Here is a 144,179-nt window from a genome sequence, read left to right on the forward strand (position 1 = left end):
CCAGGAAACAGGAAGGGGAAATCGTGTAGAATTTAGGGGTATTTAACAGGTTTTTGTTGATTTTATGTACAGACTTAATCACAGTAAATCTATATCGGATCGATGAAGATTTAATCACCGTGCACTGCACTTATATTTACTTACTGAATTACCTTGAATACTCCAAGGATCTGCTCTAAGCCTCAACTGATTTTACAGCTTTACATACTGTCGAACAATTAGAATAGTTTTATATATTCGTATAGAAAAGTCATATGAGTTGTTATCTTCATCTCTGAGTAAACAGAGCCCTTTAAGAAACTGAGAGACTATAACACCATATAAAAAGAGAAGGCTGGGGACGTACTAACTCTCGTTTTATCTATATGTCCATTTGCAAAATACAATGGAGAAAAAAAAGCCAAAATCTTTTTTAACTGTAACTTTGTTTTTATATTCTACTTAATCATATTTATAGCATTTAACCATTTCTACACACCACACCAATATGCATGCACGGCGTTTTTACTTATTGTATCTTTAAATTCGGATCCATAATATTTGTATTCTTTTTTGACTCTTTGTCGAATCATACATTTTATTTGCACATTTGCATTGAAGCACAACCGGAGAAGGATCCCCCGCATTTCACTGCACTGATTGTGTGAGCTTTGGACAAATAAAACCTTTCAATCCTAATTCTGCTCCGCTCGCTCAATGGCACAGTTTTCTTTCCTCTCAATTCACCAATGTGGCTGAATTATTAAACGATAAACACCCAAGACACTTGTACTCTGTTGGGAATCATTTGTGATCTTGTGTTGTTCACGCTATGACTCATCCAGGTCGAGTTTACCTTTTTATTTTCTCCACACACATCCTATAAACCTTTTCAGCACGGAAAATATCAGATAGCAGCAGATAACATCCCCTGCTAGCTTTTCATATGCAAATCCAGCTGCTGCGCCTGGCTCCTTTTGGAGGACGTCCATCAATGTGATTCTCGCGCAGAGAAGTTTCTTGGCCCACATGCATCCGTCCATCTAAAGAATCCAGGCCTCTGGGTCTTTGTTTCAGTTTAGAAATACAAATCACACACTTTTTAAAATTGTTTTAAGAGAGTCACATGGACTCACATGATTGGGTTCGCATGGCCTTGGCAGAGATGTTGTGCATTTCAGCTCAACATCCGGATCATTTTTCTCTTTATATAACACCATCACCAAAAGAGTGGATGTGTCTCTACAGTAATTGTGTGCATCAGAGGATTTTTTAAAAACAGAACAAGCACTTCTTTGATGGTCCAGTACACAAGGCCACCTTGTCCAATATCAAGCTCTCTCTCTGTCTTCGCCTGTAAGCTTTGCAAAGCAAGAAAGAGCTGAGTATAATTCAAATTTTATACAAAGTTAAGTGAAACATCCAAAATCTATTGGTGGCGTTTGCTTTAAATTATTTATTTTTTTTTATTCACACACTAGTTATCTATCAATCGAAGAAAACCGAAAAAAAATTAGGTGGTGGAAATCTTAACTACCTAAAATATTACTTTAGTCATAGAAACAGTTCAAAACACAATCAAGGACATTTGGCAGTGAGGTCGAAACAAAGACAACAAACTTGACACATCAGAGGAAGAGAATGTTGACCTGACGTCAAAGATGCTCCTAATGACTCGTTTCCTGGTCGACTAAATTCACATTTAAATTCAGACGAAACGCAGACCTAACAACAACAGTTACAACTCACCATAATGTTATCAGATTCATAGCATCTGTGTAAATCATAGACTCTAAATATAGATGGACAAAGATAGACATATCCTCCCACTCTGCAAAAGTGAAGACAAATTATCTGGGATACGGATTCTGCCAAATTCTGCACCATAGTGGTGGTGGTGTGGAGCCGCATTAGTGAGGTCCCGCTGATAAACTCACAAGTCAGTCTCAGACGTCAATCATTAGGTATGACCCCCTTTTTATAGCATGAAAACTCAAATAAACTAATTAAAGCCAAACATATCTGTAAAATTAACACATGAACATTTACTAGAGTGAAAACTGTCAAATTTAATTTGTAGCCTGCTTTGACTTGTTAGTTTGGCACAAGTCCCATCTGTTAACATGGAGGAGTCAGGGTTAAGGACTTACTCTACAGCCAGCCAGCAGGGAGCGTTTGTGATTCTTTGGCTTCACTTTAGTGGAGCTGTGGTGCTGTCAATCTTCATTTACAGACTATGGGGTAAACAGGCTAGCACTTAAGTACTTCTTTAATTGCAGGTCAACATGCACTTGGGCTAAAAATAATTCTAAACCATGTTAGTTGTACTCTATTCCGTCTACTGGTCCAGGGAGTGGAGGGTGCTGGACGCTGCGTAACATCTTAGATGCGACGACTGAAACACATACAAAATAATAATAACAAATTCACTCCCAACCCTTTTCAAGATACTTTTTACTGGTATAACTTGCTTCATTTCAACATTTTAGAATGTATATTATTCAAGAAGCCTTTTCCTGAATCATACATTCGTTTGTCATCACCCATAAGAGAGTTGTTGTTGTTAATCTCTGACCCAGTGGTGGGAGGTTTAGAGAAAAAAGATTTGTAACTTTTTAAGTCATCTTGTTTGAAATGCAGTAACCACAGAAACACAAGTATTCTAAAAAATGGATCCTTCAATGAGTACAGTCATAACATTTTATAGATTAACACAACACTGACCCGAATATCTATAATTGCGTGACTATTTCCTATCAGGCGTCTTTTGTTATGGAAAAACAAGACTTAATACATTCTTCTTGTGCTTCCAAGAATTATCTACAAATTGTAACAGTCTATAAACAGTCGCACTTCAAACACTTTCACCCGTCATCGTGCTCAACATTAATCAGAATGTTTGTGTTAGTGGTCTCTGTATTTGGTGTTCTGCAGCTTCACTGGCTGTGAGTCACAACAGTTTGCGTGGCCGAGGGTCAGGCTTATCTGTAATGACAGGAAGGAGGTGCTGCGCGACCCGAGCAGGATGTTTTTTAATAACAGGATTATGAATCTCTTACAGCAGAGACGTGGACTCCGGGGAAACCGATGAAACATCAGATGGAGGACCACTCAGACAGAGAGAGAAAAGAAGATGTTTTATCTGCTCTGCCCACAACACAAGGCACCTCAGAGAGTGAATAATTGATACGATACCTGACCTAGACAAGGGCCAGGAGCATGGGAAACATTCCTTCCTGCTCGATGTGCTGAGGCATCCATCTCCTCCATGTTAACACTGACAAGTTATTTCCTTCTTCAGGAGTTACTTTGTTCCACTTTCTAATCTGATAGACTTCTGTTGACCATCTTTCGTCCTGGGGAAGCAGCACGGACATACAAGAGTCATTGATGAGAAACAAGAGGTAATTTCATGCCTCAACTATCACCATGTATGTACACAGCAGACAGTGTGACGTGCTGTGCTGATATTGATTTTAGCTCCAAGTAAAAAACAAGTAGTGATATTATCTTGACATGATAAGACTTGCAAAGGCATCCACATCAGATACGGCTACAGAGCAGCTTTACTCAAGTGTCAAAATGTACAGTACGACAACACAAGAGGGACAATGCCTACACTGTGCATGCTGTATATACCCCATCAGAACTTGTTATTCTTTATGTTGTAAGAATACCATTTCATAGCGACATCATGATAATGTGATTCCCACCATATGATCATTAGTTAATTTTCAATCTATACAAACCTTAGGTCATGTCACTAGTCCTACAGGATGCAGAGATAGCTTCATTTATTAACTAGAATGTAGCGTGTTTACCTCCACTGAGGCCCAGCAATCCAAATGTACACTCTTGTATCTATCAGTCCCCTAAATATACTCGATTTTTCCGCATGAATTATTCTCTGAGAAATCTGTGAAAATGCTAAATAATAAACAAATAAATAAAAACGGCCCATCTGGGCAGGTTAAAGAAATTCCTTGATATGCCCGCTGAAAATCCGTTTAAGCATTGCTGATTTACACAAGCACACAAGCACACACACACACAGACACACACACACACACAAACACACACGGGTGAAAACATCCTGCAGGCTACAAAGTAGTATGGAAACATAAGCATCTACTGTGCATTGGCACGCGCATAAAAATTCTTCGTTCGGATAAGATTAGATTTTCTAAATTAAATTCAGTCTTGTGTGGCCTCATGTCGAGCAGTTCACAAACAATTGTATTTTCCTTTTTAAGTGGAAATTTGCAACATCGTCATATTTCGGCTGCACATTTCATACAGTCTGTCCCCAACAGTGCGATGTCCTGAGGCTGTTTTCTGTCTTCATGGAGTGAATCCATCTGAACGACCTGCTTATGACTTCAAAGGGATTTTCTCGAACCTCATGTTTTATTCACGATATACACTGATGTTTTTTAAATGCAGGAGTCCACTTGAGGTACTTATCTTTTGTTTATTTGCTTTTGCGGTTGGTCAATCACCTAATTTACGCTATAATGTGTATTTATAATGTAAATTATAGTGTGCAGCTGCCAGGATGCTTCTTCAGAAGAGCTTACTGATGGTAAAATTGGGTTAAAGTGATCAACCCTTGTAGCGTCCGTTTAATAACCTTTCATTATTCTATTTAAATCAAGGCAGACTCGAGCCTCTACCTATTCTCTCAGTACATGCACATTACAGCACCTCTATATAAATAGTGTTATGCGTTTTATTCATGCAATATTTATTCCAGCCTTGTTTGTAGTACCTACACTCAAGCACTATGTGTTCCACAGACCTCTATGTACAGTGCTCATTAAAAAAATTACTTGTGTCGTGTGTTGTCCAACTCTTGCTTGTAAGAAACAGATTTTTTCTATTTTTTGGGTTATTAGCTCAAATCAGAAAAGGTTATCATTGTTCAGCTGTAAGTATTTTTTTAATCCTTCTGAAAATTGGTTCCGTTTAAACGGGTCGAGAAGCAGATACAAATTCCTTTTGAGCCAGTGACCTTGATTTCTTTCAAATGCAAAAGTTTAAAAAAGAGAAAAAGAAAAATGCCATTTTTGAAATGGGACTAGGGAACTTCCCGGGACTTGACTGCTGCAGCGTGACCAAATCCATTCATGCCAAAAATATATGAACTCGACACAGATGGAAGTCAAGTACTAGAAATATGGTTTTATTGGATGCAGATCTGTCTCTCGTGACCTTTTGAAACATTTAATAAGGCTGCAGCAGATACTGTGAGTAGAAGACATGATGTGCACGACTCATTGAGGCACATCATGTGGACCGAGCAGCGTTGTTGGAGTCTGCGTCACCTCCACTTGGCATTTAAAGTCAGTACGTGCTTTGATTTGGTAAAAACATTTATCTCTAAAATGTTCATTTCATCCTTTTGATGAGAACATTTCATGAAACTTTCTGTTCTGCTGGTGCTTTAATGTTTATTCTCTTGTGGCCTGAACATCATTATATTTAATGGCACCGGTTTTTCAACGGACATAATTCACCCATTATGATTCACATCAATCAGCTCAAAATTACAGCATGTCTTTTCACTAGTCTGACCTTGGTTAAGTTCAGTTTGTGGTGTAGATGGGTTTATAAAAAACAACAGCTTTTCTGGGTTTCCTTGAATAGCAGCGAAATTGACATTACACAGAATCAATACAGGACTAATTATGTTCTTTCCCTTTTCAGCACAGAGCTGTTAGGAGAAGAATGGCGATCAGTGTTTCTTGTTTCTCAGATTAGACTGTGACAGCCCGCTACAGTTCAATTTGTCCCGCCACAGTTTCATAATGAACCAAAGAATCTCTTACAGATCTATTGATAACATCAAAATAACGTCCAGTGTGGACTTTTTGTGCCAGAGATGTTGGAGCTGTTTTCTGGGAGGGGGGGGTGCTGACTGCTTCACATTATAGACTCTTGCACCGTTTACACTTCTGACTTGTTGGCTCACTCTGGACAGAGCTGTCCAACACAGTGCTGACTAGACAAAGCTGTTATGGAACCCAACCCAAGGCTTTCATTTTAAATATCAAGTAATTTGAGAAGTAGACAGCCATTTAGGAAACTAGAAAGAATGTTTGAAAGCAGTCGCTCAGGACAATCCTGCTAATGTTCCAACATGCTTGTGGTTTGTTCATCCATTATCTCCATAAACAGATTCTGCATGTTAATCTACAGAGGGTCAAGATTCTGGGGCCGGAAGTCTTCTTGTTTCCGTTTCTAGGAAACAGGTTGGAGCAGTCTTTAGTTGCCTGTAGGTAAACAGTCAGTGTGGAGAGCACAAGTGGTGAAACACATTGACTCACATGCATCGGCTATCATTTAAAAAATGCATCTGCATTTATATGCAGATAGCTGTTTATAGAAATCAGTGAATGTCGTCTGGACCGAAAACATATATAAAAAGTATCACTGTTTGTGTTTTGTGTGGAAAAACGTTCGACTTGTGTGATAAAATGAACTAGTCGGACTGTAAACAGTGAACAGTGAACAGAGGGAGTCGTTGCCCGCAGAGGAGAATTCATGGTTAGAAGATTGGCTGCGGGATCTGAGATTGGTTCATCCGTGGTCTGTCCTGATCAGATCAGCAGGTGCTTCATCTCCTGCCATTCATCGGCCCTCTTTGAGGACATTTACTCGGCTGTGGCACCGCAGAGCCTAAGTTGTGACACTCGAGCAAACCGAAAATCAGACAGAGGAGTTCAATGAACTTTTATCTCAAATCATAAATAGTTTTTACAGCATTATCATTTTGGGGTGATTTGAGTAACTGTGCTAACAATAAGTCAATAAGGGCTGCCCATAACCAAGGGTCATAGACTTGACCCTGTTTTGATATCCCATTAGTAGCTCTTCTGGTTTGGGTTTTCATGTAATGTGCTGCTTTTAATGAGGGAATATACAGTTCTATGCTAATTTTAAATTGATACTAATACAGTTGATATATTTAGCAGGGAATTTTGAAATGATACTCTGTCCACTCCATTGTGCGATACCATGGTGGCGGATTTCTCTAATGTCACATCTCAGATCACTGATTATGATGCTCCTGCGAGAACTGTGAAGGTTCGTAGACCATAGAAAGCTCCTTGGTGAAAATCTGCACCTAATACCAACAGAAATGGACTGAAAAGTAAATTACAAGTTAAGTTTAAGATCTATATAAATGGACCCCAGTAGTAACTGGTTACTATCTGTCGGACAATATGAGCGCCTGCATTTCAATAGGAAGTTTTAAATATGCAGAAATATAAATATTATCTGAGGTTTCACAATAGTGACATTTTGAGCCATTGCTCTTCATATGCCAATGACTAAACACACTTTAGTGGTAGTCGCAGTAGTGATTATATTAATGGATATCGCCCCCTTATGATTTACCGGATAACCCCACATGTTCTACTGTTGATCGGAGCCAAGACTGGTTTCATATTTGGTCGTAAAAATGAGAGACGGAAAATGTGTTTACACTTGACATTGTTGTGTAGTGACCTTGCTCTGTGTGCAGGGTTTTCCAAACAATGAGTCGGACATCTCCAGCCTCATTTAAAATGCAGCAGCCAGACTCAAATCCTTCTAATAGTCCATAAGCACTTAATGGTTTTGCTCCTGAGTACATTGGTATATTGCTCAATGATTATAACTCGATCAGGCCTCTCAGATCGTCTTCTTTCTGTTCGAGGAATTATACCAATAACAATTGTGTGTGTGTGTGCGTGCGTGCGTGTGCATGTGTGAGTGCACATGCGTAAAGCTAAGCACATTTTGATTCTGTTTAGAAAGGTGCTATATAAAATTATAATTAGTAGTATTAGTAGGAATAATTGTGGTGGTAGTAGAGGGTTTGTGGTTTTTACTTCTGTGTGCTCTGTTGTGCTGAACTTTGGCTGTTTGCTTCAAATAAAAATGATAATAATAATAGTGGAGTGGAAGTGGTAGATCTGGATCCTGCAGCTCCAGACTCATAAACACCTGCAGAATTCGGTCACTTTTCTAAACACTCACTGGACACTGATGGAGATTTAATCAACCACGAAACAGGTTTATTTACCCTCTCGGTTACCCCCAGTAATTTACATAGACAATAAATCACAGGACATACAATGTAGCTGTTCAAATCTCAGGTCGACCCTCTCTGCAAACAAACTGGTTAATATGGGAGGGAGTTAATGGGTTCCGGGTTCATTCAGTTCCTCATCAGGTAAAACGGTCTGTTCAGTCACATACAGATTTACATCATCAAACCACCAGCTCTCAGAGATCCTGGCTTACAAGGCTTTACTGTTCAGGTTAAGCATATGGTGCAAGATGCTACAGAAATGCTTTTGCAGGACCAGACCTGGCTGCCTGTTGAATCCACCAAAAGAGGAATCATTTAAGATAAGATACGATTAGAAAGTCCTTTATTTGTTCCACTATGGGCGAATTTAAATTGTCATTTAAAACAGCAAAGACGAACATTTGGTCACTCAAGAGCAAATTAACATAAAAGATGTCACTGTGCTAAATGAGAGGAAAGAATCTCACCATGTAGCCTGTGATTGATCCTCATCAGTTCAGTTCTCATGGAAGTGTTGATTGGATACAATCTCCTGACATCATTTCAGTGTATTAATGAGCAATTACAACCCGGTTTACCTTGAATTTCTATATCTGATAACTGATCAATTGGTGCTGACTGGGTTGTGAAGTACAATAACCTTTTTGGCTTATTTTTTTAAATAATAAAATGGATGATTATTTTTACTGTGAGGTCAATGAGAAGAATGCGAACCTAGACTACTACCCAGACTAAAGCTCATTAATAATCATGTTAGAGCTTTTTGTTTGTATAAAAACTGTTACTTATGTTACCACTTATCAATCCTTTAATTCTCCTAATTAAATTAAGAGATACTGTATACCAATCATTGGTTTGACTTGAAGAATTAACTTGAAGCAAAAATATTAACAAGCGGCAGTAACTTACACTTTATCCACATTCAATATTTGTTGGTAATATAATTCTCACAGTGTCCAGACGTGCTGTTTACAGCTGATGTCACTTCCCGGCAAACCAAAGTCAACATTTCAAACTGCTGCGTCTTGCGGCCATGTTTGGGGTCAGAGTCCACGACCGAACATTTTGCCCTCTCATATTCAAACCCCTTATCTACAAATGTGTGTTCATGAATGTAATCTTGAGATGTGATGGAGTGCAGGCAGCCTCCAGCCAGGGTTTCTTTTCACTATAATACAAGGGACTGAAAACCAGCACTCAAAATTACAGGAGGCACTTTGTGTTTACTCTGAAGAGTTTAGCCGCAGATTCTGTTGTTTTAACTGGAGATAGCACGTCATTATTTATCCTAGAATGTCATTTTATAGTCATCTCTAGGATAAACAATACAAATCCCCTCGTAGCCATAATGACATGACTGCTGATGCATCCTTTTGGATGGTATCAGGGACTGACATACAGTGAAAACCGGAGCTGAATGATGATGCTCATTAGGAAAGTCAAACCTCACACAGGCTACGGTGCAGCAGCTTAGCAGCCGAGTATCAGAGTTATATTTCATTCATTATCTCTATTCATTCAAATTGAAATACATCAACAGAATAATGAACAGAGTGGGGTTGAGAAAGGTGGAAACGGTTTGGGAAACGATGCTGTAGAGAAAACCTCGTCGCAGAGAAAGTGTGAGGTTGAAATAAGTTCTCAGAGCTTTTCACATTTTCAGACACATGGACAAATTCACGATGGACTATTTACTGGAAAATAAAAGATGCAACAAATCAAATGGAAAGAGCTATGAGTGAAACACACAGAAAAGAGGCAGGAAAACATGACCCAAGTTCAAAAAAAGGTTTCGTCATTTAGCTTTTCAGAAAATAATAGGCACGACAGGATATAGTGTCCTATTTAGAAAGAATAACACTCTACCTCTGTAGGAAATTGTGTGAAGATAAAAGAACAAAAAAGTTTGGATCCGTGCATAAGGCCAGTCAGAGAGAAACCCTGTGGCTTCACAATCAATGGGAAGAGAACCACAAATCTGAAGAAACACACAAGGCTGCACTTCACAGGAATTGATGCAACCTCACGTTAACCTTTTATTATCATTACTTTACATTTACAGCTTTATTAAACCACGTGGTGTAACATTATCCATTAGCACCTCATTAAAACGGGACAGTGCTTCATTGCTTGCAAATAATTAAAATAAAAGTCGGCTACGCTGCCTCATGTTTTACAGGAATGAGCCTGTGATGGATGAATGTTGTCTATTTGTGACATCTACTGGTTATTACAATGCACAGCACATTGTGTATAACAGACTTTATAAATCAAATAGTCTGCTGGCCTGTAGTTACTGTTCTAAGAGGTTCTAGATATTACATTGATGCTTAAGGGCCTACTTAGTGTTTCATATAATATGGAGCAACACCACCACTACTGTGTAAAAATGTATATTTGTGTGTGAGTGAGCAAGTCCAGGTGAACCAGGAAGAGGGCGTTGGCACTTCTGAGACTCGTTGGCCAATCCACTCTCCCTGGATTCAAAAGGCAGCAGCTGAGCCTCCAGAGAGAGACAAGGACTGAGACGCACGAGAGACACGAGACATTACCAAGCTGCAGAGCTGCCAGCCAGCAGAATTCGCTGGATTTAGGTTTGTAGTTAAGTTTTTGTTTGCACCTGGTGTCTGAACACAGTCTAAAGCCTGAATGGTTTGTCTCTGGCTGTTGAGACCCCAGTGGCCTTTTCGTATGCCACAGTTAAAACAAGGTTCTTTTTGACTTTGAAGGATTTTGACTTTCTAAATGACTCCTATTGTAAGTATTAGATCTGGTAATGTTTTGCACCTCTCCAGATTTGATTGATGAAATTGTACCTGAACGGATCCATGAGAGAACATCAGCTCCATTTAGTGAGCACGTGTTTTAATTATATTTTTATTAGAAAGTCCTGTGGCAGGAGGCCTTTATATCAGTTATTACCTAGAAGATGTCTGGTATTTTATTTTGAAGTAGGGACATTAAGAGGAATCTGAGGTGGAACCTGACCAGGACCACTCTGTGGAGTTTACATGTCCTTCCTGTATCTGTGTGAGTTCTCTCCCTCTTCTTGCTTCCTCCCGCCGTCCACAGAAATGCAGGTTAGGGTCACTGGAGACTCCAAATTACCACTAATGGTTATTTGTCTCTGAATGCTGTTCCTGAGACGGACTGCCGATCTGTCCACGGTGTGTACCAGCATCTCTCCCAATTTCAGTTCAGCCTCCTTCAATCTTTATTCCACTTAAACCCAGCACATGCCAGGTTCCCTACGAGTCCCGTGAGGCAGTGGAGGATGCCGAGTTAACGCTTAAGCAAACTGATTCTCTTCTGGTAGAGACTTGAGAGCTGGTCAGCTTGAATGCCTGATGCAGAAGCTCCACAGAGATGTTAACAATCAATTACATGCTCGTAGGTAGCAAGAAATTAAAGTCCCAGTGAACCAGAACCTTTAAAAGGGCGATTAGTCTTCGGCAGACCCAGAACCTTCAGTCTCCTAATGGGAAAGTTATTGATGGTTTGGTCCTTAGGGCGGCAGCTCGCTCATTTGATCCAGCAGCTTAAACTCCAGTGTGCAGCCCACCACTAAATTGAATGTGTCGTGTCAACTCGTAATGGTTAGTGACACTGAACTCCACTCGTGTTTGGACAGCAGGACGGTTGAGAGGAAGTGAGACACGCAGAGACTTGTACTGCAAACTCATTTTCAAGGATCAGTCGGTTATTTAAACGACATTGTACATGAGCGGTCTGATCTAAATTAGGTTTTTAATGAGCGGTGATGCGATACGGACAAATCCCTGAAAAAATGGAAAAGTAGGAAGGAATTAAGTTTTTGTGATTGGCCAAAATACGTCAAACTCAAATAAAGCTTTTCATTAAATTGTGTTTCTCTGACAAAAGCTCTCCTTTAACAGCCTTCAGTAATAAAAAAAGTAAACCTTGGACATTGTCGTTGCGGCTAAAGTTTGCTCCGAATGATGCATGACCCTCATTTAATGGCAAATACACTGATTAAATTCAAACTTGAGGAGTAATATTATGGAATTTGGACACTGGACTGTGCATCCAGTCTAAGAAGCAGCCTGAAGAACAGTTTTATAGATCTAATCAAATACACCTTTTGTCAAATTCGCTGAATATCCCCTAGCAGTCTGGGAGCTGTCCCTTCTGTCTGTGAGCTGATAACAAATTCTGCCTACACAGCCCTGCTGGGAAATAAGAATTAACTATAACACCATTCCTGTGACAGGAGGTGTTGATGCACTTGCAAATAGCAACAGGGAGATGGGGAGAGGGGCCCGAGGGAACGAGAGACTGCAAATCTGGTGTATGGTAAGAGATAGAGGTAATTTAATGATTACAAGGGGAAGGATAAGTCTGAGTCTGCCGCCACAACATGTGGAGTTCTAAAGGGGATTGATTGGCACTGAGGCCGAGACCCCCTGTGACATTAAGGTTCAGGCAGAAACTCTAAATGCTGATGTTGCGATGGCCCACTCCTCCACCAGGCTTCTCAACAGACCAAGATTCCTTCTGATGGCCAGTCCTGTATGGTAGGGTGAGCTGGAACCTGAACAACATGTTCATGCACATTATGGTCTTTCTATCGGCATATTCATCACTGTGGAGAGAATTATGTTAATGCTATAACCACAAACCAAGCACCTCTCATCCTCCCAGAGACAGATGGGGCTTTGGTTGCTTGAAATGTCCAGAGTAGGAGCCCTGTCAGCGAGCAGATAGTCAAAGAGCTGCAGGATATTGTAGAAGCTGTCCATCGATATAGAGGTGTCAAACATCTGACATCTGACTCCTGAACTGATGTACAGGTTAGAAAAATCTAGGGTCTAGTTTTGGTTTAAAGGGGAAGGCAGGGTCTCTTATTCCCCGACCTGACATTTTCTAGGCTGTGAAGTTAAGAATACAGTGAATTCCAACACTTTCAAATGTCATTTAACCAATTAGACTTGTTTAAAGACACTGTTCCAATTCTTTGGAAAACATGAATGACATCCGTTCTGAGACAAGTTTTTAAAAATACATTTACAGAAGCTTTATTTATCTTTGATCCAAACACTTGAATATCATGTCAGTCTGAATGAATAAGAATTTCAAAACGTTCTTAATGAAAACAGAAAACACATAGAAACATAAAAACAAGCAAATCCAGCATGAGATAAATAAGATTTCAACTTGTGTTAAAATAATTATTAAAAACATTGTATTAATAACTAAGCGATAGTAAGATTTGTATTATTTAAGGGGAGCAGGTTTTTCCCTGATAGATGCTGCTTGTGGGCTGATCATGAGGCACCATGAGTTGATCTGCGGTGTTTAAAGACTTCAGGTACCTCCAGTCTTCTGAAGAAATTTCAATTCTTCGTTGGATGCTAAGAAAAGGGAGAAAGAAAATATCTAAATCAACGCTGAGGATTTCGGCAGGATTTTTCGGGAATGACATGTTTTCGTGGAGCGTGGAAAAAGAGGCACAATCCACAATTCTCCTTTCTCCTCTAAAATATCTCCCACGATTGCGAGTCCAAAGCAGATTGACAAAGAGAAAACCGAACGCCACAGACCAAAGATTGTTCAGACAAAATACAAATTAATGGGATTCACCCACAGAGGTTTCAAATGTTTAACCAACAGCCAAGTTTGTGACTCAAAACCGACCCCTGGATGAGGAGGCTTAACCGGGACTTTAACCGCCTGCCTCCATTTGACCTGACGTCCCATCCAATTAAACACCCAACCCATCACAAGTTGCTTTTTCCCAGGCCAGACACAGACGGTCATTAGAGACATTTGTCTCCATTTAATTTCCATTCGCCAAAGAGGAACAGCAGAGGGATTCAGAAATGACATCTGAATCCTGTGGAGAGAGGGTGCAGGCCACAACACGGGATATGGCTGCATGAGGTGGCAGAGAGGGTTTGAGAGGAATTCAAATTCTCTCCTGAATTTGATTGAAACCTTATTTATTTGATAAAACCTCATGCGAGAGCAGAGAGAGAGACAGAGGTGTAATAAAAACCTAGAGCCACTTGCCGTTCAATTGGAGAGAGAAAGGTGATTCATGAAAATGATTAAAGATATGAGGGGCTAACAGTGCACACAAACTGAGCAAGGTTGACCTTACGTGGTGACTAGCTGTCTTCCTCTGCATCTGCTGTCTTTAAGCTTATAGCTACAGCTGAAGGGCTGGAATTCAAACTACACAGCTCAACGACACCTGTGTCACTTAACAATGTTTCTTAGTAAGCAAGTTACCTAAACCTGACACATCCATCCATCCATCATCTATAAGGCTTATCCTCTGGGGGTCACGGCGAGCTAGAGCCAATCCCAGCTGACAACTGGCAGCATACATCCTGGACAGGTCGCCAGTGTATCACAGGGCCAACATAGAGCCACAACCAGTCACTCTCACGTCCACATCTATGGTCAATTCAGAGTGTCCAATTAACCTAACCCCAATCTGTTTTTGAACTATGGGAGGAAGCAGAAGTATCTGGAGAAAATCTGTACTAACACAGGAGAACATTCAAACTCCAGGAGAGCAACCCGCCAACGCAGGGATTCAAACTGGGAACTTGTCTTGCAGTGAGGTGACAGCGCTAACCATTGAATCACTGTGCCACCCCCAGTACGTGGTACTGCTGCAGGCACAAGGTGACAGTTGCCAGGTTATTTCAAACTTTATCCTCTACACAGCTTTGGAGACAATTGCAGCGGCATGCTTCTGAATACGTCCTCCCTGTGGTGCAGTCCGTAACCCACCTTCTCTGCTGGCACAGGGTTAATAGGTTTGAATCCCTCTGTCCTACTCGCTAACAATGTGGCAATTAATTCATGAAGCATCCAAATGCTCACTAACAGCTTTGACCTTGATTCCTGAAGCTTTAGCATCGTCCCTCAGTTATAAGCCACTTTGGATAAAAGCCAAATGAGAAAATGTAATATATTTAAGTTGCTAATGTAGTTAGCAACTGTGCTTTAGGAAAACAGATCCTTGGCTGTGCAGCAGAAAGAGAGTGGGTTTATGGGATGGGTGGATACGACAAAGCCCGACACAAAGTGCACAAAATGAAACCGCTGCACACTTAACTCAATCCTGGTCTGCAATCCTTCCTGTCCTGGCTCTCCCTAAATGTTCCCAAGATAATGACCACATCTCCAGGAGGGGTTGGTCTTCAGTTTTGAATATTGTGCCTTAATTAACACTATACAGGTCAAACATATGGTTTGTTTTCTGCATGTCTAGATCCTGAAAGTAAACAATTTACAGCCATAACTCCGTATGGGAAGGGTTTCATAGATTCTCCGAAGATTTACTGAAAAGAGATTCACGGAAAACTGTAATGCAATCTTCTTTTTTCTTAAAATCCTGTCCAGAAGTGCAGGTATCGACTCGAGTGATGGATCCCATGCAGCGCTGAGATTAGATATAGCCTCACAACTGTAAAGCACATAGAGCCATGGGTCCATTTACCCTCCGATTGATCATTAGCGAGCCACATTATAACATCTCAAACCATGAGGCTGTGGGGCAGTGGAGACACTGTGCTGCATTAAATAGCGTTACATTTTTGTCAGCTGCTCTGTTGGCCAGCTTTCAGATCGAGTGTCATGGACCATGAGAGTGTCATATTAAATTACAGCTAATTTAGAATACAAATCCTGCCTGTGTCCTCATGAGGTCAATGAAAACACTGCACTGTGTGAGATAAAGTGAGTGAATGTAATGATCATTATACAAAAGTATAAAAGGCTCATTTAAACGTCTGTGTGTATGGAGAGATATGATATTATTTAGTCTTTCCTAGGCTTTATGTAAACTGTCTTTACACAAACACAAACTGGGTTTTGTATTGTATAGCTGTGCTTTATGACTTGAGGGGATTTTATTCATATTTACAACTGCGGGGGCAATAACATTAGTGGTTTATTTGTATGTAGTAGTAGTTTATTTCCCTGCTGCTGGAAAATGCTTTTTATTCATTAAGTTAACTTGTGTATTTGACCTTGTTTTTCTAGGTCTCTTTAGACTTTGACATAAAATAAAAATATGCTGAGATGCATAAACAGCAAGTCAAAACTAGATTTATCAGACGTGTTAAAGCCACAAGGTTAAAGTCACTGACAGGGGGCTGGCTCTGATAAAAGGTTGCCGGACACAGACGTGTTCACAAGCGCGGGAGGGAAGGATTGGCAAACAGGGCTTTCTGTCTCAAACCTGAATTACAGGTTCCCTGCAGTGCAACTCTTCACAGCCTGTCAGAAACTTACTGCAAAGCATTACCAAGACAAGTGACCTGTCTAACTGTGGGGCAGGTTTTGTTTTCTGAGGGATTATGAGAGATCTCATGTTAACTGCTCTAAAACAATATAACACATCTCTGAGTCATACTACTTGTTATGTATGTTGGAAAGTTCAACACATCTTTCTGACCAAGTTATTTTGTGCAAAGTAGAGGAACCTAACTTTCTCAAGCCAGCTGTTTCCGTCTTAAAGGACGGGATGAGGGTTGTCATCACTCAATGTGTCATTGTGTACTCACAGCAGCAGCCAGTGCCTGCTTCAGGTCTTCAATGATGTCGGCCTCATCCTCCAGGCCCACAGAGAGTCTGATCAGTGTGTCGCTGATCCCCAGCAAACACCTCTCTTTCTCTGGCACTGATGCGTGGGTCATGATCGCCCTGAATTATGATAAAGAGGATAGAGACACAAAGATATGAGGCTGATACAAAAGAAAAACATCCTGATGCTTCAACCGAGATTAGAGCTGAGCCTTCATAATGAAAATAAAGTGTCTAATTTAAGCCCCTCTACGTGATTCAGATAGTGATTTATTCTTGATCTCTGCTGCCCCCATGTGGTGCGGTTTGTTACAATCAGCCTTTGTGTGCAGAGAATATATAGCAAAATACTCAAATAATTTATTTTGTGATACTTACGGATGTTCAGCTAAACTCTCGTAACCACCGAGACTCTCAGCTATCGCAAATATCTGAAACAAGAAAAAAAAGAGAACATGAAGTAATAATGCACACAATGAGAAAAACAGTCAACGCCACAAATTGAAGAAGATTAATCAAAGTGTAATTTTCTTTCAAACACAATCAGGTTTTTGAGTGACAAAATGAAACATTTAATAATGCTGAGGCCTGATCCAATTAGATGAAGACGTCCAAAACCAACAAGAAAATAAAGTCAATTATCTGTTTATAGAGGGGACAGTCTGGTGACAGACAAATATATAGATTTCTGGAAAGAATGAGAATAACTTATTATTACACCAATGAGATATACGTTTTCACCCCTGTCCTTTTGTTTGTTTTTTTCAAATATTACGCAAAAACTACTCGATGGAACTACCAGGAAACTTGTGGGAACAATTTGGTGTCAGGGAAGAACTGTGTCAGATCTGGATCAGAGGGTGAATCATTTTTTCAGCATTAACTTGATTTCTCAGTGAATAAAACATAGATCTTAATGAAAATAGTTTAGTTTTATTCCAGGCACTGAACAATCAGCGTCTTTTCTTTAATAAAATATTTAAATTAGTTTTTTCTTCAGCTGTTTTACCTAAGAGTAAAATGTCTATAACCGCCTTCAGTGGTTTTCTAGTTATGACACTGACGTGTTCTTCCCTTCAGCTTTCCCGTCAGACCAGAAATCTAATCCAGCCATTTAGCTTAATCCACCTTCACTCGCACGACAACACCCACTTTATAAAACACAAAGGGAAACAGCCTGGATAAAAACAATATTTCCTGCCAAATTACCTTGAGGTTACTGAGGAAGGTGCTGGCATGCTCGAGGTTCCCCTTGATGTAGAATGTGATCATGCCTGGACACCCGGTGCATTGTTTCTTCATCACCTCGTGCTGCGGGTGAGAGGGCAGGCCTGTGTTGATCGACAGAGGGAAGACACAAAAAAAACAGTAAGACAAGAAGACAAATCCTTTAGTTACACCCTAAGGAGAGACAAGCAGAGCCTGCACCTTAAACCAACATTACATCGTTCTTTTTAAATAAGTATGTCTGGTTTTGTTGGTTTGACTGAGCCATGGTTTGTTTTCACTTGAGGCTTTGAACAGAAGGACCCACTTGTTGAAGAAAGTTTCTGAACAGATCCTGAGTGGGCGAAACGCAACACAAGCATGGCTCTCCTTTTAGGCTGGGGCTCTTTTGCATCAAATAATAAGATGCTTTATTTTCTTAGAAATATAAAACATGAAGATTTGTAGTTAATCTTTCACAAGTGTCTTGAGCAACATGAACTAAAACGACCCACATTGGCAAAAAGCACAGCATCAACTGTGTCCTTGTTTTACTGTGATTGATGTAAAGTTTCTCAACACCCACACTTTGACACTGGAGTAAGAAGGCAGGCAACACTGTAATGGTGATATATGAGCGGTGAATAAGAAGTTCGTCAGACAGGGGAGTCATCGCTGGTGTTTGTCTCAGACTGACATCACGATAACACTAACTACTGAACTGATTCCCAAGAAGTTTGGTGGAATATTTATAATATTAGAACGATGCCATCTTGTGGCAAAGTCATAACTTGCAGAATCTGTGCAGTAGTGATCAGGAGATGGACCCGCCGTAGCAAGGTCCCGCTGATATAAATCTCGGCAGTCAGTCTCAGCTGTCAATCATGACGTATCACTTCGTTTTATTAGCATCAGATAACTAACTTAAACCAAAACTTACCAGGATAAGGTTACTTTGATCTGTGTGGTTAAAAAGTACAATCCTTGAGATATTTTTGGGGACTTAGTGAGTTCAATTTGGTCCATTTCCGATCTGCTAACATAGAGGATGCAAGGTTTGTAACTTATGCAGCCAACCACTAGGGGGCATCAAGACGCTTTGGCTTCTCTTTTATTATCTTATCTCTTATATCATTTGGCTTGTTATAAGGGTTTTATTTTTAAAGTGGCATGTGATTACCTGGAAAGATGACACGCTCCACCCTGGGATCAGCCTCGAGAAATTTGGCAGCGCCCATGGCATTCTTGAAGTGCCGCTCCATCCGAAGGTGTAGCGTCTTGAGTCCGCGGTTGACCAGGAAGCAGTCAAATGGAGATGGTACACCACCCAGTGCTGAAGAACAACACATGAAGAAAACATAAAAGTTAAAAAACAAAACCCAGATCAGACAAACAACGACACACCTAAACAAGCATCCACATCCTGGTGCAAAGCTTTTGAACTCATTTAGAAGTTAGGCCTCTGGGGCATTTGAATGTAGGTTAAGTTGGAATAACCAGTTCAGCACAGTGGGTAGGTCTCATTTTTTGTGGCTGAGATCCAGTAATTACTCACAAGACATGACATGACTAGCTTTTTGTGTTTTGCAGACACCATGAGTAGTTGTATTCATTTAGTTACTACACACCGTTTTGCAGGAACCTCAGTCGCTCATTCAAATCCTCCCGGTTCGTTGAAACCAGACCCATCACCACATCACTGTGACCTGAGAAATCAGGACAGGAATAAAACAAGAGAGAAGTCAGAGACGAGACAAAACATGTTTCATTTGTGTGTGTGTGTGTGTGTTTGTCTTTGTATAGGGGTCAAAATGGGAAAATGTACACAACCTACCGTTCATGTATTTGGTGGCTGAATACATACAAATATCAGCTCCCAAAGCCAAAGGACGCTGTGAGTGAACAGGACAAACATCCGAGTTAATCATTAAGCCATTTGTTTCGACATGAGCTGGAATGTGATTGCAGGAAATGATTGAAGGGCTATTTGAAAATCGAAAAGGGCACGAAGAGCACATCTGTCCCCCTCACCTGGAAGTAGGCGGACATGAAGGTGTTGTCCACAACCACCACAATGTCTTTGTTGTGCTCGTGGATCAAGTCGGAGCAGGCCCTGATGTCGACAACCTTCATGGTGGGGTTGGTGGGCGTCTCGATCCACACCAGCTACAGGCCAGAGAGGAGAGGGAGTCATTTCTCTGCAGCTGCATGAGCAGGAGGGTCACTGCAGCTCCATCAGAGCATTTGACATAAATACATATAATGATTATCACACAAACACAAGGGAGGAGACACAAACCCTGTTTTACCACATAACAGTAAAGCTGGATCTGAATATTTGTTATCGTTTATTTAAATGTACAATATGTAACTTGGCCTCTAGGGGGCTCTGAATCAAAACAATAATAAAAGACCTAGTTGGATGATGTTGTCAAGCAGGGTGGGATCATGGGAGTTGTTGTTGTCACCAACACTGCTGGTGAAAAATCCTCCTGACACTGAAAGGTGCAAATAACGTTCAGGGATGAGGTCATGGATTAAGATTTTAGTCACGTTACGCAGCAAACAGCCGAGAATACTAATGATGCTTGCGAGTGACCTATTCAAACAGTGGAAGGAAAAACAAGCAGACTGGGGAACTGTTTCTTCTTCTTCTTCATACATCGTTTGGCCTAAAGGTTGAGGCAGAAACAGGCAAAGCCACAGGTAAAGTGGAATAAGACCCAATTATAAGGTGACCAAAATAAAACGTCCTGTAAATTTGTATAAAAGTCTCTGGGTTTAAATATTTTTGGAAACATTTAGGAATGAAGTGGCCAAGACAACTACATATATAGAATAGTTTCGTCTTATATCTTCAGTATAGTAAGTGGTTAATAAAATACTGTTATAAAAATCAGTTGGGAGGAGCCTACAGGAACAACTAACAATAAACTCCAAAAAGTTCACTTTCACTTACTTTTGTGTTGGGCTTCAGTGCCGCCTTCAACAGCTCTGGTTTTGTACAATCAGCAAACGCCACCTTCAGGCCAAGTTCGGTAGCGATTCTTTGGAAGTAGCGATTTGTTCCTTGAAATGACCAAAGTGAAACTGAGTCAACACCTTCAGACATAGCTCCACTTATGGTTCAAACCCGGCTCATTTCATGTAAGACCCACCATTTTGTACAAGTGACTAATAGTGAAACCTCCGGTGGAATCTACCAGTTTTTCAGAAACCCTGAAGCCTCTCACTTAGACATTTGCATTCTCACATAGACAGACACAAGGAGACGATAGCTGTATTAGCAATTCTACCATTAAAAACAGATAACCCGCGTGCACTCGCTAATGGCTTAAAGGCATATTGAGTGAATGTGCGCCTCTTTCTTCTCCTTTATGTATAAAGAGAAGTATACCTGATATTTTATTTTATAATTTGTTCTCACAAAAATATACGAGTTGTTCCAAAATGGAGTGGGACACCTTTAAGTTCATCCACTGAAATTGTCTGTTTTCAATTCGCTAATTAATGAGCTGAAGAGCATTCATCTGGGTTTCAGGTTTAAATGATCTATCACTGATCCTGGTGATTCAGTACACCGATAGGTGCTGTTGTGCCAAACACCAGCAGCATCCCGCCAACAGTGAGTGGTCTAAGCAAACATCTAGTAGGCATATGTTTGTGTTCGGCCCAGGCCTCAGAAAGGTCACTCACCTCCGTACACATCATCCATGCAAACGATCCCGTCACCTGATTTGAGCATGTGAGTGATGGTCACTGTGGCGGCAAGCCCTGAGGCGAGAGCAAGGCCTGCATGGGGAAAAAAACAAGACGCAACAGTTTTACAAATCTGAGGTGGATTAATTATGTGTTACATTCCCCTCACTGTGCTTACACAACGCAGAAGTAACGATTAGTGTTATTGTTTGGTCATGCGGCCTTATGATAAGCATCTCCCGCCTGAGGGATACAATGTGGCATGAATAACAACTTACTGTACTTTGCTCCATCCAGAGCTGCCACGGCATTCTCAAGACAGTTCCTTGTAGGATTTCCACTGCGGCTGTACTCAAACCCCTGCACGAGAACATTAACACATCATTTTAGTAACCAACAAACATTTAAATAATATATTGTATAAATGGCCAACAGGTGGCCACACCCCAAGTGTAGGCACAATACCGAAACTGATTGAGTGAATAAAAATATTAACAGTGTAAGGCGTGTAAGGACAGCACCCAACCTCTTTCTTGGAACACCTTGAGCTGTTACGTGAGCACACTGGTAAAAGTAATACAAAGAAAGTTCTTCAAACAATATAGCAAATACAGCTTAAGAGTTTGTGTTGTCTTCAGCTTTGCACAGTGTATACAAGGCAAAGTGAGTAAAATACAGAAGAAGATTTATACTATGGACAAAATGACTGATGTTAAACAGCTCTGAGGAGAGTTAAGATTTTAGGAGTAGGAACAGAAATGATTCCCTTTAAAACAAGATACATCAGGAAAAATGGTGTGAAGCCCGGCCTGGAGTCTGCTGCCTATGGTAATAAATGGAGCCTGAATGGCCTTGAACACATGGTTGGTGTAGTTTGTAGTTTGAGTGAACAAGGCCAGCTGTAGCCATGCAGTAGTAAAAAGCAGATAAGCTTAACGTCACTATCCTAGTTTGCCAAGTTAACTCTGGGTTGAGAGTTTAACAAACAGCAACAATAAAATTGGTGGAGTAATGGGGATAAGCATACCAGGGTCTGGAAAATAAGGTCAAGAGGTGAGGAGCTCAGAGCGAGTGGTGCATTGGGGTATTTCTTTCTTTCTTTTGTGTGAAAAACCTAAATGACTACAGCTCTCATGAACTCAATTTATGTTATTTGCCGTTCTCATGTCAGCACAGGTACAATTGCACTATGCCAGAATTGTGGTGTATAATCATTGACAGAGGTTGTTCAAGAGAACTTTACACACACACTTATTGCGCAAACTGAAAATTAGAGAGGTAGAGATAGGGTGGAGAAGAACATTTTTCTAAACTGGTGGGTTTTAGCCTGGATTCACACCACAAAGTCATTTCTCTCCATTATATAACATACTTGTGTATATGTTTTTTATTTCCCTGCATAGTTAGTCCCAATATTTATGCATTTCTAATACAGAGCCTCATGCTCTAGTTGAAGATATTCTTAATAGTAAATAGACTACCTGAACATTTTTTATTTCATCATCATATTTTCTTACAGGAAAGGATTAAAACAACATTATTATTGTAATTTTTATGGAAAAACTAGCCATTTAAAAATAAGTTCTAAAGACGGAGGGATTGGAAATTAGGAATATAAAAACCAATAATTCCTTGTTTGCAGATGACACAAGAAAAATAAGACTTATTTTTCCTCTACATTTGTCTTTATGTTGTTTCAATTAGAGATCCCCACTGGTATTTTAGAGAATCTTGACGCACTTGAACTGTACTTGAGCACATGTATCCCATGCTACCTTGCAGAAGATCTAATCTAACCGATCTAATGTACTTTTAAACTATGAATGTATGATATTGTTTGAACAAAATCAGGTTATAGAAACAACCCGAGAATGCTTCGTCATGCTTCAGATGGCCAGAGTTGTTCACCGCCCAACTTCCCACACTGAACTTTCTCACGTGGCTTTATTTGAACAGTTTGAGGCTCAAATCGGTCACATAATCGAAAAGATTTCACGAAAATGAAAATACAAATGTATGAACCAGAATAGATTTGTATTTTGGATGTTCTTAGATCCCTAGGTTGGGAAGCATTGTACCACATTGTATTTACTGCACAATTTACTCCTTATGCCATGAACCGTTAATACTGATAATGTTATGATAATGAATCAGTCACTGGAGCACATTGATTTATACTTTATACATTTTCATATTATTATATATTTGATTCAGATCTCATTCATTTGTTTTGATTGTTGATAAAGAGAACGGGCGTTATGGCGATGTAATGATGGCGCCTTCAGCTTAACTATTTGGTAACGATCCCCCCCACCCTCCACCCCGCCGGGTAACCCGAGCTGCGGCTACTTACGGCGTGGTTCCCCGGTGCGTGCTGCTTGAAGGTGGTGGAGAGAGAGATCGGCGGTACCACGGCCATCGACTTCCACTGCTCCGGCTCCTGACCCACGTGAATAGCCTCGGTGGCGAAGGACTTGAACCTCGAGCAGAAACCGGCGAACACGTCGCCCCCATCCTCGGTCTTCTGCTTGAGATCCATAGCTGCTGTGAACCGCGGCGGCACCGGGAGGAGTTTTTCAGCGCAGACCGGTTAACGGAGAAACCATTTAACACTGCGCTGCGCTCCTCCGCCCCGGCCAATCAGCGGCCATCAACACGGGACGCCCGGTGCTGATTGGTGCGTGGGCAGGGGAGTAAAAGCCACGTGACGCAGCACGTTATATGCGTTCTTTGTTGGTCTGTTCTTTAGTGTGTGTGTGTTCTGCGCGTGTTTGTGTCCGCATACTGATGCAACACTTCCTGTCGTTTGAGTCAGGGACGGCCCTCCTCGAGGTTCTCCCCTCCCCTCGCTGTGAAGAAGACATTCACGTTTGAAAAGCTGCTGCTGGTTCCTTTTTCACATTTTCACTGGTTTTTACTGTCACACGTTCTGACAAATCCTCCTCAATCAATACATCATTTTAATACGGATCATTTCGACTGGTTGGCTTTGTGGTTGCTGGGGGGGAATCCTGAAACACCAGAGGCCATGTACAGTGGAGAACAGCAGGGCCCCAACAACTGGGCCCCCCCTTGAGGTCCTTCTCACAATGCAGCAACTGTAATACTCATGGCGTTTCCGAACCATCACCATAACAGCTGCAGTTGTGAAATGCTTCATTCCATTTATGGGCATTTTTCTGTTGCGCACACACACAAACACAAGTACACGCGCGCACACACACGCGCACACATGTGTGGGTGTTGTTTCCATTCGTGGGCCATAGGGGGAGAAGTGCTCCATAGTTAGTTAGTGATAACACTTCAAAACTCACTGTTATGAGTCTGCTTCATTCTGTCTAGCCTGAGCTTATAACCCTGCACCACAGGTTTGAATCCTGCAAAGATTGCAAGATGTTGTTATTGAACCCTCAAGACAAAACAATTTAATTGAGGCTTGATTATTCACAGTTTAACCACAAACTTTTTAATCCATAGCTGTAAATATAAAAGAGATCACAATGAATACAACTTCAACAAATATATTTTAAAAAGCTAAATGTAAACAGAAATCTGCTAGACATTGTTTTCTCTGCAAGTTATTACATCAGTAAACATAAACGCAGATAGAAAGATAATTAGTGTTAAAAATTAAGTTCATAAGTTCTGTTTGAGAACAAATCTTTGTTATGATCCCGAAAGAGGGCACTTTAAGTTGATAATTATTTTTATGTACACAAATCTCTATTTATAATTGAGATAATTATTTCTTTTTTAATAAGTCTTTGGTTATTTTGATATCTTTTTATTTCTAAATTGTTCAAGAGAGACCACTACAAATGAGAAATGTTATCCACTTTGATGAAGTTGTAATTTGAAAGTTTGAAAGTCTAGCATGAAGATGTGAAAGAGTGGGAATCAATCCTGCGACCTTCTTGTTGGAGAACGATCACGCTACCAACTAGGCCACACCACCTAGGTTTTCTATGCGGAACTAAGCTCTCTAAGAGAATGGACAAATTATCGTGTGTGTCCGTGTCATTCTATGCTGCTTTTGATATGCAGTTTTGTACTAACAGGAGAAAACTTCCTTCAAAGTCCTACACAACACAATATGAATGATGGATATGGATGAAACATGCACTTTTCAAAGTGTAGGTGTGCTATGTCTTGAAAAACTGCTTCGGATTCCCATCACTTGTCTGTGCATATGTAATATCTTTCTGGAGGCCAAGTGTGAATTACGAAATGTAAGAATGGATTTAAAGAAAAAGAACTGAACGGGATGCATGACAGTTTACGTGTGTATGTTGGGGGGCGCGAATTTGAAATCTCGCCAACATTGCCAAGGCCGGCCCTGTGTATACATAGGAGCCATGGACAGTCATGTGACCAATGGTAACCTCTTCGGAAATCTCGCGATACTACGAGGCGGAAGCTTGATCTCCTCGTCCACTGGAGCCGCTGACGTTGAGCAGCGACGCTTTGGAAAGATAGGAGGGGATCGGACTGTTTGTTTTCATTAGAGAACCGGCGCTAAACGGAAGCTGCGACCCGTTCGTCTCCGTTTCCTCTCCTTCTTCACACTCTCCAGTGTCAGCGGGAAGTGTTTTCATGCGGTGCGGCTCTCGGCGTGTGCGCGAACACTTCCAGCTGGCGGCTCGCATCGGTTGGTCCGGAGGGTCATCGTCCGCGACGAGACGCCCTCTGCTCCGTTAGCGGCGTCGGGTTTGGGGGAAAATGACCGGGGAAAAGGTTCGCTCCCTGCGCAAGGACCAAAGGCCGAGCAAGGACGAGGACCTCCTGGAGCCGGACGAGGAGGCGGCCACCGGGACCTTCGCCGCCTCCAAGACCAGCGGCAAGAGCCGAGCGAGCAAAATCTTCAGCAATCACAAGTTGATCAAGTCGTCGTCCACGCAGCAGCAGCAGCAGAACCAGCAGATTAACGACAACACCAACGCGCTGTCCACATCGGATGTCATCGATGACAACAACAAGAACCCCATCATCCGAACCGGCCACGACTTTCCGGTGCACGAGTGCGTGTTTAAGGGAGATGTCCGCCGCCTGTCCTCGCTCATCCGGACGCAGAACATCGCGCAGAAAGACGTGCACGGTGAGTGAACCTGTTTCCCCATCACACTGGAGGAAAGGGCTCCATCACGATGCTCCTGTGTCAAGGTGCAGTGGAGCTTAGTTTGTAGCTTACAGGCCGTTGAGTGTCCGGCAGCACTGGAAGTAAACGAGGCTGCTCCCTGTCAAGGCCCGGGTCACTGTTTAATTCATCCACCGTGCAACTTTATTCATTCAGTTTCTTCTGGTCAGCAAACAGAAAAGTGACCGATGGTTTTCATCTGTGCGTCCTCTGACCAGCAGCAGGGAAACTCCTGCTTATTCACAACCGGGGCTGCAGCTAACTATTGTCTTTATCAATTGATTCATCGGATCATCAGATATGTCCTCAATTCTGAATATTGTGATTTCTATCCATCTTCCCCAAAGCTCTGATGTTTTCAGGTGACAGACTCTGTCAAATGAACCCTCCAAAATCCAAATTTTCTAAAAAAATTACTCAGAATGATGAAAAGATAATCAAAATAGTTGCTTGACAAAGTGTCTGTCAATTGATTAATTGACTGATTGTTGTTTCTGGTGTAAGAAACAATCGAAAATTAGACATTGATGCATTGTCCCATGACCGGTAGCATATCTTCTACAGGACGAAGTCTGCTCAGATACTGGCCCAATCTCCAGAGACACTCCCTGAGCTGGTGAAACAACAGCATTGTTTTGTTCTGGTTCACACGTGTGTGTGTGGAGACAGAAAGTGCCCTGCACTTGTGTCAGTGGAATAATCTGGTCTGTCTGGTAAGTCAAAGCTCTGACAATAACCTGAGACACATTTGCCTCTGTTGTTGTTGTTGTGGAACTTGAACTTGCAGTTTCCAGCAGGCTTTGCTCACCTCGCTGTGGACTGGTGTGGTTCAGTGGCAGCAGTTTGTGTTTACTCACACCCACACATTCCGCCTCTTGGAGAGAAACACTGAGGCTAAAGCTGAACTGATGCACCGAGCCACTGAAATACATCAGTACACCCTTTGAGTAACAGCCAGTAGTGTAAGGACAAAGAAGTAATGCTTATTATTAATGCCACCCTTCTCCTTGGCACTTTGCCTCATCTATGGCAAATCTAATTTAACATGAATGGCTGTAAACCACTAACATGGGTGGTTACTGATTCACCCTCATCATCATAAAATCATATTTTCTCACCTTCTGTTTCATTATCAGAATCAGACCATGGTTAGGGTTAGTTATAACACGACTGCAGCTACCAATTATCATTAATGATTCATTCAAATTTGTAATCAGTGCTTGTAAAATTGGAGTTATCAAAGATAAATTAAAGTTGTGTGTTAGGTCCAGTCAACTAATAGATATGTGCAGTCCATCAATTGACCAATCAGAATGGGGAAAAAAAATACATCTTTCTCTCAAACTGGATAAATTTGGTGTCTGGAGAAAACCCCCCACTGTTAGACTTAAAAAGTTTGCCTCTTGCCTCCAAAGGCTCTTTACGCAACAGAAGAAATAGTCCATAACCAAATAATAACTATTGACAGCAAGTTCTGTGTTATCTATTGAAACCAGGCTTTTGGTTTTGAAAAGAAAAGCACATTGTTGCTCTGTTGAAATCAAATCAATTGTTTTCAGAGCGGAGACCGGTTGTTGAAACTTTTTTCCTCTGGTAGAAGGGATGCTTTCAGTGCTGCCATTAAATATAAAGTGTCTGGAGAAAGTAGAGGTGGTTCTGACAACACAGCAATGCAGCACAGATATGGCCGCTGTTGTTCCTCTGCACTCCTCTATGCAGTTAATCACAACATCTAGTTGGACTCCAGCTGATCTCCAGCTTCTGTTTTCAACCACACTAGGGCCACTAGCAGGTGGGGCCCTCTTTCCAATCTGGTGGCCTCCCTGGAAACGGTGCTCTGGAGTAGCTGAGCGGGCCGTGTGTCTTCCTCTTGAGGGATTCTCCAGTGCTTACAAGGCACATTTCACATCCTGGGAAGAAAACCTGTGCCTCCCTTTACCTAATGTAAATGTTATTTTCTCTGAATGTGTGAGCAGACCTTCCCGTTTACCTTGTGTCATTAATAGGCCACTTCCTTGCCTGGGGGCTGCAGTAGTTTGAATACTGCTTGACATGGCCGGAGAAAACACAATTGGGTCTCACTTCACTTATCATTTGGTGTTTATTAGAATGTGCCTCCTAATTTTAACTTCTGATTCACCATAAATGTGACTCATAGCCGCAAAATGCTGACGTCTCTGAGCTTATCAAACACAGCTGAAAAATTCTTGTTTATTTCTTCAACAGGAAACACACCGCTGCATCTCGCAGTCATGATGGGCAACAAAGGTGAGAAGTGTTAAAAGAGTCACCTCCCCGTGGTCTATTATTGTCTCTCTCTATGTGTCTGTCTCTGTGGCTTTCTAAATGAATCTCTCTCTCCCAGGCTGCATGTCTTTTGTGTGTGATGCCGTTCATTTGCCTGTTTCGCTTTCAGTCTTTCTCTGTTTGTGCATTTATCATCCAACATTTGTCACAGATCATCACCACACAAATCCCAGAAGAGAAGATAGAGTTTTTGTTCATGGACAAAAGTATCTGGATTGTCTATTTAATACATTCACAGAGGATATGAGAACATATTTAATCAGTGAGGATTAGACGATGATGACACTGCAAGAAATAAGATCCTCGCTGAGTCTCTTCAGACTGAGCTTCTACTACTGGCTTAAAGACTAATGATTTGAAGCTGATGCAGAGGATCACTAACTGAGATAAGAAGTTGTTTTCGTTTAGTTGAGTTATTTAACTGACTTTTTATTAGGTTGTGAAACAGAGAAGGCAGCAAATCATTCAGATATTGACTTGTATCCTGCTTTGTTTGTTTTGAAGTATATCACGTATCAAGGCTTTTAAAAGATATCTCTTTGTGATTTTGTTTTCTGCTGAATTGCACTGGCTGGACTGAAAGCATGTGCATGAAACATTAATGCACTGCACCCTCTGGGAGCCGATGCACGCGTTTATTTCACGAGGAGACCTCGGAACGTGCTATTGAAACATTTATTTCCCCCTCCTTTTTGCAGCAGGCTGTTGTGAGCAGTTCAAGCGCAGGTTGTCTTGTGTCGCGCAGCCCCCATTTGTTTAGTTCTCGTCATTGAAACCCATTGGCACACGGGCTGCCATCGATTTCCCATTCACAAAGTTCAATACCTTTCGCCAGAGTAGAGACCATGCCACCACCGATGGGGGTTTCGGACTATGGCTTGCCCCAGTGCAGTGTAGATGCTATGTTATGGAATTGATCGTGCTAATGAGGTTGCCTATCTCCTCCCTTCTGCTGCCTCTGTCCTCCAGGGAGGCTCGGGCCAGACATGGTGAAGGCTTCAGCATGAGATCATAGACTGGGTGTGGCTGCCCTGCTGGGATAGAGAGGACAAGGCTCTCTTTTTTTTATGGGTCTTGGTTTATGTGTGTCTACCCAGGCAAATGATGACACTGATTCTTGTTTAGCTACTTTAATTCTGAGCTTAACACTTCTACAGGGGAAAAATCCCATTTAGAAGAAGACGTCACTATGAGCTTAATACAATACTATATGCATGAAACACATGATAACCTAAATGGTTGCAGGTTCATTTTCTGTTCATAGACTGATCGTCAAACGTCCAGGAAAACAGTAAATGAAGGAGGAAAAGAAGAGATTCAAACATGTTATTAAAGATGAATTGGTGATGTGTTTTTTATTTCATGGATCTTCAAGTCACCATCTGACTCACAATTTGTAATGGAGCACTAATGCTTTTTCTGAAAATGAAACACTACACTAAACACTGTCACTCTTTTTGGATGATGTCATTGTGTAAACAGTTTTTCTCCTGAAGCCCATTTCCTGTCATGTCACATCAAACGACGGAGAAAGATCAAGTTTTCCTTAGCTTTGATGTCTGTTTCTATGGTTACTAGAATAAAATGATGAGCTATCTTAAATTGGTTTCAGTGATACGAGATAACAAAGTCAGGTCATCACTAAATAATCAGCCCATTAAGTCAAGAGGGAAGATTAGAGTCACAATGTCCAGAACATTAACATCATTTGTTTGTGGAGAAAACGTATCAACGGTTTGGGTTCAGTCTGAAAAAAACAGAAAGGAGATGTTTAAGGGTTTTCAGTTCTGCCTCAGAGTTGGAAACAATCCAACTCCCGTTTGATTCAGTCGCTGGGTGTGTGATCGATGGAGAAGAATTGAGCAAAATAGCAATTTTATAGACGCACTCAGCCTGGATGAGTATGAGTGGTGATGGTCGGGGCTTTAACAGCCCACAGAGCTTCTTGACGAGTGTCCCATGTGTAGTCGGTGCACACAGTGCAGCATTAGATTAGCACTTAGTGTCTCCACCCTGCTCTCCCTCGCTCACAGAGGTGCATGTGACTCGTGCAGCTGCTGCACACGCAATTAACGCAGAAACCCACCAGGAGACTTCCTTATATCAATACTTTCACAACTGCATATCCGAATAAATCTGACAGCAACCCGTGGATAATGAATTATAGGATAAGTGTTAATGTATCCACCCTTATTTATCCGATCTGATTGTAATGAATGAGCTGGAGTTGTTTTGTTTCTTTTCTCGCTATAATTCTGCACGAATACACATACAAACTGTATTATATAGATATAACATTGCCCTATAACCGATTAAAATGTACCTCTCACCAGGATCGATATCTGATAACTGGTCAATAAAAACCTGGTAACTCTCACTGTGTACACAGCTGTTGCATGTCGTACCATGCACTATCTATACCGCTTATTCATTAAGGGTTGGGGGAGGGAGCTGGAGCCAATCCCAGCTGACATTGGGTGAGAGGCATGGTCCAGTTAGGTGCAGTTTGTACTGCTCACACATTGTATCACCACATGTCTGGATGCTCTTGCGGCTACAGTAAATAGTATGTCAGAGCTCATAACATGCAGTATTTGATTAAAAGTGAAATATTTGAAGTGACAAAACACATGATGCACTCAGTTTGGTGCCAGTGGATGAGGCTACATGTCCTGTTTGTTGAGGCTGTTAAAAGAGTATCATCTAAGAGCATCGGTCTGTTTGCATTGTTAAATAACAGATGGTTGCTGTTATTGTCTCTGAGGGTGAAACGTTAAACATATAGCTCCTGGATTAAATTCATGCTGGAGGACATTTGAAACACAGAAAACCTCTGGTAGAAACACTGTGCATGCATGATGATGTCTCAAATCATAATCAGAAGCGAGGGCAGGTCTGTAGCTCAGGGCACTTGGCCTGAGTGGTCTCTTCATGGTTATGTAATGTATATCTGCTAAATGTTGCCATTATATAACACAATCATTGGATTTAGCAGGATGATATATAGGTCAAAGGCCAGAGGGAATGGGAGCATTACGTCAGAAGGCAAGCGCTCGTTCACTTTGCCGTCTGTGTTTATCAGCTGCTTCCACCCTGAGCCTGGGCACAGAGCGGACTAATGCATTCACACTGAGGTTGACCTTTTTTCTCTGCTGATGCAGACCTCTTTGTGATGCACTCTGCAGTGATATCCACTCTTTCTGGGGCCAGCACAGCTTCTTTATTTAATGATGTTGTTAGGGTGATTTTTTTTTTTATTTCCTCACATGTGTGTGTGTGTGTAGTAAAAACACAAAGTTGTGGAGGAAATTGTCACAGCTATTGATTGGCGTGTACAGTAGCCAATGGGGCAGAAAGTGTGTCACGCCCCCTCACCAGAGTTGACAGTATCAACCCGCTCAATGTGGAGGTCGTGAAAAAAGCCTGCTCGCTGTCTCTCTGTGGTCAAGGAGTTCTACGCCTGTGGATTTGACCAATGGATCAGACAGTGTAGGTAACGGGAGGAATTTAAAGTCACTGGGAAGGAGTTAAAAATATTAAATGCCAACGAGTACAGGATGAGTCATCAAAGAGCTGAAACTGGAACTTTAATGTAGAGCTACTGAGGGACAAGAGATCATCTAGAGAGGCACTCATTAGAGTGCATACCTCAGCCAAGGCCCAACAGTCCCCTTTATGAAACCAGAATCAAATTCGATTAGTGAAAATGTCAAAAACACGCCCTATCTCAAAATGAAAAGTATAAAAAGATTCCTGGATCCACACCAATATATCATGGCTTCATCCTGGATTTTCACGTAATTCTTTCCCAGAGTTCAGTGGTAATTCGTTCAATGGTTTTTGCGTTATCATGCTAAAAACAGACAAACAAACCAACCATCAACCAAATAGACATGGGTGAAACCTTGTCCCGCGTTCCAGGCCCTCAGAATGATGTCACACCTGAATAAGCCGAGTCGATAGCGTTCTAATAGCACGGGAACAATGTTTACATTAGCCAGCTAGCTATTGTTCTTACAAAAAGTTCATAATAACGCATTATGTGGCATTTCACACATACCAGAGGCTCTGTAAAATGTCCACAGACAGTAATTGAACAGTACTATGTGTACAACACATTTAAGGACAGGAGTCCTAATATATATCCTCCTACCTTCCGAGTTGAAGTTCCGACCTGGAGTGGGAAATACTGTGGTTTGATGGACTGCGTCAATAACCCGCTGGGCAGAGGGAATGAACAATTAGAACAGGCACAAATATAATTGTAAAATCCTGCAATATTATGTGTATTAATCGATCTTTTGGAGGTAGTCAGACTTTGGACGATCTAAAGCACTTAACATGCAGATCACGTCACAGCGAGTTGGGCAGAAATATAATGAGAAGATGAATTGAGACGAGTCACGATCCAAGTCTTTGAACTTCAGCCGCTCCCCTGGTGCGAACACAATAACTTCCCACTGGCCTGTCTTTGTTCATTTTCGTTTTCTCAACCCTGGGGTGAGCTGCAAGTTAAGGCAAAGCTGTTGCTAGAATGTAGCTGAAATACTTTGGGTGCTGTCAAAAACCTGCCTTTTGATCCCCGTGTAACCACACCGCTGGGACAGCCACTCTGCTCTTTGTTGGGAGGATAATGTTTAATTAGGAAGAGGTTCTACATGTATTCCTCTCCGTCATAAAGAATGTATGAGACGCTGGCCTCTCTCGTATGAATAAAACATGGTTGGTATGTGGATCATTGAGGTGATGTGCTAGTTTAGACTGTGTGTTGTGCTGGATTTTTCAAAGGGCAAGATTAGCTCCCTCTGCCTCCGGACACCAGGTTGGCTCTATAGTATTGATGTTGGCGTGTAGCAGAGGAACAGGTCTGAACACGAGGGCAGTAACCAGGTATATTGAGAGGCTTGTGTGCGGCTTTTGTCAGACTAAGAGATCAGTGCCTGGCCGATCAAACAGCCTCACTTACTCACTCAGCGGCAGACTCTTTGCAGTTAGCCTCTGCTCTTGCATTTGGGCAATTTTCATCTCACAGGGCTGCGACTGCTCCTGCCCAGTGCTTAGACTGAGCCGCAACAGACGCCAACAATAAAACAAATTGTCGTTAAAAAACAACTGACAGCTGAGCCCGAACAACAGGTTTTATTTTCTTTCTGTTTTTTTAGTGCCTTGCTGTAGTTTGTTGACACGATGCCCAGAGGCATAGTAGGGATTTTTTGTGTGCTGCAGTTAGTGCCACAGAAAAAAGAGATGAGTCTCTCTGGCTGTTTTCCCGCACAGCTCCGAGGGTAGCTCGGTACAGTGTGATGTTTTCCATGTGATAATCTTTCCCTCGTTTTACAGCAGTATGTTTGCCCCATATGGCTCCTTGGTTAATGGGTCAGCTGTCACCTCAATCCTACATACAATCTGTCCCTGTATAAAACCAGGATTATTTTAAAATCAGCAATGCCACAAGAAGAATCTCTGCTGGGTATCATACATGTTTACAGCAGGCGGCCAGTCAGTCCTCTGTACCTGAATCTACCGCATGTTGATCGGTCACGTTTGCCATCACTGCATTTGATTGGCCAATAAGCAGAAATGAATAGGGCACATATGCATAAATACAAAATGAATGAAAGCCACTGATGGTGTCCTATAATTGACTTTATTTCCAGCCCTCTCCATTTGTTGGTTGGGTTGTTTGTTAGTTTGTAAAGGAGATTACACAAGTTGCATCAATCTACTGATACCGGAGTTTGTTGAATTTTAGAGGACTGTTTGTGGTGGAGGTATGAGTGTCATTCTAGTTCTAGTTCATTTTGACTGGTTCTTGCTTTAAGACAAGCTGAAGGGAAAATTAGACCTGGCGTCAGTGTTGACAAATTAGTATCCAGGGGTTTATTGTCTTGTTTGACTGCGTGGGAGTATCTTATTATGAATTACATGTGATAGTTACCATAGCAACGTCAAATGGGCCGACAAGAAGCAGGGCTGTGAAGTCAGTCTCTTATAAATCTCCTGAGGAATAATTTGTCCTCTGTGTGTTCTTAAAGCAGGTTTATCCTTCATCATTGTCTTTACATTGTGTGTTCAGCATTGTGGATGCATCAAATAGAGAAATGAGAAAAGCCATAAGCTCTTATTCATCCAATTGTTTTAATAAAGGTCTTTTTTCTTTTTTTTCTCTCCACTTGTTTCTCCATGTTCTTTGTATCTCGGGTTAAAAGGAAATTAATTTCTGATACCTAAGAGTCGCCTCTTACGCCTTCAGATGTTTAGATGGAGACTTCTTCTTTGTTCTGTTTTATAAAAATCTTTTATTGGGGCTAAATTTACCATTCAGGTTTCATCACCTGGCTTTTGCTCGATTTAAACACATCTCCAGTTCCTCTTGTTTGAACAGAAAGCACCTGCCAGGGCTTTTGACTGAGTTTTTCCAACCTTTGTGATGGTAGCATCTGTAGAGTCGTGTTCATAAGACACATTCATATAAATGTTTCTCTTTCCTTTGCTGTTGTCTGTGTCGCTGGTCTTTTATTTGCATGCTTTTTCTTTTGTGTCTTTCTTTTCCTAATTGCGATGCCATGAGTAAACCTTATCATCCATGTAAGTTAGTGTTAAGTAATAATCTTCCTGTCTGTTTGGACCTCCTACAGAGTGTGCACACCTGCTGCTGGCCCACAATGCACCAGTGAAGGTGAAGAACGCTCAGGGATGGAGCCCCCTTGCAGAGGCCATCAGCTACGGAGACCGGCAGATGAGTAAGTATCTGTGACTGACTGGCTGCCTCTGCTTGGTCATACACTGAGACAGAGCTTTTGAAACTCCACCACCACCACCACTGCTTCATCCTGATCACCTCGTCAAGGTGTCAGCCAACTCACTCACTGTAACAAACGTGGCTTTGGTGCAGCTTCAGTCGGGATTTTCCTGTGTGAAAACATTGAAGTGGGAGAGAAAAGGTCCCATGGACAGATGCAAACTAACAAACAGCTCGGCACATTCTGCTTCCCAGTGAGGCCGTGACGCCGGCCTGCCTCCTTTGTCCCTCAGAGAGAGGGGACATTCCTCAAGGGCCCTCTGGCTTTTGTGCTTTGATGAAAGGCAATTCATTAGATGTTTCTCTCTCTCTCGCCTCTCATAGGCTGATTAAGCTCAAGCCCTTTTCTCGCCCATTTCCTGCCCACAGTCCAAAGTCTGGATTAAACTCGGGTTTAGAATATTAAAGTGTTATGTATCCAATTACCGTTAATAGTTATTATCTCATTGTACAAGAAACTGGCACCTAGATCTATCATAGAGGGTTTTTAATGCTATTGATGTAAGAGGGAAGCATGAGAACACTCTTTGTACGCAGGCTGTAGAGTTTTATTGAATATTAACACGGGGATGTTTGAAAGATGCATTTTGTTAATTATCTACTTAAAGTTCCTAACATGTTAATCATGAGGATTTAGAATAGATCATGTCTCAATGTTTTCAGTTGGTTTTGCCGGCTGTTTGTACAGGAAGAATCAAACCGGTTTATAATATATATTGACACGAAGCAACACCAGTTACCTTCCATGTGGTTCATTCAGTTTTGTTCTGCATCTGTAAGACAAATACAGCTTTCATACTGTGTGTGAAATGCAACAAATTGATTCTGGTTTATGACTGACAGGTCTTAGAAAGAGAGAACAGCTCTTCTAGTTTGGTATCAATATAAATACCTTGATGTCATTTCAAAATTGTCATTATTATGTGTTTTCTTTTTTAGCCGTCTCCATTGTCAGAGCATGTGAATTGCCTCGCAGCTCATCGCAGTTGTTGAGAAGAATGAATGCACTTATCTTTGCTTTGTTGTGAATTGATCTGTCAGAAGGTATGTTTGGTTTGCTGTGAGTTTGCAGGTAAGTGTCTGATTGGCTGGGCATGTGTCTGAAGGGATCAGACGGAGGACAGTGCAGACTGGTTTTGGTCAGTTGGCTGATCTCTTGAATCATCTGTCAGGTTTCAGAGGAAAGAGGCTCTACAGCTTCTGCTGAGCAGGACTTGTCTCTGCCTCCTGGGCGAATTTATTGCCACACTAATGTACAGGCCAGGCAAACAACACTGTAATTGCACTGATCAGTGTGATGCTGATCCACTGACTGCATTCACACTTTCCTTCTATAGGATTTTACCTGGCTGCCATGATGACATTTAAGGTGAAAGATGTTGAGGGAAACTTGACCTTTTCTTTATTCAGTCCATGTTGAGTCCTCCTGAGGATGAGCCGAACTGAGCCCTGCTTATCAGACATTCGATGACACCCAGGAGCTTTGTTTTACAAACAGGGTCATGTCCTAGACTGAATCAACAACTTTTCATATAGACGGTGCAGGCAAACATCTTCTCGAAAGCGATAATTATTAAAAAAGAAGTTACTGTGTGGTTTTTGGTGAATATTTATGGCAAACTTTTGCAGATATCTACCCACACTTGCAGCCATTTGAACAAGGTGTTAAAATGTGGCTCAGAAATAGATTTTGTCAGTGTTTGGTTCAGAAAGAGTTATTTCCATCCTCACTCGGCTGTGCCGTCACTTTCAGGAGTTTGTTTAAAGAGCTGCTTCAGTCAGGGTGACTGTTTTTTCAGATGAGGAACATGTCAGACTGCAGTGGTCTTTGTAGTTGACTGTTGAATAGAGAACCAGATTTGAGTTTGCTGCCAAAACTATGTTTGTGTGAGATTAAATGAATTTCAGCAGCTAGTCAGAAGTTATACACCTGGAAAAAAGGGTAAGGTTTTTTTGTTTGTCTGATTCAATCCAAGTTTAAGGGCGTCGTCAAATTTTCTCTTTATCTTCAAAATCTGTGGAATATTGGATCATTAAAAAAAAAAATCAAGATCAAGTGATCATCCCCTTGTGACTTCAAAGCCACAAAAATCACTGCTTGATATGTGTAACATGTTTCTGAGTGATATGTGGGTTATATAAATGAAGATGGAAGCTTTGTTTAACCATCAGTGTTTGTCTATATTTGGGGGAACTGACCAGGTGGGAATATGGTGCTGGTATTTTTATTAATTAGAATTTTGTTTTGTGTTTTCACCACATTTTCCCAAGATTCTGTTGGAACTTCTCCCCAATAACTGATCTCATTTATACTCAAAAGATGCAAGTGTCTTTACTTTCATATGTAAAATAGGAGTTACTCCAAATATTCTTTTTGTTTCTTAGTCTTCCATTGAGACACAAAAATAAAGATTGAACACAGAAATGTAGATTTCACATATACAATCAAACACAAGTAAACATTATTACATTGACTTATAACTATCTAATAAGTTCAGCTTCTTCAGGCAACATTTAGAAGATTTGTAATATATTTGAAGCACAGTGGATCTTTGTTCTTCGCTTGAACTTGAGTCCTTAACAGCCGTAGTATTAGACGTCCAATTCAATACTCCAGGTTTGATAGCAAAGTGAATAGGCCCATTTAAAAAGCAATATCACATCTGACAAAATACTATAAAATATTAACACAAATTTTATTCTATGATAAAGTACTTTTCACTGACATCCGTTCCTGTACAGGCCTCAAGCTGAACTAAATCCTCTTTTCCTCCTCACTACATTCACAGACTTCTTGAAAGCAGCTTGTAAGTTTTTAATCAGATGGTTAAAAGTCCCCGTGCTGCACGGCCGTCATGAGTCTTTTTAGATGTCTTGTAAAATGAATTGACTGTGCCTCAGTAAGTTTGAAAAGCCCAACTGGTTGTCTGTTCCACACAGGGACTCTGTGTCAATATTGACTGTTCTCAGATTATTGGATTATTTTCCAGTCACAGCCAAGAGCTAATTGTTAAATAGCAGCAGTTTGTGGTGACTTCAATGCAAAAACGGTCCTGACTCTGCCTCTGTTCATTAATTTGAGGAGGTGAATTTACTGGGATCACTCACCTTGTTAATGCCAGGAAAATGTCCTAATCAGTATCAGAGTGAATTAGTGCCAGCATGGAGAGTCAGTTTGGTTTAGCGCTGAAGCAGTCAGTATTGGTTTCTCGGCCTGTGCTGGACAGGTCGGCCGTGGGCAGATGGTGAGATTGTACTCCATTCCTTATCCCGCTGAGAGGCGGCTAGGATCAGGAGGAGCCCCATTCAGGGCTTGTCTGCACTCATTAGGCAGCCGGGCCACAAAGATAGACCTCGTCCTCTACCTGTGTCTGCGTCAACTGCCACGTGTGTCACCGTGTGTATCAGTGTTTGTGTGTGTGTTTGTGTATGCATTGTGTTCTCATTTGGCCCTGTTTTACCCCTGCCCCCTCCACACCGCCTCGTGTGGAGCACCGGTCTCACCATATGAACAACATATTTGTGTGTGTTGACTGACCACGTGGACATAAAGCCGCACAGGGGCTAGTTATGCTGCTGATGATGCCATATGTCCACTGTTGCTTTTCATGCTAATAAAACAGAGGGCGGTCTGAGTGTCACAAGCCAAATATTTTCTTTTTTCATCACTGTTTCCATGAGTTTTGCAAGTGGTAATTTAATCCCCTCCTGGCTCCATAAAAGCACCACAGTTATGTCGATGGGATGCTGATGCTCCCATTCCGCTTATATACAGCAAATGACATTCAAATGAATGCTTACATTAACAAGCAGGGCTCCTGCAGCCACTGGGATGTGAAGAGATGTGATGGCTTGTTAATGTAGCCCCTCACGGTTAAGAGCCTGCTTGGAGTGTGTCTCTCCCAGGTCATTAAGGAGTTATGGGGGCAGCTCATTAGCAGGCAGCTCCATGTCTGCCAGGGTCGTTCCCTTTGAACTTCCTGGAATGGTTTAATCCCGGCAGGTGGTGCGCAGGGATTGGTCGGACGCTGCTCGGAGTGCCCCATGTGGCTGCAGGAAGTCAACATAGCTCTGAACCATAAATCACATATACATTAAAGTGCGTGCTCTTTGCATTTTGCATGATTCACTGTCGGATGGATTTGCATAAAGAGGCAGCAAAGTTATACATTATACACACAAGATTATTTATTACCTCTCTGAGCATGTTGCTGAAATGTTTAGCGGAGCATTTGTTGTGAAAATATCTGGACCACATCTGTACGGTCCTACATCAATACTGCATTACTCTTGCCACTGTGCAAATAGTTTTATTTTAATATTATATTAGGTCACATTTTAACTGTGCATGCTCCAAAACGTCACCTATACATTTAAACAAAAAAAGCTCCTTTTTTCTCTAACAATATATTTTAATGTATATCAAAACGTATACAGCAATGAACAAAAATAAATGATATCCCTCATACAGTCACAGGTTCACAAACGCATACAAAAAAAGCTCCTTAATGTAAGAGGGCAGCTGTCTTCAAAGTTAAGGCAAGCTCTGTGTTTTAGAAAAATGTAAAACCAGTCTTCTTTCTCAACCAGTAAATCCTGATTTGAGGAGAGTCTTGACTTTCCTGCCACGTAGAGAAGGAGCATTTCCACTTGGCATAACAGCAACATGGCAGAGGAATTACTTTTTGAATATAGTGACTAAATGTTCTACTTGGAGTGAGTTATTTCTGGGGATCAGATTCAAAACGGCAAAAGGTGATTAACCGTCAGCTGTTATGGGAACTAACACTTGTCTCCACTTGTGAATAATTTTCCCCTCCAGACGCTCGTCAGTCACACAGCAGGGAGCTTCCTGTTTGCTGATGGGTTTGGACTCACTTGTGCTTTTTCTTCATCTGCGTTTGTCTTTTTTGTTCGTCTGTGTCCTCCAGTCACGGCGCTGCTGAGGAAGCTGAAGCAACAGTCCAGAGAGACTGTGGAGGACAAGAGGCCCAAGCTGCTGAAAGCCTTGAAAGAGGTTTGTTAGTTCTTATTTGTCTGATCGTTTCTCTCTGATGATGCTGCCCCTGATGTTTTGGTGTCTTGAGTCTTTTTACATCTCCGTTCTGCCGCTTGTACCCCGATTACACCAGAATCCGCATGGGTATACTCAGTTTTTTTTTAAACACGGGTAAACTTCCCCATAAAAGGCCAGACTCCCACTGCTAGAAGAGGAGTCTGCCCTTCTGTTGTCTGGTGGGTCATGTTCAATGTCACAACGTGTTGTGAAGCACAGCACACAACAGAACAAACAAACATTTTACCTCAGTCCCTCTTTCGAACCCAAAGGCGACTGAATGATTTTAGACCGCTCGCATCTTACACGATATGAAGAAAATATCGCTATTGCAATTTTTTTTCAAAGATGTGAAAAGTTAATAAGTACAAAACACTTCATTGCTCTTGATGTGCCAATGCCTGTAACTTCAAGGTGCGCCATGTTATTGTGCCAGAAAAAAGTGCAGTGTCACTGCCTATAGTCTATACTGCCACAATAAAGAAGAAGACATTAGCAGGTTCAACTGGGTGTCATGTTTCCATCACTGCTGATCAGGGCTGGAGTCGATAAAGAGTCATGTGACCCAGAGGTGAAAGCCAATTGTATCCATTCTCACTGCTGACAAATACAGATGTTAGTGGATGTTCTTGGGTTTTCTGACCAGTGGATAAGGGTATCTAGATCTTATAAACACCACTGCCTGAACTGCAATAGTTTCTATGTCACTTTAAAACCAAATAAACACACAAAGAGAGTTAAATATACATATTTCACACCCACAGATTCACAATCATTGTTCCCAGACCACAATGAAGATTCTCTTTCAAAAGTGATTCATTTCACAATGAGGCAACGCCAAGAGGGACACACAATCACTCACAATGGCCCGATGCACGCCTGGCCATTTACATCTAGTCAGAGATGTGCTTGTTCAGGGTTAATGAAGCCTCAATATGCCTTTGTGTGACATCACATGCACACATACACTGTAATGTAACCACACACAGACATGACGATCAGAGCCACAATTACCCCTCTGGATTTGTTGTGTCTGGCTGATATGATGACACACAGGCCTCACACAGACACAGTAAACATTTAGTCATGTACAGGCTGTTGCACTGTATCTACACATTTGAACTTCACCACACAAGAGCCCTTTGGTAATAGTCATGCTGCCTAACATCAGGTTATTGACTCTGTAGGTGTAATCATCTGGTGATTGTAGCTTTCAGGTCATCTGTGCTGCTACAACCCCTCCTCAGGAGAGTCAGGGAGGAAGTCATCAGAAGGACAGACTATCTAAAACCATGTTTTTCTACTGTGTTATCGAGGACCTGTTTCAATGGTTTTATCACCTCAGATTTTGACGTCTTTAAAAGTTGCTTGACATTGAAAGGTGTTTACTGTGACATGATGTGAACCTTCCTGGATGTTGACGAGGCACAGATGCTGCAGATAAATGTTTCTGCGTCATCATCGCTCTGAGATGATAAAAGGTCTGGGAAGGGACGTTCCTCTGTCGGCCTGAGTGAGGGATAGATTGAGGCCACCAGTGAAGAGATCAGTACCTCCCATCAACTGTACTGAGGGGTGTCAGTCAGGCAGGACTTGTTATGGACAACATGGAATCTGTTTACTTACATGGTCATTGATTATTTTCAGTCACTTCTTCATACGCCCTACCGGCACTGTCAAAACTTACTGGGCCGAATAATTGGATTAATACGCAGCTGGAAATAGTCCCAAAATAATACAGTGTTTAGTCCTTTCGTTGAATTTATCGACAATAAGACCTGAACCTGTCTTTAAGGTATGCAGCGATTCTGTTGTGAATAGCTTTGTGTTTCGACTCGTATAGTTTAACCGGTGATTCTCTATCTTCATTTGCAGCTTGGTGACTTTTACTTGGAGCTTCACTGGGACTTCCAAAGCTGGGGTGAGTCAAGTTCCACAATCTGCTGCCCCATAATATTTATGTTAACAGTTATGTTAACAGACTAATTTAATCTCAGTTTCAAAAACATAATTTCTTCTGGCAAGTAACCACATGTCCCGAGTTAAAATGTCGTCTGGAACTCAGAGGACTGACACACTATAGTCAGTGAAATATGATGAGGTCAGAGTTTTCACCTTGTGCCATGAGGTCCACTGCTGGAGTCAAGTTACTCCCCCTTCTGGGAATGAGCTGACATACCATCCTCTCATGTGGATGTGAGTCTCCATTTATGCTTAGTCAGGGATATCTGCCAGCACCAGGAGCAGAATGTGTTCTCCAGCTGTCACCACTACTAAACAATGCAGGGCCTCGTATATGCTAATGAGGGATATTGTATCAGAGTTTAATAAATGTATCTAATGGTGCTGGTGTAGGAGCATTTGGTTTGTCAGCAGAAATCTGGTCTGAGCCCGGCTGGAATTCTGTGTCTTTGTGAATTATTGACAAGGTGGACAAGGTTATGTAATGGACGCATGATGGGAACTGTATATTCAGTGGTTGCATAACTGTGTCTGTGTGTGTGTACTCAAATTTTTGTTGTTGTACGAAAGTAAACGCTTTGCTGTAAAGACAGACATTGAGATTATTTTTGTGGGTTACAGATCTACATATTTACTATTTTCCACATTGTTTTGTGTTTTTCCCCCTCATCCCTCGACTCTTCAAAAGGAAAAACAGGAATATCCCGTTGACACTTATTCAAGTATTTAGACAAAGCACCTTTGGTAGCGATTATAGTCCCGAGCCTGCTTATATGACACAACAAGTTCTGCTCACCTGGATTTGGAGATTTTCTGTCGTTCTTCTCTGCAGATTTTCTAAAGCTCTCTAGAGATGTTTAATTTGGTTCATGTCAGGTCTCGGGTTAGACCACTCGAGGAAATTTACAGAGTTGTCCCAAAGTCTATGTTTAACTGTTCGTCCAGGGTCATTGTTCAGTTGGAGGATGACCTCTTTGGACCAGTATGAGGTCCTGAACACTCAGGACCAGGTTTTCATTAAGGATATCTCTGTAATTTGTTCTGCACCTTTCCCTCAATCCTGATGGCCCCCCCCGTCCCTGACCCCGAAAACATCCCCACGGCATGAAGCCACCAGCATGTTTCACAATTGGGATTAAATGGTCAGGAGATGGTTTCCTCCAGGCAAGACTCTTTCCAAATAATGTCCGATTGATTAAATTCATCATAGGTGGACTTTGATCAAGTGTAAAAACCTCTCAAAGATCTTTGAGAGAAAAGAATATTTCAGTTTTTCCTTTTCAATAACTTCTTTGTCATTAGGAGCGTTGAGTGCAGATTGATAAATAAAATATTTGAATGGTTTAAGTTTGAGGCTGCAACATGACAAAGTGTGTAAAATAGGTGACCGAGTCGGAATATTTAGTGAATGAGAAGAATCAGGTTTAAACCAACACGTCTCATGGATCCGTGCTCACATCGCTTGAGGGATTTCTGTCTAGGTGCCGTTCAGGCCTGATGAGACAAACGGGAATGTTTTACTCTGCTGGGTTGTAGAAGCCAGTGTTTTCAGTTTTTTTCTCCAATGCAGCCATTCACAGATCTTCACTAGACTTTTAAACTCAAATTCTGTGCATTTGAAACAGCAAAGGAAAATTAAGCCTCATGCTTCAGTGACTTAAAGCCTGGTGGGGGCTGGGAGTTATTAAATATTAAGCCACAGAACTAGACGTGCACATGGTCTATATGCTACAGAAGCCTTGAAGTGGTCGCCTTTATTATTGAGTGAAGTTTCTAAATCGAGGCCCCTCCAAGGTGTATGACACGTTTAACTGAATCTTTTCGTGTTGCAGTGCCTTTGCTCTCCAGAATCCTGCCTTCAGACGCCTGTAAGATCTACAAGCAGGGCATCAACATCAGGCAAGTCCTCTCCACAAATGGAATGCATTCATGTCAAATATGTGGTAATTAAATTAGCTTTGGAACATTATATGTTAATGAGTTTGTATGAAAGTAAACAAGGACCAGCTTAACGGAAACGGCATTGAAATAAACTGCAATTCCTCAAGAAAAAGCTTCAATCGAGGCACTTCGTTACTTAATGGTTCAGAATGTATCTGCCCTCTCATGCTGCACACAACACATCATCTCTTTCGTCTCTCTCTGCCTCTCATTTCCTCTCCTCAGTCCAGTTGGTTTAACTTGAGTGTGAAATAGATTAAAACAATTAGAGCTTCTTAGATCTGTAGAGGATGCAGACAAAGATGTCAACTCGGAAGGGCGAGATGCAAGATCTTTTGACAATAAAGGCAGATGCTGCTGCTGTAAATAAAACATTTTAAGCAGAATTCATAGGTCACGTCCTGCCTCAGCAGCTGACCCTCACCGGAGCGTGCCGGACATTTTCCTCTTGTTGTAAACGGTCCTGTCACGGACAATCTCCTGCATTGTTCCTCATAATTGAAAGAAAAACTCTGGAAAATATCCTCTGGAAAATATCCAGACCCTTAACACAAAACTGTTAAAGTGTTGCTCAGCTTAAAAACAAAGTGGCGTCAGCAAAACTCCAATGCAGCTGACACACACACACACACACACACACACACACACACACACACACACACACACACACACACACACACACAAAACAAAGAAACTATAGCAGGAATCCACAATGCTGGGTTTTAGGCCGCCTCTGTAGCATATGCACAGTTAGTAACCCACTGCTCAGTGTACTATAAGTTATTTTTGTTTGCTTGACAGACGAGGCCAGGCCCTTATCCAGCACATACGCACATGCTTCTATATTTGGGCTCCACAACATATCGACGGAATCTATTTGAAGAAAAAATTCAATTTGTGTGAGACGCCCTTGATGCGGAGCTCGTCGTCACTCAGAATCTGCTCCTGTCTGATTTGGTATTCAGAATGCCCTCTGATTATCCTGGAGTTAAGAAGATGGTAAAAGAACTGTCACTGTGAGCTAATCTACTTTCATGTGCTACAGTGTGTCAACCTGTCACACCGACTCTCAGCACCCAGCACTTTGTTTCTGCTCTTCAAAAGATGACATTTTTCTCTCTGCCATATCTGACTCCAGGACTTCCCATTCTGACAAAATATATATATTTTTTAAGAATCTTGATATGTTGGTTTCCCGTGGCAATGATTTACATACACAACGGCTCTCATCATTCAGAGCAAAGGTGTGACAGGTTTTCTTCAGCTCCAGTTTTTCACAGTGTCTCCCGCGGAGTTAGATGTGACTCACAGTAAACTCAGTTGAGCTCCTCTGCTGTCATCTTCTGGTTACTTCTCCTGTTATCTCCTTTCATATTTCCGAAGTTCTCACACTAAACTATCTTAAATGTTTGTGTGTGTGTAGACTGGACACCACCCTGATAGACTTCACGGACATGAAGTGCCAGCGCGGTGACCTCAGCTTCATCTTCAATGGAAACGCCATCCCCTCCGAGTCTTTTGTCGTTCTGGACAACGAACAGAAGGTTTTCCAGCGGATACACCACGAGGTGTGTGAGACCCACACAGATATGAGTGTGAAAGTCTAAAGCCTCATTTACAGAGTTCACATTACAACACTTATTTACAGTTATGGATAGTGTGTGTTATTACAGATGAAGCTGCTGATTTCTGTCTCAATTCATCGTTTTGTCTGATAAATGTAAAATCTCTTCATATATATCTTGTTTTGGTGTGTTCTGTCTTTTCCATAGTTTTCTACTTGTGTTGATGCTCATGTCGTGTAACTTTAGGAGTCGGAGATGGAGACGGAGGAGGAAGTTGACATCCTGATGAGCAGCGACGTCTACTCTGCCACACTCTCCACCAAGTCCATCACTTTCTCCAGGGCGCAGACTGGCTGGCTGTTCAGAGAAGACAAGACGGTCGGTGTCAAGTTATTGTCCTCGATGTCGTTAGCGTGAGATTAATTGTCAGATTGTTATTGTTATTCCCACTGCCACCGCTTTCCCAAACGCTGCTCCGGGTCACAGGGTCTCACCAGCTCTAGGAATTCCAGGAATCTTCAGTAGCTTTTTTCCCAGACACAAAGTTGGAAATTTGATTAATTCTTTGGGAAACGCAGGAAATGGACAGGAGACGATGCACAGGGGCTCAGTAAACAGATTTCTATCAGCGTGTAATGTACACAATATGTTATGCTTTAGGTAAACCAGACAGTTGACCCCTGGACCTGTAACTTCTCTGCCCTGAAAAAAATTCTATAAAACAAAGAGTGATAGAAATTTAAGGTCATGAAAGGTCTTAAATGGAAAACTAAAGAAACCAGATTGTTCCGTTTACTCTTTCTTAACTGTTCTCTGTTTTACTTTGCTTGATGTGTAAATGTTGTTTTTCTGGGTCTTCTTATTATTTTACCTTGAACTCCCTCCACTTTCCTGATCATATTTCCTGTGCTTCAAACCCTCACCAGGCAGGAAAAGACAGTAAATGAATTGGGGGTAGCAGCAGTGATAACCCAAGGAAGGAACCGCAGGTGATAGGCTCAGGGTTAAAAACAACACAGACGGGGTTAGGGAGACGCGGAGGCGGTGAAAGAGATATGTGGAGATTGCTCCTTTGTCCTTTTGACGTGGGTTTAAAAGGGAAATTGGCGGCTCAGCGGGGGGGACTTATCTCGCTGTTTCTTCTATCTCAAGGAGCGCGTGGGAAATTTCCTGGCAGATTTCTACTCGGTGAACGGCCTGGTCCTCGAGTCCAGGAAGAGACGGGAGCATCTGAGCGAGGAGGACATCTTGAGGAACAAAGCCATCATGGAGAGCCTGAGCAAAGGAGGGAACCTCGTAGAGCAGAACTTTGAGGTGAGTCGGGATGATTCTCACTGGTCGACTCAGTAGAGCGACAGAGTAAACAGTCGCGTTTACAGCATCTGTCCACAGCTGGTGTGTGGTGCTACAGAGCCAAACCATAATTACCCATGATTGCGTAAAGATAAGTGGGGTTATGGGGCCACCTTGAGCACGGAATCCGCAAACTCCCTCAAACGTGTACACACACACACACACACACACACACACACACACACACACACACACACACGTATTTTTAATGTTGGCTATGAGGGTTTCTGTCGGACCACGTCTGTAACTTTCCAAAATCAACGATCCAACGATCTGCCAGCTGTGCAGAGGTCAGAGAGGAGTCAAGGGTTGAAGTTCTCTGTTGCTCTGTTTTCCTTTTGTTACACAACTATTTCTATCTCCTAAGATCTCTATTTTGTCCAAGAGACTCAAAACTATCTCCTTCTTTAGTGAGCTGTATTTTAACTCCATGATCCCTTTGGGCTTTGGACCTTTTTGACCAAAAGGTTCAATGAATTATGGAACAAGTGTGAAGGACAAGCATCTGTATGTAGTGTCTGTTTTTTACGTTTTCTGATATGAAAACTTTCATTTACAGAATAAACTAAACACACCGATCACTGATATATTGGAGGTTTTTTTACTCCCTAATATTAATACATTGATCCACAAAAACCCATATCAGCAGATTTCTACAAATGAGACCAGTGTCTCATTTGTAGAAACCAGTGTCTCATTTGTAGATTAGTGTGAAGATTAATGTACACACATTCTTTCTGTTGTGTTTATTTAACGTTGTGTGACTTATCTTTGGGTTTAATGAAGGAAGGTAAATTGAAATGATGCTGAAATGAAAAAATAACTAACTCCTGTCTTTCTTATTCTCTAGTTGGGAAACTGTCAAAGAAACTAAACTGTGTTTTTATTGTTGATGAACCAGAATATATGTTTGTCTTTCAGCCTTAATATTAATACCAGTGATTTTCACTACTTCCTTGTTTTTATGAATGACAAATGACCAATCAGCAGAACTCAGTCCTGCGTACTTCATCCCATAAACCAACAAAAAGTACTACTGGATTTTTCACTTAAAAGTACCACACCAACGTTTAGTTCCTAGTTACGATGGTTTAAATACAGGTTTGTTTTCTCCATTTGCACTAAGCTCCCTTTATATACGTGGCTGCAATAAAACTGGCTATGATTCATATTCCTGGTTACACAGTGAGTGAGGAGAACTGTATGTTTAAGCTGTAACTCATAGAGCTTAACAGACAGGAATCTCTGTCTTAAAGATAATTGAGGTTTGGATGTTGTCTTGAGAAACAATGAGGATTAAAATGCAGCTAGAACAACTAGGAACCAGTCGGGTCACAGTTTTCTCTTTGGTTAAACATCCTGTTTACTTATACCTCCTGCAGCGTAACCACCAGTCCAGTCCTGAAACTGTCCTGTCCCGCTGGAACCTTGGGGTAGGACATAAGTCTCAGAAAAAATCCAATCCACCTCCCACCACCCCCCTGCTGTATATGTTCAAAGATCAATCCTGTAGAAACCGCATGGCCCCTCCACTCTATCAATCCATTTTGCATGGTTTATTGAAAAATTCCAGTCTCATTCCCCCACTGTTGTTTCTTCAATGTCTCCAACATGAGACCGAGCTCCTGTCACTTCTGTTATGAGGGAGGTTTGCTCCCCCCCTGATCCACTTTGCATGGAATCGAGTGCCCAGCACTGCCACCTGGTGGTGAAAACGACAAACCAGCCCCTAGTTCACAGGGAAGATCCTCCGGCATATCACCTCCCCCCCCTCACCTCACTGCAGTATGTTCCAGAGTTTGCTTAGCAAGCCCTTGTCCACACACACGGAGACTAAAGCTTTGTGAAGACAAAGCCTCCAAATACTCCACCGATGCTTTTTAACTGCTCGCCTGTGTTTTTGTCGACACTCCCTTGTTCCGTGCTGGGCTTTGTCTCATCACAGTATAATATGATGTGTGTCAGTCTATCCGTAAAGATCCGAACCAGACTCTTCTCAGGTCTAAAGTGAAAAGCTGTGTTTTAGGTTGCCTTGCTGTCAGTGTGGAAATAACTTCCCCCTCAACGCTGCTGGAAAACGATACATGGAAGGGGGTGAGAGGGAAATAAGCAGCTGCTGTGACGTAGCTGTGTTTACCACAGAGAGGGCCAGCGGATCAGCTCTGTGCCTGTCGACACAGGGAAGCGTGGGGAGGCTTTTCAACTGGGGCTTGACACTATTGATCTCACGGATGAAGGCTAAAACCCCTGGTGCCATGGAATGATGGAGGGGGGGAGCGGGAAGCAGCATACCAGCGTACCAGGGCCCCCTCCGTCGCCTGTTTTTATTCTGCCCTCGTCACAACAACACGCCAGAGCTGATACGCACAGTGTGGGAGCGAGCACCTGACAAAGCTGCTGAGGAGAAAAAAATCCCTGAAGCCTATCTGTGATGGCTGCACTGTTGTTGGAAATGATGGGGAGACATGATATGGTCCCCAGTGTTTTTCCCACCTCAGACGACTGACTCTTGGCCCGGGCCGGCGTCTCCTCACTCGCCACATTTCCCCACATTATTCTGCCCTAGTTGAGTTGTTGAACCACAGAGGACGGGTCAGCTGGCCTCATTCTCTTTTCTTTTTTTTTTAACTGAACCGTCGTTTTCAGGGGAAAGTGGATGGAGATCCTCCCAGCTCCAGGTCAGGGTCAGCAAGGAGAGATCGTCCAATCTGAAAATAAACTGACGTAGGAGTTGAGATCGTTTTCCACAGAAAGTTTAAATGATGGATTTGTTTTGGAGAAGGTTTTCTTTAACGCTGCTTGGCTGCTGGAAGAATCAGTGGATTAGGGCGTGACCAATTTATCGGTGGGCCGACGTGAGCCTTTCACAAACATATCGGCATCGTTATTTATGAAAGACAATGTGAAAACTTATACTTAGATAGAATGAATGAACAAAGCAAAATAGATGTTTTTTAAAGAAAATATGTACAAATTATTAAACAAAAATTCTTAATTCAAGTTTTATATATTTGGCTGAATTAGTTTTTTTCTTTTATTCCTATGTTTTTATAAAAAGGTCGATTTCAGAAGTTATACAGTTGAATTTGAACAAAAGTAGAATTAAATATAATAATTAAAAAAAATAAGTTGCACAGGATTATGGAGGCCTTTCATTAAAAAGTACTTATATTTTATTCAGATGATTCTGATTTGTATTTTTATCACTTCAAAGTACATCTTGTAGTGAGAGTAGATAAACCTAACCCTGCTGTAAATTATTATCTTTCAGAATTGTACTTATACATCTTTGGTGGTTAACTGCATCTAACAGGATGTTACAGTGCCTTGCATAAGTATTCACCCCCCTTGGACTTTTTCCCATTATGTACTGTTACTAACTGGAATTCAAATAGACTTAAATAAACTTTTTCCCGTTTGATCAACAAAACATGCATAGTACTTTGGAGGTGCAAAATAAATTTTATTGTGACACAAACAATAATGAGAACAAAAAAGTTGACATCTGTTGGGTGCATAAGTATTCACCCCCCTGTGTCAATACTTGGTAGAACCCCCTTTCGCTGCAATTACAGCTGCAAGTCTTTTGGGGTATGTCTCTACCAGCTTTGCACATCTAGAGATGGAAAGGTTTGTCCATTCTTCTTGGCAAAAAAGATGAAGCTCAGTCAGATTGGATGGAGACCGTCTGTGAACCGCAATCTTCAAGTCTTGCCATAGATTCTCTATTGGATTGAGGTCTGGGCTTTGACTGGGCCATTTTAAGACATTAACATTCTTTAATCCAAACCATTCCTTTGTAGCTCTGGCTGTATGTTTAGGGTCATTGTCCTGCTGGAAGATGAACCTCCGCCCCAGTCTCAAGTCTTTTGCAGACTGCATCAGATTTTCTTCAAGGATTTCCCTGTATTTGGCTCCATCCATCTTTCCCTCTATTCTGACCAGTTTCCCTGTACCTGCTGAAGAGAAGCATCCCCACAGCATGATGCTACCACCACCATGTTTCACTGTTGGGATGGTGTGCTCAGGGTGATGGGCAGTGTTGGGTTTTTGCCACACATAGCGTTTTGCATTGAGGCCAAAAAGTTCTATTTTGGTCTCATCTGACCAGAGCACCTTCTTCCACATGTTTGCTGTGTCTCCCACATGGCTTCTGGCAAACTCCAAACGGGATTTTTTATGGATCCCTTTCAACAATGGCTTTCTTCTTGCCACTCTTCCATAAAGGCCAGATTTGTGGAGTAGACGACTAATAGTTGTCCTGTGGACAGATTCTCCCACCTCAGCTGTGGATCTCTGCAACTCCTCCAGAGTAACCATGGGCCTCCTGGTTGCTTCTCTGATTCATTTTCTCCTTGTCCGACTCTTCAGTTTGGGTGGACGGCCTCCTCTTGGTAGGTTTGCAGTTGTGCCATATTCTTTCCATTTTCTTATGATGGATTTTATGGTGCTCAGAGAGATGTTCAAAGCTCTGGATATTTTTTTATAACCTAACCCTGCTTCATATTTCTCCACAACTTTATCCCTGACCTGTTTGGTGAGCTCCTTGGTCTTCATGATGCTGTTTGTTCAGTAATGATCTCCAACAAACTCTGAGTCCGTCACAGAACAGGTGTATTTATACTGAGATTAAATTGCAGACAGGTGGACCCTATTTACTAAGTATGTCAGCGTCCAGTCCTCCAGCCACAGATACACATGTGATGTTAGTGTGTACGAAATAACTCATTCTTACAGAGGCATACCACTACTACTACTTTTATTTCTCATGGTTGTATTTGTAGAAATATAAACCTGTTCTGTCTGAATGCACAAATGATTAAGATCAAGTATAAACACTGGTGTTCAGGAGGGAGAGGTCGGAAAGTTGGATCAGAAGTCACTTCAAATAACATCACATGTTCAGTGTTTGACTGTGTTGGTGGTTTGTGTGTTTCACTGTGAGGCTGATGGATAAACTGGTTTTACTGATCCACTGGGGCCCTCTAGTGTCCTGTGCTCTGTGGAAATACATAAAAAAATGAAGCAAATAAAGTGTTTGAAACATATTAAAGAGTTAATCAAGATCCAGCTCACAGGTTCACAGCCTGTTTCAAGGACATAGATATTATAAAGTCAGAGTAAGATGTTGTGTCTGTGACTGGGGAAACTTTATCAGAGGTTTCGCCTGAAATCTGAATTCAACCTGTTTTATTTTGTTTTTCTCTGCTTCTCAGCCCGTGAGGAGACAATCTCTAACCCCCCCATCACCCAACACTATATCCTGGGAGGAATACATCAGTTCTGACAATGGAAGGTAGGTTTCTGAACACATGAAGACTCCACTTGTACTTTTGACAGAGAAAACCAGAAGAATAAGAAAACAAAAGGTTACTTTTAATTACAGATGCACGTGCCCTGATGACTTAATGTGTTTAATGAAAAGAAATATAAAACGTTTTAATAGGAAATAGTTCCACTGGGGTGTAACTTGTCATTTTACACACATGCTGCAGTTTCTCTGATCATGTAACTGCGATATTCTGGTTTGATAAAGTTCATGTTGGTTAGTGTTCAGGGGAAAGATCATACTTGAGAATTAAGATTTGCAACCAATGGAACATTACAACCAACAACCACTGCAGCAGGATTAGAAGAATCCGTCAGTGACATTATCCTGAGATGAGTTTCTGACAAGCTGCTGTTTCTGTCTCGTGTCAGAGCTCCTCATCTGGGACGAGAGCTGATCTGCAAAGAGAGCAAGAAAAACTTCAAAGCCACCATCGCCATGAGCCAAGACTTCCCTCTGGGCATCGAATCGTGAGTCGTCTCTTTAACTCTAACACCTCGACAGCTGTTCATGTTGTTTATGATATTTTCTTTCTTTATTTATCTATTACCATTCGTTTTTTATTTGTGCAGACAACATTTGTATCAGATAAAGAAGTTTCAGATTTGGGGAGGGAGCCTGTATGTATGTGTTAATATGTGTATGAGTGTGAAATATTATTGATACTATGTTGATTTTGTAATTGACCCCCTTGAAAATGTAATTTTGCATCTCAAGGGGTTTAATCCTCTAATTCAATTTGTAGGAAAAAAAGTGAAGTTATACTGTAAAATATATCTTAAGCTAAATATGCATAAATCTAATAATGTAGGATTAATAACTGACAAAAGCAGCTTTATATTTGTCTGTATTTCAGTGTTGATCTATTTTCTGACTCATTTGTTCGTCCTGTTCTGTCTCAGGTTGTTAAATGTCCTGGAGGTGATTGCTCCCTTCAAGCACTTTAATAAACTCAGGGAGTTTGTGCAGATGAAGCTCCCCCCGGGTTTCCCCGTTAAACTCGGTAAGTAGATGTGAATAAAAGAAGAGAAATGAACCATCTCTAGGATTATCTGACAGTTTGACTGAAAGATAAATAGATACAGGGTCAGACAACAGAAGGATGTGGTAACTTATACGGAACGAGATCCCCTGGAGATGTTGTGACTTTATAAAAAACAAAGAGTAAGATATTTGGTATGTTTTCTAATTGTGCTCTTGCCCCCCTGCAGACATCCCCGTCTTTCCTACCATCACGGCCACGGTGACGTTCCAGGAGTTCCGCTACGACGAGTTTGAGGCGCCCATCTTTACCATTCCCAGCGAGTATAAAGAAGACCCCAGCCGCTTCCCTGACCTTTAACCTCTCCATGCCGGGCAAAGGGAACAAACGTACAACCGGGCAACATTCTGCTACAAGACATGCTTTTATAAAAACACGAAAAGGAGAAACTGAGGGAAAAACAAATGGCGATTATCGCTTCTTGACATTTCATAGATTTCATCGGACGTCCAGACTCTGATTACAAACCAACGAGCAGAGTTTGATGGAGATGACGGAGACGTCAGCCCCTGGTGAGAGTGAGCGTCTCATCAGTGAAAGGGCATTGAAGTAGAGATGAGTGAGAGCAGAGCAGTTGAGTTTCCTGGTCACGGGGGCGTAAGTAGCAGACGTGAGAAGACGACCGGCTCAGCTGATTGGCCGTAGCTCCGTGATGTTTATAAAGCGAGTGTGTTTAACTGACCTGTAGTGAAGCACTGATTTTACTGTGTGACACGTCGAGGAGGAGTTTCACTAAAAACCTGTTTTTTTAACTTCTTTTTCCTACTGAAGTAAAAAAAAAAACTCACAAGGTGCAAAGTCATTTTAACTTTGTGATATTCGATGTAAAGGTCAACAACATAAAGCTGTACAAAGTCTAATCCAGATGTTTCAGACAGATGTGGAGGGGAATGGAATCATCCTCTTTTCCTTTTTTAACTCTCACTTCCTGAACATCATCAAATGTTAAAGTTTTCCCAAAGATAAACACTAAACATTTAGGATTCAAAAAAATTGAAAGTCTGTTCCAGTCGATCTTTTACTTTTGTAGGTTAAAGAACTTTAAAAAAAATCTTCTTTTTCTACAGTTCCACTTTAACCCTGCACATTATAAAGTTGTGAGTGTGTGTGTGTAACGATGATTTTCGTGGTAATGGAATACTACCACTGGGCTCCTGGGCACTATTCAGATCCACTACAGCGACTGCGTTCAGTTGACGTTAGACAATGCTGCAGAATTTGTTTTTTAATGGTACCACAGATTGTTTGTAATCTGTCTGAGCAGCGGCAAGCGAAAGTTAGAAAGTCGGGAGTTTTTGTCTCCGACTACAACTTTTTGTAAACTATGTAACAAAGTGTACAACGGACGGACATTGTACAGATGTTAGCTGTTAGGGAATGAATGACAAAAAACATTCACGCCATTTTTACACTTAAACCAGAACCAGGATTTTTCCTCCTGCACAATAAGTAAATACACGTTTTATTGCTTTTGTCTTTTTATGTTTTCTCATGACCCGTGCTGTCTATGACCGGAGGGAGAGTTGTGGAATTTCTTTTATGTAGCTTCTCAAAGGTCCATTTACTTGGTTTGTAAACATGGTGGCAGTTGCTATTTTTGTACATGTGTTTTAAAGAGAAAAAAAAGCAATCTTTAATTTCTCCTGTCATTTTTTTTCCCCCTGATAAATTGTACGAGCCTCCTTCAGATGTGGGGGTCCAAAAATCACTTCCACCGCGTGTAAAGCACAAAGCACCGAGGTTCTTAGAGAAGTGAGTGTGTTAAAGGCTGTGAGGCGTTCACTGGAGGCCGGGGAAAACCGCCATCAGGTCTGTGCCGGTGCTGCTATGGTTCATGAGCTCTTAGTGAAGCTGAGACAAACAGATGTTGGAGGATGTTCTTGTTCTCTGGTTTTTGAGCATCAACATTAAAAGAGAAACATGCTTATTTATATCCATATTCAGTGCAGCCAAAACTGTTGTAAAGGTGTGCAACACTATTTTCATATAAAATGTACTAAAATAAAAACTCCACATATCTAACTGAATTTTGACTCCCATGTTTTTTCACATTCCCATAATTCTTCAGGACGTAGTTTGACATTTTGGTAAATATGTGTTTAATGTAATTAGAAGATTGAACGGATATGTCAGTTTAATGTGGAGCTACAGCCAAGAGATGAAGTTTTATTACATTTGCTTAGTTAAAAGTGAAGTTAAAGTTCTACCAACACATTCAGTTTTGCAGCAGACAATGACACTATATGGAAAAACACTAATGTTATCTGTTAATGTTACTTAAACCATTTTCTTAAAAATAAATAGAATGATCAATATATTTTTGTAACTAAAGCCATTCCCATGGAATTACAAGTTGATGAAATTTCACGCCTTTAAAAAGCTATCGTTTTAACCGGGTCCAGTCTAAAAGCTGGTGGAATAACTAACTGATCCAAAATGCATGGACGAGAAGAAGGAAACAACTTCTGGACGTCACATTTATGACCAATTGGTATAACACTCTAGTTCTGCATTTCAAACAAGTAAAAGGGAATTTAATTGTAATTCTAGTTTGTTTCATTGCTAATCTTAGGATTGCAATTCGTACCTTTCATATCAATGAATTATATATTTAGCTTATTCATTCATTTGACGAATGAAATCAACAGTTTTCTCTGCTTGTGCGGAAAATGTTCAAAGACGAAGCAGCAGCAGAAGAGTCACAACCGTGAAACTTTTTCAAAAAAATTTCAAATGATGAAACAAGTGGACAGTCGGATCAAATTTTATTTGTTCCTTTGGAAAACCTATTGCAGACAAAGTATTTCATTGCAACATATTCAGTCTACAGTGTACAATAACAAAGCGCTGTAAATAGGAGGGTCAGCTGAACAACCACTGGGTGCATAACAGTTGAAGCAAAAATGGTTCCGCAACCAAGGAGGAAAATAAAAGGAACAGGAAGCTGGTGCTGCGTCACTAACCGTCTGAGGGAAAGATTCAGTCCTGACCAGTAAAATATTTACAAATGCAGCCGATCAGAGGAAAACGCTGCTTATTCTACCGTCAGGAAGACAACATCTCAACTCAAAGCAGAATCTTAAAAAAGTACATGAAGACAATTTAAAAACAGGTCTCGTGTTATTCATATTTTAGTCTTCGTTTTCTCACGTCTTTACAAAACTGAATGGACTGTTAACTCTACACACCCCTCCCTCCCCCAAGGCGTCTACAGCTAAGACAACAAATCTTTTTTAACCTTGTGATCAGACACAGACATGTTGTGGCTGATATTAAAAATATAAAAAGGACAGTGGGAAGAGAACGTTGCCATGATCATTCTCGTGGGGGGGGGGGTTTAATCACTCATCTCCATGTCTTCCTGATGGTGATCATCTCCGTTCTGTTTGGACTTTTTGGGAATCTGACCCTCGGAGCGCTCCATCTCCTCTTGGCCTTTGGGAGACGAGGCCGAGTCGGAGTCGCTCTTCCTCTCGTCGTCATCATCCTCCACTTCCTTTTCACTGTCGTAACCTTGTTCCTCTTCGTCATAGTCCCGGGTCACCTGTGACACACAATTGAAGAGTGTTCAAAACCAATGAAGGGAATTTGGAATCTTAACGCTGCTTTAAGTTCCTAAAGTACATTTTAATAACAAACAGGACATAGTGGTATGCACCTTGACGTCTCCTTTCTCGCTGTCTGACTTGCGTTCTCGGTCTCTCTCTCGTTCCTTGTCTTTGCTCTTCTTCTTTTTACTGGTGGAACGTTCCCTTTCGTCTCTTATGCGGTCCCTGTCCTCCTTCCTGTCTCTGTCCCGCTCCTTCTCGCGCTCCTTGTCCTTCTTCTTCTCTTTCTTGTGACTGCAAACATTATCAATACATAGTAATGTTATCTTTAGCTTTTTACTTGAATGATAATTAAAGAAGCATTGCACATGACTCCACTCACCGTCTGGGTGATGGAGACCGGGACACCTTCCTCTTGGGGGAGCGTGACGCACTGCGGCTTCGCCGATGTCTCCTGAAAGCCAAGCAAAGAAAATAAAGTCAAGGAAAAAAATAAAAAACAAACGCTACTTCCTGTAATTCTTATCTGGGTTTAATTTGGCTTATCAACATTTAATTAAATGATTGGTTCTCAAACTATTAACTTCTACAGTTAAGTGAAGTTAAACTGCTTCAACAACTCACCGGCTGATGCTTCGAGATCTCCTGGCGCTGCTGTAGCTCTTAGGAGGAGTTTTGGACCTTTTCTTAGACTTCTCCTCCTTTCTCCTGTCCCTGTTCAAGACACGAGCAAAATTAGAAAATATTACTTAACAGATACTGCTTTGACAGCAAGTGGCAGATTTAAGAGAATATTGTTAGAAGTAATTTGTTGTAAACTTGTACGTATTAAGCATTTTGTTTCAGGTCCTCGATGCCACACTTTTACTATTTGAGAAACAAATACTATTCAGGGCCCAATGTTAAATGACCACCACGTGCTTTGCATCATTGACTGTTAGCTGAAATTTTCCATAACAGAGATGCGGACCTCGATCTGCTGCGGCGGTTCCTCTCCCGGGAGTGGGACCTCCTCCTTCGTGGGCTCTTGGTCCTCCTCCTGCTACGAGAATGGGACCTTCGCCGAGACCTGCTCTTCGAACGTCTGCCAAAGTAAAGATAAGATCATTTTTAAAGGGTAATAACACAACTGTATTCCATGTTTTGTATGTGGGCTCAGAACTCGTCTCAATAATCTAGTAGTAGGCATCCGTACCTGTGTCTTGAGCGAGATCTGGTCCTCCTTCGCCGAGAGCGTGAACGGGAGCGTGAATGTTTACGCTTGTCATCTTTCTTATCTGCAAAACAACGACAATTAAACATTGACCATGTAGTGGAGACTAACTGCATTGACAATAGAACAAACAGGACGTAAATTCACTTGCAATTAGAATTCAGAGTCAACAATTGTTTAGAGAACCTGGTTGTCAGCATATACAAGAAACTAACGACTCACTTCCAGGTTCGATGGCTGCAGAAATGAGAGACTGAGCTTCTCGGACTCTCTTCATAGCCTCTTCAATCTCCTTGTTGGAGGCGTCGTTCTTCATCCCTGCATTCAAGTTCAGTCCGGCTGCTAATGAATTCAATCTGCAAAGAGCAATCGATGATTTAGATTTTTCTTTAATAAATATTTGAAATGACAAGCTCTAGATGAGACTGTAGTTTCTTACTTGGGATCCATGGACTGCATGAGCTTCAGAAAATCTGCAGAGAGAGCCTGAAAGACACGCACGAGATGTTAAACATCAGACAATTTGTTTGAATATTCTGTGACTAGGAATGTGGCTCATTAGGAGCTCACCTGGGGGTTCATGTTTGGTCCCTGCATTCCCATGGCAGCCATTTGCTCCATGTTGGGAGCTCCCAGACTTCCAAATGGTGTCCCGCCCATCTGAAATATCAAACAATTGAAGGCAAAGCTCGATGAACAGCATCACACACAGCACACAGAACTTTTTACTAACGCTTAGTTGCTACAGCGGCTGATTTGTTTGTAAGGAAATTTATCAGCATGTTAAGATACACTGGACAACAGCACAGTGTTCATCTTCTGCTCTCTGCTACAAGATACTAAGCTGACCATATTATGAACACATGTCATTTAACACCATACAACTTTCCTTAGATAGGCAGCACTCATTTACAACTAATGCATAATTTATTCATGAGGGCTGATTTCACCAGTCATTGATATGTGAGGCTGATTGGAAGGTACAAAACAATCTAAATTAAATAATAGTAAACAGTTTTAACATTTATTTATCTTACAACTAGTAGCATATAGGAGGAGCACAAGTTTGGTGTGAGAACTCACTGATGCCAGAGGATTGGGTGTTGGGAGAAGGCCTCCACCAGGCATCATTCCTGCCACGGCATTGGCTGGAGCCAGCAGCGACATAGCTTTAGATTCATCAGGAATGACTCCTGGAGAAAAACAACAGCATTTCAATATATACTCAGAGCATATAATCAGTAAACACTCAAGACTTGCAGACAAGCCTCCTTAGTCTAACTACACTTTTGTGAAAAATAAAAAATAAATAATACCACTTTGTCTCGTCTGTAAATCTTGATCCCTGACTTTTTTTTTTGTGTCAAAGTATGATTGTAGGATTAGCAGCTACGAGTCTAAAAGTCACAATACACACTGGTCAACACTGCCAAGAATTTATCACCTGTACTTGTTTTTTAAGTCATGAACCAAACGTAAGCAAGCACAGCCAGTTGTCCCGTGGGATGTGCTCTCAACTTTCATTAGATGTTTTATGAACAAGCGACTCGCGCCGGCTGCTTCGCTATAAAGTACACAAGAACATTGAGATACAGAAAACAAAGTTCATGATTTGGGTGTAGACACAAGGGTACATTTCAACATCACTTACCACTACCAATACAAAAAAAACAGGAAAGGTTCAGTCATTTTACCTTTTCTGGGATTTGATTGTGGTTACTTTGTACAATCCCACCAGAATAACAAAGACAAAAAGGCTGATTTGCAACATGATAAAATACTCATAGTACTAAGCTTCAGAACTGGTGTTAGCCAACAGTATGTCACAGTATAAATACACAATGTCCAAGATAATCTGCACTAAACAGTAATGGGCTTGTGCCTGCAAAAATCATGGAAAATGTGCCCAAAGCTGAAGAAAAACCGAACAGCAAAATCTTAAAAGGAGATGATCATCCATGGTTGTGCAATCTGAAAACGGGCTATTTTTAAACTGACATTTTTACATGTTTTAGAAAAAAATGAGGGGAGAGAGAGAGGGGGGGAGAGAGAGACACGCTCACACACACACGCACACACACAACAGAAAAGACACTTGAGAACAGGATAAGGCTGCAGAAGACAAAACTGTTGGTGGCATTTTCAGCAGGGCCTGGTATATAGGGGGCTGGCTGAACCAGGAAAAAGAACTGTAAAACACAACAACAAAAGAAACACCACTGTTAAACGTGAGATTCACTCAACTCTGTCAGAGTCATGTGTGGAGAGGGTCAATAAAAAAAATGCATTTTTACTGCAACATCAAGCAGAGGATGATAACACTACTTTTTAGCTTGTATGTTAGTGGAAATTTGGGAACACAAATGCACAGTCTAAAATACTATGATGCTTTGGCCCATGAAGCAATTAAAAGCCAAAGGCAGCTTGTGCGCTTATAATTAATAACCAAATTATATGCTTATTTACTTCCACAAAATCGACTGTGTAGACGACAGCACACTTTGGAAATCTGGTCTTGCATGCAGAGCTGATTAGATAATTTATCTTGCATGCTTTGTGGTGTAGGGAGGTCCCGAACATTTCCCCTTTATTGCCAATCAGAGCAGGTTAATAAAAATCTGCCAGTACCAAGCCCTGATCCAGTATTTATATTTTTAGCTTGTATTTGTACTGTATACTCAGCCTAAACAGTCAGGGGAGTTCTGAACAGCTCTGCATGTTTGGCTGATTGCACCCCCCACTCAGGACAGTGTGAGCCTGTAAGAATGATTGACATCTCTCTCGCCTGCTTAGTTTTCTTGCACATATTTGAGCAAGACACCTGGAGTTGATGACATCAGCAAACTCCTCCCAGAGCCCGGTCCAACTTGAACCAAAAAACAGCTCTAATCAGCCAGTTACTGAAAATACCTGTGTGTCAGTGCAGACACACAGGTGCTTTCCTATTATGTGGCACAAGATATCAGTGTCAGTGCTGTGTGATGGCAAACTGTGGCTGAAATAGAGGTGAAGTGCGTGTTAGTGTGGTTTTATCCAGACTAACACATTAGACAAAGGTTGAAAAATATAAATACAGGATAAGAAATGGTTCAAGGTTGACAGTAGATCTATTTTTTTTTTTTTTGAATGCATTGATGGGCCTCGATTCAGATCTGCTCGGGGCATCCCTAGGTCGCTGCATGACTACTTGTCCACATTTTCAAAAATTGAAATACTTGAACGTGAGGAATTGAGATTGCCCTGCACCCTGTCCCCAACCCCCTCAATTGACTTAAGAGTCAAGTGCCTATTCTTATTTTCAAAGAAAAGATGCCTTGAACAGAGAGAGAAAAATAAAGAGTTAATATTTTACTGCAGAACAAGAGAGAGAAGGCAGCTTGCGAGCCTGGTGCCATTATTTTTTTCTAATCTCCTGATGGCAGCAGTGGACCACTTTCAGCCAGCAGGGAAGGGGCTCTCTGCAAATGACTTGTCCACTATGAAAACCACAACACAAATAACAGAGAGAGAAGTTTACAGCTAGATTGTAAGACATGGACACAAATGCACAAGTCCCTTTTTATATACCTAGAACTGCTAAGCAGTGAAAAGCTTAGCTTAATTTGATTGGTCAGGAAAAACTCACAATGGCTCAGATAGCAATGCTGTTTAACACACCTACACATTGTGATGTAACGTTCAGAGATAGCCAAGTGAGTGACATGAGAACAAAACAGGGACCCACCTTCAGCGAAGGGGACCACGATCAAGGCTCGGTCCACGAAGACGGTGTTCGTCAGGTGTTGAGAGACTCCCACCGATTCAGACTCAAGGAACTTTACAAAACAGACACGTGAAGTCACAGGCAAGGGAGAGTCACTGGAAAAAAATACAGATATGTTGTGCAAAGAATAGAAACAAGGAGACCCACCAAGCCATGTTTACACTGAGTCTGTGTCCCCAGGGACAACTGAGCTAATGATGGATTATGAGAGAAAAGGCACATACTGAGATAAGACTGGGTTCAAACAATATCTTTAGTGTGTTCAATAATTTCCACATATGTGTCCACATTGTTGAGAATTAAGGAATACTGCCAATCACTCATGTTTAGACCTTCTTCTCATTAGATGGTTGTGATGTCTTCATCTTGCCTGAAAAGCAGGACATTTCCTACCTGCGCAGTAGCCAGATGTAATTCAATAGAAGAAAATACAAAGCAGAGGACAATTATTTCCTAGTCAAATGAAAATACTTCAATCCAGGCCTCCTAGAGGGATCTGGGTCGTCTAAGGGAGGCACTGGTCATAATATTTGCATTTATTCCTCCTATTTGTCCATTTCAATTTTAGAGCGTTTCCTACCTCAGCTCTTCTCTGCCACATAGAGACGTAACACACATATTACCAAAGTTGATAAATCTCAGTTACACTTCCAGTTAATCATTAAAATATCAATAGGAGGAATGTTACCAATTTGTCATAATTTAAAACAGAAAAAGGCAGTAAACGGCTAATGCTTGGTATATTTCAATCAACTCATCAATTAATCAATCAAACTCAATAATCAGACTTTTGTTTGTTTATTTGTATTGGTTGCAATGATTCCATTATTGATTTCACTTCTGATAATTGATTATTTGGAATCCACGTCACTTCTTGGTGGATTTACATCCTCTAGTTGTATTTATAGTAAACGGTACATATATTAGGTTTATAGTTTGTCACATTGGACATTAAACCATTTTCAAAAAATTCACACAGTCACTGGTCAAATTATGTTTTTTCCAGATGATGAATCGACACCATGATATTTCTATTGGATGATGGTCTTGATCAGATCACTTATCGATTACTCAACTGGAAAAAAAACTATACTGCGTATTTACAACATGATCATATCCTTGATTATTAATGATCGTTGTAACGTAATGTCAAATTTTCTGGTTGCAGCTTTTCAAAATAAAATTTTACTTTATCTTCCACATATATACATAAGACGTTACCCTGTAGATTTTGATGAGGATTTACAAGCGTTATATTAAAACACAAGGGAATTAACCAGAGCTGGTAGGAGGATTAATCCCTAATCGTTTTTTTTTGGCCGCAAAGATGGTTTGTTCTGCGGGGAGCTGCTCAACGAAGGCGCGGGCAAACATTAGCATTAGCACTAGCGAGCCGTGCAGCGGGGCCTGCTCGACGCTACAGGCCCGAGAGGAGCCAGACCTTGGCGAGGCAAAGACAGACGCTTGACCCGGGTGTAATGGAGAATACTCACTCGGGTGGAAACAGTTTGAGCTCCTCTATGTTCCCGAGGAAGCCGAACAGAGTCCTCATCTGCTCGGAAGTCGTGCTCGGGGAGACATTAGTCACCTGAATGACGTGCGTGCTGGAGTTCATTTTTCACGACTGGTTAGCAAGCTGGCTAGCTCGAGGCTAGCGACGCGCCTGGGTTTAAAGCCAAAAGAAACGAGCTGCGAAAACGTTCACGAAGAAAACCACATTAGCCGAACAGAGGAACCAGCGTCTCTCCAGGAAGTAGACGGTGGTTGTTATTAGGGACAAACAACGAGAGCGCGAGCTGCCAGAGACTCAACCGCGACCGACACTGTCGAGGGCCAGAGGGGTGCGTTCAAGTCATGCGCGTACTTATCAATCTTTCCACAGTAAACACGATTGGATCCATTACATTGGGACAGCAATAAAATGGTAATAACAATGTTTTAACGGTGAAAGAAATAAAAAGTGCACTTATTTCTCACAGCCCTTCAGTTTACATGTTTTGACCAACAGCTGCAAACTCAAAGGTTCTCAATCTACTGCCATGGCTACATTAAAATCTCCTCTTAAACCCCCTCATTCAATGCCTCTTTCTTCTTGATTTCCTTTTCTTTTAAATTTCATTTTAACATGTTCTTATTTTACTTAAAATCTATTCTCTTATGTGAATTACATTTAAACAGATCTTTATTTGTATCTATATCGTATGTAAAGCACTTTGAACTGCATTTCTTGTTTGGAAGGTGCTAAACGGTGACAAAGTGTCAAAGGTCGTGCCTCTACACATACAAGTTACTTTACTGTGATGTAGTGCATTTCTTCTCATGATCATGTCATGTCATTTTAAATTTAGGAAACAGGTGTAGGACAGAAAAGCTGATGTTTATTTGGCACATGGTGAGACAATAAAAACTATCACCAGTGCAGCATCCGTTCATAAACAAAGCAGGGGAGGGAAAATTACACAAGAGTCAACAGACACCATTATACATTTATTTTACGGCACTTTTACAATTGGAATCAACTTCCAATACATAAGAAGGAGACATCTCACTCAATCTCACAAACGAGGAAACACTAGTCCAGCAGAGGGTGGACACATAGGTGGACAGGCCTCAGCGCCACAGTATTTATGTCTTCATGAGTGCCGACATTGTTGAGTGACATGAGACAACTGCCAGTCCATTAGGGTTGAGGCAGATGGATTTGACTAGAGTTAAGTGGCGTTCCATCACACAAGTCGGAGGTTGGAAAATCCTGACAAGCGAGTTGTCTGGAACGTAGCATTATCAATCAATCAAATTTTATTTGTATAGCCCATTTTCACAAATCACAATTTGTCTCATAGGGCTTTAACATGGTGTGACATCCTCTGCCCCTAGCCCTCAACAGGAGTAAGGAAAAACTACAAAAAAAAACTTTTAACAGGGTAAAAAGAACGTGGAAACTTTAGAGAGAGCCACATGTGAGGGATCCCTCTCCCAGGACGGACAGAAGTGCAATAGATGTCAAGTGTAGAGGAAAACGTCATCAGGATAGAAGTTTTAGATGCATGGATGAGGGTAACATTTTTAAGGATAACTGAAGGTCAGATACTTGAAGGTCAGGTATCTGAGGAGAAATACATTATATCAAGCAGTCCTGCTGCAATCATAGTCTATGGTTAGCAGCCAGCAAGATCATGATCCACCATCAAGATCGGATGTAACTATAGTCCACAGTCATTGTCCACTGCCGCCAATTAGGATCCATCATCAGCTGCCACCTCGGTCGTGGTCCACCACCATTATCTGATGCCTACGCGATAAATTATTATTATTCCATTATTATTACGATCAGCCCGCATGATATAGAATCCGCCATACTGGATCCACCATTGCGACCTCTGATACGCGATCCACAAATCGTAATCCATGATGATGTGGCCACAGCTGGATCTGCGGGCGATAAGACAAAGGGACTCCGGGGAAGGGGTCAAGTCAGTAATATGTATTGATGAGATTGGAATTACTTTGATGTGATAAGGATGGAGAAGAGGAAGGGGAAACTGGAAAGAGAAGCCCCGTGTGTCATGTGTCATAAATTCCCAATCAGTTTTTTTTGCCTTGTAATCAATGATACAATGATACATTATGAGTTACACTGCAGCCAGCCTCCCGTTGGCTTCACTTTTGGGAGCAGCCATGTCGTCCATCTTAATATGCAGTCTATGGGGTGGAGGTGGCCTTTAAAAACACCAGGTGCCGTCTTTTCCCGACAGTCCACGAAGGCATCGGGCCGGACCACGTTTGACGCAGAGTGGGTGTGGTTTCGGCAACGTCACAGGATTATGCTGCTAGGCTGTTAGCTGCAGCTCTGAGCCTCCAACTCCCCTCACGGGTTTTCCTCTTTAAATCAAACGCGTGCACGAACGCTCTGGTTTCTTCAGGTCGACGGAGGTTCGCACGTGTCGGTTTATTATTTCAAACATTCGAACTCGGCTCGGTTCGGTGCAAACTCAGCGTCGGAGGGAAACTCGAGGAGCCGCATCTGGGCGCATAGTCGTCGCTCGCTAGCATCCTCGTAGCCAGAGGTGTCAACAGGTCGCCGCTGCAGCAGCCCTGTCCCTGCGGAGGGTTTCATCTTCTGCGGGTTTTCTGTGCATGCAAGTGGGGCGTTAAATGCACGTGTGACGTTATTAAAGTCCAGGATGAAGAACGTGTAATCCCGGGATTACCTGAGAGGATGTGACTGCACGGATCTGCAGCAGGAGGCAGGCGAGTCCGACACTTTCTCTGCAAAGGTGAGTTATACCAATTATATACTGTGCATGACAGGGATGAGATGTTTGTCTGTGGAGCAGCCAAGTCAGAGAGCGAGAGATAAACAGCCCAACAGTATCACGAGGGATCTAAACAGTCACAGTTGAACTGCATGGAAAACGTATATTGTGCAATTTATCAGATTTTGATCCAAAGTTACTTTATAACGTCTCCAAGTACTCCAGAAAGTTTGTTTTTAGTTTTTTGAGTTGTTGCCGAGTTATGACTTCTGAAGTGGCATAACAGTACTAATACTTTGCAATGTTGTTATACTAATAATACATGTCAGTTGAGTCAACTTCATTTTCAAAAGGAAAATTAAAGAGTGTCCCTTCTCTTACAGAAAAATGCTGACAAGTCATAAAAAGTGACCATGACCCGGACAGACACAAAATGGTGATCGTTTTCCCGTTTACTCCTCCGTTCTCATGAGACCAGCAGGAAGATATGGGCGTCCTCAGACTGGTGCTCAGAATCATGGGTAGGATCAGTACGTTCAGGTCCTATCAGTTCGTGCTTCTCCTGGCGGCCGCTCTCGCCGTCGTAGCTTTCTACTACTTTGGCTCTGAGAGGCAGAACTTCTCCAGCACCACGAAGAGGATCAAGCAGAGCCAGGCCAGCCACAACACCAACCGAAACGACGCAGACCTGACCGTGGACACCAGGCTCTCGCACGCGGGGGGGTCTGAGGAGCAAGGAGATGCAGGAGGAGAGGGTGAGGATTTCAGGTCAAGAACGGGACCTAGTGAGGCTGATGACCGACGCTACCACGCACTCATGATGTTCACCAAGGTGGACAAGAGCCGGAGCCTGCAGGACAAGTTCCGGGTGGCCATGTTGTCTATGGTGGAGCACGGACACTTTCTGGAGGGAGAGGTGTTGGTGCTTCATTTCGTGAGCGACCAGGCCAGCAAAGAACTGGGAGAGAGGATGCTGCAAGAGTTTCTCCTCGACGCAACGTTTGAGTACGAGGTAAGCAATTTTAAAGCTGTGATGCATCGTGCCATTTGTCAATCACCTACTGATTTCAAAGTATAAAAAGTCTGTAAAGCTGCTTTGAGTATTTTATTTTAAAACATTCAAAAACTAGAATGGTCCACAGTAGTGGATACGTCCTCCAACAGTCTTTTATAAATCCATATTTCCATGAATATCAGTTCCCTGAATATGCCACATTTCTTTCATCAGGATTCATGAATTTTTCTCTAAGAAATGCTTGCCATGTTAAAGATAGCAAGCACTTAATGATAACATTTCCTGGATCTGCCCCCTGATCCAGATCCACACAGATCAAAATTACTAACTAACAATCAAACACAGACTAAAACATAACCTGCTCAGCGGAGGCAATTAATTCTGATAATAAACAGTATATGAAGAAATGGCAGTTTTCCTTATGAGTGATGGTCAATCAGTAGTTTTGGGATCTCAGACAGTTGACCTGACAAAAGATTTAGAAATAGTTTTTGACCATTTTCATAAGTTTCTTACATTTTCAAAGATCAAAAAGTAACGGTTTAGTGTTGCAACAAAAAAAGATATTGCCAATTGATTAATCCATCATTACAATAAGTTTTTCTCTAGGTTATGGCAGACGCTAACTTTAAAGCCCTAAACATACATCTATAAAAGCCTCCTTGTTGATGTTTGCGTTGGCTGTATATGCAGTTTGAAGTCTGAACACATGGGGGCAGTGTTGGCCTGCCAAACAAGTCCCCCAGCAGCGGGGGTATCCCTCCCCAACTGTTCTCTTCCTGCCAAAGCAGAGGATTATGTTCCCTCTCTGTTGGTCTTTCTCTTACATGCAATATCCTGCCTCCTCCTTTGTATTCTGCACAGAGAACATGATCACAAACTTGCTTACAAATGACACATCCCCTCCTAAACCCTCCTCAGCAGCAGCAGCAGCATCTGCTGTGGATGTAACAGCTCTCTATTAGCTCACACTGATCCCAGGCCTGCTCTGCATTTGGTCCGAGATTTGTTCAGCTTGACATCTCTTGGCAGCCTGGAGCCCATGGGTTAGATGCTCACTATTCGTTTCACCCTCTACACTCAAAGTCTCTTTTTAGAGTCTTGTACGGTAAAAGACAAGACTGTGTAATGATGTGAGGTCTGCAACACTCATTAGAACTGGGTCTGTTTTGTTACCAGGGTGTGAGACAGCACCAGATAAGGTGTCTTTCTTCTGGCTGCAGCTCAGACTGGCAGACGCAGAGATGATTCCTCCACCCCTTCCTCTAATGCACCACTCGGCCAACATTAATAATCACCGATTGCTCAATAACGACTGAAGTTGGCCAAGATACACAACACATCCGTGGGACAGCAATAGCACAAAGTAGTGGCAGTACAAACAAGACACAGATATGTAAGAGTCTTCTTTTTAAAGGATCACACTTATAAAAACAATTTGGCTTTAGGAAACACATGATTTGGTAATGTTTATTTAAATTGTCAGCAGAAACATGTCGGAGGCATAAATAAGAAGTGGAGCTAAGAAAAAGTTGGAAATAAGCTGTCAATATTATGATCTATTGTAGTTTATAAGAGATAAGTCCATGTGTTCAGACCAACCTATAAGGCGAGGTGCTGTTAGTCATTAGTGGTGTGTGCTGGCCGTTGCAATACTTGATATATGAGACTGAATATTGATAAAATCTCATAACCTGCTGTCAAATCTCTTTATTTACATTTTGGTCAAGACCGACATTGGGTGATACTGGCCTTTTTGAAGCTTCCAGTTTCACATTTTGTCAAGGGCCCCTTTGGTTTTTTGAAAGCAGCTGTACATGAAGGTTTGGGGGGGGGGGGGGGGTGAGCCCCACTGAGAGCTTGAGGACACTGCACACAGCACACCGGACTACATCTGTGACCTGCATCCATTGGCTGGTCGCTTTCATTCACACTGTATCCACACTCACTTACAATAAATTGGATCATAACACACACAACATTCAGTGCCGTTACATAAAGTAAGTAAACTTTGTATTTTTTTTTTAATTGGTCTCTTCACATCATTCCAGTCCACTGCTTTCAAACATGGATTAAGATAATGACTCATGAAAGAATTGTCTGCCACCACCAGCACTTGTCTCTCATAATGTGCACTCGAACACTCACTCCTGACAAAGTTACAGCTGGGGAGCCGACTGCCCAGAGGCTGACGCAGGCAGTGTATCCGAGCATGTTGACATCTCGAGTCTCACTCTTTAATTATTTATCTTAAAGGAGCATAGTGGTGAGACAGTGGTTATGCAAGAACTTTAAATTCCATGTCTTCCCGACAACTCAATGACCCACTTGACAGTCGACAAAAGGTCTGTGGAGTCACTGCCCCGGGGCCGTGCTCATTACTGCTGACCAGCTTTCTCACTACATACTGGAGTCTTTCTCACTGGGTGCTCTGGTGCTAATCACTGGGGATAGATTAGGCAGAGTGTTGTGTCACGATTCCCAGTTGAAAATCCTGTTCCTTTTAAGCAGGAGTACCTGAACGTCATAAAACTTGGTCAAAGTAAATCAGACCTTCAGAGTTCCTGAATGTGGGTCCGTAATACTTCACATTTGATCAGACGATGTGCACAGACCTGAATATAATGTACCCAATAAAATGAATAAAACATTTCAGAGCCACAAGTCTGAACCGACTCTGCGTCAACAGCTGTTGCGTTGACATTTTAAAAATGCTTTGTACAGGTAGAAACCTGTAGAGACTGATGATCAAACAATGTGGAATTTGTCAAGTTCGTGTGAAGACTGAAAGCTGTACAAACCAAAAGACTTCTCAAGAAGTGCTACCAATGTTCAAGCGGCCCATGGGTGGGATGGTGCATTTTAAAGGCCAAGATTAGAAGGGTCATTATCTTCACCTCTATATGAAGATTTCCTGATATAAAGGAATCTGGTTTGTACAAATTTCCAATCTTCACTTTGTGAACTACTTTTTTTTTCTTCCAGATTTGTTTCTATTAAAAGAATCGTACAATATTTTTGAAAATCTGTCCTCACGAAAGACCGTTACTGTTTCTGACAGAGAAAGAAATGTCTTATGAAAACAATAATGTTCTTTTAAAGTCAACTACATATCCATCTTTCACGTGTAATATGTCTCATTCTGTATTAAAGTTTATACAGGCTTAAAGGTCTTTATTTCTCCCTCTCATGCTGTCTCCAGTAGAGATTATAGGCTGCAGGTCCTACCACCAGAGTCAAAAAAGGAAATTTTGCTTGTTGCTGGCAAGCAGCTCAACGTGCCAACGACTGCCAAACAAGTCCTGTCTCTCAGTCGGCTTTGTGCAGCTAGTTTTTTCTTTATTCCAAAAACACAATACACTGCCACATAGACTGGATACCAGTGGTATCAGAAGTATAGGTTATAAACACAAAAGTATTTATTTGATCACTTAATAAAATGCTGATTTGCTATTTGCCAGTCGTCATCATGTCATGTAAAGTCTGTGATCTGAGAAATCTGGGTCAGAAAAGTGGAGTGGGCCTGTTGAATTTAAGGGCTTTCATACACTCTCTAGTCTGTAAGTGAAATAACGTTCTTCTAACATAATACCAATGTTTCAACAAACCTCATTACCCTTTTCATGTTTAATTATACTTCATGAGGTCCTTGGAACTAACTTCTAACCATGGCAGGGCCTTTACATCGCATTACCAGCTGCAGTCCAGGACATGACTGATATCACCATATGGCCGAGGGCTTACCATAATTTGTGAGGGATCTTTAAATGATATTTTCCCCATGAGGCTCGTGGGTCTGATTTTATAATACATTATCCATACTGTCTATGTTTTATATGAAGCCGCTAACACATACACTTACTGATGTCAGGCTTAACACAGAAAAGTCTTGATCATCCTCCGGAAACACTGCCTCGAATCAACATATTTTGTTTTTCTCCTGCAGGAAAGCTTGACTGATTATCAGCACTTACTGTATTTAAAAAAAGATCCTCTTTCATTAATCTGGTTAGATATCTCCTGTACATGGTCAGAGCAGAAACTGCTGCCTTGCAGCTGTGGAAGGTTTAAAAGCTCTCAGGAGCGGCAGGAGACTTCCACACAAGACGACGGAATAAAAAAAAATGGGGTTTTAGTTTAATATTAGACCTTGAAAATGACATATGATAATGTGGCACAACAAAAGACTAGTACTTTTGTTTTTATTCTTCCTAATAATACCTTGGTCCTTTTGTGTGAGGTTTTAGGTGGTCTGAAGTTTTCTGTACTGGGGCTGTCAGTTATGAGCAATTTCTCTTTCCATTTTGTCAATACATCACTAAATCCCCAGCTCATTAAGCATCGAAATCGACAATAGCATCGATCAACTTTCTCAACATGATGGAGCTAATTTTCTCATGGCTATAAAAGTCAGGAGAACAGACGTCTCCACTCAATTCTGTGAAGGATTCTCATCGAATTATTAGAGAGAATAGATTTAATGTCGTCTCCAGGTGACTCACTCCAACAGAAATCTGCATCAACAAGACAAAGATGACATTTTATCGCTGTCTAACTTCTCTACAGAGCTTAGCTGCAGTCGTCAGCAGTGAACTGGAGGCGAGCGTCGGATTGCTTTGAGTCACTTTGGTTACTTTTGCAAACTTCAGAACCAAACGTTCTCTCTCTCTCTGTACAACTCACCATTTTCTGCTTTTCTCTGGTTTCCGTTGTATAAACATAGAAAAGGACAAAATTGGCCTATTCAGTTTCAGTTATTTCATATAAAAATATTCTAGTTGGCCCCAACTTGTAAACTTGGATGATGCAAATTCCACTTCAGTGGGTTTTAAATTGTTATCAATTGTGATTTCTTTACTTGGTACTGTAGTCATTGTTGCAATTGGGATACGTGTGAGACATAAATTAAGTTGTTGACCACATGTTCTGCAAAAGTCCAGATGAGTTTGTATGAGTACTTATGCAAAAATGAAGCCACTGACCAAAATCTGTGACTGTGATGGTCTAATAAAGCCATATCTTATCTAGCATCTTAAATACTTCCCCAGCTCCTCTGCAGTTTGCTGATGGTTGCACTGACCTGATCTCCCTGCTGATCTCTCCTGCAGGTGTTGTTTCATGACGTGGTGGCCCTCACACAGAAGCTCTTCCCTATCGTGGAGGCCATGCAGAAGCACTTCAGTGCCGGCTCCGGAGCTTACTACAGCGATGCCATCTTCTTCCTGTCTGTGGCCATGCATCATATCATGCCTGACAGTAAGAAAAGCCCTTTTCTTTGTAGCAGTGATTCAGCTTCTTGTGCAGATTACCCTAGAATAGCCTGCTGGTGTGAGTATCAGATGAAATCATTTTTAAACAATCTAACGGTAAATGTTGCAGATAACATTCTTTAATTTTTATGATTAAAGGGTCATCTCACCCTATTTTCAAAACAATGTAAAGTCTCTCCTGCCCATGCAAATAGTTTTGTATTTTTTTAACCAAGTTTTGAGACATCTATCTCTTGGAAATCTGTCACCACTCGTTACAGGGATGAAAGGACCTTCCAACTGGTCAGATGTTTAAAATCGACACCGACCGCAATGCATTTTCAGAGTCAAAGTTCTATAGGTGGTATTTAGTTGTAAACCACACCATCAGAAAACATTAATAACTCAGATGTCGACATTCTTTTGTATTTTTCCTAGTTCTAAAGTCTGCAAAAGCAGATACTGATCCTTTATTTTTGATATTTTGAATTTAGGCTTCCCCCTTTATATTTGTTAAATAATTGTATTGTTTCCTAATACTGTACCCACTATCTATTACACATCTGTCCATCCCCAGTGAGTGATCCCTCCTTTGTTTGGAGGTTCCTTTTTATCTGAATTACAGGTCTAAGGATAGTGTAAAATATTTTACATATTACATTACATGTCATTTAGCTGACACTTTTATCAAAAGCAACTTCAAATTTGTGCAATTAACATTTAGGAAGGGCGGGCGGCATTCGTGGTTCAGCATCTTGCCAAAGGACACTTGGAAAATTTGATTTCACCATTTTTGTCAATATATACCAGAAGTTAACGTGTACTAAAGGACAAGAAGTTTCCAAGTTGTGTTCGGGTGAGATGCAATACAGCCCCAGTTCGGTTCTGCCCTAAAAAGGTTCATGCATTTATTTCTACTAAATAAGAGGAGTTTTTAAATTCACTCAGAGGGTCACATCTCTATTCTGGCACAGTGCACAGCTGGAAAAGCCAGTGAGGGCAGGTTTCTCACAGACACGTGGCATGCTGCAGAGGTCCTGGGGAGTGCGGAAGGAAGACGTGCTCTATCACTGCCACCCACATTAGTGCCCCCTGTGTTGGCGCTGACTGATGGCAGCGATCTCCTCCGGTGATCACTGTTGGGGTTTAGGTGGGCGTGCAGCATGGGGCATCAGGCCACAGATGCACCACACCATTTGGCTTTTTGGGTTTCGATCAAAACAACACAGGTACATATAAAACCGGAAGTGTGTCTTGCAGAGAGCAGGGCATCATCCCATTGAAGGTTTTTAGACTCTAGCTCAGCGTGCACGGCGAGGAGTGATGTCAGAAGTTTGGATCATAACACAACAGGGAAATCAACAGTCAATTTGTGTTCAAATGCTTTCCCCCTTCCAGGACGATTTCTTCCAGCCTTCACAACCCCTGTGGTCGAATCCACGTGTTCATTGAGGTTTTCTATCTATCGTCAGAGTTTGCTATTTCAACTGCTCGATGAGAATATAATTTAGATTGCAGGAGAGGAAAACTGGAGGAAAAGAGGAATGTCTTAAGGCACAAAAGATGATAAAAGATTCTGCTTGGAGTGTTTGGTTGTCAGTCTGCTTGTGGTGAAGTATCGAATTGCTTAGATTATAAGGATGTTATAGAGGCACTGTGTGTTTCCTATGACAGCGGAACTGGAGTTGTGTGTCTACTGGTGTCTCGTGTTGCTTCCTGAAAATCCTTATTGATCAACCAAACTTATTGATCAGCCAAAGTGCTGCTTCTCTTCTCCCTCCAACCAAGTGGTCACCCGTTTCTATTTAAAGATTCTTTCATCTATAAAGGGCATATTGAGTTTGTCTTGACACAGAGAGTGGGGGAATATGTGGAACTGAAGTCGGAAAAGTAGGAAGGAAAGGAAATTGTCAAGACGTCTGTGCTAAGCCAAATACCCAGCATGAACGAAAGTATTTGCTGAACATTAATGGAAAGTAAAAAAGTTTGCGATGTCTATTTATTTTATCTTTATAAATTAAAATTTATTTTTACCCTAACGAACCTGAATAGGGGTTGAGACCATCAGGCAGTTTCCGACACACGATTTTGCTCATAATAACAGTCTTAATTTTAATTAACAAAAACATTTCTTCACAACCTGATACTACATTTTATGACATTCATCTAGTCTTAAATGGACAAATTTAGCTTTTATTTTAAAGGTGTCACAGACAGAGGAAACTGAACTGTCTACCCTTATTTCAAAGAGAACCGGTTTGAAGATAAATCTTTGACAGTTGAGCTTTTAAGATCCTAGTTGTCCTTGGACAAAGCAGCTCATAGCAAATAATTTTAACTTAATGGTTTAGACCTTTTAACCACGTCTCGTGGTCTTCATCAGCAGATGCACTGTGAAGTGCTTTATAATTGAAACATTGAGATACCGTTGAAAGCTCTGAAAAAATATTATAAGTGGACCTTGAGATAAAGTTGTTTGGTCAAATATTAGTGAGTAATTAACAGCAGCTTTCTGTGACACCCCTAAAGCTGTGACAGGCACTTACACCGTAATGCAAGCAGTCATGTGGAGAGAAGACTATGTTCACACCATCTGTCTTTAGAGGACGGTAAATAAAACTGCACTATGGAACAATGTTGTAATTAACGATAAGGTTCCTAAGAAACTGTTATTGTTAGTGGAGAGGTGTTGCGTGTTTTGCATCCCCTCCAGAGGTCTCAGCATGTCGGGGCATGAGTCTCTTCCGCAACCTCGATCTTTATTTTCCAGCCAAAGTGGAATGTGTGACTCGTATTATATAAATGAGAAAAGTGATGCAGCAGGGAGGCCAAAAATATCATGTCAAATAAACAGTATGTCAAACTGTCTTTATTTTCTTGACAGTGAGGAAATCGATGGGTTCTGCAACATAAATCTCTGAAAACAGAGACCTTGGTCATAAAACCTTTTAATCAATTAGCGGTTCTAATAAACAATGTATACATTTTCTTTAAAATTTAAATAAAGCTTTAGTAGATATTGCTGCTATAGTCAAACCTCTCATAATTTGTCCTACATTTCCTCATGTAGTTAGTGATGTAAAGTAACTGGGTCGTTACTTAGTAATCAGTAAAAGTTTCATACACTTCAGATTCGGGTGACAATATTGGAGCTCAGTAAGTTCTTACCACTCAGAACTGATGCTGCATGGAAATATTGAATTTAAGATGACTATCTGCTGGCATAATGGACAATATTGATGCACCTCTCTCAATAAATATAACCAGCCCAGCTATAGTATAAATAGTGTTTATACTAGAGTAAAAAAACACATACATTTGTCTGTCCTTTTTCCTGAAGGTCACCCTCAGAGACCAACACACAATCCCTTTTGTTGCACATATAGCGTCAGTAAAACACCAGACTTAACGTAATTGCCTGTGTAGACGTCTAGATATCAAACAAGAATCTAATCTAATCTGCGAGACAGACGAATGAAAGACACCATCAGTGTCTATCTAACACACGTTGAAGTGCATGTGACAGCTTCACATGGAGATCCCCTTGGATCTGCAATGAAACCCAATTAAACAAATCAATGACGTAAATCCCCACTTTGTTTCCAAGAACAAGATTAAACTAACAACAAAGTGATGGATCCCAATTTGATTTAATTGGTCAGTTTGTAGATAAATCACTTTCTTTCAGTATTGTGTCAAAGCAATGAGATCCGACTGTAAACATCAATTGTTCTGTTAACATTAAATAAGAAAAAAATTCACTACTTTGGGAAATTAAAGGGGGTTGAATATGGTTTTACCATCTAGATATTTACAAACACTAATTTGATTTGAATTAAAAAAACGTATTTCTTTCTCTATATTTCATCCTGCAACTTGTGCCCATGACTTGAGGACCCTGGTTAGCGCTAGACTGTTTTTTTTTTAATTCTTGCAGCAGGAAACACATCAGAGGTTGGACAATGGGAAGTGTTTGCCCTTGTAAAATAAAAGCAGCAGTGTGTTTTTCATGAATGTTGTGGCAAAGCAGAATACAATGACCCTCACAAAGAGGCTGTAAGTGTTCACATCAAGACTGATATTAGGCTTTAACAAGGTTGACCCACTTTTCTCTCAGAAAAAAAAAAGTGATATTGGATAACAGTGTCTCAGTTGTGTTGTTCTATCCAGAGCCTTGGGCGAGCTCTGAGTCGTCGTAACACCCCCCCTGCACCTGGCTGAGACTGATCTTCTTTCTATTCAAGCATTTCCTTCAATGGATGCTGTCGATTCAGAAAACATCAACCTGTTTGTGGTTAAGAGCTTATCGGAAAAAAACATTGGGCTTCTACTGGGCTGAATCATCTTACATATATATGTGCATTTAGTTTTCTATTCTTGACTCCTCTGTTTCCCTCCGTCACCCGAAGAACGTCACACTTCTCTTAATGCTGCTGGAAAATTATATAAGATCAGACAATGAAAATCTCCAACAATTCGAAATGATGTGGATCAGCTGCTCCTGAAGTCATTGAGTTTATGTGACACCTTTCTGTGGTTTTACTCAAGTTTTTTTTATTACGTTAAGATATATTTTTGTTTTAAGAATCAGAAACCAACTCTGTCTAGTTTTAACATCTCCCATCAGGTTTCCCTTTGGAGCTGTAATTAGTTTTTTACGGCCACAACAAGTTGAACAGAACCTCTGTCTATAAATGACTAAAAGGATTTTCTTTTATTTATCAATTCACTTCAAACACTTGGTACATATATAGTGTATGAGCAAGTCACGCACCATTAATGTTTAATACAAATACCAATTTTTAATACATTTCATTGCAAACCACCTTTCTGACCATTTCACACTTGAACAGTCAACACTTGAAATGCCTTATAATCCGCTGGATTGTAAACTCTGATTAACAAGTATCAAACCAACTTTGTTTGTTCATCACCAAGCTGAGGAAATGATGGAGAAAGACATGGATTGGGTGGAAGCATAAGATCCCTCTGTTTCCTTCTCCTTCTCTGTCCAGGCTCAAATCCAGCTTTAACTAAAACACTAATTGATAATTATTACAGAATCTTTCTTGCACTTTTTCAAGAAAATAATGTTTCTTTTGTCGCTCTACATATCTTGAAATGGAGAGTACGCTATGGGAATGGAAAGTTCTTATTTTTATCCAAAACAAACACCACAATTCAGAACTGTTGCTTCAGTAATAAACTGATCTCTGTTCTTATAACGAGAAAACCCAGCAGCAGTACATCCACCGCCCACCATCCGACTGGACTTTCACCTCCACAACTTTGTGTTGAGTAACTGATCTAACATCAAAGGCATCACATCACAATGTTCTAATAATGTAAGACCCTCTTCCTGTTGTAATCCCACCAGTTAAGCCTGGTTAGTGCAAACAAACAGCGCCCATCACTCAGGGATCACACTTGGTGCCGCTCTCTGTTGCCACAGCATACGAAGGCATTGTCACGACAGCTTCCTTGTTTGGAGAGCACAGAAAACAGGTCGCTGCCGTACTGCTGAGTCTTGCTTTTCTGTCGTTTGTTTTGATGTGATATTTTAGCGCATACTTCTAGTCCACCCACGGTCTTCCCATAGCCTCTCTCTGGATGGATCTGAATTACAATTTGCTTTGTTGGGGCCAAGATTGTAATCTTTTTCTTTTCTATGTCTATGATTCCTGTCCTTGTTGAGTCTGGTGCTTTGCTGGATTTTGACTTCTTAGTAAGCTGGTGATTATGATCCAAAATAGCAACTTCCAAACAGTTACTACCTTCAAGATTTACAATCTCAGGATCCACTCTTTGTCTGGACAAAATTAAATCAAATTACAGAGGTGTGACATCACTGCATTGTTTTTTTATGATTTGAACACTGATGTACATGAGGAAACTTGAGATGCAGTTTGCCAGCTTCAATTAGACAAACTGTTGGACCAGCTCATATGCTGACAGGTTGGTAGTCATTGTGGGGAAATTCTACGTAGTGAAATAAAATGTTCTGTTCTTTGCTCCCACATTCGCTGTGTCCCATTTCAGGGGCCGCCTTCTTCAGAGGATGCAGTCCATGTGGCCTACAAAGCAGGTGGCCTTCATGGGCCACATAGACCAAGAAGGACAAGCCTAAATGAGACGCCTGGTCTATGGGAGATTGCTGTTATTTGCGTCACCACCTCTGTTGCGTAAATGACAAAGCTACAGGGGGACACGATGAGAAAAGTGCATTGACGTTTTGGTCTCATCAATTGCCAGCGTCGTTATCGCTTTGCAAAACTATTTGTTACCGAAGTGCAATGAATCATGGGATAGGTTGGCCTGAGAAGGAACCTGTGAAGCCTTGGTTGCTCAGGAATGGAAGAATGAAGAATTGTCTGAGCCTTTCAAATGGGAAAGCCAAGTCAGGCCACTGTGATGCAATCACTCTTCAAATACAGCCTCAAGGTTGCAGCACTTGAACTGAGACACAGATATTCAGTGAACTAGTTTCCTCTTTTAGCCTCTTTCTTTTTAGATGGTAACGATATAGATGAATTCTTTCACACAATCCTGATTGTATTCGAAGTATTTTCAAGATTCATGTGACTCTTATGCAGCTCATAATTCTTTAATGGCTCCATCTTTCAGCAGCAGCTGCACAGATGCCGTCAAACCAAGCTTTTTGGGCGCCGATAAACATTTACTGCAGTAAAACTCAAGGCCGTCATCTGACATTGCAAGTGTTTTCGTCTGTCAGTTGTTGCCGCGGGGAACCTTTCCTGAGTATTTCCCATCCTTTCATCACCACGGCAACCAGCAAAACAGAGGAAGCTGAAACAATGAACAGATGAGGGCCTGAATATCCTGGTTGTTATGATTTCATCTACCAACGAGACACAATGTTAATCATTTACCGAAACACAAACTGCACTATGTGGGATTTTTATGAAGTATTCTCAGCCTTCTACATATTTCGCTGCATAATTTATAGACACTTTTGTGCAGTTAAAATGTTTAGTTTTGGTTAATGGCAACATCACAGGAAGGTAAAGATAAGTACACAGCCGCATAGTCAACCATTAATAATCCTGCTGCTCCTCCTTTCTTTTAAGGAGTCTTTCCTTATTTCCTCTAGCCCTGTCTTCCTGGAAGGACTCTTAGAAGTGATTAGCCAAGCCATCACTAGTTGATGTGCCAATGTTCAAAAAAACTCTCTGAACACAGCTCACTCGGATGGAGATTTACATTTTCTGGGATCACACAGTGATCAGTTTGAAGTCTCATCAGTTTAATGTACATTCGATGTTTTATTTAAACAAAGTTCTCGTCTTTCAGGTCAGACGCGCATAGTTCAGCTGGACCTGGATCTGAAGTACCGGACCAACATCAGAGACCTCTTCCAAGAATTTGACCGGTTTCCTCCGGGAGCCGTGATAGGTATTACCAGAGAGATGCAGCCAGTCTACAGGTAAACAACTTGCACACAACATACATGCTACTGCCGGGCTTCTGCTGCTTAGCACATTAAATTCAGACTCAATTTAAGATTTTTTTTAACTTAAAATGTATTCAACACCCTTTGATACCAGTCAAAGAATGACAAACACAATAGGGACAATAACGTGTACAGTTGTTTAAGTACAAAGTTATTTGTAGCACATTTTTGTCAGTATTTGAATGTTACGGTCAAAGAACATGACCTGGACCCAGACACGAGGCAGAAATAAAAAAATGTGGGTCTTGAAAGACAGTCAAGTTTTGGTTGTTTTGGTCACTAAGTGTTTGCTTATTAGTTTGTTCTGGCTTTATCCTGCTTTAAACACTTGGTTATACTGTACAAACTGTTTGTTCATCTCAAATAGATTTTTCAGGGCTGTTGTACTGTATTTATGCACAGTTTTGGTCAGATCTGCCACCTAAGCAATATCCTTTTTGTTTGTCCCCATCTCTTTGGGTTAAACTACTAATCTCAATGACCACAGATGGAATTTTGTTATTGTGCTTTCAGGGCCTCGCTTGCACATTCACAGTTATTTTCTCAGACAGTTTCAAAGTGAGAAAGAACATCAGTGGTCTCTCATACAAACTGATTCACAAGAACCTCAACAGTGTTACCAGTCTGTCATTTCTCATCAGAATTATAATGAAGCATTTAAGAGAAACCATTAGTAGCCTATCTGATGATCTACGTTTCCTGCTTTATCCTCCTCTCCCATTAAAAATCGAAATTACAAAAGCAACCAGCCACAAAACAAACCGCTCAGTCGTGTCCTTTTTACCTGCAACGAGACCCTTGCTGTGAGATAGTTGCTTGATAGTGCAACACTGACAGACTGATGTGATGTTTTCATGAAACTGCTATTTTAAGTCCTGCATGGGAGATAAATAGATGAGGATTCGGCAGGAACTAAGCAGAGGCGTCTCTAGTCAGGAAATGTTTTGTTCTCATCGTATGAATCAGACGTGCCTCCAGTCTCTCCGTCAGACCTGTCTGGTGCCAATAAACAAACTCTGGCAACACGCTCATAGCACCAGTATAACCTCATATAACTGGTTGCATTATTTGTTCAATGTGTCAAGTTAATCGAAAACTTACAATCAATTAATTAAACTCAATTCAGGACACAGCGCCCCTTGTTAGCAGTGCAGAGCACAGGATGAAGGGATGTGTATGTCAGAGTCACTGCAGCAGTTACTGAAAGATCTCGGAGTTTAGATTTTTGCCTTTATTTCTTTTCACTGGCTCATCTTCACTTAAACCAACATCAACTATGTTTATGTATCTGCTAATTTAAGTCCCTTCCTTGCCCTTATATTGCTGCTTTGTTCTAGAGCTTTACTGATGGCAGTGGTATCATCATGCCAAGAGTTTCTCAGGCAACACAAAGGTCAACTAAAATTTTGCTGCACAAAACTCAAATTATTATTGATTTCCAAATAAGTGAATATCTCTGTTGGCTTGTTGGTATGCAGGGGCTGTATAATTATGGGGAAGAGTACTGAGGTTTGTAGAGTTGAGATACTGCTGACCAGTACTTCTGCTTTTACTGGAACAGTAAGTCTTTGCTCATCAGTCTGGATTGTTGTTGAGTAAGAAGTTTTGGGAATCAGTACACATCAAATCTCCCTATTATCTATTTTTCCCCATACAGACCCAGGTGGGAGTTTTTAAGTAACAGCTGCTTACTGGTAGAAACCTACTATCAGTTGTTTTTTTTTTACTCTGAATTACCCTGAACGTTTGTGTGACCTTGGGAATCCCCTACTGATGCCGTCAGTAACATGCCCACACACTCTTTATTTAATAGAACAATCAGTAGCCCCAGGAGATTGTGCCTCTTAGCATGAACAGTATCAGAGTTTAAACAAGGATTGAAGGATGTCAACAAAGCTTTTACTGTGTGGGTGTGACAGCTATCTTTGTGAGGACCAGTTTGAGTCTACAACCAACGGAGTGAGGACATTTTGGACGGTCTACACCTTGTGACCCCCCCTTTAATGGACTGTTCGAGGGATAAGGGTTTTAGGGTTAGAATTAGTTTGGGTTAGGGTCAGGCATTTAGTTTGGATGGTAAGGTTAAGGGGCTAGGGAATGCATTATGCCAATGCCTCACTAAGATAGCTGTACAAACGTGTTTGTGTGTACTTATACACTCCTGATCAAAATCTTAAGACCAGTTAAAAAATTGCATGAATTTGCATTTTGCACTGTTGGATCTTAGGAAGGTTCTAAGTAGAGCTTCAAAATGCAAAAAGAAGAAATGGGAACAAGAGCCCAAAAGTTGTGAGCAGGCAATTTATTGAAAACAACAATTTAACTCAAATAGGCTGTTCATCAGCTGATCAAAAGTTTAAGACCACAGCCTTTAAAAGCCAAAATCTGTGCAAAAATTTGGATTCCATGTCATTTCCTGACAAGTAATCACACTGTGAAGATCTCTTGATGGCAAAGGAAAAAATGTTCACCGTCTTTGAACGTGGTAGGATTGTTGAACTGCAAAAACAAGGCCTCTCACAACGTGCCATCGCTGCTGAGGTTGGACGCAGTAGGACAGTCATTTTGCATTTCTTAAAAGATCCTCAGGGTTATGGAACAAAAAAATCAAGTGGTAGACCCAAAAAAATCTCACCGGCGCTGAGCCGGAGGATCCGAATGGCTGTCCGTCAAGACACGGGACGATCCTCGTCCCAAATTAAGGCCATTACTGGTGGAGGGGGCGCCATCATGATCTGGGGTGCTTTTTCCTTCAATGGAACAATGGAGCTCCAGGTTGTGCAGGGGCGTCAAACAGCAGCTGGCTATGTGGAGATGTTGCAGCGGGCATCCCTCCTGACTGAGGGCCCTCGTCTGTGTGGTAACGACTGGGTTTCTCAGCAGGACAACGCTCCAATTCACAATGCCCGTCTGACCAAGACTTTTTTCCAGGAGAATAACATCACTCTTTTGGACCATCCTGCGTGTTCCCCTGATCTTAATCCAATTGAGAACATTTGGGGATGGATGGCAAGGGAAGTTTACAAAAATGGACTTCAGTTCCAGACAGTGGATGCCCTTCGTGAAGCCATCTTCACCACTTGGCGCAACATTCGCACTAGCCTTTTTGAAACACTTGCATCAAGCATGCCAAAACGAATTTTTTAAGTGATCAACAATAATGGTGGAGCTACTCATTACTGAGTCCGTTTTTGACACTTTAATTTCTGTTTTAGGAGTTTTTTTTTTTTTTTTAGCTGTGGTCTTAAACTTTTGATCAGCTGATGAACAGACTACTTCAGTTAAATTGTTGTTTTCAATAAATTGCCTGCTCACAACTTTTGGGCTCTTGTTCCCATTTCTTCTTTTTGCATTTTGAAACTCTACTTAGAACCTTCCTAAGATTCAACAGTGCAAAATGCAAATTCATGCAATTTTTAGGAGTGTATATTTGTGAGGACCATTTTGAGCATAGACCTTACAGAGTAATGACATTTTGGCCGGTCCTCACTTATTCAAAGGCTTGTTAGAGACTCAAGACTTGCATTTAGGATTAGGTAGGTTTAAGTGTGATGGTTAGAGTAAGGTTAAGGGGTTGGCTAATGCATTATGCCAATGAGTGTACTTCCTCACTAAGATAGAAGAATAAGAGAGTGTGCATGTGTGAGTGCGTGTTTGAGTTTTCAAGTTCAGACATTTGAACCACATTCCAGAACCAGTAATTGATTTTTTTCTTATTTTTTTTTAAAGAAATTAAAAAGTGTTGACAGCTGTCGAGGGTTTACATCACTGAGACTCTCAAGGATATCACTACCCACCCAGACGATATTTGTCTACAGCTTTGCTTTGATCAGTGGAGTCTTGTCATGCCAGGTGCAATTACTGGATAAAAATCCAAACATTTCATGTAGATTGAAAAGATTATTGACTGGGTTAAGGGTTTTCACAGGAAGAAATTCAGATGAGTCATATGCCTCCCCCAATGTCTTTATCGCAGGAACAAACCAGGAATCGAATCATCTGACACGCAGGTCAAGAATATCTCATGATAGCGAACTGAAAAGACAGTAAAACATGTGTACCAGGGATGTCTTATATGGGTACATTGTGGTAAAGCCTGTTAGAAATTCACCAGGTAAATTTATCCACGCAGCTGCAATGTATCCGAAAACAAACCAGTATAGTTGCACTGTCCGTGCATCAAGTTCTTTATTTATAGAATAATCCCGCCAGAGAGAACATTCAGGAACAAATTTACACCAGCCCTTTAGCCCAGTAAGATGGCCTGTTAGCCATTAGCCAGTGGCCAATGGACAATGTAATATTGTAATTTTTGAAAGCTGGTAGCAAGCCTTTGTGTGCATCCTCTTCTCTGGAGTGTATTCCTGTGCAGCGTGTGGATGGCTCTCGGCTCCCACTCTGTTTTGCTGCTAATGGACAGAGCGTTCTGCAGGAGAATGCGTCCTCCCACCAGCCACATCCTGCCATTGAGAAGTTCATTATTGGAACAAATGCCCCGTGTCTTTTTTTCCTTGCAGCGGCGTTGGTAATGTTTTAAAAACCCAGGAGACAAGACCCTCTTACATAAGTGTCGCAGATACAAAGACATCACGTTGAGTCTCCATTGTGTGATTCATCCCTCGTACTCCCTCCTTTTTGGACTCAAATATTCAATTTGAAATATGCAAAAACATTTTTAATCTAGTGGTTGTGATTCTTAGTATTTTCAGTTAGATGGTCGCTAGTTATGTTGCAAATTCAAGTCTTTGTTCTGAGATATTAAATGATTATGTAAATGTAGATCTTATATCTGTAGGGCCACCATATGCTTTCTATAACCCTCTTTTCCATAACACTGGACTTGTCTTTAGTATATCCTCATCATGTTGTTAAACTACTGTGTGATGAACAACACCAGATATTTCCTTTGGGTTCCCAAGAGCCAGACTCCCCTCTGTCAGAGTGTTTTCCACGGCTTTCAGGGAGCAGCCCGTTGCACCGCCCGAACAAAACGGAGGACACATTTGGACAGAATGTCCCTGTCACCTGCTAATGATTCTCAGTGTAATGCGTGTGAGAGACGCTTCACTTGAAAGGGTGGCAGGGAAAATTGCAGGAAGGAGATGATGGAGCTCTTGGTGGCAGAAACTGGAGAAGAAGCACTTGTGGCAGTGATCCCAGTTACAGGTTGTATAGGTGTAGTTTGAGTGGAGCAGAAACTTGCAGCTATCGTGACAAAGGACAGAACTGCATTCTGTACCCGACGTTCAAATCTCACAGGAAACTGTCCCAGCATATGTTGAAGTTGACCCATGTGACTGATTTGGGTTATTGGGTTGGATAATGTTGGCCAAACTCTTTCCAGGTTTTTTTCTTTGTAATTCCTTGAAATAAGCCTGAAAACAACTATGAGGTATTTGATATAGTATGTGAAAGTTAGAGGCTAGTAAACATTTAATGATTTGAGCCCACAGCTCTCTAAATAGTTCCTGATGTTATTTATGTGAGAACATGACTGGAAACATTTTCATTCATGTGTATTTTAATGCTTCGGCTAATTTCCATGACCTTATTCAAAGTACAATCTAGAAAAGTCCAAGTTGATCTGACTCCCTGTTCAAATTAAGAAGACCTAAGGTTAAATCTATGTTCAGGGTTTAAAGTTTACTTGAGGTACATTTGCTGTGTTTTTTACAAAAAATTTAGAATTGGCAAAGACATTTTTAAATTGTCTACAGCAGACTACTGAGGACTATCTTCAGATAATTTTGGGAATATGCCGTCCCCCATCACTGATAAAGGAGACACACTCTTCTCATTCAGTTCCATGATTTAATTTGGGTTATTACTTGAAGATGTTTATCTGCTCTAATATTCAGAAAACACACTGTCCATTGCTGCAGCTCGTCTTTTCAGCCTCTGTCTGAAACACTTTGCTTCCGTCTCCTTAAGGCCCTTCTCCCGATAAAGCCCAGTTTTGCTCTGATTAGCCTCACTCTGTTGTGATTGGTCAACGGCTTCCTGCGTGCATGGAGGAAATGTCGACCTCCACTCTATTACCTGATTCTAGGGAGCGTGATATAGTATCCGCTATGTATGTATCATGCAGAAACAGAAGTATCGGCCGGATCTACCAATGAAGCATTTCAGGAGCTTCAGTGTTTTCTGTGGGGGAGAGGAGCCCCTGTTTCAGCTGACTTCAAGCTTTTTAACTTTGCAGAGCTTTTACATACACAATAATAAACTGGAAGAAAGAAAAGCTGAAAAAGCATAATATGTCCCATTTAATCTTTCCTAACCCTAAACCAGTGCGGTGTCAGTTGTGTAACGTGAGCGCCGTGGCATGTGAAGTCCAAACAGCCCAATGGAAAAGCCTGTGTAAATGTTCCCTAGCTGACCATGCTCACCCTGAATGTGTCTGCAGGCACGTAGCCCCAATGTATGTCTTTTAAAGATGATAAATGCTCCACAGGGGCCACCAGTCCCCAGCTACTAAACACACACACTGTGTAGAACAGTGTGGACGAGCAGCAGCAGCTGCTGAATGTAGGTCAGTAATAATATCAAAGTGTGACTCAGAGAATCCACAGCTCCCACTGGATTTGTTCAAACTGCACAGAGAGAAAGAAAGTACCCTCTGCTATAACGAGCATAATTCTTCTACACAATTTCCCCACGTGTGTTTAACTGCAGCAAAACAGCAGGCAGAGCTCAGCTGATTGTACATTTTTAAGTTTTCGTTTTTTTTAACTGCCCTTTGCCTCTCTGCTATCCCCTTGTGTGTGTTTTTAGCGAGCAGCATTTACCATTAATATTTAATCCACAGGTTACTTTTAGCTGGGCCAGTGCTAAGAATAATCCGGTGTGTGTGTGTGTGTTCGTGTTGCTACTTATTCATGTGAAACAACCCTCCATCAACTGTTAGTCAGAATGTAAAAAAAACAAAACAACATCTTGTACTTTCTTAAAAACAGTGCAGCCAGTTGCCACAATGGATTTGATAGAGAGAGCGAGAAAACATCAGACGTGGACCTATCACTTCAGTGGAAAAAGCTAAATAACACATATATGCTCAAAAAACAGCGGTTCAGTAGACGATCATCAGCTCAGTGGCTGAAGCAGAGAGCATTTGTTTATCTGGATGCAACAGGACGTTTCCAGCTACTGGTCAAGTGAACTGGACCTCATCCAAACCCCCTGCTCCCTCTGTGGCTTTAAACTCCTCGGCTGCAGCTCAGTATTCTTTGAACATCTTGTCCCTCTTTAGAAAACTTCTGTTTTACACACACGTTCAGTATATTCGGTTAGTGACATTGCATCATCTGTTTTTTAGACTGAATTATCTTGCTAAGTTAACGTCTTCCTCTGCGTCTTCTTGGTGATTTCTGAGATATTTGTGTTGCCTTTCTTGTCTACGGGCATAATATTGTCTTCTCACATGGGCTCTGATATTATCCAGAGTTTTTCTTGGGGGGGCTGGCATGAAACAATCCAGATAAGGTCCAAAGCAACTGACTTTGATATTATCTGAAGTTGAGTCCATGTCTGAAATCAGCTTTGTGGACTAAGCTCCAGCATGCCCCTCTTTCCCTCTTCCTGCAGACACACCTTCTGGCAGTACCGTAAGGAGAACCCTCAGACCAGAGTTGGCGAACCTCATCCTGAAGGCCTCCCGGGCTTCAACAGTGGCGTGATGTTGTTGGACCTGGGAGCGATGAGGGCCTCGGCTCTCTACAACCAGCTGTTGCAGCCCGGTAATGTTGCCAAACTGGCCGACCAGTATCGCTTCAGGGGCCACCTCGGCGACCAGGACTTCTTCACCATGATCGGCATGGAGCACCCTGAACTGTTTTATTCCCTGACCTGTGGCTGGAACAGACAGCTGTGCACCTGGTGGCGGGACCATGGATACGGAGATGTGTTTCAGATGTATTATCGCTGTGAAGGACCTGTTTACATCTACCATGGTAACTGCAACTCCCCCATACCAGATGACTGATCTATGTGCTGCACCGCTGCTGGAAGAGAAATCCTTTTCCTGCTTGTCGGGAACAAACATTGTGACTTTTCTGATAGTGCGCCTCTAGCCACAGACTCTGCCTCCTGCTGGTCAAGGGGCTGGTGAAGACACCTCCACACTTACTACAAGTATGGCGTTCATCTGTGTCAATTTAGAGAAAACAGCTTGGAGTGACAGCACCTCAGAGGGCTGCACTAATCATGTCCCGTGGTACAAAGATGAAGAAATATGTGAATTTCAGTTTCAGGAAGACGTATCAGCTTCTCAAGACTAAAGAAGAGCTGACAACATTATCGGGATGGATTTTTCTGCCGTTGAAAACTTAGTATAGTGGCTATCCTTTTCTAAAATAACAGGTAATCTACCAGGAATGTGGTCTGGATTATCTGTGATGGGCCAAAGATGCACTTTGAAGGGTGAGTCCACGTTTTTGTCAGAGCGAGCTGCATTGGTACCGAGTCAGTCTGGCCCTCGTTCAAATGATGGTGGGGTCGTTGTCAAATTAACTTTTTTTATTTGCTACCGTTAAATTGGTGTTTCGGTTGAGGAGAGTCTAAAAGACGGCTCCTTTACACGAGGGAGTGGAAGATATCGCACTTCTTAGTTTATAATTCACATTAATTGATGTTGCCATTGGGGCTGGACAGATTAATTCAACAAAATAATTAGTCACCAAATATTTTGTAGTTTTTATCACTTTATTTTAATCGTTATCAAATGATGGTTTGCTGTAGCTTCTCAATTGTGAGAATTGAATACTTAGTAACACATGACATGTGACGAAGTTCCCTTTTGGCTCTAGAATATTCACATTTATGACGTTATAGAAAGAATAATTCACCAATACATCAAGAATATAATCAGAGGATTAATGGATGATGAAAATAATTTCTAGTTGTTGCCCTAATTGCCAACAAATGTTGAAATATCAGTACATATAGTCAGCAAATGTGTTAATCGCCGCCTAAAAACAAGAGACTGTGCCTGTGTCACTTTATCTGCCTGCAACACCAGGTGACCCTTCATCTGGTGCCATTTGCTTTCCACCCCTGTGGCTCGTGGAAGAGGGAGGGGTATGTTTAATAGACGTTGACTCCAAATTTTTGAGCCATGTGGGCGCAGGGCACAAACCCTCTGCCGTGGCTCTTTCAAGCACGTCTTCCTGCAGCTTGGAAGATACGAAGAGGGGGAAAAAAATCACATCAGTGGGTGGGGGGGTGGGGTCAAGGTGATAACGGCTAACAATAATGTGACTGATGGCTGTTGTTAGCGCTCTGGATTTATGGTTCAGCCAAGGACAAACACAAACCCACTTTATTAGAGCACACGTTTCAGAGGGAGGGAATGTTATTGTTGTGTTCAACTGAATAAACGGCCAGATTCTAAAGCATGTATACACTAAACATTCAGTCTGGAGAATGTTTGAGGTGGTGCCCAATTAGGCACACACACACACACACACACACAGAGTGACAGTGAAGCTGCTGAATATCCTGTGGAGTCAAAGTTAGGCTACTGACGACACTTGAGAATAAACATCGCTCCAAATCAATACGCTTCCCTTCAATTCACACTCAAACTGATCAGTATTGTTTCAGTATTTGTGTGTGAATGCTGACATTTTTTTTTATCCTCCATTCGTGACTGCACTTTACAAATTCAAAACACACGCTTTATTGCGAAGAGTTTAGTACCATAGGTTGCATTTATTGATAATGACTTTTTGTTTTACAGATAGTGTTTTTGTACATTTTAGCCCATGACTGTTACTCTAAAGTTTACACTGTATCCTTTTGATTGATACCCGACTCAATAACTCTGTTTCTTTCACAACGGAAACTGCAGAATAGTAGTTGCTCGTGAAAAGTAAAGATGCTGCATCTCAGCTGCACGTTTGGAAAACCAATGTTTCATAGTTGCGCACTCATGGACAAATATACATTCATTGAAAGTAAAGTCATCTTCTTAACATATCAAAATTATCCTGAATATTAACACTTGGAACGTGAGTGTGATAAGAAAATTAAATCTTAAAGATAAAATGTGTTGACGTGTGCTATGACATTTTGGTTTGGTCCATGTCCCATCCACTAACATGAAGAAGCGGGATTATGCCATAGACTGCAGTCAGCCACCAGGGGGAGATCAGGAGTATTTGGCTTCACTTTTTGGGGAGCTGTGATGTCATCCATCTTTAGCTACAGTCTGTGGTTGGCAATCATGGGAAATATTGCTGTCTTGTAGCTAATGGGCTAAAATGTGCAAAAAACACTAATGTCATCATTTAATAGTTAATTATCTGTCTACTTCCAGCTTTGTGTTTTTCCTTCTTGCTTTTATGTGCACACACACTCTCCTGTGTATAACATGGGGTAGTGACAATAGGTAGAGATTTAAGATGGAGGGCGACATGAATGAATAGGTGCAACTTAATAAATGTGCTAAAGGTAGTATCCTTGTTTCAACCCATCAGTCACATGTTTTTGTGAAATGGTATTTTTAAAGGGCTCATAAATATTTGTTTACTAAATGGGTTTGTCTCATCTCTTACTCAGAATTCACTTGATTAAGAAAGATGCTGTGTTAAAAACTCCAAGTAGCTTGATATGATCTTTTTATAGTCGAGCTTCCTGGTTTTATATCTTCTATATGTGTCCCAAATCAGTGACATGATGATTTTCATGTTGTTTCCTAAAAAAATAAAAGACAAACAAAAGCTATTGTGTTCTTGTTCCAGTTATTGAACTGTTCACATGAGAGACGGGTTTTCTCTCTGTGTGTGTATGTATGTATGTATGTGTGTGTGTGTGTGTGTGTGTGTGTGTGTGTGTGGGAGGCAGAGCTGACAACACTCACGATGAACATGACGCGTTTAGTCACTTAAAGGTTAGACTGAGGTGGTGAAATCAATGTGCGTTGATGGGAGCGCCTGCACGTTTGTCATCGTACGCACCTGTGGCTGTGTTCTTGTTTGTCTGCCAGGAGCGAGACGCGACCTGCTTCTGTCACTCAGGCTTGCCAACGCAGGGAGAAATGCAGCATCGGCCAACTGCTAAATGCAGTGACTATATCCCCAGTGAAAATCCGAACTAACCCCCGCACAGTGGAATGACTTCACTGTGACTTTTATTGAGAGGGAACCGTGTGTTTTCACCTGCAGCGTCTTCAGAGTCGCTCAGTGGTTAATTTTCATCTTTGCTCAACATATTCTGGCAAAGAATCAGCACCTGATCATGATTGCTGGGGAGTTTTGAACATTATCATATCCCAGTAAGCATATAAAGTAGAGCTGTGAAAAATAACACGTTAACGCGTTATGATTAAATTACAGGATTAATTCGTTTTTTTTTTTTTAACGCATGCGCAGAAGGACCTTCCAATTCCACCGCCTCTGCACTAGTTGCCGCTCTAACGCCGGGTTCACACCGGACGCGGAAGCGACGCCGAAGCGAGGCGTAAGCGCAGCGCCAATCCTCTGGCTCCCATCCACTCCCATGTTAAACCGCAGCGCTGAACACACCGGAGGCTGAAGCGTAGCGTTGTGCCGCGGCTGCCTAGCGCCGTGAAGCGATCGTTTCGGCGTCGAGTCTATTTTTTCCGCTTGACGCGAGCGTATCGCAACAGGAAACACACTGAAAAATGATTTAAAACGATATAGATGACATATTTTATATGATATAAATGATCAAATATGCATCCCATACTTTGTATTCACGTTCTGTTGTCTTGGAGTTTTAATTTTACCACTTTTACCAACCACATTATTTAATGTCCCCCTCTGCCCATCCACTACAGCCACACAAGCAGTCATAAAGATAAAAAAGAGAGAGAGGGGGGGGGGGGCTACGTATTCTCCACATAGCCTTGAGTGGAGAATACGTAATTTACCCTCGACACCCGACATTTAACGGAGCAAACAGCGGAGAAGTTCTTCAACATGGATGACATTAAATTAATCATTGAAGTGGAGAAGTAACTTGAGTTGTTGATTCTCAGCATATGTTGTATAAAGACAACACCAAAAAAGACACATGTTGGGACGCTGTTGCAGTTAATGTTGGAGCAACAAGTAAGTATATGCTTGAAGAAAATGATTAAATGCCGTTTTTGCTGCAGGCTGATAGCAGCAGAAGTATGTGATATTATTAGTAATGCGCGGCGCTTCGGCGTCGCTACCGCGTCCGGTGTGACCAGCCAAGCGCCGGCGCGCCAGGGATTAGCGCTTACGCCTCGCTTCGGCGTCGCTTCCGCGTCCGGTGTGAACCCGGCGTAATGCAGTCAGACGGCAGCTGCCATTCAAACAGACAAACAACATGGATAATTCTGATGAACCTGAGAACCTTCTGGACGGGAAGATCGTGTTCCAAAAAAACAAAGATCGAACATTCAGTAAAACCAAGGTGATATGCACACTCTGCGAGAAGTTATCGTTTCGACGTAGCAATACCCGCCTAACCACCACAACGCGAAGCATGTGTTGGTCGGCGAGGGGCGTTCAAGTGGAATGCGCCAAACCAGACTCACTCGCCGGACACATTGTGCAAAAGAAGCGGTCAGCTTTACTGTCAGAGAATTTGAACAAGTTAGTTTGCCTCACCAACTGGCTAAAGAACGAGTAGCTAAGAGGGCCTTTAGAGGCATTAGATTGTATCATGGTGTGGTTAATGGTTGTGTGACAAAAAATATAAAAAATGTCAACCATCCTATGGCTAAGAAGCTCAAATAATTTCTGTTTGATTTTTTAAAAAAAAGGTTTATTCAACCACACAATGGCTAAGGAGCCCGAATATTGTTTAGGATGAAGATTATATTAATGTTCCATATGGAAAAGCAATGATAACTGCTGAAGAACTGCTGAGTTGCAGCACAAAAGAAAAGTTAAATGTCATAAATCTTGTTTTCACAAAAATATTCCGAGAAAATCGGTAATGTGATTAATCATGATTAATCCATAGAAACCTGTGATTAATTTGATTAAAAATTTTAATCATTTCACAGCCCTAATATAAAGATAATTTGTCTCTACAATGAAGAGACTTTTGGTTGCTTTCCATGTCTGTGACCTTTACTTTCTTTTGAATGTTTGCTCTGCACTTCTTTTCATAATGCCGCTAAGAGATGAAAACAAAGCTGCTTCGTGCTTTTCTAGATTTTCTTTTTCTGATAGCAGATATTGAGCCTTGCTTGGATTAGACGCTCAGACCGTTCGTATCCCCACCGAGGCTTTATGGCCTGTTTATCTCCATGTTGCGAGTACATGTACTGGACAAAAAACTGATCATTATCCAGATCTTTACTAAATTTCACCTGTTCAGAGATAATAGCACTTTACACATGCTCGTATAAAGATCTCTGCACTACTTGAGAAATCTCTCACATGCATGACCTCTTGGATCATAAGGCATTTCAGTACAGGTAAACAAGATGGCAACACTGTTCATCTGTTCATCCCAACGGACCATTAACAAATTCAATTTTCACACTTCCTGTCTCCCCTGGCTGTTTTAGTTTCCAGAGCCTGGCCTTGTATTACAGCTCCTACACTGATGAAATTATAATAGCTCCACCACAACAACCCTGGGCCGTCCAGACCATCAGTGTACTGTAATTTCTAAAATCCCTCAGCCAGGATTCATCGACAGACAGCTCATTCACCTCCAGGGCGAGCAGCAGCAGCAGCAGCATCGATGTCCAACACAGCTCAGTGAGAGTAGGAGTGTTTCTCTGCAGCTCTGTTTCCTGCCGATAGAAAAACCTCCTCAGGATCTATCGCTGCTTGAACTGCTAATCGTAGATGACTCACTTAATCAGCGTTGCATTAAAATCCAGCGGAACCATCCAATGACAACACTCCTACATACGAGGTACTATAGTGACAAACTGGGATTTCACTATCGAAAGATAAACACGAGGATCTGTAAAGTACACATTGATAGAGATGATTTGCCTAAAGTCAAGATCAGAATATCTCCCTTTCTTCAGAAGGGCTTATTTTTTTTGTTCTGCCACTTGTACCATCAGTCGGAGAAATGCTTTACAGAGAATGACACTCAGTCGAGCACACATCTCCCCCAAGACCCAGCAGTCGCTTAAAATTCACAAACTCATAGATATCAGCTCCCTGAATAGGCCTGATTTGTTTCATCAAGATTCCTCCATTATTATCTCCACCAAGGAGGTTGTGTTTGTTTTGTTTGTTGGAGGATTACATTGACACTTGGTGGAAGGCTGTGGTTTGATACTTGTCTTTCTTTAAAATTGTGAGATGTGTGTTTATTTTTTTATTACAGAGAATAATTATGAATCTTGAACTAATATCTTTGAGTGTGTGTTATTTGCTGCAGCTTGATTGGATCTAAGGGGACTGTTGGGCCATGTTGCAGTTATGTGCTCTCCTGAGCGGCATTGTAGTTCCCTGGGGAATTGGGGAAAATGTCAAAAGGAGGCAAAGTGGAAAAGTGGATCCTCCCCTTTGTCAGGATCCATTACCAAATTTAATCAATTTCTTTCTCAACCCATGTCCCAATATTCCATGGAAATTCGTTTAGCAGTTTTTGTGTCATCCTGCTTACATACAAACAAACCGATAAGAAAACACATGGGCGAATAGGACAAAACCTCCTTGGTGAAGGTAGCCAGGAAGCTCCTGCTCCCCACAGCCACACAGTTCACAGTTTATTTAGAAAAGAAACAACAAATCCAGTCTGATATAACTTCAATAAATCCAATTCAATAAAGGTAAAATTATTATATTATATTGAAAAAGGGTTGATTCAACTTTATATGAGCATTGTGGAGGATGTAGACTGTGATGCTTTTTTTTAAATTTATATTGATTTATACAAAGGGGTGTGTCTGTTGTTTAGCTAGAATCTGAATCCATATCTATATCTATATGTGCAAACCTTAAGAATTACCATGCTGCCCCTTTTAAAATATTCATTTGTTAGATTTTTGCTTCGAGCTTTTACACTTTTTGTTTGTCCAAAAACATGTAACTTATAAACGCAGCAGTTACTTGGGTCTGTGGGTCACCAAATGTTGAAAAAAGCTCGTAGAAATGATTTCTTCAATCCCGGCCTCTCTTAGTGACTCTCTCATGTGGAGTACTCAGCCGTGACTCACCTTTACACAAGTCAAGTCAATATGCGTGAAAGTGTTTCATTCAAGAGGCCGTCACGAAAGCTGCTGAGCTCCTTTTATTTCCAATCCGTTCGACAATGGTCGATATCAAGGTGAACATCCGCACTCAGAAACAATACGTGTTGCTGCTGCTTAGGTGTGAAATGTATTTCTCCAGCCCGCGTCTCCCCCAAGGATCCAGAGAGAAAAGAAAAGACGCGTGATCATGTTTAATACACACGACTCCATCTTTTATATCAACAGAAGCTGAGCTACTCTCTGTCCATTTTTCAACTTCATGCTCTTATCTTCCTAGGGCTTTGCATATTCATAAAGAGCCAGACAGAACTTAAGATGCACTCACATACACCAGCACCATCTGCGGCCTTCAGAGATTGCTCTGTTTTGCACCTCCCAGTGTCACAGCAGCCATATCTCACACACAAGTGAAGGGGATGGTAATGACAGCAGAGGGACATTTTGTGAATCACCGACAGTTGAAACATCAACGGCTGGAAACTGTGTCAGCACCGGTCAACATCATTTCTGTGGCTCATTAGTTTGAGTGTGAGGAGCTGATTCATGTGTGTGACTTCAGGATCTGGATCACACCCACTTGGCTGGTGCTGAAATCGTGACTGACATCCCAGGACTGCAACAGTGGAATAAAGTGAACTCTGTGGATTGACAATATTACAAAGTATAGCAAATGAAACCCAAGCAGGAGATGAAATAATATTTTATTCTAGAATGTAAGTAGGCTCTAACCCCAATAATGCGGGCACTCCCGATTGATTGGTCCCATCCCCCAGCTTCTACAACCTTCGGAAGGGAAAAACCCAATTTGTGAAGTGTTAGGGTTAGGGTTAGGACTAGGGTAAAGGGCTAGTGTTAGGGTTGTGGATAAGAAGGTCATAGACTTGTGAGTAGGCTCCACCCCAACTAATGCAGGCACTCCCGATTGATTGGTTCCATCCCGAGCTTCTAATACCTTCGGAAGAGAAAACCGAATTTGTGAAGTGTTAGGGTTAGTGTTGATATTAGGGTTAGGGTTAGGGTTATGGATAAGAAGGTTGTAGAGACTTGTGAGTAGGCTCTACCCCAACTTATGCGGGCCCTTCCGATTGATTGGTCCCATCCCTGAGCTTCTACGACCTTTGGATGGGAAAAAACAAATTTGTCAATTGTTAGGGTTAGGGTTGCAATTAGGGTTAGGGTTATGGATAAGAAGGTCTTAGAGACTTACGAGTAGGCTGTACCCCCACTAATGCAGGAACTCCCTGTCGATTGTTCCCATCCCCGAGCTTTCACAACCTTCGGAAGAGAAAACCCAATTTGTGAAGTGTTAGGGTTAGTGTTGATATTAGGGTTAGGGTTAGGGTTATGGATAATAAAGTTGTAGAGACTTGTGAGTAGGCTCTACCCCAACTAATGCGGGCCCTTCCGATTGATTGGTTCCATCCCTTAGCTTCTACGACCTTCGGAAGGAAAAAACCCAATTTGTGTAGTGTTAGGGTTAGTGTTGCAATTAGGGTTAGGGTTAGGGTTATGGATAAGAAGGTCTTAGAGACTTACGAGTAGGATATACCCCCACTAATGCAGGAACTCCCTGTCGATTGGTCCCTTCCCCGAGCTTGCACGACCTTTGAAAGGAAAAAAACCAATTTGTGTAGTGTTAAGCCTGAAACATGCTTCTGTGACTGCGTCTGCGTCTTTTCACGCCGCTGTGGCGCAAGACTCGTCATTCATGCTTCCCCAAACGTTGCGCGTCTTACAAAGCAATTCCGCGCCAGAACACTAGGCGGAGTAATGCTTTTTGTCGAAGACGACCTGAGAGACGCCTTCTTTCTTCTTCATCGATTGTTTATTTACATAGCTACTGCGGCTCCTTGTAGCCTTTTTTAGGCGGACAAATACGCCAGTCAGTGACGGGTTATACAAGTGGACATACTTTCGGATCTCTTCTGCCAAACGCTCTTCTATTTGGTCCATATTCATTCTTCTAAATCTCCCGTTGTTTCTGCCTGTATTATGGGGCATGAAACCGGAAATGCAGCTCCAGAAGGGATGTAGAGCAGACCAATCACAGCCTTGCCGGCTGAGTGAGCTTGCGGAGCTTTGCCGTAAATTTTAGAAAAGTGGGGCGACGCCCGTCAGCACGTAAGAAGGGATACATAAGCACGTAAGGGACCCGGAAGGGCTCTTGCGCTTACAGGCCCGTGAAAACGCAGAAGCATGTTTCAGGCTTTAGGGTTAGGGTTGCAATTAGGGTTAGGGTTAGGGGTTATTTCCTCAGTCTAAGATGTTATGTTTTCACGCCTGTCCATTTGTGAGATGACCCGTCCTGATTGAACTCTCGCTATCTGTTTTATTTAGTTTTCCAGTCTGGTCATGGTCTCCAGCTTCACTTCCTTCCATTGTTCAGTTCACCCCCACCCACTTTACTCACAACACCTGCACCTCATCATCATCTCACCCAGTATAATATACCTTGTCTCACACACACACACACACATACACACACACACACTTCCCTGCCATGTTTAGCTTCATGTCCATCTGTCCAGCATTCTGTCTTCACATCTCATTTATTCTCGTCGTGATTTTTGCCTCTGGATCCCCTGTAACCTTTGCATGTCTGAGTGACAGACACTGACACTGTGGGTTTGAACTTTCTGAGTTTTGCCTGATTCCTGCATGTGAGTTTGATTGTATGTAAACACGATCATACAGTTTGAGTTAGCCATTGAGTTTTGGTATGGACACAGATTAGGGGTGGATCCAGGATTTATTTGACTTTCTTTAATATGAAGAGATGGGGCGTTTTTTCTAAATTGTAACTGATTTCCCAGGGAATGATTCATTGATTTTGATGAAAAAAGGCTCATATAATGAGCTGATATCTATAAGTGTGTGGTGGTTGTTGCAACCCCTCTGGGACATTGCTTCAAATATACTGAACCTATTTGCACCAAGTGTTTTGCATAATCCTACTCTAAAATAAACAAACAAACAAAGATGGAAACATAGCCTTCTTGGTGAATGTGACAAAGCCTCTGTGAAATAATGTGTTACGGAAAGCATCTCAGGGATTATGTTAATGGAGCACAGCACAGTTAAAGTACAACAACAGGAAGCACACAACCCCAGACACGTAAGCTCATTTCCTCATATGTTCTCTATATTCACTTTTAATCATGTGAATGACACAAGGTAAACTACGTGAGATCAGGGGATACAGGCGTATGAGGGTCTCAAGAGCAACACCGAGACACATTTCAGTCATTTATTCACAAGATATGGAATCACAATGCCTTCTGGGAGGATGCAAACTGTGAACACTGGCTGGGAGGCTGACCCATATAATATATGGTTCCATCTCACCGAAATTAGGTCTCTGTGTCGCCCTACTTCAAAGTCCACAGGGGGAAATGTCCAATGTGGACATCTAATCTTGTATTTAGCTTCAGAGTCTGATTTGAAAACAGAGGTGGCAACCTGGGGGATTTCTGATTGAGCTTTTCCCCAGTGCAGTGCCGTTCATTCACTTTTTATGGATTATGGCTGAAATGTGGCTTTTTTGTTGGAAAGTAAATGTATCAGACTCAGTTCTGAAAAGCCGAAAGCATCTGAAGGATAAGATGACCTGAACTCTTACGGTTACATTGAGATTAAGATCATCTTGGTGTTAAAATACTTTAGAAACTGTACCCCAGGTCATTCAAAGTCAATGTGAAAATCTCATGAGGTGGAAACTAGTGTCTAGTTTAAATTAGTTTATTCATTGATAGACATGAAAGTACAAGTGAGTCTACAAGGGTGGGTAGTGATGGAAGTAATTTGAATCAGATTGTACAAATTGACTATGATCTGCCCAGATTACATTTGAAAAACAGTAAAAAATCGATGTGCAATTTGTGCGAGTCAAAAACAAGGTCTGTTGCAAGATTTCAAATATCCCACGTGTCCCTGGACTCTGTTGATAAAGACACAAAATGGCTTGATGAAGCAAATAATGTGAAGTTTTTCATGCATGAAAAGGGTATAATGGCTTTATTTTTTGTTATCATCTTTAATATTATTGACTCAGTTTGTGTTTTCAACAGTTTAGGACTAAAAACAAAAAAATGGATAATAAGGATGGATTAATTCAGTAGTGCTAGTGTTCCAACCCATTTCACTAAATGCACTTCTTATGTAAACTCACTTATCAAACTCATGTCATAACACCTGCATACACAATTCATGTGCACAAATCACTGAAGTGATTTGATTTTTTCATTTACTGTGTTCCCCTGATTCTCCCTTAGATTAATGAGGGATTAGCTCTCTCGAAAGAATCCTCAGCTTCGTCAAAAAGCAGATTCTCTTCCACGAAATGTATCAACTAAGTCTCCCCCTAAACCCAAAACCCACGTGCTGCTTTATACAAACAGTAGAATCCTCTACACAGAGTCTCTGATTGAAATCCTAGTTTACCCTTTGCTGCCACTTTTAGCTGCTGGGTTGAATGTTTTCACATACGGCCGTGGCCTAATGCATTCAGTCCTGGAGAATCTCAATGGATTGTGTTGGTGCTGCTGAACAGCTTTAATTTAGATTTTTGGACTGAGACACAAGATGCAGATTGGTTTTAGCTCTTCAATCGATCAATCAATCAATCAAATATTATGTACAGCACATATTCACAATTCAAAATTTGCCTCAAAGGGTTTAACAAGGTTTGATATCCTCTGCCCTTTAATCAAAGACACCTCAGAGAGAGTCACATGTGGTGGACCCCTCTCCCAGGTCAGACAGAGGAGCGGAGCACATCAACAAAACAATATTTAGAACATTGATGAGAAAGACAGAGTCTTACATGAATGGAGAGGTGTATCATTGTTTCAAGTGTTTATGCAAAAGAAGGTCTGACAGAGATGATGGGAGCAGAATTGACAATTGCAATGATAGAGATATTGCCAATAATTGTAGTTTAAGTGAGTATAAGGATTGTACATCCAAGCAATCTAGTTGTAATCATAATCCATGATCGATTGCCTCCAACATCACGATCCATCATCACGATCATGATCCACCTTAACTCATTCTCACTTTAAATGTTTTTCTTTAGACATTAAACCTTTTTAATTTGAAATGAATTGAGATCAAACACGTCTTTAGGGGAACTACTAATGAAAATATTCACCTTCCAACAGCTTAGAGGAGAATTGATTATCTTGACCTACTTATTCTCTCATTGCTCATCTCTGTTAATTGTCAGGTGATGGTTGACATGAGTGAGCAGAAAATTAAGCTCCCATATTAGTTATCGAGCATTGATTAAATGAATAAATCAAGGACCAAATGAGTCTACAGCGAATCGGGCCATCTCCTCTCCTGCAAAGACAATATCTGACTGTAAAACACTTCAGGGACTTGGTGTTTGCTGAGAGAGAAGTCTGCTCAGGAAGAAGGAGGAAATAAAAACAACTTATTCAAAGCTAATAGCAGAACTTGTTTAGTCTTGAATAATCTTGGACTTTATGGCTTTTATTCTTTCAAAGTGTGAATGACCCAGATGTTAAAACATCAAACGCTCTGTAGATGTAATGACGTTTCGTGGGCATTGAAACGTCTTCAACACCAAACAGCTCGTCTGTTATATGCTCCATGTGCGTCACCGTGGTTGAGCTTGTTTAGGTTTTCAGCTCCTGACATGTCAGGTACCTGACAAGACCTACAACCTGACATTTTGTTGTAATGCTTGGGATATGACGTCTGTTTCACAATGAGGCCACACATGTTGCCTCTGGCAAGATAGTAAAATGTGTGTTTGTGTGTGTGTGTGTGTGTTTGTGTGTGTGGCAGCAGAACTTACACATCAGCAACAACAACAGTAAAAGTACCTTAACTACCCATCTCTGTCTCTCCTAACACATATATAGTATAATGGCCCTATCCCATATGTGCACCCACACACTCTGATAATTACACACTGAGGAAAACACACAAACACACAGACACACACACGCATACACACACACACACACACACACACACACACACACACACATAGGCAATCACACACATGTACACACAGAGGCAATTACACACATGTACAGAGAGGAAAAGGCATACATTCCACATTCACACTGGTTAATGGAAATACTACAGAGGGAAAGGTTTGCCATAATGAAGCCTTGATACGTCGACCCACTCTGTTGCATGTGTGGCAGGAGAGATAGTGAATAAAACATAAACAGCAGGGCTCACAACTAGGTCAGTGTGTTACAGTCCATGCAACAGGCTGACCGCGGGGAAGCTCCAGTGTGTGATTAACAGCCACTCAGGCCCTGCCTGTGCGTCTATTACCAGAGTGACACATTAAGACAGGATGTGCGAAGACCTTCTGTGGGTGATTCTATTCAGCCGGGATGGCATCCACCTTTTCCAATCAATCAGGAGAACGCATTTACGTCCACATAACAGTTATTGGAAGAGTTGCATTTTTGTTGTTAAGTTCAGCTAGTGTGCCTGTCACAAAGCGTACAGTTACAGAAATGTTCCAAAGCCATAACCTCCATATTGGTCAGGCTGTTATTGAAGAACTTGCCAATTCTGTGTGTGTCTCTAACCCTGTGGCTAAACTTTTGGGAAAGTTTGGCCCTCTTGCCACTTCGTATAAAAGAAAGCAACAAGCTAAATGTTAGGGTTGTAGAGCCTATTGAATATTTAATTGTAGACCAAAAGAGGTAATTTCATTACATCCCTTTATAACAGTCAGTGCAGGAAATACTTAGTCCCAGTAAATTACTGAATAGTGCAGTTCAACTGGAATTCTTTTGAGCCCATCACCGAAACTGAAATCCCACATTCGAGAAGGACTGAGAGAGCACGTATTTACTTGCTTGATGTGTTAAATTCACAGCAGAAATTAGGAGTGATAAATATGATAAACAAAAACATAATATCCTGGACAACTGAAATGCATGTGTGAAGTTGAAGCTCCCTGGGACACTGAGTTCTGGAAGCTCATCTTTGTCTCCAGAACAAAAAGACATGTGGTATCAGGCTTTGTCTTCACATGTAGGCCCAACTATTGTTCACAACTATTAGGTCCAAGAATTTAAATGAGTAATAATTCATGAATAAACGGTTATATATATCTCAAATTAAAAACCTGAAAATATCTGAGGGTTAAATCCTACCTAATGACAAATAATGTTATATTTATATTACAACTTAAAAAACGCCAGAACTCTGTTTCTGTTTCCTCGTTTTTATTATTTTTATCTCATTTTTAAATCATATCACTAGGCTGCTGTTGAACAAATACTTTTACAAACAGACAAATGTTCATATATGTTGGATTATTTCAGATGTGAACAGACTTTATGTGATTAAACATGAATCATGTCTCATATGTGAGTTTTAATAAAGTTTGTTGAATGTGAACAATGATCAGCTGTTATTGATAAATGTGATCAGTTCGCTCGACTTCATGGATCCACATAATCTAAATGATAGAAAACATTTTCCATGAAAATTAAAAAACAACCAAAGATAAAGATCAGAAAATATTGAAATATTTTTACACACGTGGAAAAGTTCACAGGAGAAATAAAAATGTGTGAGAAGTAAAAGGAGAAATAAACAAAGTTTTAAAATAACGAGTTTAACATTCAAATTCATCAGATTTCTCCTGAAGAAATAAACAATAACGTCCAGCGTCACAGAGACATTCACAGGTAACAGCTTCAAGGGACGTGAAAGTATGGAAACATCTTCTGAGTCAAAGTGTCAAATTTCTAGAATTTTTAGGACTGCAAAGCAGTACTGAGCGGGCCCGAGTAAATGCATTTTGAAGTGTTGCATCGTTTTGCCTGAAAAAAATAAATAATGACTGAGGAAATATTGACACATAGAGCTGTTCAGGCTTGGACTCTGATCACGAGACCGAAGTTTGGTGGTGATAGGACGATGCACAGTGGAGTTATGACAACATCATCTCCTTTGGCGAATGATGAACCTTCGCCGTACGTTTTTCCAATTGCACCTACAGACTTTTTTGTTTGTCTGGTCATGATACACCTGTGTATCGATTTTTGTGAAGATCAGTCAATGTGAACACGTTCCGGGGTCACGGGGGGCACCATTGAGCCATTTTTCGACGCCCACTTTCTAACTTTCTGCCAATTTTGGTAAGAATTTGAGCATGTTAAAGCCCTCAAAAAGCCAATTAATTTGCCTGAATAATAATAATCATTACAATTTCAATAGTGCCTCCCACTGTCAGTGCTCGGGCCCTAGTTAGTCACAGTCGTCATGCAGGATGTAACACGTCTTCTTATATTAGCAAATTACTAGCTTTTATTTAAAAAAACCAAGCTTACCAAAAAAGGAACTTATGAACATACATCAGCAAGATAAGAAACCATCTACGGGAAAACATCTAATTGACTTTTAAGTTTGTCCAATGTCCCGTCCACTATGGAGTGGAGCAGGGTCTATGACCAATGATGCCGCTGGCCTGCAGGGGGCAATCACAATATTTTGGCCTCACTTTATTTCATCTGTAAACAAAGTCAGTGATGTATCCCCCTTTTTCTCCGATCTTTATTTCCATCCACAAACAACAAGCATCGTCATGGCAACAGGCACACTGTAGTTTCTCAACAAATCCCCTCTCTATTGTTCAGAGCGTCATTATAAGCCCCCATCCAATGACTGCAAGCCCCGCGGGCAGTCTGTGTGTCCACGGCTCTGTCCTCATTCCTTGGCCCAGATGGCCAGCGTCCGCGCCCTGTGCCCCCTCCAAAGCAGTGGTGGTGACTCACTGGTGTTTGGAACAGAAGAGTCAAATATTTAAAGCCTTCTTAGTGGATGCACATGTTGTTCCCAGACTGAGATCACTGACGAGGTGGCATCTTGATCACAAGTTCCTTTTATACACACGCCGGATATGACAGCGTTAGTTCTGGGCTGACAGAATGTCCTGTGATGGTTTTGGCTCTTGTCTCTGCACATCAATCAGAAATGAACCATAGTATAATGCAATGTAAAGAGTGAGGTGGTGTCACCTGAAAGATTTTCACTCGTAGATTTCCAATGGATTCTGTCAAACAGAATGATTGGCACAGATGTCTTGGCTTTGAGGAGCTATTTCAACAAACAATGTGGTAAACAATGTTTTAACATTCCGGGTCAAGAATACTTGCATGGCGGATGTTGATGGACATACTGGCTGAATAGTATAAACTTTTGTGTTTATAGACTATTTCCATTCAATTCAATGAAGGACAAAAACCCTTAGATTGCAGGTCCATATCCCACCAATTAACATGGAGGAGGCAGGATTAATACCTCTTCAGTTACCAGCGATCAAAATGTTTTGGCTTAACTTTGCTCGTGCCATTTATCTTATGATACTGTCTTTGATTTACAGACAAAGCACCATTATCCTTCATTTGGGGTGAAATCCAAAATTAACTCCTATTTTTGCTTTTTTTTGTTCTCCTCCTAAGGGAAATATCTGTGTCTCTTACTCTTAAATGCTCCTTCATGTCCACCAGGAAGACAAAAAACTTTGTCTGCTGTAAGTGTTGAGAAACTTTATCGGAACTTCTTTGCTTTAAAATAAAGTTGTTGAAAGTGGAGTTTGGAGGCAGAAAAAAGAAAAAAGAAACGAAACTTTGGTGATTATTCTCTGTCGCTTTGTCGAGACAGTTGAAACACAACTTTCATCCACTATTTTTCTCAGTTTCTCTCTCTCTCTGTCTCTCTCATGTGACCGACCCTGCATATATTACTGATGACTAAGTATTTGGATCATAACCAGTGACCTTAATAATATGCTGCTAATGGGCAGCTAGGGGAAAACTGACTGGCATACAAATTAAAATAAAACCTCACACTCATTTCTCTCTGTTCTGCATTTATATCTTTAAGATACACACAACTCACACATAAAGCATTCATGTCAGGTCTGACGAAACACTTGAGTTGCATACGATGGTGATTATTACAGACAGAAGGAAATGACACATTTTTGTGCACACACACATTGATAGAAACCACACACTGTTGCAACACATTACCGTGCTTCCCCCATTTGACCTTTGCTACTTCCTGTGGTGGAGATATCAAGGTAAAAAAATGTAATGATTGGGGTTACACAAAACTGTTGGTCATCCTGCCCACTTACAAAGGTTTTTGGTTCAAAAATCTTTTAAAGATTTTGACCTTTATGAGGGGCCGAACATTTCGTGTGTGTTTGCAAATGAGCAGCTGATTTGAACTTCCCAAGGTCAGACTGAGACGCAAACAGAAACACGTCTTTGTATGGGGGGGGGGGGGGGGGGGTTCAACCACACAGCCAGATGTACAGGCTGCAGAATGAATAATTTCTATCAAGTTTGACCCACATTCTGAGTCCCTGTAACAAACAGGGGCTTGTCTTCAAATCACTCCCCTCTTGCTCTGCGAGTGCACTTATTTTCTCACTGATGTTTCATCAGTTGACCTATTCAGGGGGAATATTGTGTTCCGTGTTGGAATAAGGGATGTGATTAAATTCAACTCAGCAGCGACGGTGGACTGATGAATAACATCTTCAATCCAAATTCAGCCTCACTTTCTGGCAGCTTTTCTGTGAATAGAAAATAACAACCTTCACACACACACAAGGCTGCCTGCTGGAACTTGAGAGCAGCAAGAGGAGTTTTACTGTAACCTGCTTTCACACAAGTGACCTTGTTGCATGCAGGGACCTTGGACCACATTCTGCTCACATTTTAAGGAAACTGTGACCTTGTCTGAGTGTCTGCTCACTTTCAAGTTGCCCCAGTCTTGCTCCTGTGCTTTTTAATGCTGTGAAGATATGTTTGTGTATTAATATGCATTTCAGTCCTAATATCCATGTAACCCGGCATGCACGTGATACACACAACACATACTGAACCTATACCGGCAGAATTGTCCCACTAATGTATGTGTCCAAGGATGGATTACCTCATGGTCAAAGTGAGCATGTGTCCAGAACCCTGGAGCCAAGTATTTTAGTTTTTTAAATATTGGAGTTTGGGGGATTTAGAAAATGTTGCATGATTGCAACAAACAATCTGGTTTCCCTGACATTCCACACGTTGTGTTCGTTTGCAGACTAAAATAAACTTATTTTTTTAACACAGTTAACAAACTATGACAGTTTCCTTCATTGTTGTACTTTCCCTCAGAGGTCAGTAGTATTCTCTCACCCCCTTGTTCCCCCTATCCCCCTCTCTCTCCTTTCTCACTCACCTCTCTCACTCATTTCTCTCCTCTCACTCCGATGGGTCGAGGCAGATGGCCGCCCCCCCACAATCTGGTTCTGCTAGGGATTTTCCTGATTTCCTGTTAAAGTGATTTTTTCCCCTCACCACTATCGCCAAGTGTTTGCTCGTTATTGGAAGTGTTTTTGTGATTTTCCTCTACAAGATTGTTAGATATGGAGATAATATTTGTTCTGATTTGGCTCTACTCAGAGTTAAAAAAAAGCCAATTCAAACTTTGCCCTTGCAGGTGTATTCAGTTATGAAGGCAACCTTAACAATTTCTAACAGTGTGGCTGCTGAAAACTTCAATATAATATTATTTGATTGTCAACAGATGTGTTATTTTAACTACTTTCCTTAGTTAGTTTGATTGGAGACTCTAAACTGTCCGTAGGTCTAAGTGTGTGTGTGTGAATGGTTGACTGTTATCAACATTTTCTGTTTTGTATCATCCAGGGTAAATAAACACATCTTTATAGTGAAGGATGCAGCAGTTGTCAGTGGCAGTGGATTAAAAGATGTGGGTGGTTAGGGAGGATGCTGAAAATCGAGTCTTGCTCATTCTGTCCGTCTTTGAATCTTGTGCTCGCTCTGTGCTTCGCTGTCTCATCCGTCTATACACATCCAGCGCTGCTTGAACTAACACCTTCTTTTTCTGCTAGTGTGTTGAAAATACATCACGTGTGGAGGTAAAATCTGTGCTTGTGTGTGTGTGTGTGTGTGTGTGTGTGTGTGTGTGTGTGTGTGTGTGTGTGTGTGTGTGTGTGTGTGTGTGTGTGTGTGTGTGTGCGTGCGTGCGTGCGTGCGTGCGTGCGTGCGTGCGTGCGTGCGTGCGTGCGTGCGTGCGTGCGTGCGTGCGTGCGTGCGTGCGTGCGTGCGTGCGTGTTTGCAGGGTGTGTTTGCAGGGTGACAAATAAATCTGGTGTTGACTTGATCTCAAATATCTTGTCATGCAGGTCTGCAGCATCAGCAAAAAACACAACCTCTTCACTAAAGATTACAATTAGTGATGTGAATGAGCTTTTAAGTGCATATAGCCTTTAGATGTATGGCATCGTTTTTTTTTTATATATATATATGACAACACACATCTGCTGATAATTGCAATCTAGATCTTATTTATTAATTCTTCAAACACAAACTGGATCTCTGGAGGATAGCGGGCAGCTGATCCACCCAGCGCCCGTCCCACCTCCATGGCACTGCCACTTCCGCCGTCTGCCCCACAAGGGCTGCCAGTTCAGCTCTGGCGTGCCGCCGCTCCCTGCAGCCTGGACCACCCACTCATTTCTGCTGCAACTTCTGCTGGAGTGACAGCGGCCACAGCAACTCTGATTTACTATGACTGTTACACATACTGTACATACTGTCCCACTTATACCATGTGTGCTAAGACACATCCACGTCATCATCATACAATCTTGCCTGTTTGTGTTCCTACTGGGATTACTGGGATGTAAGCATTCATATGTACAGTACAGTAGTATTATACATCCCCTAAGGAAGAAACTGAAAAACAGGAAGTGAACATTGAAGAACATACAGGGAGGATTGAAGAAACTCTTAAAATAATTAAGTAAAGATTCAATGAAATGATATATTGACCTCAATTATTGATATATACCTTTCCTAGGGAGGCTATGTTTTCACTGCTGTTTGTTTATATGTTTGTGTGTCTCGTAGCAGGATAAGTGATTTTCTGACATGTCTTGCAAAATGATTTCAAAGTTATTGTGATAATGTGGTAATGAGCCAAAAGATTAAGGATCTGGTTATTTTCAAAAACTTAAACTAAAGATTTGCCGTAATCTTCATTTTCATGCAAGCGACAGGCTGATCTTATGTTTCCTCTAGAATGACCCAAAATTATGACATTATTTTCAGAAACGTAACTTTTTCTCTTGGTATCAAGGCTTTATTATCATAATGTAAGACTTAGATATCATACATTTTCTGACTTTTTCTTGTTATGTTATGAGTTTATTCTCGAAATCAACGTTTTTTTCACTCTGTAATAGGTCTATTGTGCCCTAGTTACTCCCAGTATCAAATATATATATTAACTTTTAACCTATTACCTTGACTTCCTTTCTGCTAATCCTCCCCTTATTTAGAAATGAGGCTAAATCGAGAGAACAATACATCATTTTATAAAAGGGAGTAATATATATATATATATATATATAATAACCTTAAATCATCTTAAATAAAACACACTGCACACACTATATTGTGTATAATAACTGACTTTAAGATGGTTTTATGTATTAACTTTTTAATATAATAGGCATGTACCATATTGTTTGAACTTTAGGAGACAAGGCATTCAAAACATATGATTGCAACAAGCATCTAATGCACAGCTGCTCCACAAACCAACAAATACACACGTGCACACACCTGTATCCATTGAGCAATATACACATGTGCTCATCCACCACAGCGTCTCCTGCACACTGAAGCTGTGGCTAATTATGGCATGTGGCTCTTCTTGGAATTGCAAATTGATGCCGCTGTGCTTCCAGTTAATTGTCTTATGTAACTTTGGTCACGGCACATTATTTATGGTTATCACTGCAGGGGAAGTTTGATTTATCAATGCCAGCTTGATCGCAGCTGCTCTCAAGCCTGTCCACGCCAGCTCCGCGGTTTCAGGCGTCACGACCTCCGTGTCAGAGGTGCAGCAGAACAGGATGTTTGTTGTTGTTTTTGTCGTTTGTGCTCCACTTGCGGCCAGAATGTTCTCTTCGTTCAGTGGTGTGTGGGAAAAGCTGGGTGGACATTTGATTGGGACATGCTTAATTTTAAGTAGACTGCTCTTTTGAAGATTTTCAAGTGTTCTACAAAAGATGAGACAAAGTGTTTTTCCTCCCCACAGCTAATATGAGGCAGTCGCTGAGCTCCCACTGTTCCATATTACAACTGGTAAGGGTGGCTTGGTCTCTCCCATCACAACCTCAGGCCTCTGGACTTTCCTACCTGAGTAAATTAGACTTGCCTGCACTTGACCTGTTTTTTAAATCACTGCATACAGCATATTTATTTACTAGAATGCATTTTAATGCAAACATTTAAACTTATTATTAGTATTATTGTTATTATTGTTAATTAAATTAAGGTTAAACATTGTAGAAAAACATAATTCTGGGGGATTTTCCTGACGTTGAGGTTACATCACACATTACAGGCAGTGCAGTTGCAGAGTCACGCTTGATTTGATATGTAACAGATGGATTGAACTGTTTTTCATCAGGTTCTGGAGAGAGAGAAACAGAAAGCAAACTGCAGATGGTTCACACACAGTTTACTCTGCTGTACATGATGTTCCATTCACACGGAGAAGACAACAGGCTGCACAGATTCCGTGTGCTGCCTTTAGGGGGCGCTACCTCACTCTGAGGAGGCAGCATTGATGCTGCTCATGAAATGGGACAAATCCATTTGCATGCACACACATGCACTCGCTCACTCTCAGCGCAGCGATTTGTGGACAATAGCATGAGGTCTGTGCACAGCGCCATGTAACTGGTGTTTGTTTAACAGTCCGCTCAGTAAAGAGCAGTGATCGGTATTCAATCCAACACACAGGCAGGACAATATCAGGAGAAATGCACTGATCTGAACTTCTCGTTTCTCTCTGTAACACACCTCTCTCCATGTTTTATCAATGTCCACCTTTATCTTGTGTTTCAAATGTTACAGTATTGAACAGTTGACCGACTGCAGGACTGTTAATTGCATGGTTACACACTGTGATCAGCAATCCAGGTCCATCGATTTGCAGTAAAATACATCACCTTCACCTTTTCTCTCTTTTATGTCTCCATTGCATTGAGCCTCTTCTCTTGTTCCACTTCTTCTCCTTTTCATTTTTCTCTCTCCTCTTTCCAGCTGTTTTTCGGTAACTTCTCCTCCCATCTCTCATCTAATCAACTGTTTAGCTGTGTTTGGCCGCCCGTCTCTCATGCTCAGCCCTCTTTAACTGTATCCAACACACTGACATTCATTTCTGAATTGATGACCTACATTCATCTCCAGGCTTCCATCACTCACTATAGCAACCTCCCTCTCTCCTCCCCTCCTTGGCCATGCTGCCTCTCCCTCTCTCATCCTATTTCCTCCGTGGAGAAATGTCTTTATGTGTGGGTCCCCAGTTGGCATCACACACATGCGCACATGATGCGTATAGATCCACACATACATGGACATCATTGGTGATGGTACACATTCCCGCTACTGTTTCCACAGGAGTGGCAGTAATGAACCATAAAACCCATACAGGAGCGTTTTAATGGACGTTGGGGGCCCCAGTTAAAAGGGATCCTACATTGAACCATGTTACTGGGCATTCACATCAATATTATTACATGCAAACTCCCAGTAGAATACGATTTGGGCTGCAATTTTCTTTCTGAGTGCAACCAAAGCCCTAAAAAATGATCCGAGCCAGACCCGAACCCTGTTCTTCGTTTCTGAACCCGACCAAAGCCCGTTGTTTTCCAATATTAAAAAATCAAGGGGATCAAGCAGCTGATATATCTGAACCCAACCCGAACCAAGTACAATTTAAAAATGTTTGTCTTAACTTTGCAATTCCTGACGTGTCCCGACAGGCTCAGGTTAGGTATCCACACTCTTACCCGACCACTATTCCATATGATCCGTACTTGGGGGGGGCCCCCTCTCAGCTTGGGGCCCTGGGCAATTGTTGTCAGTTGTCAGCAAGTAAACACGGCTGCATCTAAATCCCCCATATCCTGCACTACATTTCAAATGTCCACAATGCAATGAGAAAAGAGATGTTCCCTGACATTTACTGCAGAAAAACCTATCCTTCAGTGCCTGAAATTTTTAGAGATAGAAAATGATGTAATATCTAGATTTACTGCTTACTATCGGGTGAACGAGTGTCGGTTACATAAGGAGGAGAGAAAAAACATAGAGCCGAGAAGCTGCGATCATAGCACAACATTCAAAGGGAGTGTGTCTTCACTCCTGCTCAGGACGCCATTATTCCAGTAAATCTTCATGGAAAATAGTTGCTGTTTGCTACAAGGTTTAATGTTGCATAGCTTCTAATTTGTCTTTTATGGACCCTGTAAAATCTCCAGTAATTGCAGTATAGATAGATAGATAGATAGATAGATAGATGGATACTTTATTAATCCCGAGGGAAATTCAGATCATCCAGTAGCTTGTACACTTAACACATCACTGACACACATACATAAATCACAAAAATCACATACGGAGAGCATATTAAATAATGTATAAGCATTGTGTATGAACGTAGTTGCGGAACAGATGCAATATGTCCTGAAATCTTCTCTCTGACTTCCAGCTCTGGCTCTGATCAGTTACAGTGATTTCACTTGTTTTCGTTCGTGTCTTAGCAGGTAAATCTTTTTTTACAATGTGCCGGCTTGATTGACGTGTTTATCAATTTAGCTTCAGGCAGCTGAGGTGGTTATATGATCAGCTCAGTTCCACACATCGTGCCCTGAGCCAAAACCTGGATATTCTTGCTCCGGTAATTGACAAAGATGAAGTTGACGCAGTTTGACAGCAGTTGTGTTTTTACACTGGTGAAGCTGAACCTCAGCAATTGAAATATTGTTTCAGAGAATAAGGGTTAGTTTTCAGTCTGTTAACAGAACTAGGACAACGTTGGGTCTTTCTGTTAAATTAAGCCATGCAAATTTGTCCAGTGAAATTTCCTTATTCAATGTATAAACACTTTCATCAGAAACTTTTCAGAAGTTGGTTAATAGTAATAGTTTTGTGTTTCCACACAGTTGAGACTGTGGACTGTGCTTTGTGTAAATAAAAGGATGACAGTCTGCTCAGTGCATGTTGGGACACGCTGCAGCCTCTGTCTACTTGTATGAAAAGTGTAATTGCACAGAGAAAAAAATAATTTTATCAATGAAGTCTCCCGTCCTGCTCTCAGTGCTCACGTTCATTTTGTTCAATGCATCACTCGTCCCTCACTCACTGGACAGACAGCCCCACTGACTGACTGAGCATGTGAGTCTGTGTAATCAACAACGTTAGAGGGGCCTCCATCGTCACATGAACTTGATGAGAGTTCTCCTCCTTGTTTCTTATCATGTTTTCGCATCTCCACCTTCAAACTGCAGCGTGATGATGGTGAAAAGTACAGTCGTTCATTGTAGTGTCATTTTAGTCTTTTATATCTATCCCCCTCCGTCTGACGCCTCTGTCTTTAAGCTCCATCTCTTTTCTCTTTCACTCTCTCTTTATCCCCTCTTTGTTTCCTTGTTTTATATTTCTATCCTGATCTGTACATCTCCCCTCTCCTCTTTTTTGCCTCCACCGTCTCTCTCTGATGCCCCTCTGTGCAGCAGGTGATCAATCGGCCCTCTTTTTTTTCCTCCCCACAAGGCACCGGGGGTGGCACAGCAGGCGACCATGACACGTGCTTGTGGGTTGACGTCCACCCCCCCTCCCTCGCTCCCTCCCTCCCCCCCTCCCTCGCCATGCACTCACAGATGAGCAAACCCTGTCCTCGCTGTCAAGCTATCTGTAGTCCCTGGTGTAGTCCTGACTTTTCATGGCGGTATTGTTGCACCTTTCTGTATAAAAGGCATGAACATGGAATGGGTCAGCATTGTTGTTTCACCATGGAACGCTGGCATCGGAGGACAGATGCCAAACCTGGAATGCAGACATGCTATTTATAACTTCATGTGGGGGCAGCGGTGAAGGTGACATAACAAGGATCTATTTACAGATTCCTTCACTTCTTTAAAGTACCCTTTGCATTTTCATTGGTTATGTAGATTCCATCAATGCTGCTTAATTTCCTTTTTTATCCTGTAATACTGTGATGATGAAACATTTACAAACAGATTTTTTTAAATATGTATATCCGTCACTTCAAAGAACGATTACATTTATATAAAGTTGAACAACTTCACAATTGTGGAATAATCCATCATAAAACCTTCAGAAACATCCCATCTTTGATGGAAGTTTTCCATTCTGATGTTCTCAACAACAATCTTGCATCACACTGGTGGGTCTGCAGGTTCAACGTGTATGTCCTCAGAGGTCTGCCAGGTAGGAACTGTCGGGGTTGGACACCATTAACACCTGTATGCACATCTTGCTGGTTTTTCATCGTTGACCCTGTGAGAAAACTGATACAAGTAGTAACAAGAATTGAAATAACAATTCACAAACCAAGCCACTCAGGCCCCTTCTCTACTGATGTTACTCTGATTTATATTGTATAGATAGATAGATAGATAGATAGATAGATAGATTACTTTATTAATCCCTGAAGGGAAATTAAGTCGTCATAGCAGCCGGTACATTTCAATACAATAAAATACAATACAATAGAATAAAAATATTGAGGTAGAAAGAATAAAAACAGAAACACAAGATAAATAGGTAGATAAGGTGCAGTGGCAAGATGATGGTAATAGTACTGATGATATGCTGGTAATGTTATTGTTAGACAGTATATAAAAATAGTATAGTATATATAGTATATAAATATAACATAATATATATTTATATATGATAGTAATTATACCAATATAAAAGCAGTATATAGTAATAATAATAATGGCAGCAACAGTATATATAATAATAATAGTAAATATAATAATAATAATAATAACATGTACACATGTATAAATATGTGTATATAGACTTATATATACAAATAATATACAAAGAGTATGATATAATATATAGTAGAGTTATAAATATAAGTATTTGACTATACAATAGATAATATAATATACTATGAGTGTGAGAATATGTAGACAGAGTGTGCAAAAGACAATATTATTGTATGAAATGATATATAGTATCAATATGGTTTATATTAACACATATCACATATGATGTAAAGTAAGTGTTCCAGTATATGGAGCGGAGTGTTGTACAGGGTACACAGTGCAAGGAAACAGGTTTATTTAGTGCAGTTCAGTGATGGTGGCTCTGACAGGGGTAGATGAGTTGGACAGTCTTATTGCGGTTGGGAGGAACGATTTCCTGTATCGTTCCTTAGAGCAGCGGGGTTGAATGAGTCTGTGGCTGAAGCTGCTCCTTAGCTTGTCCAGTGTTTTGTGGAGGGGGTGAGAGGGATTGTCCATGATGCCAGCAGTTTTGCCAGCATCCTGTCCTCCACCACCTCCTCCAGGGTGACAAGCTTAGAGCCAACCACAGACTCTGCCTTCCTAATGAGTTTTTTCAGTCTGTTGGCGTCCTTTGCCTTGATGCCCGCACCCCAGGACACCACAGCAAAGAAGATGGTGCTCGCAACAACAGACTTATAGAACATCTTGTATGTGTGCGTCATGCTCACTACTTCTGAAGAAACAGCAGATATCTTCTTTCACACTGTGGATGAGGATTATCAGACTCCTGCACCTCTTGTTATGAGTGGGCTCAGTTCAATGTTTAATATTTGGAGATTATGCAAGGAGCTGAACGGGTGCTAACAAATCTGAAAACACAAGCCAGAGTTCTAAGGATGTTCTTAGGCTGTGAATAGTTGCAGAGAGCGACACATTTCAATCGCTTCTTCACTGTTAAAACATGGAGATGTGCCCGGCCAAATTCACTTTCTGAAGTATCACACAAGTTACAGTACAAAGACATGTTGATGGAATTTACAACAAAAACTCGTATAAGACAAACCAACTGAGAGTAAGACTTCTCCCTGCAGTTTCTTCCACTCTATCTCGGAGATAAGTGAGAGAGTGGAAAGTATAAAAAGATCAGATATCATCGCCTGGCTGCCACGGTCTCTTTTGTTGGTATGCTGTTGAATTTTGCACCACTTTGTCACTGACTCCTGAGGTGATCTGTTCTCACAGCAGTGCCACAATATCCAGCTTTTCTTCTGTCTGGGTGAGAAGCTAAAAATAAAATTGTGCAAACATGCTGAACTCATTTCTGAACTGGCCGACAAAATCCTCTGGCCACTATTATTCATCCAGTTAAGATCTCCAGCCACACTGGCAATATGAACACTATGTTTCTGAAGGAAGTTTAATGTTGCATGGATGTATTAAAAATGATTCTGGGACAAACAGCACAAGCCAAAAAAATTGTCCACACCTAATTTGTGGATGATATTTGTTTTCTTCTATTTTGGATACTAGTGCAGCCCGTTCTCAACAGGTCTGTTTGTTAATTCTCTGGAGCTACTTCAGAATTAATCCTTGTCATTAGTGAGTCCTCCTCAAACAGTTCCACAATATAATGTCACTTTGTTTGATCTTTTTTTGTGTGCTGGACATTGTGTTTCTCCTTTTATGCACAGTGTATTGTGAAAGGAGAAAACTTTGTGTTCATCGAACCTGGTTTATCTGCAGTGAAGCAATTGTTTGTCCAAGGTTTTCTTTTCTTACTGATTTTATAGTCAGTGTTTTTCCACTGAAATTAAAGTGTTTTTGCTTTATTACTGTTCAAGTCTGTGGCTTATTTATAAGTTTGAATGTCGGCTATTTCAGACAAAGAGGATTACAGCAAGAAAACAAACATGGCACGAAGTTATTCTATCCTGCTGCTATCGTTGACTTGACTGAGATCAGCACCCTTGGCACCTGTGTATACCTATGTCAGTCCTATATGGGGAAATAAGGTTAATATTATTATTGCTGTGGGGCCAGTTTTGTGCATGTGGCCCACAGTTGCTGACCAGTTCTAAAGTTTATCTGAAGATATAGAAGAGGACATGGTCAGGTCGATCCGCAGACTGCCTGTTAGCACGCAGTCTATTCACAAGCCAAGAGAAGAGCTGGTTTGATGAACGGTTCCCGAGATAGACATTCCACAGACGAACTGACATTTGTGGAATAAGTAGGTTGATTCATAGGTAGAGTCCCTAAGCATTATTGCTCATGACAGGCTGGATAACACCATGTAAATAGTTGCAGAAGTGGAGAAACAGTGCTTTTTCTACCACAGTATACCGCATGCAGGCATTGATCTCTGATAAGTCTCTTTATGTTCCTATGCACCAGAGAATTGTGTAACAACAAAATCCAAAGCTGACACTTTTACTATGTTGTTATGTCCATTGGTATGTGCATTTAAGTTTTGAGCATATCACAAAGCTTTACGTCCGATGAAGTGCATATTTTCACCATAATTTCCCATCAGACCAGGAGCTGTTACCTCCACGCACTCGCCTTAACATCACAGCTGGTGTCTCGTCTGCAGTAATCAATCAATAAATGAATAAAAATCTCCTTATCTTATTCTCCTTCTCTTCCTCTTCCTCCCTCTGTGTAGTGATAGACTGAACGGATGGTGCTCTGGCTGCCTTCTTGCTTCACCTGCCACATCAAACAGTCTCCTCATTCAGAGAGTTATATATATTACCTGCATATTATGTGAGTTCAGCAGTTGCATAAGTATTTCTCATATTTTAATTTTATAACCGCTCTGGCAGCTCCATTCAGCTGGGCATCCACGGGGTGTTAGCGAGCACCGCAGGCATAAAATATAAAAGACAAGTTAAATAAATAATTCTAACAGCTGTTGTCAGATCGTCAGCGGGTGCGAGAAACCTCAGTTTCCCAATTTTCTTTGATATTATTATTTAGTTTCTGTGGTGTGTCTGGTGCTGAACTGCAGGGTAGTTGTGCTTCATTCAACTGAGAGGAAATTATGACTTAAAGAGCGAAGTATTGAGAGAGAAAGAAAAGAGAAAAAGAAAGTTTTTATCAGAATCAGAATCAGAAAGGATTTATTGCCAAGTAGGTTTACACCTACCTGGAATTTTCTTTGGTAAAAAAGGTGCATACATTGAACATAAAACATAAAAACACAATAAGTACTACAAAAACACAATAAGTACTTCACATAAGAAAGAAATAACTATACATAAAACAAACAAAACAAAATAAATACAAGATATAAATGCAAAACAGGAGAGAATGAGGATGTGCAATGTGCAATATACTGTAGTGTGTGTTAATGTAACACAGAATTGAGGAGTGGGGGGGGGATAAGAGTCAAAGACAGGTGGGGATCCCGGGCCTTATTGATAAGGCCAGTTGCAGCCGGGAAGAAGCTGGTCTTGTGGCGGGAGGTTTTGGTCCTGATGACTTGCAGCCTCCTGCCAGAGGGAAGAACCTCAAAGAGTTTGTGACCCGGGTGGGAAGGATCAGCCACAATCTTGCCTGCACACCTCAGGGTCCCAGAGGCAAACAGGTCCTGTAGAGATGGCAGATTGCAGCCGATCACCTTCTCAGCAGAGCGGATGATATGCTGCAGCCTCCTTTTGTGACTCAATGAATTGGGTTTTTATTGTGTTTGGACCAAAACACAGATCTTGTGAATAAGGAATTCTCTTTTAATTGTATCATATAGGATATGTGATGGTAAAAAAGAAAACTATCGGCTTAAATTTAGGCCATGCATCTGCTGATGCTAGGAACTGTTACAAAGTGAGCTCCTTCATCAGGTAACCATGTTAACGTATATGTATCAGCATATCAGAAAGTGATTATTTACATAGTCATTAAAAAAATAATTTAATATGTTGTTCACAAATCAATCACAATTTCCTACTGTCCAAGCTTATGTTTCAAATGTCTTATTGTTATTTGTGTCTGACATAGATATTTGACGGTTTCTCATTAAAAAGTGAGCATCAGGTAGAAACCACACTAGTTGCAGCTTAACAGAAACATTGCACCTCTTCGGGGAGTAGCATCAGACACGATATCTCCTTCCTGTTAGTCTTAGAATTACCGGACAATTTCCTTGATTTCATGAATTTCTACTCATAATCAAAGTTGTTTGAGTCATTGATTACTTTTGTGTATTTACCATGTTTGATTCCTCCGAGGTGGAATGCCTTTAGCACCATTATGCAAAAACCAATGAATCCAGCAAATCTAATGGGGGGATGGGGAACATATTAAGTGTTGGGGCTGAAATAGGTTAAGAGGCTGATCCACATTCCTAAATTAGGATATCTTTATCACCAATAATTAGGTTAGCAGACCACTTCCTTTTCTTCTGCAATCTCTATGTGTATGTGTAGGATTCTTTGGCCTTGGTTGGGGTACAATATTCTAATAATAATAATAAAAAAAATTTGCCCTGACTAAACAAATGGATTAAGATATTTTACATCATGTTGTACACCATACAACATATTAGATGATGCATCTTATCTTTGCTCTCTGCTCATCATCATATCTAAGAATTGCCATGACTCTTTTCTCTGTAAATCTTTAAATATCATAATCCCTGAAGTTCCTAAGAACCAGACGAGTGACTGATAGATTTTCATAAATGTCCAACCTACGTGAGCTGTAACAGCACATGTTAATGAGGAACAGAAGCTTACAGCTATGAGTGGGCCTTCGAGCTGACATTACCATTAAATGTTTATGACTTACAGAGTCTCACATGGCGTCCTGTGGGGGTCACTGTGGGAGTGGTCCTGCTGGTCCTTTTGCGAACCCCTATAACCCAAAAGTATCTATCATAGGTAATTTCTAGCTAGTAGATTGCACCAAAGCTCTGTCCTGAGGGATGCAGGGTGCTTTATACCCTCTGATCTCATTATGGTGTCATTGGCTGGCTGTTAAAGTACAGTGATGCCAAGGTGAATGTCAGGTCACAGGACAGACTCAGAGAGGTTTCCTAAAGCCCCTCTCGGCGGATGTTAATTGGTGCTCCAGTCAGCCGGGGGCAGCTCTCTGGCTGCACTGTAATTGGGAAAGTGGAGCTTTGGCCAGACTGGTCCCTGCTCACCCTCTTTCCCTGTGTCTGTCTGTCTCATAATTAACTTGCACTCAGTCACTGCTTCACAGATAATTTGACACGAATGGAAGATGAGCCCCAGAGTATGTCAGAGGGGGAGAAATGAAGAAAGACTTTTTCGAATAATGTCTGCAGTTTCCAAGGTGACAAAGAAGTGGCACTAACAGTATGTTACTGCTCTCCATGTTGCATTAATGACAGGCCCTTTAATCTGCAGTCTCATAGCATTCGTTTGCTTTAAACTGATTTGTATAAAATACTATAATAAGATGAAATGTTTGGGATATGCTGAATGAGCAAATTAAGGAACAACATGATCACTGAAATGATAAAGTAATCATTACAACAAAACTTATTGTTGGCTATGTTTAAATCAATGTGAATGCTGAAAGTGCAATTGTATGGATATAGATTGTTATTCTGATACTGCTCCTTTTTCCTTAAGTCTATAAAATTCAGTGAACTCCAGAGTTCAGAATCTGATAACAATAATAAACACATGTTAATAATAAGGATGCCTCTCAAAACACATTGACACCAATATTACAATATTAACTTGATTAAGACAATAGTCTGAATAAGACACTGTCATGTTAACACCATTTTCTGATTAGCTCAACCTAAATATGGTCATACTCAGATTTATCAGCAATTCAATCGTAACATTGTGAGTGTTCGAACCTTAGTCACATAATGTAGACATTAATACGGCCTTGTCATATTATAAAGTGATACTTGAGTTTTCACAACACTTTGTGACATCGACATTCAGCAGTAACTAACTGCTTGAATAAAGCAGGCCCTGGGTTCGAGGGCTAATATGTAGTCGGACGTAAAGTTCATACGATCGAGTCAAGAGTCGTAATGTTGCTCTCCATGTAAACATGTAAACTGTCATTGTGATATACAACATCAATCCAGATGCTGTCACTGAAAGTAAAGAAACATTTTCCAAGTCTGTATTTTATACGTGTAATTGTTTCCCTTTATCCTCCCAAATACCAACCTTCCTGTCTCACACACACAAACACACACTGACAAACACACTGTCTAGCTGCAGGGTCGATCATCCAACCATCCCCCCCACCCCACTTACCCTCCACTCGCTTTAGATTTGATTAATCAAATCAGTCAGGGCTCTTTAGAGTATTGCATTAGCCCGTGGCCGGCTGGACACTGCAGCGACTGGCTGATTGGCTGAGGGCACCGACGAATGGTGGATGGCGACAAAAGACTAATTCAGCAATGGGAGGACGAGGTGAGAGAGAGGTTACTGTAGGTAGAACGGGGACAGAAAACTCAATGGGGCTTGTGTGTGTGTGTGTGTGTGTGTGTGTGTGCGTGTGCGTGTGCGTGTGTGCGTGTGCGTGTGCGTGTGCGTGTGTGAAAGTCAGGCCAATTGAGATACCAGTGGAAAAGTAGCATGGCTGTAAATGTCAGTATTTGAATAGGCCAATACTGGCTCCAAAAGAGACTGGTTCATAACACTAAGTCTATAAATATATCTGTAAAGCTGCAGTGATTTAGTCTCAGAGACACAAGCTCCATGACTGGTGGCACAATGAGGTTTACAAAGCATTAAGTAAAGGCAGCAGATAAAAGACGTGCTGCCAGCAGAGATTCTGATGTTGGGAAACGTTTTGAGTGTTTAAATTCAGATCTAAGACACGTAGTCAGTGCATCCTCCACTTTGTTGTAAAAATGATGAGGAACCTTCATCAATCATTCAAATTCCACCTGCAAATTTAAACACGTGTGTGTCTTGCTCTTGTTTTGTTGTTGCTGTTCTTCTTCTTTTAACTTTTTGATTATGACAAATGTGTACTCATACATATTTGCATAGCAGCCAGAAAACACCTAAAAATGAAATATTACCGAATTCCACAACAGACCTCTGCAGGCGCTTTTTTCAATTATCCTTTACCTCGAGTTGACAGCAGTGTTTCCCTTTTGCCTAAATTGATTGTCCTATTATACCTCAGCACTCGCCGTGCATACAGGTCATGGATACAGAAAACCGTTACCATAGTTTCAGTGACATTAGCTCAAGCATTTTCCCGGCTTAAACCACAACAGATGCTTTTGTCCGCATCTCTTTTCCCTTGACGTCTTTTCACGCCAACATTAAGGACGCACAAGGAAACAACAACAAGAACGAATAAGCTCTTATACTCTTGGCTCCCATTTCCAAAACTTCCTTGAATAAAGGCTGCTCCCTGACATCCACGGTCGAGTTATCGTTCATAGAACTACAGAACATTTCTTTAAAAAATGTCGTCACCGTGATGGTAATCTGCACCACCACTGCTGTGTGTTTATTTTTTTTTGGACATAGAAGAAGACAAGTTCAACTCACTTCACAGGCTGAAAACACCATGTTATTCCAATTTTCATTAAAATTGCCAAGTTTTTCCTCTGCTAGTCCGCTGCACAGCTGTCCGTTAGCATCTACGTTAGCATGGTGTTAGCAGTGTATGTATTGATTTTGGTTCAGCTCTAGCCTCCAACTAGCATCTCTGTTAGCGTGGTGCTAACTTTGTAAGGATGGACTTTGAGGACGCACTGAGCGTCAGGTGAGAACCACCCCTATTCGTCTTCCTCGCCTTTAAAACCCAGGTGGACGGTGTTTGTTTCTTCATCTTCTGAGGACTGAATGTGGACTTTCTTCTCTTCTGTGAGTCGGACCACGTTTGGACAAAGTAGGAGAGTCAATGGACTGCTTGTCCTTGGTGAGTAACCCACTGCTGATCAGTGAGAAGGGACTTTATCAGCTACTCTGAGGTCACACGCACAAGCATTAAAGCTACAATCAGGCAAGCAACAGAGGCTTTTTGTTGCCGGCTTTTGTTTTAATTTTCTTTTGTTATTATTTCTACAATGGGCCCATATGGCCCTCTGTGAATCGCTGTTGATCCAGTGTTTTATCAGGGTTTTATTCAGAGGGATGAACTGTCATTACTTTTGAGAAATCCTTTCAAAGTTGAGGGGAGAGTTATCGCAGATGTTGAGTCTCATGGCTAAATGGTTGCTAGACGCACTTTCTGTCTAATTACATGGTACTTGTGTTATTTCAGTTTGCTTTGAACAAGAAAAGGGCCAATGAACAGTTTTTTTGGTTGAATTTGAATGCAACCTTAAGAAATATTTTAATATTATTCTATACTGGCAAATAAATAATTTAATACAAATACATTTAATGTTCTTCATGGTTAAATTGTTACTGTGACTGCATATTAGTCTGGAAAGAAATCTATGTTGATTAAAACTCCTCTGGTTGGTTGAGGCATACGCCCATTGGGCAGTAATTCTAGTTCACTATTACTTTTCAGCATTTAAAAACGACTGATTAACTGAAAACAATCAAACGATGAATCATTAATTAAAAATAAAATCATCCCTTGACGTAACTTCAGACTATGAAAAAACAAAATGCAGAAACGCCTGAGGACTGCTTTCACAGGTTGTCATGGCTTCTGATGAGGCTCCTCCATTAATAGAGCTGCATTTAGACCTGCTATTCAGCCCGGTGTTCGATTTTTCCCAAACGGCACGTGCATTACAATCTTCTGCACGCTGACATCAAAGAAATCAGCCAACAGGGTCAGCTACACTTACATTTAACTGTGACTTAAAAAGAGAATTTCTCCAACAGTTAGTTATGACCGCACTCGTCACTGCTCTCAGAACGATGAGGGTTCTTGGTATGACACAATGCTGTTCTACACAATGCAGGGTCAAATGGGAAACGAAAGGTTTTCAGCCACTCAGTACATCAGGAAAACCAAAAGCCACTGTCGCCTGTTTGCTTTATTGACCCTAGTACATTAAACATCAAATGCTTTTGAGTAAAGAAAAGTGTATTTTAAATGGGGCTGACCTGAAAGCTTCGAAGGTGTGATTGTTGCCATGATAATTGACATCCGCATCAGTACTTAAACGCTTATTTTTTAATTTGTATTACATATAACTTTAATCTGTTATTCTTGTAGAACATTTCACGAAAGCTGTAGCTCAGGCAGCAAAACATGTCGGCAGAGGGAATGTTGTAGAAGGAGTGTTGTCTTCTCCCCTGAAGTTGTGGTGTTGAGGCAGACGACAGCGCAGAGACATGTTTAGATTCCACAGCAGCATCTTTTGTCTCCATAGAACCCACTTCTCTCAGTCTCTCCACGAAAACAGAGAAGAAGAAGAATCCTGTAAACTCCCAGAGGCCAAAGCGGCAACTTGACAGTTAACTTGTTCCTTCAGTGATCACGTACCATCAGGATAAACACTGTTGGAAATCAAAGGTTTGCTTTTGGTCCTTAGCTGTGTGTTTGCAAGAACATTAGAATGCATGCGAGTGGCCTAATCCACCGAGGAGTTATTTTTGGGGTCTGAGTTTGTTTTCTGTCAGGATTATGCAAAAACTGCTGGACGAATTTTCACAAAACTTGGTGGAAGGACATTGCAAGAGAGAGCTTTTTTGATAAAAAAAAAATCTGGCATGTTTAGTAGACTGATATCTTTGACATCTATATCTACAATTAGGGGCAGCTTCATTGGATTTAAGGACTTTGGGACTTGGTGGAAGTATGTGCTCTACTGACAGCTATTCTAGTTGTATGTGCATATGTTTGAGAAAATGGAGTGACGGGTATGAAACACTGAGAATGAGAAAGTCATGGATAAAGAGACAGGAAAATAGCATGCGAGGAGGTGCATATAATTCTTAAAATGGCACTATAAATATATAAAAATATATATATATCTATATGATGAGTTTGATGCTGTTGGTGTTACTATCGCAAACAAAAAAAACAGAATGGTTAAAAAATTAGCAAAAGGGGCAGAAGATCTACGACAAACATCACAGCCCTTTGTGACAGCACGTGTTATCGCCATCTGTCCTGCAGAAGTCTTGGAAATGAGTTTATTTCTTCACGTGCTACAGTGAAACTGATCATTACCTTCCTCTCATCTCCCCCTGTATCTCAAGGCAGCAGATAAAATTGATGACAAAAAGAGGACCTACTTTGGTTTTCCACTCTCCAGAAGGCGCCAGCATCATTAAGGTGACAAGCTACAGGAAATAGAGGTGTTAAAATGGGACGCTGATGATGTTCGGTCACACGTGAGACTATAAATGCTTGACGAGTGACAACTGGAGTTAATCAAAAAAGAATGGGCCTTGAAGGTTCTTTGGTTGGTTCAGACCAAGCAAAACACTTTAGCCAATCAGAGCACAGGTTAGTGTGTTGGTCTTATAATGAAATATGATATGTTCTTAGCACATTGCTATCTGAGACTGCTATTCTCAACCTGTTTCCACTTGTGTGTGACGTGAATCAGTTTCCTCTGCAGAGCCGCATTCTCTCCTACCACCAGTTTACGACCTTACTTCCTGAAATTCTCCATTCTATCAGTAATTAAACAAGATGCAAGCACATCTGTCTTTTAAAAGGAAAAGGAGACAACACTGCTAAGGTGGCACTTGGCACCGAGGAGCTAAATTTATGATGAAATATTTGACAAAACAACAACGTGAATCTTGCTTATCGACAAGTCTCCGCCCTAAATCAAGAATTAATATAATATTCAGGCTAGTAAATGGTCTTAGCTTGACCTATTGTCATATAAATCTACTGAGGCTATAACAACATCTGAAGGCTGCAAAACTGGAGCAACCTTTTAAGAGCTCTGTCTGTAAAAAGGTACAATTCTCCTGAAGAGCAGCTTTAGATGTAACTTCCCTTTCAGACAGCTCTGGCTACTGGCGACATTGCTCCTCCGTGTCCTCCTTTCAATCCCTGCTTTTCAACCTTGGGAGGATTATGTGAAAGCTTGATGGGTCGATCTCACAAGCAATTGATGTCTGCCGCTCACGTGGCCTGTGCTCTGAGTCAGAAAACACACTAGAAAAGTTGTTCGGACATTTTCTGTGCTTTCGTGGTTTCTTGTATGTGATTACGCAGACATAAAACATTGCTGAGTCAATAATATATGTCATGTGTTGAGGAAAGTGGCAGTTCTTTTGGATCTGCTTTGGTTTTTGTCCTGTTTTTACAGTTATCACAAAATGCACATAAGCTTGAGCAGCAAGAAGAAATACAGAATTTTTTTCTAACTTTGAACATTTCTATTGATGATATCTTAAAAAAAAAAGTCTGCACAAGAGGAAAATCTGTGATAGTAGTGTTCTTTATTACAAAAATGTGATGAATGAACATATTTAGTACCTGCGGTTCTTTTCTTTCACAGTCATCTCGCTGGCGTCTTGTTAACAGTAACCACCAAATCCACACCAATTAATCTGAAGCTGTAACTGGGGCTTCATCTAATTGGCTCTGAGGGTTGTCATGCACAGACCATGCATCCAGGGTTCCATGTGATAATATCTCAAATGTTCCATATCTTGTGTCTGAATGTTTCTGGTGAGATTACGTTGAGGTTGTAGTGCTGAGGCTGTGGAGGTTACGTATTTATTAAAACTCTTATTGCTTCTTCTGATTATCACTTAAGAAAATCTGACAAAGCAGAGAAAAACTGCCGTGAGAATGGGGATAAACTGATTAACACTGTGCAAAGCTCATGGAGACTTACCCAGGAGGACAGGAAGATATAACTGCTGCAAAACGGGCTGTGAGAGTGTGAGAGAGATAAAGAGATAGAAAGAGGTCAACTATTTTCAATTTTAATAATTTACGCATGCCCTTGTCTCACTCTTTTGGCGCTCAATCAAATTATCCCTTTAAACCTGAATACAGCTGCACATCTCACTGATTGCCATTGTTCCTCTGTCTCTCAGCCCTAAGCCGGAGCCAGGTGGGAGGACTCTTACATAAAATGTTACCAATTTCATTTAACTTTTTATTGACTTTCTGTCAGTCTCACTTTACTTTTCTCTGCAATTAAATATACATTGGCAGATTGAAAATAGTTCAACCTTTAAACAAAAATGTAACATATTTTTATTCTTAGTACGCCACTGTCGCAGCATCAGTGAGTATGAAGTTAAGTTCTATCAGAAGTGAGTGAAGGTAACTGTTGGAAGCCGCTCATTTCCACTTGGTCATTAGTTAGTCTCATCCCTTCACAGCGTGACATTTTAATCTCCTATCGCACAGTCAATGGCAATCTACTGCAGAAAAATCGATAGCTGAAGACTGCCGCCCACTGAGAGCTTCTCTGCTAGACGCAACCGACCAAGCAGCCATCCTGACTCGGAGGAATGAATCTGAAAGATATAATTAGTTTATTGTACAGTAAATGTCAAACCTGAAATAAAAACTGTAAGAGAGCAAATGAATGGGTGACACCAGTTAAGAGACTCACTGGGTATTACGTTGCATTAGATATTGACATTATTCTGGGGTAGTTCTTCCATTTTAGCAATGTTAATGTAAAAAGTAAGGTTTTGCTAAATAATGTGATACATACTAATCAAAGACACTTGTATCTTACAAGGGTAAGATAAATCTTATTTTTTAACTCTTTTGAACTCCTATGATAGATGGAGAAATGTTCTTCTATATCTTAAATTCTTATATTTGTGATTTCTCACAAACTGTATATAAAGATAAACAACAACGCTGCTCATTGAAGCCAAAGAGTCTCGATGGCAACCTGGTGGCTGACTGCAGTATAGATTAGCAATCCCTCCTCCATGTTTGTGAATTGGACATGGGCGAAACAAAAAAAATTACAGTACATGTGGAATGAATACTTCTCAAAATGGTTTCCGTCATTTTAGGTAGTCATTTTCACACAGATGTATGTTCAAGTGTTCATTTTGCCAGTAAGTCTGGTTTAAAATGAGTTATTTGAAGTTTTAAAAACGAGGTGATTGACAATCTGATGATTGACAGCACAGACTGACCGAGGATTGGTCAAGCACGTGTATTGGTGGGACCTACTGTGCAGACGTTGGCTCCAAATGTGCGAGATTGCAGAGAACAAATCTGGGTTATTTTAGCTTCATATCTGGATAGTGGGAGGAAGTGGAGATGTGTCATCTATCTTTATTTACAGTCTTCAGTTCTTCTCCTAGTTATGACTAGAGAGGACAGATAAAGTGGGTCAATGTGGAATCTTTTTTGTAATTTATGATTCACTTTCAATATTGTTACCTTGCAACATAATTCTAATCATCAAATCTGAGTATAACACCTCATGACCAAAAACCTTTACCGACATTTCATGCTTGGATCAGGGTGAGAAACCAAACTGAGCTTGCTATTTATTTTATTTTATTCTATTTGCAAGGGATGCCCGCCTCTTTTCACACATGGCTCAGATTGGTCCCCGGCTGCTGTTGTTCTACCCAATTTGGTCCCACTTATTGCACGTGATCAGTGTTTATTCAGACGACGTTGGTTGAAAATCCCAGTGTCAATAAGCAGTGACGGGGGGGAGCCAGATTGCGTTTGAGCCTCGGGATCAATATTCTCTGGAATACAGCAAAACCCCAGAGGAGGGGAGGCAACTCAAATAATGAGAAAGGGACCTACGGGTTTTATTAGTTTTCATCATTTTTATGAGTTTAGCGTGACCTTGGATTGAGTGACAGAAACGTAGGTCCTCTATTTCATTAAGTTGACTCCGCTTAATAGGACTTTGGTGTATGATGTAGTGAATCTTTGCTTCTCTCTCCGTTGGCTCATTTATTGAGCTGTGACTATTCACTGTAACTGAGTGTGTAACTGATCTCCTGAGCCATCTTTTATTTCAGGCTGCTGCATTTGAAATGATCAGATGCTTTGGTACTTCTATTACAATTTGTGCTTAGTTGATCCTTTTTGCCAGCCTGACGCGTTAGCATCACATGGAGTTTCTCCAAGCCCTTGGGCAATAGACAAAGAACAAATACAGGGACTGCTGTCGCTTGAGGTGTTTTGGTTTAGTGAACACGCATGGAACCCAACAGTCCCCGTTATGTAAGTGCGCTCGGTAAGTTGGTTACGTTCAGGCAAACACATTATTCATGCTCTACAAAGTCCTATACGCAGCCTCATTACTGCGGACTGGTCTTGCATAACAGACTCTAATTCTGTCCAAAAGTTGTAACAGAGCTCATTAGTTGTGCAGCTCTTTGTCTGTTTGATGGATGTTTCACTCACTGTGATGTGAATGAATGGACCAGCCTTTACACACAGGATTCCATATAATAAAATAATGTTTCTCTTTTGTCACTTAGAAAGAAAACAACTGGAGCTCTGTTCTTCTTTACAGCCCCTGCACTCGGGCCTAATTTACCAACAGTGGGGGGAAATATTTTAATTGGTTTACAATAGTTGTCATGGTAACTGCAATTAACTACACTATAGCTATGTAATGCTCTGCAATATGTTGAGTTCCTCTACTCTTCTCATTCACCAATTAATCCTACAATCAAGTGATCAATTTAAGTTTTTACATCATAATAACTGATTAAAAAGATATTGTATAGCATTTTATGAACATCAAATATTTTCCATAAACATAACACTGTTTATTATTTACCTTTACTGTGACCACAGTATGCTCTGTGCAAGACAGCAGTAAAATAAACTTGTCATATTTCTCCATGGGACAAAGTATTTAATAAAGACACTGCGTCTGAATGACATATCTTTGGAATTTATTCCTGACATGTCTGGAATAAACCAGTTTCTGTGTGGTTTCAGCTTCTAAAAAGTAGGACTTTCTATGCTTTTATTTGACGCTAATGACAGTAAACCAAATATATTTTCTAAATTGATTTAGATTTTGGTCCAAGTGTTGAATGTGACCCACTACAAGATATGTCAATCAACACAATAACTGGCAGATTAATAAGTAATGAATTTGGTCGGTTGCAGTAACTTCTAAACTGACTGCAGCGCTCCAGACTAGCTACTCTGTTATGCATCATTGGGTAGACCAGGATATTATTAAGGAGCGCCCACAATATTTCACTGCTCTTTTGGACACTGCAGAAATCAATTTGAAGTGTCACAGTTTTTTGGCTGTTTCATTGCACCTGAGCCACAGATATAGGGTAAGCTGTTCTTTGCTGAAGGCACATGTTAATCTTTTTATATCTTGTCGGCTCAAAAGCTACAAAGAACAAGCTTGGCCAAACTGTATGTGTATTTATATATAAGTACAAAGAGAGCAATGGTAATCTGGGGTCAAATTCCTCATGTGTACATATACTTGCCCACTAAAGCTAATTCTAATTCTAATGATTTTGGCCATTTAAGTTTGACAATGTGAATATCGAACATCTACCATGTACTTGATGTAATAACAACTTTATTTCGGGAGATGCACGAATCAAACCAGCCATTTAAAATATGAGATATTTATTTAAAGCATAAACATGTCCTGACAAAAGCCATAAAGCCCACACAGTCAGACAGGACTTTAGTATATAAAGTATACATATCCCCACTGTTTACACGTATATTGGGTATTTCGAATAATTTCAATGACTTTTCATTCCTTAGCCGAGGTATCACTGGACCCAAATTCTGTTGCTCAACTAAAATCAACTGGGAAACTAAACCAGCACCTCATCACAGAGATGATAAGTACCTCCTGTGTGCTTGACTCAGGTCTTTCATCTCCACCATGTGCAGGAGCTGTAACCTGCATGTGGTTGGGCCTGTTCTTCTCTATGTCGAGACAAGGAGCAGCCAGCTCTGATACTGGCTCGCCTCCTAAATGAGACCATTGTATCCCCTATATCAATGCTGCCTCGCAACATCTTCATGTTACACAGCCCTATCATGCACTATGATCTGGGAAATTACATCTATAACCCCATAAGGATCTGGCTGAACCTGAGCACACAGCCGGCTTTGTGCTCACGTTACTCAAGACTGCATCTCTGTAAGGGCTCAGGGACTCAGATTTAGGATTAGAACAAGCTAATGGATGTGTGCGAGTGTGTGTGAGTGTGTGTGTGTGTGTGTGTCCTGTAAAACTGCATAAATCTGTTTGCACCATCATGGTATTACACTTTACCCTTTACAGGCTCTCATTGTCTTACCATGAATGATGCGTTGGTGTAATATTTGAGACATTGACACATCATTTACATTAAAACTGGCATTTTATATTATTTTTTTCCAGATTTCTTTCTTTATACAACCACCACATTGTGACTCATGACTGTTTTAAGAGCAACCACGAACAGTGCCGATTTTTTTCAACTTAATAACATAATAATAATCATGATTGAGTAAATGCAGCCACGTGCTTATGCTCAGTTGGAGATGAGGGTTATGCACACAGCACTTTAAACAGGTGAGAACCTTGTCTATGAATAAATAAAAGTTACATGATAACAGCATTACAGAGACATCCAATGCAATTTCAGGTGTTGAAGTTATTACACAAATAACCATGGTATTGTAATCTTATCAGTGGCAGTCTTATCATATGGACCTGCATCAATACAGAAAATTAACAAGAGATATACAATTACACATTAATGCCGTGTATGGTTTATTATTTATTGTAAGTAGGTGATTCGTTTACCAACTATGAATGGCTTCAGTATCATTATTAGAAACACAGCAATGTAGTAAAATACAGAGGTAATTCAGAGTCTCAGATTAAGAGAGAAAAACTTTGAACATATAAAGTACCTGGATCCGCCCCAATATATACCACACACCAAGTTTTACATAACCAAGATGAAAAAAATAAATCAAGATCACAATTAACTGAATAATAATGAATTTGAGATGGTTGGTTGTCTTTCTTCAGTACAGTCCGTCCTCTGCTCAACAAAGACAGTCATCACAACATTCACCTTATAATAATGATCTTAACATATTTTTTGATTAATGCAAACCAATTTATATTAAATTTAATTCACTTTTATGTCTTGCTTATCAAACTGTGATGAATTTAAACATATTTTGTCCATTTGAAAACAAGTTCTCTGAAACTTGACAGACCAATGATGCACTACTGCTAAATGCCACAATGAATGCATGAAATGTATCTTTAAATTCTAAAAATATTTTTTACTGGCCAATTAAATCCCTTTATCCCTCCCGATGATCGCCTGACATGACAAGTGATTAAAGAGATAATTTGTCAAAGAAGATATTTTGTCTCATCACATGAGAAGCACATGTGAACACCTGGTGAACATCTGTGCTTTTCCAGTTGAGACCCAAAATTCCCTTCAAGATCAAGCACCTTTTGATTGGGACATGGACAAACTCTCTTTCAAAGAGGAAGAATCCTTGAGAAGCAGACAGAGGCTGTTCAGTGGAAAACTTTGTGTTTTTTTAATGCGCTCTAGGTTTTATGAGACAGGTATATAATGTATAAATAAGTCAAAAAACATTTTGTGCGCACGCAGTTCACCTGCCGCACACATCGCATGACGTAACATGACGCGCACAGGACATCAGGGAGGAAGTAACCAGTTATCGATGGAAGTTAAAAGTTTGGAGCCTGTAAAAACCAATTCCGGATCATGGAGCTAATACAGCTTCTTTTTTTCTCCAACATTCTTAAGATTTCGAGAAAATACATTTTTCAACATTTTCCTTGATTTATCAGAGAATGATTCTTGTGAAAACATTTATCGGGGACCGATGTTTATGGTAATGTACAATGTGGCAGATCTAGTGAATTAAAATGTGGTGACGGAAGTGTTGGCCCTTGGTGGAGGTCTACGCTACACTGAGTGCCAGTCTACTTCCAAATGTGTGTTTGTTTGAAACCAAAGTTGATCTTCTTGCTGAGTCCTTGGACAATAGAGATCAGAATTCTCCATTAATTATTTATGTTCAAAAGTTTTTTAAAGTTGCAGCTTCCCATGATTCATCATTGTAAAGCTGTTCAATCACTGTCACTCACCTCAATGCTTCATTTGTTCATTCAAATATTCACGTTGCCTCAAAAGGCTGTTTTGAGGATGCATTTGACAAAATTATTATTTTTATGCTTTCTATCCATCAAGTCATTTGGCCAGGCAGCTTCTACTTTAGCACATGTTGTTTCATTAATAAACCGGTTGAGTAAGTTTTAGTCCTGTAACACTCAGCATACTAGTGGGCAGAACAGTTGGTTACACATCAGGGGGTCTCATGGGGTTCAACTGTATGAAGTGATTATATATAAAATCAGAGCTTAATTGGATTATAGTTTCAAAACATGAAAAAATACATTTATGTAAATAAGCGATTAAAAGAGGATATAAAAAACAAGGATGATAAATGCTGTGGTTAAGGTTGAAGCCTACAGAGGTATCATGGCTTTACAGATACTATGTCATAAATAACACTCTTAAAGGTAGTGTAACTAAAAGTTATATGATTTGTTGAAACTTTCATTAGCTGAACTTTTGGTCATCTATGTGCAGCAGTAACAAACTGTACAATATGGACAATTCATCCCCATTTACGTTAATATGGTGATTTTTTTCTTCTATTCAAGAGATTGTCGCTTGTTAACATATTCAGCAGTTACAGACCAACATTATCATTCAATTTTAATTTTCCTTTACCTCGGTTATTGAGCTCTACAAACTCCTGATGGAACTAATTGGCTCTGCTTTGTTAACCAGGTTATCAGTGACAATTTATGGGCTAATTAATCTTATTATAGAGATATGATCATATAATACAATTGAGACCTTTGTTAACCCTTTTTAATTTTTGCGTCACATTATCTACCTTCTACATGATTCTCAGAACACATTTGTGAATGTGTTTGTGTCTATATTTTGCATCATGTGTACCAAATTGTACCTTATCCCTGGTAAACAACATGCACAAACAAACAAACACACACACTTGCCCAACCCTAACGATAAGCAAACATGTTTTCACCCTAGAATTTACAGACAAGTCCCCGTAATGTGACTTTGTAAACAATTTAATATAACACACCACACACCACACACCACACACACACACACACACACAGCTTCATGTCAACACCTAGAACATCTAACACAACATTAATGCTGTTAAAGGTAATTTATGGACTGTGTCACCACAATGCTGTTGTGCTCTCTGTGCTGTTGTAACACTGTGCCGCTGAGTGTAGATGTGTGTAAGAAGGTTCAATTACCTTCTCGCCTGGTTTAGAGAAATAAGATTAGGTGTCGTGCAGCTAAATTTAGCCCCAACACTTAAAAATACACCTACACGCACCAAACAAACAAGAAAAACAAGCAGTGGCCGAAACGGTCTGAGGGCATTTGGCGAAGTTATTGCCAAAACATAGAATGATTTGTGCTCATCTCCTGAATTACACTCTTTAGGGGATAGGTTTTCCTCGGGCCTTGGAGCCCTGACAGGGTGCCATAAAGGAGGATATAGAAAAGCATCCAACTCGAGATTGACACTTGAAATGAACTTTGCTATGTGACTTTATTGCTTTCAGGATGAAGCAGAAACCTGGTAATAGGAATGTGTGTGTGGGGGATGAGACAGATATTGAATCTAATCTAGAAAATCTTTTCAAGTGCATAGTATAATTTTCGAAACAAAGATCGTAGGGCAATTTTTGTTTAGAAAGTGCGTCAGTGTGAAGACACAACTTATAAAAAAGACAGTTACAAGTGTGGACATGTTGGTTTTGAATCTACGTGATATCGAAGAGTAGCAGAGCCTTTCAAAGTCCAGTGAATGTGAGGAGTAGAGTTTGTCATTTTCAAGCCTGTAGCTGTAGAATATGTATTTTGTACTTGACACACCATAGATATGAATGAATATTTGATAACAGCTCCTTGCTCATGTGCAAGGTGTTAGCAGTCTTTTGTTTCAAACATGAAAGGTGATCTGCTTCACTCTCTTGTGCTGAAACCTTATCTTGTCACACAGTGTAACAGACGCTCATCAGCCGTGCCACCAGTTCACACTGAGGAACAATCGTATATATATCACACAGAGACGAGCGTGAACAGTTGGTTTCGTGTTTGTTTCATTGCTCACCTGTTAATTTCTCTTTTATTCACTCTTGAATAATGTGCCTGTGAACTATCTCCACGAAAGTCAAAATTGATTAAAACTGGAACAAGCACCAAGCTTAATCAGTTGAGTGTGGTTGGATTTAGAAAAAAACAACAGCAGCTGCTACGGCACCATTATATTGGGTGTTGTAGGAAACATTGATGCACTCGAGTGGTGTGTATTAGTGAGTCAGTATCAACTCTCAAAAACACTCAGTTTTCTTATAATAGTTAATATTTTTAAGATTTGGGGTCAGTGGTTCATTTTGTTATGTCTTAGGGTCATGGTTGGCAGTGTTGTCATCAGTCTTCTGTAATTTGGGGGTGTATTCTTTATATTATGAAAGTTAATTTTTATTTTTTATTTAAACAAGATATTTTTAAATGGCATTATATTGCCTCGCTCACAGTATTGCAACATATCGTAATATATTGAATCATAATCCATGATGAGTCATGATTATCATGATTCAAAGCCTTAATTAACTCTCAGCAGGTAAAGCATAAATGTTAGAGGTATATTATAGTTTTTTATGTAAAAGAAAAAATGACACCATCCCATATATGTAACTATTGAGTCTGTTCTCAAAATCATATTTTCATCTGACCTGAACTCTGTGGAAACTCGATGATGGAATCTGTTGTAGTGACAGAAAACTTAAAACTCTGTACATTCTATAGAACTGAATAGTATGTTAATTTCCCTTGCTTCTTGTTGTGACCACTGGGAGGTGATAGTGATCAATGGTGGCTTGCACACTTGTATAGCTCCATATAGCCTAGATATGCTTCTGAATAGGTACAGTACATAGAATGAAACCTTCTAAAACTACTGCATTAATCAAAGTGACAGCTAATGCTAATTCTTTTGGCGAGCCTGAAGCCTCCTGTTGATGGAGTCACTCACCCTGATATTTACTGATCGAGGAAACTTGGCTTCAACACCCAGGCTAAAAGCAGGGTGAGATAACCAGGACAGATTGGACTGTGTGTGTGGGTTAGTGCGTGTGTTGGGGGGTTGGTGTGTGTGTCTGTGTGTGTGTGTGTTTGTCCTCTCTCACGATGTATTTGCTAACACCATAACTTATCTTTATACAACTACTTGTCCTCTTCCTCTAACTCAGTAGTTATTAAGCTTTTGTAAAACCATTGCAGCCTGTTTTAAAAACAACCCGAATAGAAAGGCCCACTTTTAGCTGATGCCGTGCAGATATACACACGATATTGAACTTGTTAACACAGGGTCTGAACAATATGCAAACAACTTCATGTGTTGCCTCTGTTACTTTAAGTGTCCACTATACAGTCTGATTTGTCTCTAGAGCTCTTATTTGACAGCTCTGTCACATTTAACAGATATTCTTGACAGCTGAGAAGTTTCAGTGTGGGGCAGTGTAGAATGGATTTATCTTTTTGGGCTAGCTCAGGTTTGGATTTCTTTAGGCTGTTTTGAGGGCTGAGATGTATCTTCTCTTATCACCTCAATGTGTCTTTTTCTAACTTCTGTGCAGCTGAAAATTTTAAGATGTTGGCCCTAATCATTTTTGTAGCTGCATCATTACTGAATATTTCCATTGCTATCTATCATGGTTTTATAATTTCTTGCTCAATTCATCAACACTCAATGTCAACACTTTTTTCTAGAGGATACTGTGACTGCTTATTTCAGCTTTAAGACCCTAAGAACCTAAACTAACCTTAGTTTTTACTGTTATCCTAAAATAAAACTGTGGCTCTAATAACTGCTTGTCCCATATTGCCAATCAGAGGCTGTGTGAAGCAGTCAAACTCGTGGTTAATGTGTCCTCTCTCGTATATTGCAAGTCTCAAGGAGACCCTAGCAGGTAACAACAGAAACAAAAGCAGCCATTTAGAAAACACTGTGGTATGGCTCCTAATTCCTAACAGGGTCATTCATGATTAAAGGGGCATTAGAAGTGCCCGGCTTTCACTCGGCAGATAAGGTAGGCATTTATCGACAACAGCAAAACTCAATTGTTATTACATAACCACAAACAATAAGATTAGCGAGATGTTTTGTTATTTAGGCTGTGAAGTAACGAATGGCCACAAACCGCACTAGATCATTTTCGTGGTGAAGTAGCCCGATTTCTTCTGCTTGCGAACTCTAACGAGGTTCATACTTAGCATGCCTGTTCTCTGAAGGCCTCAGCTTCTGAGCGGCCATAATCCAGAGCCAGCTCGTATCACTCAGGAGCAGATGCTGCAGGTCCAGAGTCAGTGCCCGGCACCAGCACCTCTGCCTCATTCATCCTGTCTGTCAACTCTCAGAGCTAAATATAAAACGTCTCTTCTATCTGGAGGAAGCTGAGCCTTCTTCAGATCTTTGCTTAAATGATGTGCTTGACTTAAAAAAGTATTCCCTCATGCACGTGGCATTCTTCAATTTGTACATTCGATAAATCATGCAAGTCAGATACATGGAAAGTGCAGAAAGATAAGTGAATCTAGTTTTTCCTTGTTTTGCATCACTGTCAATGAAACATAAGAAATAAAAGCCTGAATCAAAAGTAATTATTACAATTAAACTTGAGCTGTGACAAGATAGACATCCAGCAGATGTATAGCCAAAATGTAAGAGCACAAAACACTGATACGTGTAATGTTGGAGGTTATGAACTAAAGATGTGTTGTGTTATTAATATATATATCTACATAAATACAACCTAAAATAAATAATAAAACCACAGCACCACAACTCGTAATTTGAACCAACACAGAAGTATCTGGTGGCTTTACAGGTCGGACAGGGTCGTATGTTTTACCTTTCTCTGAAGCCGGAGTCAGGTGACTGTTTACGTCTTGTAGAGTTTCCCACTACATCTCCCCCCCCCCCCCCCCCCCCCCCCCCCCCCAAAAAGAAAGGAGGTATTAACCGAACCTGTTTGTGTCACAAATTAAAACCCAGATAGAACAATTAATGCTTTTTTGGACTGGCCTTAGCTTCTAGGTTCATTGCCAAGTTGATTGGGAGATGGAGGTGTTAGCAGGTTGCTGCATCATCCTTCCCCATCCTTCTCTCTTTGTCTAGCCATCCTTCACGTGCTAATGATGTAGCATGATGTTAACCTGTGTGTGAGTCTGCATATGTAACACTATATAACACTTCTCACTGCAGCGAGGAGCAGTCTGTCGGGAGGAGGTGTGTTGAGAGATGATAACATGGACACCCTGTGTTTGTGGGTGTTCCCATTTGTGTCTGTGTGAAATCTACTTGTTAGTTTATTTTGTGTGTGTGCATGTGTGTGTGGACTGGAGAAGTTATTGCCCACAATATTTATTAGAGGTTGTTCCCTCATATTTATATTCCTGAGGCTGAGAGCAACGCAGCAATTTATCATCAGCTCTGTTCCAAGGTGAGAGGGAGAGGAGGAACAGAGAGAGAAGAGGAATAAACTAGAGCGTTAAGAGAATTAAAATACACATATGAAGGCAGAGAGAGACAGGCTCCAAAGAAATACTCAGCATTTTGAATTAGGGGAGAGCGGGGTAATGTGGGACAATTTTTACATTTGCTCCCCTGTAGGCGAGCTAAAATGATATATCAGTAAAATTTACACATTTTCCATTAATTCAGGATGTTTTCTAGCAATGGAAATTATCAGAATGTCTTCAGGACAAAGGGCAGTGAAAATATGATTGTTTTAAAAAAAGTGGTCTTGTGTCTACTTTACCCCAGCTACGGGGTAAACTGATCCACTTACTTTTTCCACTTTAAAACTACCATCAAAACACATGTTGTAATAGTTAAAATCCTGACAGCTAGATTGAAAACCACACATTCCAAAACTAATATCGGACTAGTAACAGAATCATGGGGATTGGTCAATTAAGCACATTTATGATTGTGATCCCTTGCACACCCTAGCTTACCTGCACATTGTTTCTCTGTCCAATTGGCAGGGACAGGGATATTGTTTTTCTCTGCGTATTCAAATGCCAGTTCATGGCACTTAACTGGAGCAAGGCCATGGAACTGGTCAGCTAGTTGTTTCAAGTGTTTGGCAAGCTCCTCCTCCATCTCATCTGTGAATATTCTCTTTACCTCAGCTACTGCACCCCAGGCTACTGATTTTACTTTCCCTTTCTCTTTTTTCTTTATGAATCTTTTGAGGGTTGACTTGTCAATATTTCTATCACTTCCAGCTTTTCTTAAGGACTTCTTTCCTTGCATGACCTCAGCGGCTGCACTCTCCATCTCTGCGAGGGGTGTTTGGTCCCAGGTTGTCTTCCTGGTGTATAGTTTCTTGTCATGATGGCTTTTCTACAATGTTTATGACATTAAAAATAAAACATATATAATGTAATATAACACTAAAATATGTTTATGACTAAACTTAACATGTGATTCATGGTACAGCATTTGTCCCACTTTAGCCCACAGCCACCGTTTTAGAAAAAAAAATATCTCTTAGCAATTCAGGCTAATCTTCAGCTAGCATGGTTTTATGTTGGAAGTTCACCAACATGTATGATATAAGTTTTTTCTACCTGATTCAATTTGTTTTGACACAACAGTTGATTAAGTTCAAAGCAAGAACATTTTCTTTTACATGCAAAAGACACCTTTTTGTGAAAAAACATACTTTCCACAGCACCAGCACCAACTTCTCCTTCATGGCAAGGGGGGGGTGGGAGGGGCTTGAAAACATAATGGTCAAATGACCACAAATGTGATCCATTGCCTAGATACAGGGGGTGTCTCACATTACCCGATGTCCCACATTACCCCGCTCTCCCCTACCATAACAACCAGAATAACTGAATATTAAAATCTAAACATTTTAATCAGAAAAGTTTTAAGGGTGTTTCTAAGAAACTTAAATATTTCGGAAACACTGCATGACTTTGCAGGTGTTAGGGGCTACCAGCGGATGTTAGGGACATAGGTCTTAGGGTGGTAGTGACAATATGTGATAGGACTGTAAGTCGGTGGCCCACATCCACCAGCATCTCCCAGTCTCGGACTTCGACCAACTGACCAAAATGACTCGAGTGAAACTGATCTGACTTAAATGATCTGATTATTTTACAACCATAGACCATATGGTCATACAGTATTGACAGTAAGAAATAAAAGATATCAAACTGAACAAATTAAAACTTTAGTTTTCAACATGATTATAATTTATATTTGTTTTCTATGTTAGTTAATGTGTGTTTTATGTTGTTCTGCTAATTTGTTAATTAATTTATTAATACATTTTTTTGAAAATCACAAAGATTTATATATATGTGTGTTCAAAACTCCCAGATTCATTTAGACTCCCAAATCGGAGCTATAATCAATCTAATTGTCTTCCTGTGAGAGGGGAGAACAACTGTCAATACCTCCAGACTGCTAATGGTGCCGTTCTTGTTCCCACTGATATTCACGCCATGTCTTGGAGAACTACGCGTGTGGCGCAGGTACAACAGAAGCATTCATGGTCGCACAGGCCATCGGGCATACCGGGATAAACCTGGGTGGGCAGCCAACGGAAGGAAGCTGAAACATTGGAGTTCAAGGTTGGTTTACACGTTGGACTTTCTGGCCTGTAACTTCAGTGTTTTTGTTCACTGCCAATTCTCTCAGCATCACAAGCTGTTTTCAGGACAGGTGAACACAATGGAATACGTCAAAGCTGAGAAGCCAGTTTGAAAGAGCTTCAAGGAAAGGTCAGCCATACCTTTAAAAATCCTGCAGTCGTCATTTACAGTGACTGTAGGAATAATTTCAATTATTCTTATTTTTTTATTCTTTGAATATTACATTTCTGTCTGGCAACAGTGCTACTTATTTTGTCAAGGGGAAAAAAAGGGAAGCGTGTCCTGGACTGCTTTCTCAGTTTGGCGTTCGGCTGTGTTTTTCTCAGGAATGCTTGGCTGTGGTGTTAGTTACATCATAAAACAAGAAACCCACTGTGAGGGAATTAACACTTTGATGGCCCAGTTCTTATCCTTCGGAAAAATGCATCAAAATTTGGAGATTAATCAATCAACACAGCATCTGCACTCTAATCTGCACAGGCAACCTGCACCCAGGACCGCCTCCATTAACACACAAACCACTGGACACTAATGGGTGGACACACCAAACACACACACACATGCACGATGTACTCACATGCACTTAAGTAATGATTATTAACAGCTTTTAGCATTAACCTAAATCCCTGAGACAGCACCTGAATGAGGCTCAGGTCGTTTTATCATTTTATCACGTTGAAGGATTAGGAAAACCCAGATAACAAGGTGGATTTCGCATGGAGAAACCTGATAATTTGGAAAATAAATTTAATTATATTGTTATTACCTGAAGCTTTAAATCATTTCATCTCAGCAACTACAAAATTGACAATAATGTAAACAAATGCAACTATGTCCTGTCATCATGTGTCAACTGAAAATAATGTTTATTGGAATTAAAACTAACAACTAGAAAGGCACTCAGTAAATCGCATCCCTAGAAGGCCCAACTGTCCACTTATGAAACCAATTTTTTTAAATTCACTAGATCTGGACCTAAATTTTTATTTGGATTTGTACCAAATTGCACAAATTAATAAATCAGTCCCCTAAACATGGTTGATTCTTTTCCATCAAGAAAAACGTCCAAAAATGTGTGGGTCCTGGATCCAACCCCTGATTTGGAGCCATTCCAAAGTTTGATAAGTTGTTCCCTGACCCATAACCCATTCTTCCACCAAGTTTTGTGGTAACAGACAGAGACCAACAAAAGAAAAGCACATGAGAACATAAACCTTCTCAGTAGAGGTAAAATTCAGATCAAGTTCTAACCACCCCCCTGACCATGTCTGCTGGTTAATGCTGATATTCATCCCCAGGGCGAGGGTGAAGGGCACATTTTCTTTCTCATGCTTCAGAGCTGTAAACTTCTGAGAACCACATTATATTGTTTCTCCCTCCAGATTTTTTTTGCATCTTCCAGGAACCACAAACCTGCTGAAACCACTCACAGTTTATTTTCTGGAAAACAATCTTTCCCTGATCCTGCTGTGAGAGCCAGCGGTCAGTGCCTCGTGGCTTCAGACTTGGCCCTTTGTGGATAATATAACTGGTTCAAGATGCTGCCCCATGTCAGCTCAGCACTACAGCTAATGTGGACACATGAGAGATGGATGTCATTATTGATTTCAGCATCGTCCACGGGATGGAAACAAGTAGAAACTAAGTTGGGACAGCGCCTGGAGAGATTCGCCACGAACCAAGAAGACATATTGAAGGGAGGGGGGGGGGGGGCTACAAAAGGCCACAGACAACCCCTCTGGATATTGTGTATATAGGTCAGAAAAATTAATTCAATTCAATTGTATTTGTGTGTTCAGGACTCACCTAATCCAGCCCTAACTATAGGCGTTTTCTCAAAAAGGCACGTTTAAAGTTTAACCTTAAATGTAGAGACGGTGTCTGCCTCCCGAACCCAGAGTGGGAGCTGGTTCCACAGGAGAGGAGCCTGGTAACTGAAGGCTCTACCTCCCGTTCTACTCCAACAGGCTCTAGGAACAACGAGAGAGCCTGTCTTTTGGGAGTGAAGTGATCTATTGGAACAATACGGTTCTATGAGCCCTTTGATACATGAAGGGGCTTGATTGTTAAGGGCTTTGTATTTGAGGAGCAGGATCTTGAACTCTATTCAGAATTTTACAGTGAGCCAATGCAGAGAAGCTAAGAGAATGCAACCAGATTTAGCAGATTCCTCTAATTGTTTTCACAGACACAGATGAGACCGGCTTGTTAGAAAGCAAGGTCCGCTGTGTGGCTTCAGCAAAGTCCTTTGAAAGTCAGAGAGGAGCCTCTCAGTGGGAGGAATTGATGCTGCATTCTATTGTTCAAGGACAAGGGGGTTCGGCAATCCCTGTAGTTGGTTGGACATATTTCTGGAAGCGTTCGGCAGGGAACACATTACCATGTCTAATTATTGTCTCAGCTGCCCATTGTTAGCAAGCTAATGATTCTGTATGTACACAAAGCTCAATTATGCAGGACACACAATGAAAAATGAAGGGGGGGGGGGGGGGTCCGGGTAACCTCCAGCCAGTCATTATGAGTCTGCTCAAATCAGTGATGATAAGTACAAACAAGGCTCTATATATGATCAGTTGGAATGGGGAGATATGTGGAAAGGTCATGTAACCGCCCTTGAAAGACATTTCAGAGAATCTGCTAAACTTTTCATGCAGTAATGAGGCTCAACACACAAAGCAGAAAAAAGAGACCAGAAACATAAACAAACAAGATGCAAAACTGTGCCCTGCTTGTGACCTTGCCTGTTTGTCTCCGACTGCAAACTGTAAAACGACACCAGAGTAGTTTATATGATAAAAAATGCAAGAGGTAATTACTGTGGAAATTTGATCCACATTCAGGGACAACAGCAGCAACAAGAGGAAGAGCCCAGCCGGTACTTCTGTTTCTTCCTGTCAATCTGTCTTCAGCGAGAAAAATCACAACATCAGCACGAAACTTCAGCGGACCTTGATAATGTATCACCCGATGATCCCTGATGCATGGATTAGACACTGATGTGTTTTAGGAGAATAAGATATTTTCCAAGCTGTTGCATCACACACAAAAAGACTGCACGGTTATTGTGTAAAACTCTTGCCTAAATCAACCTCCTGACAGTGTTATCACCACTCCCTTGTCTCTGAATACAAAATGACTCCCCAGTGGAGACATTTCAAGGATTTTGCCTCCTTGGCAGAACAGCAACTATTGTCTGCCAAGTCAAAACATCTGGGTTATAAAAATACACTTTCTTGATGTCACCATAGTCTGGTTTGGACCACATGACTCTCTTCAAACAGGGTTATTAGGAGATACAGCCACAGTTCAAAATGAACTTCCATCAGTTGCTAAATGTGCAAGCGGGCAGGTTCCTACTCTGCCTATGATTGGCTCTCTGCGTTTGATATTTTTAATCCAAACCTGTCCGACCATGGCACAACATTCTTGCCATGAACAAGAGTTAATTTGTTTAACAGATTGTAAAGTTGTCGGACTTTTCTCTTTTATAAAGAAAAATAATATCAAATCATTTCAAATATTGGAAGCTACATAGTCAGTGGGTAGAGCCCAATCAATGTAGATTTGATTTGGCAGAAGAGAATATTGATATTTGGGAGTTAATCAATACTGATAAATATATCTAAAAAAAACAACATTTATTGTGAAGAAGTCGCTGTCAACTTTTATAACAAAATGTAATAGAAGCTTGATATTTTACAGTATAAACTGTTTCCTAAGTAACTATAAATAAAAAGAATGCAAATACAACCAAATATATAGAACTTCTATGTAAAATGTAAAATGTATGCATTGTTTTTGTTTTACTAAAGTAAAAATTTTCATATCTGGTGCAAACATGAAGATACCTATATGTCTGTGAAAGGCCCGTCGCCCAGTTTTATCGACTAACTGTTAAATCAGTCGGGCTTTGCTTGAGGGCATCATGACCTATAATCACTCAGATTGTTTCACCCTCACACTTTCTCCAGGAGTCAAAGATGTA

General features: G+C 40.9%; 4 protein-coding genes and 1 long non-coding RNA gene across 10 annotated transcripts; 2 read left to right on the forward strand and 3 right to left on the reverse strand.

Moving 5' to 3' along the window:
- Positions 1-13,069: 13,069 nt before the first annotated feature.
- On the reverse strand, positions 13,070-24,219 carry cth (cystathionase (cystathionine gamma-lyase)). Its single transcript, XM_053431084.1, has 12 exons — positions 23,880-24,219; positions 21,805-21,886; positions 21,524-21,619; positions 20,787-20,896; positions 19,859-19,993; positions 19,662-19,719; positions 19,456-19,533; positions 19,008-19,160; positions 17,831-17,952; positions 17,000-17,052; positions 16,603-16,741; positions 13,070-13,431 (listed from the first exon to the last, which is right to left on the reverse strand). The coding sequence occupies exons 1-12, from the start codon at positions 24,063-24,065 to the stop codon at positions 13,414-13,416; spliced, it is 1,230 nt and encodes a 409-aa protein (XP_053287059.1). The 5' UTR covers positions 24,066-24,219; the 3' UTR covers positions 13,070-13,413.
- A 1,729-nt stretch (positions 24,220-25,948) lies between these two features.
- On the forward strand, positions 25,949-56,044 carry LOC128448076 (ankyrin repeat domain-containing protein 13C-A). The gene is made up of 13 exons (XM_053430624.1): positions 25,949-26,621; positions 28,887-28,928; positions 35,606-35,710; positions 40,701-40,786; positions 42,701-42,746; positions 44,620-44,686; positions 46,152-46,296; positions 46,540-46,671; positions 47,446-47,607; positions 52,863-52,942; positions 53,347-53,445; positions 53,878-53,978; positions 54,187-56,044. Exons 1-13 carry the CDS (start codon positions 26,246-26,248, stop codon positions 54,315-54,317), a joined length of 1,572 nt encoding a protein of 523 aa, XP_053286599.1. The 5' UTR covers positions 25,949-26,245; the 3' UTR covers positions 54,318-56,044.
- Positions 39,416-43,853, reverse strand: LOC128448077 (uncharacterized). The gene is made up of 4 exons (XR_008339698.1): positions 43,584-43,853; positions 40,648-40,776; positions 39,965-40,065; positions 39,416-39,840 (listed from the first exon to the last, which is right to left on the reverse strand). It is a non-coding gene; the product is annotated as an uncharacterized LOC128448077 (long non-coding RNA).
- Positions 56,045-56,765: 721 nt separating the features above from the next.
- Positions 56,766-64,399, reverse strand: LOC128447733 (serine/arginine-rich splicing factor 11). Of its 6 annotated transcripts, none has more exons than XM_053430036.1 (12): positions 64,035-64,399; positions 62,503-62,636; positions 59,862-59,971; positions 59,349-59,438; positions 59,218-59,264; positions 59,001-59,134; positions 58,761-58,842; positions 58,536-58,649; positions 58,190-58,279; positions 57,948-58,019; positions 57,676-57,859; positions 56,766-57,561 (listed from the first exon to the last, which is right to left on the reverse strand). In XM_053430036.1, the coding sequence occupies exons 1-12, from the start codon at positions 64,154-64,156 to the stop codon at positions 57,355-57,357; spliced, it is 1,386 nt and encodes a 461-aa protein (XP_053286011.1). In that variant the 5' UTR covers positions 64,157-64,399; the 3' UTR covers positions 56,766-57,354. The 6 variants fall into 6 exon arrangements, with proteins under 6 accessions (XP_053286011.1, XP_053286016.1, XP_053286015.1 ...); XM_053430041.1 differs by lacking the exon at positions 64,035-64,399 and adding an exon at positions 60,223-60,342 and having other exon boundaries at positions 62,503-62,642; XM_053430040.1 differs by lacking the exon at positions 64,035-64,399 and having other exon boundaries at positions 59,862-60,342; positions 62,503-62,642.
- A 1,963-nt stretch (positions 64,400-66,362) lies between these two features.
- On the forward strand, positions 66,363-91,247 carry xxylt1 (xyloside xylosyltransferase 1). The gene is made up of 5 exons (XM_053431170.1): positions 66,363-66,818; positions 67,181-67,809; positions 72,921-73,068; positions 80,373-80,505; positions 88,114-91,247. Exons 2-5 carry the CDS (start codon positions 67,285-67,287, stop codon positions 88,508-88,510), a joined length of 1,203 nt encoding a protein of 400 aa, XP_053287145.1. The 5' UTR covers positions 66,363-66,818; positions 67,181-67,284; the 3' UTR covers positions 88,511-91,247.
- Positions 91,248-144,179: the final 52,932 nt, after the last annotated feature.

This window comes from Pleuronectes platessa, chromosome 9, assembly GCF_947347685.1.
Source record: "Pleuronectes platessa chromosome 9, fPlePla1.1, whole genome shotgun sequence".
In the NCBI taxonomy this organism is placed as follows: domain Eukaryota; kingdom Metazoa; phylum Chordata; class Actinopteri; order Pleuronectiformes; family Pleuronectidae; genus Pleuronectes; species Pleuronectes platessa.

What these genes read in the sequence shown, in the direction of transcription:
- xxylt1 (XM_053431170.1), top strand. Translation starts at nt 67,285, where the DNA reads ATGGGCGTCCTCAGACTGGTGCTCAGAATCATGGGTAGGATCAGTACG. An exon ending in ACGCAACGTTTGAGTACGAG is followed by an intron (nt 67,810 to 72,920) that starts GTAAGCAATTTT and finishes TCTCTCCTGCAG; the next exon opens with GTGTTGTTTCATGACGTGGT. An exon ending in GAGATGCAGCCAGTCTACAG is followed by an intron (nt 80,506 to 88,113) that starts GTAAACAACTTG and finishes CTCTTCCTGCAG; the next exon opens with ACACACCTTCTGGCAGTACC.
- LOC128447733 (XM_053430036.1), bottom strand. Translation starts at nt 64,156, where the DNA reads ATGAACTCCAGCACGCACGTCATTCAGGTGACTAATGTCTCCCCGAGC. An exon ending in TGCAGCCATCGAACCTGGAA is followed by an intron (nt 58,843 to 59,000) that starts GTGAGTCGTTAG and finishes GTTGTTTTGCAG; the next exon opens with ATAAGAAAGATGACAAGCGT. An exon ending in GCGAGAAAGGAGACGTCAAG is followed by an intron (nt 57,562 to 57,675) that starts GTGCATACCACT and finishes TGTGTGTCACAG; the next exon opens with GTGACCCGGGACTATGACGA.
- LOC128448076 (XM_053430624.1), top strand. Translation starts at nt 26,246, where the DNA reads ATGACCGGGGAAAAGGTTCGCTCCCTGCGCAAGGACCAAAGGCCGAGC. An exon ending in AGTCATGATGGGCAACAAAG is followed by an intron (nt 28,929 to 35,605) that starts GTGAGAAGTGTT and finishes GACCTCCTACAG; the next exon opens with AGTGTGCACACCTGCTGCTG. An exon ending in AAGCAGGGCATCAACATCAG is followed by an intron (nt 44,687 to 46,151) that starts GCAAGTCCTCTC and finishes GTGTGTGTGTAG; the next exon opens with ACTGGACACCACCCTGATAG.
- cth (XM_053431084.1), bottom strand. Translation starts at nt 24,065, where the DNA reads ATGGATCTCAAGCAGAAGACCGAGGATGGGGGCGACGTGTTCGCCGGT. An exon ending in TCTGGATGGAGCAAAGTACA is followed by an intron (nt 21,620 to 21,804) that starts GTAAGTTGTTAT and finishes TTCCCCATGCAG; the next exon opens with GCCTTGCTCTCGCCTCAGGG. An exon ending in CATGGATGATGTGTACGGAG is followed by an intron (nt 20,897 to 21,523) that starts GTGAGTGACCTT and finishes GGTCATTTCAAG; the next exon opens with GAACAAATCGCTACTTCCAA.